Source organism: Diabrotica virgifera, chromosome 3, assembly GCF_917563875.1.
Source record: "Diabrotica virgifera virgifera chromosome 3, PGI_DIABVI_V3a".
NCBI classification, from domain to species: domain Eukaryota; kingdom Metazoa; phylum Arthropoda; class Insecta; order Coleoptera; family Chrysomelidae; genus Diabrotica; species Diabrotica virgifera.
In genome coordinates, this window is record NC_065445.1 from 195,112,495 (window position 1) to 195,218,768 (window position 106,274).

At 33.3% G+C, this 106,274-nt stretch overlaps 4 protein-coding genes across 4 annotated transcripts; 2 read left to right on the forward strand and 2 right to left on the reverse strand.

Annotated features, from left to right (window-relative positions):
• Positions 1 to 12,034: 12,034 nt before the first annotated feature.
• LOC114324346 (uncharacterized) lies at positions 12,035 to 83,604 on the reverse strand. Its single transcript, XM_028272149.2, has 7 exons — positions 83,338 to 83,604; positions 79,639 to 79,766; positions 73,528 to 73,688; positions 57,553 to 57,750; positions 47,745 to 47,919; positions 19,036 to 19,143; positions 12,035 to 12,394 (listed from the first exon to the last, which is right to left on the reverse strand). The coding sequence occupies exons 1-7, from the start codon at positions 83,476 to 83,478 to the stop codon at positions 12,283 to 12,285; spliced, it is 1,023 nt and encodes a 340-aa protein (XP_028127950.1). The 5' UTR covers positions 83,479 to 83,604; the 3' UTR covers positions 12,035 to 12,282.
• LOC126882275 (uncharacterized) lies at positions 24,425 to 28,759 on the reverse strand. Its single transcript, XM_050647115.1, has 2 exons — positions 25,242 to 28,759; positions 24,425 to 24,728 (listed from the first exon to the last, which is right to left on the reverse strand). Exons 1-2 carry the CDS (start codon positions 25,334 to 25,336, stop codon positions 24,425 to 24,427), a joined length of 399 nt encoding a protein of 132 aa, XP_050503072.1. The 5' UTR covers positions 25,337 to 28,759.
• Positions 83,605 to 87,779: 4,175 nt separating the features above from the next.
• LOC126882669 (uncharacterized) lies at positions 87,780 to 91,969 on the forward strand. The gene is made up of 2 exons (XM_050647643.1): positions 87,780 to 88,762; positions 91,960 to 91,969. The coding sequence occupies exons 1-2, from the start codon at positions 87,780 to 87,782 to the stop codon at positions 91,967 to 91,969; spliced, it is 993 nt and encodes a 330-aa protein (XP_050503600.1).
• LOC126882670 (uncharacterized) lies at positions 91,798 to 92,819 on the forward strand. Its single transcript, XM_050647644.1, has 2 exons — positions 91,798 to 92,200; positions 92,301 to 92,819. Exons 1-2 carry the CDS (start codon positions 92,000 to 92,002, stop codon positions 92,817 to 92,819), a joined length of 720 nt encoding a protein of 239 aa, XP_050503601.1. The 5' UTR covers positions 91,798 to 91,999.
• The last annotated feature ends 13,455 nt before the right edge of the window (positions 92,820 to 106,274 follow it).

Consider the following 106,274-nt stretch of genomic DNA (forward strand, 5'->3'; position numbering starts at 1 on the left):
ATTTATACTTACAGAAAATAAGTTCTATAAGCCGGCCACTCACAATACAGCGGCGTAGCTCAATTTTGTTGAATTCGACTAAGGGCCAAACCAGACGGACCACTCTGCAGCGCTACTCTGTGGATCCACAGAGTAGCTTCCAATGATTGGCCGTGGGTTCTTATTAGTCCTGTCGCCAGGGGGGGTACAACGGCCTCGTGTATTCAGATGGACTTACCCAAGTATTTTTTATGTATTTTCACCCGTAGAACACGAATTTTTTGGGTAACAGTTGATCCGGATGTCGATAAGATTGTTATAAACAAAGAACTTGAGGAATTACTTAACAGCCATTTTTCGCAAAACAAAACATGTTTTTGTATTTTTTGGGCCATTCTAACCAAAAAATGTTCCTATAAATTGTTTCGTATGATGCATAGTTTTTGAGATAACCGCGGTTGAACTTTCAAAAAATCGAAAAATTGCAATTTTTGAACCCGAATAACTTTTGATTAAAAAATCAAATAGCAATTCTGCTTACCGCATTTGAAAGTTCAAGTCAAATTATATCGGTTTTAGTTATTTGCATTGCCAAAAATTTATTATTTTATTGTTAAACAAAACTATAAACACCTAGTGCTTGAGTGATGTTTTCAATGATTTCTCATTTAAAATTGAACGAGTAGGTAGAGTAGGTACAAGTGCAAGCGAGGGGATTTTTACGTAGCATGCATTAAAACGCATGTATTAGGCACGGGAAACACTATGTGTTTATAGCTTTTTTTAACAATAAAAAAATAAATTTTTAGCAATGTAAATATTCAAAACCGATAGAGTTTGACTTGAACTTTCAAATGCGGTAAGCAGAATTGCTATTTTATTTTTTTAATCAAAAGTTATTTGGGTTCAAAAATTGCAACTTTTCGATTTTTTGAAAGTTCAACCGCGTTTATCTCGTAATCTATGCATCCTACGAAAAAACTTGTAGGAACATTTTTTGGTTAGAATGGCCCAAAAAATACAAAAAAATGTTTTATTTTGCGAGAAATCGCTGTTATGTAATTCATCAACTTCTTTGTTGATAACAAACTTATCGACATCCGGATCAACTGTTACCCAAAAAATTCGTGTTCTACGGGCCAAAATACGTAAAAAAACCATCTGAATAAAGTCCATCTGAATAAAGGAGGCCGTTGTACCCCCCTGGCGACAGGACTATATGTGAAGTGGACGTTGCACCCCAGACGAGCCACTGTGGCTAGCCACAGTCGCCGAGCCTCACTGCTAGTGGCGTCCACTAGTGGCAAACCCCATTCAGACGGACCACTTTTGCAGCTGCCGCAAATCGGCAGCTGCAAGGGTTTATAGGTGTGAGCACCTAAAATGAATTTCAATTCGGAACGGTTTTTGATTGAAGTGCAAAACAGACCGGCTATATGGGATATGGGATACAAGAACCCGAGGGCAGATTTATAGGGCATTAAAAGGAAAAGCGTGGGACGTCATCTTTGAATTATTTGTTTCTGATTTTAAAGAAGGTAGCCCTATCGAAAAGAATAAATCCTGTAATCAATGTTTTCTCTATTTATATTTACATTTTATTATACATTGAATGCATTTGAACTGAACAAAACAAATACTCACAATCTTGTTTGTTTATTTATGTTTAATAGTGGGGTCCCATCCTAGGCCAAAAAAAGGTTTTATTGTTTGTTGTTGAAAACAAAACGATATGATATCAGTTAAAAGAGGGTTGCAAGCTAACATGTTTAGATATATTCAATGTCGTCATCTCCTTAAGGGCCTCTTTCACTCAGTCCTCAGGTTGTATCAAACTATTTTACGCCTGTAGGATACCAGATGTACTGGTTGATTTTTTATGTGCTTATTTCTGTGATATAGCTGTTTTTGTCTGGTTCTTCTTAATTCCATTTATGACGTTTATTGGTATTTTTTCAAAAGCGTTGAAATTTTGTAAAATATTTAAAACTATGGACATTTCAAACACTGATTTTGACGAACACACTTTTTAAAAAAATATTAGCCGGCAAGTTTTTAATCATTTGAACAAATTTACTGTTTTTTCTCACCCATTACATTAAACGCCGCACCCTTCCAAACGATCCACTTCGCAGCGTAGTCGCCGGTCCTAGAAAATCGCCTGTTTCAGCCACTCTGTGGATCCACAGAGTAGCGCTGCAGAGTGGCCCGTCTGGTTTGGCCCTAATTGACAAAAATTTTGATCGTGTGTGACCGTGCATCCAACAAAATCGTTACAATTTTGATGACACCGCAGTACCGTGAGTGACCGGCTTTATATGTAATCTATATAAATAAAAATGAATGTTTGTATTATGTATTTATGTACCTTATAGACTCATAAACTATGCATTTCATCATAAATATGATCATCTTAAGCGAAGTTGTGGTTACCGCGCGGCGCTGGCGCTGGCTGCTTTGTCGAGGATCGATGAAATTAACGAATTAAAATTAAATAAAGTGTGCGATATTGTAAGATTTGTGAAAAGTCAAAGACTTGCTATAGCTGGAATATGTCTGGAGACAAGAATATACAAAAACAATAACAAAAATATTACATTAAAATTATTATTGCCGTATTGAACACAGGCAGACGAAAAAAATGAAGGCTCAGAACGCGATGGTTGTTTGACGTTGAAGACAACACGAAAACTATAAATGTAAGACAATGGATAAGAAGTATATAAAGGAGGTCTAAATGGAAGGACATAGCCAGACAGGCAAAGACCCATCCATGGTTACGATGTCAAAAGAAGAATAATTAAAAATACATACACCACTTAATTCTCTCCCTTGTTTCACCTATGTATCCCTATTTTTAATAGCCATATTAGTAATTTAAAAATTTTTAACTGTGTACGATAACTGACTAATTATGATGACTAGACCAGTTATCCCCGCCAGGCGTCTACCGGTGTCACTTCTTACTCAGTAAACACCAATATATTTGTATTGAGGGTAGTCGTAGTAGTAATGTTTATAATCGCAAGTTTTTCGGAAGTTTGCGAAATAAACTTTGAGTGTCCATGTTTCGGGCAAGGAAATTAAATCGTGCCTTTAAAAACCGCCATTGTTTTATGTTTAGGCACCGCAGAAAGATATTGCTTATCAGAATGAATTGAATTGATATTTTTATATTAGGTAACAAGTAACATTTTTTAAGTATTTTTTTGATTTTCTGTTAATTTTTGTTTATTAAACTTTAAGGTCTGGCGCATATTGAACCTAAGCGAGTCACAACCTGCGCTGGTGGGACCGGTGACCTGTGCAGTTATTTTTCTAGCGTGGCGCATATTGATCACAAGCTAACCCGACCGTCGGCTGTCGCCGTAACGAATAGAGACGGGCAAAATAAGTGCAAACGTGTAACGGTTACTATTGATACCGGTTCTCAGTGGTACTGAGTACAAATACTGATTACAAAATACTGATGTATCTGATCCTTGTACTGAATTGAGTAGGCAACTAAAAAACGGTAGTTCCGTACATGTAACTAGTAACGTTTTAAAAATATCTTACACGTCCCTAGTAGTCGTAGACGTATAATATGCTCTTGTAAACGCATATCTTTGATTTATTGGCTAAAGCCACACTAACTGCAGAGCCGTGCGGTACATCTTTTCAATATGATGCAAGTCTTCGAAATGCCGCCTCTTGAGTATTACAGAAACTTAACTTTTATTTTTATTAAATGAACCTACAAAATGAAGGACATCTTTTATTTTAAAAGCAAAACATACTTTATAGACCTGGATCCGGCAAACTGAAAATTTGTTAGTAGCTTAACGGTGTCTATTCGGACAAACTTTGATGTACAGGAACACTGGAACAGGGGAAGGTTTAATAGTGGAACAGTTTAAAAATTTGGAACGTCACATTACGAAAACGTCCCATGTATTTTGTCGGACAGAACAAAAAATCGATTTGTTACCCTTTCATTAAACTCTCATGCAAAAATCAGACTGCTATTACTAACAAACATGATTCCTGTTATTTGACATGTTCTTCCTGTTTCACTCATTAAAATGCCCAGTTAGTGATAAACACCAGTCCAATTTTTCCATGAGAGTTTAATGAAATGGTAACAAATCCATTGGAAGTTCTGTCCGACAAAATATATGGAACGTTTTTGTAGTCTGACGTTCCAAATTTTTAACTTGTTCCACAATTAAAACTTCCCCTGTTTCAGTGTTCCCGTACATCAAAGTTTGTCTGACGAGACACCGTTAAGCTATTAACAAATTTTCAGCATGCTATTAATCAACTTTTTGTTGGTACGCGGGATCCAGGCCTAGAAATACTATGTCACAAATGATGGCGTAATCCCTTTTCTATAGGTATAAAAATTTTGTAAATATCATTCATTTCTTAAATCTACACAACATTATCATTAAAAATGATCCATTACTAAAAACCGTTAAGCATATCTGTGAATATCGCATAACCCTCAAATAAAATGTGTCATCATACCGGGCTTGTTCATGCTTAAAAATAAAATATGTAGACAAGATATAAATATATGTAATAGGTAAGCAGTTTTTGCAACGACAATCCAATCACAATCAGTGTTGTTTATAATAATAGTAATTCCGAACGAGTTCTATTAGCTTTTCTACGTCCATCTCGAAAACAAAACCGCAACTGAGAATTGAGTCACGCGTCCCACGACACCAGAAAACTGTACGCCGATGACAAACGTTCGCATGGCTAGACCTGGCACCGTATTGACTGATATTAGGATGCGCAGAACTCTCTACGCAACTCGCAGGTGCCAGGTTGTGTTCGCTTAGGATCAATTTGCGCCGGGACTAACACATTATTTATAAGTGGCGTTTCTGGTGCTATTGGCGAGATGATAGGCGAGGTGCTAGGAGAGGTGCATGGCGAGTTGATTGGCGAGGTGATAAGCGAGACACAAGGCGAGGTGCTTGGCGAGGGGCTAGGCGAGGAGCGAGGCGAGGTGATAAACGAAGTGATAGGCAAGGGGATAGGAGAGGTGATCGGCGAGGTGATTGGCGAGGTGATAGGCGAGGTGATCGGCGAAATGCAAGGCGAGTCGAGGAGCGAGGCGAGGCGAGGTGCGGGGTGCTAGGCGAGGTGATTGGCAAGGTGTTAGGCGAGGTGATAGGCGATAGACGCAAACTTCATCATCGTGAGTAATAGCCATCATTTAATCAGTTCATGCTCGTTGAATAATAATAATATACTATTTTATCTCACAAATTAATTAGTCGAGGAAATGAAGCATTTGGCTCGCAATTTTTTCGTCCAGCATGGATTTACTTGAAATTTTCACAGAAGGTAGAGAATAGTCCAAGGATCATTTTCTATATCATGCCGCTGTACGCTAAAACCTTGGGGGTGGTTGCCACCCCATCTCGGGCGTGGGAATTTTTTATTACATTTTAACCATGTAAATCGATGTAATAAGTAATTCTAAGAAAAAAATGTTTTTACATTTTCTTCGTAAACCAATATTTTTCGAGTTATTCGCGCTTCAAAATAACGGTTTTTTGTCGAAAAAATCGACTTCTTATAGGGTTTTTTTGAGAATACCTCGAAAAATATGCATTTAATCAAAAAAAACTGCAGATAGAAAAATTGTATCTTTTAGTAGCACAAACTAAATTCCTTTTCTATAATATTTTTAAGACCAATAGAAACTGAGATACGGCATGTTAAAGGTTAGCTTTTCTCGCCAAATGCATAATTTGAAATATTCAAAGCCAAATAACGGGAAAACTTTGCATTTTCGAGGAAAACTTAATTTATCTATTTTCAAGTATACAATTAAACATTTCAAAGAATAATAAAAAAAAATTTCTAACATGAAAATAGAGCGATTTACGATAAAAAAAATCGGTACCTGCTTTTCTCTACGAAAAAATCAGTGAAAATAACCCCCTAACTACCCTCCTAATTAAAAATTGTTCTTTACCTTTCTGTAATTCCTTGTATATTTGTATTGTCAATATAGGCTATTGATTATGTACTCTAGAAAGGAACTACAACGTTAACGGGGTTTTATTATTTCATATGGTTAATGAATCTCTATATATGAAAAAACCGCGGAGTGCTACCATTTAAAGGGGTGCGTTTTTGAGAAATGGGTGAATTAGTCCCTGGGCACAGGTTACATTAGGGTTAGTTCTATGCACTTTTGGTACAAACACGTCTACATAAAAATTGTTCCTGGTTAAATTTCCTAACTAAATATACCTTTTTAAAGTCAAAGATATTTTTTTTTACAAAAATATATGCAAAAGAAAAAGCACAAAGAAACACAAAAGAAAGAAATTTTGTTTGTTGTCCAATAACTTTTGTCCACGGGGATATAGGTATAGACATTGCTTCACAGAAAAACAACTTACATATATTCTCTTTAAAATGATGTTTAGTAGAGGTCATTAGGATTTACAGTTTTCGAAATATGATTTTTCAAAATTCGCCACTCACATCAATTTTGGGCAGATTTCCTTGTTATTTCGCAAATATTGTTCTGTAATTTTTTCTACGTAACGTTAAGCATATGCAATGGTACATGTAATATGAAGAGAAATCAATTACCTTTAAAATGTTCTACTGTATAATGTTGTACGAATTCTTTTAAAGAGGTTATCTTTTTCAAGATTTTATACTTTAAACGAGTTTATATATTTTTTACGATTATTGTTTAAATTTCTCATTATAACTTTTTTTTTACATTTAATTATATATTATAATATAATAAAAAAGAAACCTTATTTTGTTTACTTTAAAATGGCGTATTATAAAAAATTCTAGGATTATTTTTGAATAAGATATGTTTTTCATAATGAAATAAGTAGGTACTTGCAACGATTTTTGATTTTAGGATTATTTTTTAAATTTCTCATTATAACTTTTTTATGTGATTGTGTGTTATGAGTGAATCTTATTTTTTATAGGTAATATTTAGAATTTACTGGATTCGGCCGGGCAAACTTCAAAATATTTATTAATTTCAATATTTAATGTCCAAGATCCTGTACCACAAGCTTTGCTTGAAAAAATAGCATGTAAATGTACCAAAGGATGTACAAAAAACTGCGGTTGTAGGAAGATAGGAATTAGTTGTTCAATATTCTGCAAAGGGTACATATGGATGGGTACTAATTGTGGGAACTCTAAGATAACTGAGGTGTCAGATGAAGATATTGAAGCTAATGCTAACGAAGAGATGGACTTTGATTTTGAAAATTTTTTAAATGTCAACGTTTAAATAATTTTAACTAAAGTGATGTTTTCTAAGACTAATGTTTATGTAATTTTTATAAAAGAAATAATTTTAAATAATACAGGTAAAGAAATATCAAAGAATCAATCGGTTTCCATTATTTAAATATAGATGATACACCATTTTAAAGAACAGAAAGTAAGCCCTCTTTATTGAGCAATATATATTGATGTGATCTTGATTATTGATATGAGATAATATTCTTATATGTCACTTAATTTAATCAATGTATTAATACTAATCTAATTAATTAACCAGATCACATATCAATATGTTTTCAATCTCAGGGCGAATTATAAATTAATTACTTACTTTCGTGGCTTCAAATATTTCTTAATGGTTCCTAATCGGGATAGAAAAGAAAAGAGTAAAAAAATACACATATATGGGTTACAATTATAATCAAAATATTTTTTATTTTATTTAAAAGGCAATCAATGCTTAATATTTGCTATTTCTTATTATTCTTAAACATAACATTTACAAATGGGAATCTTATTTCCTTTTAGTTTTCAATTGAAAGTTTTTATTAACATTTAACTATTAGGAGTTATTAGCACAACTCTATTTAAGTTTGATGAAGCTTTTCTGATATTATTGATTATGTTATTCAATTTTTTATGTGGAATTTAATACGAAAAACCCATACATTCATGTCCAAACAAATGAGACTGACCTTTTCCTGGTGAACTGAAAATGTCCTCACACAAGACCCGTTTCCTGCTATCCTTGGCTGCGATCAAACCTCGTCCTGGCTTCCAGTAATGTTCTCCTTTGTAAAACTAGCTCGAATAGTTCTCGTTCCTGCTTCTGTTGTGATGCTGTGTTCTACCTTTTTCGAAACTGCTATCAGCTACCGGGACACTCTTGGCTCAAGGAGGTTCTTTTACTCTCGACCTGGCCTACTTCTCGTTCCACGATAGATACTCCACACTCACGGAACTACACCGGCTTTCTCACTCTCCGTACACTACCGTCTACTACTCGACTTCACTTCTCGACAGCTCAAAACATTCTGATCTCACTTTCTCATCCATTCCCCTACTTTCTAAATATCCCTTCCAGATTCACAAATCAATCTTCCACCACCAACTCTCATTCGCCGTATTCCTCAAAACCAATTTTTAATCTTTCTAAATATGCTTAATGGATTTCAAAAGAAAATAGTTAATTCCCATTCCAAAATACTTTCTAAATATTTACAAATTTTAATCACCTATTCTCTCTTTCAAATGAGTCTTATTTAGCATAGGCTAATGATCGAAACCTTCCGCGAAAAACGATAATGAACTATCATCTATTTCACTGAGTTTTATTTAGCATAGGCTAATGATCGACCTTCCGAGAAGAACGATAATGGTACGCGTCATTCACTTTGTTTATCTAAGCACATTGTTCCGAGTTTCGTACGCTTATTCTAATCACTTCTTAAAATTAAATATAACAATTTGTTGTATACAGGTTGTTCTAAATTTATATGCCCGAGGTTGAGAAAATTAAAAATATTTTATATTAAAGTGAATTTTGTTTATAATTATCAAATTTTAATTTTTATATCAAATAGAAATATAACAATATATATAGTATATTCATTTACAAGAGAAAAAAGTTATAATGAAAAATATAAAAAACAATCCTAAAATCAAAAATAGTTGCAAGTACTTATTACATTTTGAAAAATAATACCTTATTCAAAAATAATCCTAGAATTTTTTGTAATACACCATTTTAAAGTAAACAAAATAAGCTTTTTTATTATATAATATAATATATAATATACAGTGAGCACGTAAAGGTTGGAATAAATTCATTTCCTCGAGAATGGACGATTTTGGAAAAAAATCCCGAAACAGGTCAATTTTTATTTTTAAATTACGACTTTTTGGCATATATATCATACTAGTGACGTCACCCATCTGGGCGTGATGACGTCATCGATGATTTTTTTAAATGAGAATAGTGGTCGTGTGATAGCTCATTTGAAAGGTAATTCAATTCTCTATTCAGTAATATAAACATTAACATAATTATTTATACAGGGTGTCCAAAAAAATTTTTTTTGGCTTAAATTTATTGACATAAAAAGAAGAATATATGTAATTTATTTAATTCAAAATACATTTTACTGCTCTCAGAAAACAGAAAAAATGAATATTTGAAAAATAATCATTGATATTGGCTTAAATTAAATGTTCAAATTGTCACGAGGCTGGTGGGTGGCTGCTTTAATACCTATTGAATTTAAGCAAAAAACAACATTTATTTGCCAAAAAACATTTTTTCTGTTTTCTGATAGCAGTAAAATGTATTTTGAATTAAATAAATTACACACATTCTTCTTTTTACGTCAATAAATTTAATTCAAAAAAATTTTTTTAGGCACCCTGTATAAATAATTATGTTAATGTTTATATTACTGAATAAAGAATTGAATCACCTTTCAAATGAGCTATCATACCACCCCTATTCTCATTTAAAAAAATCATCGACGACGTCATCACGCCCATGCGGGTGACGCCACTAGTATGATATATATGCCAAAAAGTCGTAATTTAAAAATAAAAATTGACCTTTTTCGGGATTTTTTTCCAAAATCGTCCGCTCTTGAGAAAATGAATTTATTCCAACCTTTACGTGCTCACTGTATAATATAATATTATATTATATAATATAATATTATATAATATATAATAATATTATTTTATTTTTATATTATACTATAAAAAATCGTTAAAAGTATAAAACCTTGAAAAACCATAATCTCTTTAAAAGAAGCCGTACGACGTTATACAGTAGACCATTTTAAAGGTAATTGATTTCTCTTCATATTACATGTACCATTATATATACGTAAAGTTACGTAGAAAAAAGTTACAGAACAATATTTGCGAAATAACAAGGAAAATTTCCCAAAGTTGCTATAAGTAAAGAAATTTGAAATATCATATTTCGAAAACTATATATCCTAATTACCTCTACTAAACAATATTTTAAAGAAGAAATATGTAGGTTTTTTTCTGTAAAGCAATGTCTATACCTATACCCTCGTGGACAAAAGTTATGGGACAAAAAACAAAATTTCTTTCTTTTGTGTTTCCTTGTGCTTTTTCTTTTGAATATATTTTTGTAAAAAAAAGTATCATTGACTTTAAAAAGGGATAGTTAGATAGGAAATTTATCCAGGAACAATTTTTATGCAGATACATTTGTACCAAACGTACATAGAACTCACCCTAATGTAACCTGTGCCCAGGGACTAATTCACCCATTTCTCAAAAACGCACCCCTTTAAATGGTAGCACTCCGCGGTTTTTCCATATATAGATGTCCGTCGACCAGATGAAATAATAAAACCCCGTTAACGTTGTAGTTTCTTTTAGCTATCTTATTTTGAATATAATCAATAGCCTAATACGCCCAAGAAGTTTCACCTAATTAAAAGGCCAAATTTTAGAAAAATTGAAATTTAAACAAAAATTAATTTTTAGCACTTTCGTATTTTTCACGTTTTACTTCCAAATATCTCCGAAAATACTGGAGATACGAAAAAAAATATGGACTAATAAATCATAGCTTTTTAATAGATAAAATTATATTGTATATGGGTTTTCATAACAGTGAACAGTTAGCCAGATATAGCTGTTTAAAACCTCTATTTACGAGCAAACACCCCCTTATTCGAGCCCTTTAAACCCAACCCAATTAAAAAGTAAGGGATCTAATGGAATTTAATTTACACAGTCTTATAGTTCTTCAAAAATCCTACAAAACCGTTTTTGAAAAAACTTTTTATCGCCAAAAATGAAAGCGCTTTGTTTATAAAACGCGTTTTTTTTTCGAAATATTCGAATAGTCCGCTTGTGGAACATTTTCAATGCATGTATAATACCACAGAACTGGTTCGTATACTGGAAGATGACTTAAAAACAATGTGTATTTGTATTTCTACATATTTTTAAATTTGTATTTTTGTGTAAATAAATGTTTTTGTAATTCCTTAATTCTACTTTTTTCTGTATAGATCTATTAAATTATCTACTTATAAAAATTATAATGTTCTTAAGGGTGGTTTTTAAGGTTTGAAATATTATGATATTATATCCTAAAGCATAAAACAATCATTATTTTTAGCCAATCAAAACCAAATTTTACCCATATTAACGTTTACAATGTTTTTATATAATTTTTGACAATAAGGGGTAGTTTACACCCCTAAAGATAATCGACCCCCTTGAGCATGTTATAGAATATGAAGTACAGGGTAAGATGATCCTAATCCCAAATTTTAATGTAAATCGATGCAAGCCGAAATTATTCTTTTATAATAAGTAATTTTTTATATATAGCTCCAACAAGGGTGGTTTTAAGGGTTCAAATATTGTATATATATGATAGTATATCTTAAAGCATAAAACAATCATTATGTAACTAATAAGAACCAAATGTTGCCAATATTAAAGTTTAAAATGTTGTTTTATAATTTTTTAAAAAGTCGTTTTTTTAGGGGTCGTTTTCACCCTTAAAAAACCAAAAGCGTACAACGGCTCAATATAGAAAATGAACTAGAGGATGAAATGAGCCTAATCCCAAATTTTTGTACCAATCGATGCTGGACGAAAAAATTGCGAGGTTTTGCCATTTTTCCAGCTTCATTTCCTCGACTAAATATGATTTCCGTCTTTTGCGTTATTTTGCCGGTTATTAGCGCGCTCATCATTGTATATAGTAATCTGAAAGTCGTAGGCACTACAGATAAATATAAAAAGTTTAAAATTTATTATATAAAAAAAATTATCGTACAAACTAAAATAATATTTCAAAGACTTAGTTTTGCTTAGCTTAAACTTCGGCTGAACCCACCCCATTAATACAGATAATCAATATTTCTAAGCATTTATCACATTTCAACTATAATAGATATATCAATCAAATTAATAGACATTTTATAAGTCATTAATATATGTCTCACAACACTAATCGACACAACACTTATTGTATTGAACTTTTATTTACAATTTAAAAACAGCTTTTAAAACTTTTCCAGTTTTTAGGTCTTGTAATGCCAAGTCGTATTCTTCTAGTTTATAAGTTTTTATTCCAAGTTTTTCATACTGTAGATACCTAAAAATAATAAGCTACTTAGTCATAGTTAAAGCACTGTAACAATATATCGATGTACAAATAAATGAACAATGAACAATATATATGAACAAATAAATTTGAATATATACGTATGCATTTTTTTGTTGTGAATGATCATAGAAAAAAATTATGTATACTATACACAGTGATGAGCGCGGTAATAACCGGCAAAATAATGCAAAAGATGGAAAACATTATACATTGCGAAACAAAAAGAGATAAAACTAGGGGAGGTGGAAAGTATCGTTATAAACGTATAAATAATTAACAGTACATTACAGAGTTTCACACCTTTAGACGTCTGTGACAAGAGTGTTTTATAAGATTTTACTGTCACAGTGAAAGTTGTCATACTCCTCTGATACGTCTAAAGTTGGAAAATAATGTAATTTAATGTTTATTTTATACGTTTATAACGGTAATTTCTACCTCCACTAGTTTTATCTCTTTTGTTTCGCAATGTATTATGTTTTCTATCTTCTGCGCTATTTTGCCGGTTATTAGCGCGCCCATCACTGTATACTATTCTATACTACATGCGCCGCTAAGCGGCTTATGCCGTATTCCTCGGATGCGTATCAGAATAATGACCACCATTAAATGCTCGTTGCATAATATACTACTGTAAGTACATATTACAAAATGCATACTTTGGTATATTATTTTACTATAATTGCCAACCGGCCGGTGCATTCTGATTCAGTTCAGTCTTCTGACAAGCCTTTCTGATGACGGGTAGACCCAGAAACACGTGTAGACGTGTGTTAAGAGACGCGAATTGAATCGAAACGCAACCGCCTATATTTATTTTGTTACAGATTAAGAACTTTTCCAGTAAAATTGACAGTTTTTCTTTTATTTTGTATGAACTTTTTAAAATCTTTCGTTAAAATACGAGATTATCATCTTGAATGGTTTGTATAAGCTTACGTTAGCTTAGGTTAAAAATATGAGTTGGAGCTTAACCACCCTTCCACTTAACCTGTGAGGCATGTTATGGCTCATATCCCCAGTTAACCAGGGATCAGTCACGCCCTTAGAAAAAATCTAACATTTTATTCTTTTCCGTGATAACTTGATGAAAAATTTGGTAACATAGTTTTCGACTCGTAAGTGTTTCGAGGAAGAGTATAGTAATGCTCATGTCTAAGCTCCAGCTCTTTCCAGTTCTCTCTGTCTTGTGCGGCATGCATCCAGCTACTACTATCACGATTTAGGTCGTCAGTCCTTCTGATTGGTGCTGGTGGGCGGTTTGTGCTCAGTAGTGCTCCTTGCCTTGGACTCCACTCGACAATACGTTTTGTTTATACAGCGCCGTGCTGTACATCATTTCAATATGATGCAAGTCCTCGAAATGCCGCCCCTTAAGTATGATTGAAACTTAACTTTTATTTTTATTAAAAGAACCTACACAAAATGAAGGACAATTTTTATTTTAAAGACAAAACCTACTTTAAATTAAATGAAATAATGTATTAACATTAAATAACATTTACAAACATTACAATTTTGCCCTTCTTTACTGACTTTAATTTTGGCAAACTCGTCAATCACATTGGTTAAAGTAGCAGCTAGTGAGGACTCTATTGGAATAAGTGCTATATTTTTTAGTTTTGTTTGTCTTATGGACTTTAGTAAATAGTTTTTAATAATTTTTAATTTTGAAAAACTTCTTTACCCACTAGCTACCGAGACAGGGAGTGTTAATAAAATTCTTAGTGGTACAACTATATTTGGGTATAAAGAAATTAGGTTATTTTGGCACAAACAGTTCAAAATCTCCAAACCTTAAAAAAAGTTTTCATGGAGTACGGTATCATTAGAGATATATCACGCAATTTTTCTAGAATATCATTTGACTCTATATATGATTCTTATTCTTTTTTCTATTGAAAGTATCGAATGAAGGTTCATACATTTTTCTAGTGTTTTATCATCTATTTTCCTCCATTAAATATATATAAATAAAAATTTTATTATGAGTTTCTAGAAGCGAAAATCGGCCATTCAAAGAATTAATGGCAATGTTTAAAATATAGATGAGACATTATTTATTTTAAATTTATCTTCCTCCGCTAAGAACTCATCCATAGATTTTTTGTAATCAAATTTGCGTTTTTTTCTCCTGGCTCGAATTTCATTTTCAGTTGGAAATTCGGAACTTATATCAAGATTTTCTGCAATTCCATTAACAATAATTTGCATTTGTTTTTAGCCAGATTGTCTGTAACTTTTCATTTTTTCTGTAGTTCTGACAACATTTTTACACAATCTGACAAATTTATAGTTATATGTTACAACATTTTCGAGACTGAATTTATATGATATATCCAAATGCCAAAGAACAACACCGCATATAAATTTATAATTTTTAAAAAGTAGTTTTTGCTAATCTGTTGATATCTTCTATTGTTTCGAATAAGACATCATATATTTAACAAAATTTAAATCTTAAAGATTTCAATGCTTCTATTCGACTTGACCATCTAGTAACACTCAACGGTTTTGGAGTTAGTTTGAAACTAGTTTTTTCAGAACTTTCCAACGCTTTGTAGAACCAGACAAAAAGTGCACCTACAGTATTTGTATAATACAAAAAAGGTTGATGTTTCTATAGAAGAAGACGCTGCGTCAATTATGACTACCTAATTTTAAAAAGAGGCATGCGCAGGGCACCTAAGGCTACGGCTCCACGGGCGAGAAGTTGACGCTAGCAGTAGCAGTAAAATGAACTTAAGGTTCCGCGGAACGGAATAGGAATAGCCGAACTGTACCGACTACAGGACTTGTGCGTAGTCGGTTCAGTTCGGCTATTCCCATTCCGTTCCGCGGAACCTTAAGTTCATTTTACTGCTACTGCTAGCGTCAATTTCTCGCCCGTGGAGCCGTAGCCTAAAGCGCCTCGGATATTTTTCAAGTAGGTATTCTATTTTGCACACCCTTTCTTATTCCTTTCATATCGGTCGCGTTATCATAGCCTTGTCCTCTAAGCCATTCTAACTCAAGACTCAAGACCTAACTTTTCCCAATTTGTCAAAATAAGTTCCGTTAATCCTTCACTGGTTGAATCACTAGCTTCAAAATAACCAATAAAAAATCCTTCGATAGTATAGGTATTTGTTCTGACAAGAATTAAAAGCGACAACTCTTATCGTCAATGCGAGCTGTTAAATATGACTTACGTCTGGGGTACAATCGGCGATTATCGAAAAATATTTGGCGATTTTGGTTATTTCGACAATTCTGTTTAAGATAATATTACCCATTAAACTTATCAATTCATCTTGTCTACTGATGCTTACATAGGTAACAAACCACTTATCAGACTCTCGTTAAACTCTCGTAAACTTCTCTCCAATAATGTTGAATTATCTATTATTACATATATTAGATTTTACTGAATATGCCGCCCCCCTTGTGATGCCGCCTGATGCGGCTGCCTCACCGCATCATAGCACGGCACGGCCCTGTGTTTATAGGTTGTCAGATAACCTCGCGACGTGCCCTGTCTAATTCTATTTTAGCGACGTTATTCTTTCGGTAACGACTGTTGTTTTTTTTTGTCACGCGAATCTTGTTAAGTAATACTTATATATTAGCTCATAATAATAATTGCGGGATAATCATTTTTGTGCAGTGTTTATACAGAGTGGGCCAAATAAAAGGAGCCACCCCGATATTTGGCAGTATTTATTGGATTTTAAGAAAATAAAAAAACAGGTCAATTTTTGATCTAAGGGGGACACATTTTTACGGTACAAACATCTGTCATTTGTCAACTCCCTCCCTTCCACTTCCCCCACCCCTTATTTTTAAATAGGGAATAGGGGTCGTGTGCTAGCTCATTTGAAAGGTTATTCAATTATCTATTCAGTAATATCAACATTGACATAAAAATTTATGCAGGGTGTCCAAGAAAAATTATTTTAAATTAAATTAATTGAAACAAAAAGAAGAATGTATGTAATTTATTTAACTCAGAATACATTCTACTGCTGATAAAAAACAGAAAAAAATGTTTATTTGATAAATAAACACTGTTTGTTGCTTAAATTCAATATTCAACCTACCAAGAGGCAGATGGGTGGAAGCTTGAACATTAAAATTAAGCAAAAAGCAGTGTCTATTTATCAAAAAACATTTTTTTCTGTTTTCTGTCAGCAGTAGAATGTGTTTTGAGTTAAATAAATTACATACATTCTTCTTTTTGTGTCAATTAATTTAATTCAAAATAATTTTTCTTGGACACCCTGTATACATTTTTAAGTCGATGTTGATATTACTGAATAGACAATTGACTAACCTTTCAAATGAGCTAGCGCACGACCCCTATTCCCTATTTAAAAATAAGGGGTGGGGGAAGTGGAAGGGAGGGAGTTGACAGATGACAGATGTTTGTATCGTAAAAATATTTCCCCCTTAGATCAACAATTGACCTGTTTTTTTATTTTCTTAAAATCTAATAAATACTGCCAAATATAGGGGTATCTCTTTTATTTGGCCCACTCTGTATAATTCAAGGTGTGATGATAACATAAAAAAGAGTAAGACATTAGTAGCAGGGCCAGTGCATTGTTCATCCACACCGATTCGAGCCGTCGTGGTCTACCAAAAAAATACTAGTAACAAAGTTACAGCCTCGTCGCACAGCCATGCGAGTCAGGAACCTCATTTCGCTTCACTGCGAAGTGTTCTATTAGTGAATGTGAGTTCAATAGGGATGTTCACAAAAAAATATTAGTCATTTTAAACATGTAAAACGATTAAGAACCACCCTAGGAATAATTGTCTAAAATATAAAGAAAATTTAAAAAGCCTGTCTATGAAAAAACTTCATTAGAAATCTAGGAATATTTTAAATTCCAAGAAAACGCTTCTGACGTCACTAGTCGTATACTCTAGCGCGCCATGTCCACAGTGTTATTCTTATTCATACCTGTTTGACGTTAGTTCAAGTTATTTTATTTTGTATTTTGTTCTCTTCTTGTTTTATCAGGGTTAAGGGGGAGTTTAATAGTGAATTTATTTAGTTTAAAGTGGATGGACTGTTTCTAAGGACATATCTTGGGTGATACAAATAAATAAATAAAATGAAAGGTTTTAACAAACCTGATTCGCTTAACTTAACCTACTTACCGTAGATGTAACAATGGTGTCTGATTTATTGTCATCTTGTTAAGAAATAAATCAACCACAGAGTAGTGGAATGTTTATTTTAAGGTACAGGGGTGAAAAAAAAAAGAGAAAATTTAGTGTGATTTTTAATTTCAAATATTTCATTCAAAGGAAACTTTTTGTTTATTCTAACGGACTTTTGGCCCTCAGTAATAATGTAATCTTTCATTCTGCGTTTAAATTGTCCAAAAATGTTTATTAGTTTTCTCAGAATTCGAAAAAATTAATACATTTAAATAGCATTTGCCCCAGATTTTGCGCCTATCCCCTTAATAAATTTATACATTTAGGTATAGGAATACGTTGTAGTAAAATATGTAGTACCGCTTAATAAAAATTTTTCAATGAAACCAAAAACTTTTTATGTACAATTTCCTACAAATTTAAATGATGTCTAGTTTATAGGGTCTGTCGGTAATAAATAGGTACTTTATTACTATGTTATGGACACCAAGTCCTTTAAACCTCCAGACAAATTGACAGATCATAAACTAGGTACTTTTTATTTTTGTAAAAAATTTTATTGCTAACCCATTTCGTTGCCTGAATATTTCAAAATAGATATTTAGAAGCCCAAAATACGAAGATTTCGAATGTAGGTATTAAAAATTTTTATAATTTATTTTATTATAACCAAGCTAATTTAAATCTAAAATAAATAGAATTGGGTAACAATGAGTAATTTAAAAACTCATTTATTTAGGAAAAGATCCATAACCTACAATAAAGAAGTGATCTTTACAAGAGAACAGCTTGGTTTTTATTGATACTTCCTTTTTACGATTATTTTTACGTTTTAAATTAGCTGGAACTGTAATAAAAATCTTGTTAGAATTGTTTTTAGAGGGATTTATTTACACACCAAGGAACAAAACACCACTTATGTATTTGGTTTCATTTTTACTAATTAAATACGTAAAGAACTGCACACATTCAAATACACTTCGTAAAGTACATATATACAAAACTAGTCGGTGATCAAAGACGATACGACTGCTGACGTCACATACCGTAGCCTCGCTGCAAGGTACCGTTTTTCTAGCCTCCGAGAAAATCAACATTATGAACTCATTTATCTTAAAAAATATACATTTTTATTTAAACAGTTTTATGATTGCTACGTTTTTATATACCTTATAATCTATTGAATTTAACTATGTATATTTAAAAATTAGTGAACATCCCTATTCATGGCCGGTGAACAGACAAATAAAAAAGGCTAACGCATCAGTTTAAAATTCTAGTGTGAAACTGAGATTTAGACTGAAATATGCTGGTGTCTGATTGGCCTATGGGGGAGCAGTACAGCAAGAGATAAGGGCTCAGTGATACTCCCCCATAGATCCCTAGCGGAATGGCATTGGTGGCACCGGTGTGTACATACATACAACAAAGTTCTCGATGTTTGTCAATAATATAAAAATGAATATAATGTATTACATTACCTGTCCTCCATGGCATGAATCAGTCGAATAGCGTTTAGAAAACTAAAAGGATTTATTTTAACGCCCATTATTCTGGTTTCTTTCATGAACATCTCGTATGTGTTAACCCTAAAATTGCATAGAAATTTCTTCAGTATTAAATTGATATGGGATTAAGGCACAATTTTTTTGTATTTAGATTAATGTCTCGACGCAAACAAGTAGATTAACGGAAACAAGTAGAACATATGGATTGGATATAACTACCAGCAAAACCAAGCTAATGATGATCAGCGAGCAAAACATAACTGGAGCAAATCTGTAGAATAGAATAGAATAGAAATATGCTTTATTGTCATGAAAAATTTAACAATTTTATCGACAAAGCTTATAAAAAGTCAAGAAAATAAAACAATAACAATCCAATTTACTAAAATTACATAAATCGTCAATATTTTTAAAATAATAATAATAATGAAGTTAAACAGAAATAATCAATTGCAAAGTTTTTTTGCGGAATATAATAATATTATTATAATATAATAATATAATAATATAATAATATATAGATTTCTTTACTAACTCAGAGGATGGGATCGGCAAATAGACGTCAAACGTAGAATTTCTCGTGAAGTAGTCATGATTAGGTCTTGGTTGAAAGACATGTAGATGTTTACGAATTAAGCAAACAGTTTCTAAGATATACAAAGATGGAAGGGTTAAAATTCCGTGATCTTTGAAGTAACTTCTGCAATGTGTTGTTCTTCTGAGGCCAAACAGATATCTTATGGCTCTTTTTTGTAATTTGAAAATAACACTGAATTGGGCAGCTGTAGCAGAACCCCAAAAAGGAAGACCATAACGAAGATGTGACTCGAACAAAGAAAAATATGTTATTTTGGAAGATGCTAAATTGAGTTCATTCGAAACAGATCTTATAGCATAGCAAGCTGAGGATAGTTTCTTCCTTAACAAATCGATATGGTGGGGCCATTTAAGGTTGCTGTCTAAAAAAATACCAAGAAATTTTACAGAATCAACGGTACTGATCTGGCTGTTATTAAGAGGTAAGGGTTGAAGAGCTCCTTTATAAGACAATGCTACTGTTTTATCTACGTTAATCGAGAGTAAATTAGAGTCAGACTAGGTTTTTATTGTAAGTAGATTAGAAGTTATAGTAGCATGAAGAGTTGCGATATTTGAGTTGCTCCAAGTGATACTGATATCATCAGCAAAAAGAAAGATTTTTCCATCGATTTTTAAACTAGTGATGCCATTAATAAAGATAAGAAAAAATAGAGGACCCAATACTGAACCTTGAGGTACCCCACATACAATGTTTTTGAGACTAGAGTCTGTATCATTTGCTCTAACCAGTTGTTTCCTATCATCCGAGTAAGATTGGAACCAATCTAAAGAAATATCTCGAATTCCGTAGAAATTTAGTTTTTTTATCAAAATGTTGTGATTTACACAATCAAAAGCTTTGGTGTAGTCATAAAAACGGTGGCAGTTTGAAGATTATTGTTCAGTGCCTAATAAACCTCATGTAGTACAGAAAACATGGCATAAGTGGTGCATTTATTATTTAAAAAGCCGAACTGATTTTGTGATAAAATGTTGTTTTCAACTAGAAAGGACATAAGTCGGGCTTTTATGAGTCTCTCAATAATTTTGGAGAGTACCGGTAGTAGTGCAATAGGTCTATAATAGGTATTTCACCACCCTTATGAAGAGGAATAATGATGACTGTCTTCAGGCACTCTGGAAATTTACCTTTCTCAAAAGAATCATTAATTAGTGAGATGAGGACTTCTAACACATTTTCTGGGAGAGTAGAAAAATTTTTTATCGATAGACCATCAGTACTAGAGGAAGATTTGCTTTTGATACTATTGATTGTTTGGATCAGTTCAGATTCATCGACTGGTTTTATAAAGAATGAATTCGAGACTTTTCTTGAAATAGGGAGATATAATAGGAAATGGGATCTTGTTGGGGCAAAATAGTTGATGTAATATTTTTACTCACATTAACTAAGTATCTATTTAGATTTTCAGGGTCTGGAAGGGAAAATGTTTGAGCAGTGTGGGTTTTATTTCGAAGATCGTTTATTATGGACCAAGTTTCTTTTGCAACACTCTTTAAGCTTCCCAGACGGTTATGGTAGTAGTCTTTTTTAGCTGATTTTATAAGTTTAAGATAGGTTGCCATGTACTTGGTGATATATTCAGTGATAGAGATGTTGGTAGTAAATTTCTTGATATAGAGAAGAGAATGCATATTCTTGGAAGATATTCGGATACCTTTAGTAGTCCAGGGTTTGCGATGTTTTGGCTTAATTGCAATTAAAGGAAATGCTTTATTGAAGATACAGACAAGTTTATCTAAAAAATCACTGAAATTATTATCCACGTCCATAGCAGGAAAGTGCCACTCAGAGGTTAAGCATAAATTTTGGAAATTACAAAAGTTCCGGGTGGAAAAAATCCTGCCTAAACGTCGGGTTTTCGAGAAGGGTTTGCTTAAGATATTAAACTTCGTATAAACTGCTTCATGATCAGATAGTCCAGCATTAATAATTGTAGAGTGGACATCAAGGTGTGAGAAACCTGAGACAGTATAATCAATTATGGTAGATGAAGTTTTTGTAATCCTTGTAGGAGAATCAATGTGCATTGTTAGACCAAACGATTCAATTCAAATATGTTGACCAAGGATATATAGACAGGTCGTCTAACAAATTTAGCAGGTTCTGAAAAAATAGTTACACGGAAGAGTCAGGTGATCTATAAATGCAAATAATATAAATATTGAGATTCTTATTGTAAAATTTAAAGAAGCCTTTACTTAACAGAAAGATATATTTTGTTACCAAAGCAAAATCATTGCTAGTAGATAGAATCAGGATGCCTCCATAAGCTGAGTTTGGACAATCATACCTAGTAATTGTGGTGTATTTTTCTACAAAAAAGGCTCGTTGACTTTAAGCCAGTGCTCTGTAACCGCAACTACCGGGAGAAATCCTAATTCCTCTAGGAACAAAAATAATTCATCAGTTTTTTATCTTATAGAGCGACTATTAATCAGAACCATGCTAAAGTTGTTATAACTAAAACAATTTGAGGACCAACCGTTGAGGACAACCGTATGTGAACCAAATAAGAATGAAACGTGTCTCACAACAAAACTACTTGGGAACTATAATCAATGAGTCGTGGGACAATACCCAAGATATTACATGTCGGATCGGAAAGGCAAAAAGTGCATTGTTGACTATGAGCTCTGTGTTCAAGAGTCATGACCTCACCCTAAAAACAAAAATAAGGCTTCTTAAATGTTACGTATATTCAGTGCTTCTATACGGAGTAGAAACGTGGACATTAAAGGCGGAAACTCTATCGAAACTTCAGACTTTTCAGCTATGTTTATACAGAAGGATCCTGAAGGTACCATGAATAGACAATGAAGTACTACGGAAGATGAACACAACCGCAGATTTGGTCAACATCGTGAAAAGCCGAAGCTTCAGTACTTAGGACATATAATGAGAAATCAAGGCAGATACGAGCTACTCCAATGCATTTTGCAAGGTAAAATTGAAGGAAAAAGGGCCCCAGGACGAAGAATATCCTGGCTTGCTAACCTGAGAGCATGGTAGTAATAGATAGGCGGGGTACTGGGACACTTTGGTAACCTGTCCATCAGGGTCTCGGAATTGGAACGTATAGATGTGATGATATGACCTTGGGTGACCTTGAGTGTGTACAAGAAGTACAAGAAGTGATCAACAATGACCAGAGGGTTGTAAGAACTCATCGCTTATCTCAAGATCTCTTCTTCTTCGTGCCCGAAGAAGTGATCAACAATGACCAGAGGGTTGATTTGACCTTGAGTGTGTACAAGAAGTGATCAACAATGACCAGAGGGTTGTAAGAACTCATCGCTTATCTCAAGATCTCTTCTTCTTCGTGCCCTAAGAAGTGATCAACAATGACCAGAGGGTTGATTTGACCTTGAGTGTGTACAAGAAGTGATCAACAATGACCAGAGGGTTGTAAGAACTCATCGCTTATCTCAAGATCTCTTCTTCTTCGTGCCCGAAGAAGTGATCAACAATGACCAGAGGGTTGATTTGACCTTGAGTGTGTACAAGAAGTGATCAACAATGACCAGAGGGTTGTAGGAACTCATCGCTTATCTCAAGATCTCTTCTTCTTCGTGCCCAGTGATCAACAATGACCAGAGGGTGTAAGAACGTTGTCACCTGCTTTTACCTGTGTGTCACCTGGATACCTGTATACCTGTATGACGCAAACCTATTGTCACCTGTATACCTGTATGACGCAATAATTGCATGAAGAAGTGATCAACAACAATGACCAGAGGCTTGTAAGAAGTTTTTTCTTCTTCGAAAGAGGACCACCCTGTACGCTGAGTGCAAAAGTGGTCGCTTATCGCAAGATCTCTTCTTCTCTTCAGTAAAAAAGTATAGGGTGGTCGCCCGGCCTAGCCTAGCCTAGCCTCATCTGTATTCTTGAAACTCAATTTATGGTAAAAAATAAAACAATATAAATAGATGAGAACAAAATTTCATTTTCAATACATGATTTAAGCAAAAATTTTCTTCTATTCAAATAGAACCAAACATGAAGCTAGTCAAACAACATACCACGCTTGATGTGGAAAACAATTTATTAGAACCAGTTAAAACCACATGTGATAAACATGGCATCTTATTTCCGTCCACAGTTAGATGTATAATAGTTGGTCCTTCAAATTGTGGAAAAACGAATGTGATGATAAATTTGCTTGAGCATCCTAATGGATTGAAATTTGAAAATGTGTATATTTATTCAAAATCATTAATGCAACCTAAATACAAGTATTTAGAAAAGTTGTTAGAACCCATTAAAGGAATAGGACACTATACTTATAGTGGAAGTGCTGATATAATGCACCCGTCTGAAGCTAAGTCAAACTCAATTTTTATTTTTGATGATGTGGCATGTGATAACCAAGATGTGATTAGAGAATATTTCAGCATGTCTAGACATTCTCAAGTGGATCCATTTTATTTGAGTCAGAGTTATGCAAAAATTCCAAAACATCTTATAAGAGACAATGCAAATGTTTTAATTATATTTAAGCAAGACGATTTAAATTTAAAACATATATATAATGATCATGTTGGAACAGATATGACGTTTGATCAATTTAAAGACATGTGTTCAATCTGTTGGAAAACAAATTATGGATTCATCTCAATTTTTAAGGATTGCAACATTGACAATGGACGATACAGAAAAGAATTTGATACATTTATTATGTTATAAAAAACTTAAAAAAATAAAATAAGACTAAGAAAAAATTAATTGTTTATTGTTTATTTTAGATACATACTACAATACTATTTTTTAAATTTCTTACGAGTACTTTCATCTTCATCGTCATCATCATCATCACTATAAACATCCGTGATTGATAATTTCTTTTTTGGTGGTGCATCTAGTTCCTCTTCATCGAGGATATTGAATTTGTATGAATTCATCAATCGTTCCAAGACGCTCAGTTCTCTTTCATTCTCCACCTTCGTCCGGACATAGCGGACGGGCATCTTATTGAATTTTTTCCGCAATGTTACGGCCCTAGGTGAATAGCTCAGAATGATAAGGATTCGGTCTTCAGACATCCTTATGTCTGTGACACCATAGCTATAAAAAATAATTGTACGTTAATGCTAAGAAGAAAAAAAAACAAGAATCACATAAAAAAAATATATTAAATAAGTATTATAATAAAATTAAAATAGTTGGTGTCTGACATGGTCGACTAGTGGAAACGGTAATTGTCTCCCCCTCTGGACTGGGTAGTCTGCATCTCTGCACGGCTCAAGATGAAGTATTCTAATTCTGGCTTATGGAACGTCGTCCCGTGGATGGTAAAAGTGATAATCGCTGATTAGGAGTCGTTTAGCTGCATTTTTGCGCTGCTTCTTCTCAAACTCAACTACACAAATTTGAACTCCCATCTTTCGCTAGTTCTACTTTTGGAATACACATATCAGATTGAATATGCATAGATTTATATAGTAACTGCATTGTACGGGTCAAAAAAAGGTCAAGTTTAAAGTAAATTTGTTGTTATTCAAAATTGTAACAGGTCAAAAAAAAACACATCAAATTACACATATAGATTAAGAAATAAGTAAATAAAAAAGTACGTACCTAAATATATGCTTAACAAAAACCATTAGGTCCTCTAATGGTAAATTTTTTTCATCCGTTGTAGTGACAACCAATGTAGTTGGAATTCCGGTCATTTTTAAAACTGAACTTTCAAAACCTTGAAGTAAACTGATAATTTCTACCAGTACACGCAGCTTTAAATACTAAAATATTGATATCATGGAAGGTTAAATGAAAGATTTTTACGCGTAAGCGAAAAAATGTTATTCAACGTGATTTTATTTCAAAGTCACTACGATGCAAAATCAAGTAGTCTGTGTGCAATTTTCAAAGTCAAATTATTGATTATGATGTACTTATTTTTACTGTTTAATTGACGTCAATAAGTAGTTGTTATTCAAACTGCATTTTACAGATTAAAAAATCAAATCTGATGCAATTTAGCTATTTGTAATTTTCAAAATCAAATTATGATCCAAACATCTTGTTTTTAACGAATGATTGACTTACGGGTCAAAATGTTCAAGTCTGATGTAAATAAGTTGTTATCAAACTACAGGTCAAAAAAGGTTAACTCTGATGTAAATAAGTTGTTATCAAACTACAGGTCAAAAAGGTTAACCCTGATGTAAATAAGTTGTTATTATGCAAATTGTATTTTTACAGGTCAAAAAAAAAGGTCAAGTATGGCGATTCAACGTGACTTCATTAATGTTATTCAACGTGATTTTATTTCAAAGTCACTACGATGTAAAATCAAGTAGTCTGTGTGCAATTTTCAAAGTCAAATTATTGATTATGATGTACTTATTTTTACTGTTTAATTGACGTCAATAAGTAGTTGTTATTCAAACTGCATTTTACAGATTAAAAAAAAAGGTCAAGTCTGATGCAATTTAGCTATTTGTAATTTTCAAAGTCAAATTATTAATTAGGATCCAAATATCTTATTTTTTAACGAATGATTGACGTCAATACGTAGTTGTTATGCAAACTGCATTTTTACGGGTCAAAAAGTTCAAGTCTGATGTAAATAAGTTGTTATCAAACTACAGGTCAAAAAGGTTAACCCTGATGTAAATAAGTTGTTATTATGTAAATTGTATTTTTACAGGTCAAAAAAAGGTCAAGTATGGCGATTCAACGTGACTGAATTTTTAAGGGAGTATGTATAGTCAGCATTAAGTTGAATAGCGTGTTGTAGAAATGCGTCACTGTATTTTTTTTTCTGAAATGCATAAATACGGAATTTTTGCTGGTGAGTAATATAGAAAAATTAAAACATCATACCATAAAGACATTTATGTATCTTTACTAATATATGCAAGAAAATTTTTTTAGTAGCGTCATGTCTTTGAGTGAGTATAGACATAAAGTTGCACAGTTTCAAGAGAAAGTCATTGAGTTACAAAAAGATATTAAAGTATATCAGGATTTAAGAAAAATTATCAAACAATTAGAGAACCTACATATTAGCGATAGAACATATCCATTAGGACATATTCAACCATGGACGATAACAACACCACCAGCGGAAAACAAAACCATTGCCGTAGGTGATCCACGTTTTTTGGGCACATAAAAACACTCCATTGGCGTGACAGGGGTTTGCATCAGGAGCCAATTTACAAAATGCAAGGTGTATAATCAAATTTGCAGACATCAATAATTGCAGGAAAAACTCCAATAATATTACATTAGCCTTAAAAAAATCTGCTTTTTGTTCTACTCGAACGTAAATGTAATCGGCTGCATACAATAACTTGGATTCTAGTATTTGATTTATTTTGGAATATTCGAAAAAAAATAAGATACATTTTGTCGGTAGAAAATTTAAGTGATTTATATGTATACAACTACTGGTTGGAGAAAGAAATAAATGATTTACATATAAGTTTACATTATAGGATTAAACTAAAACTAGACAAAATCAGAACAACGCCGAGTAAAAACTAAAAGAACGAGCTGTATTTTGTGTTTAGAACTTTGTAGTTATATTAAAAATATTGTTAAGTCTTTATTTCTTTATTAAAAATATATTATTTAGATTAGAAAGTTTTGTTTTTTCTTTCCTCTCCTAACCATGAACACCAATGTAAAATATTAGCACATGCTTACCTACGTTAGCTTGTGACCTTGGCATGGTAGTTGAAACACGGTAGTCGACAGTATAGTAACACCTATATGATATTGTTTGTTGAATGAGGAATTAGAGGAGGTGTCTCACAGTGTTCAAACAGATATGGAAAAATGCTGTCTTCGGAAAATGTATTGAAAATTAAACAGACTAAACGTAGTTCAATGTAAACCTAATAATAAAAAATCTCTTAATTAATGGAGTAGAGCATCATTTACCTAGTACTAATCCGTTGGCATCCAATGTAAGCCAAATTGTTTAACAGATTTCACCATGTAGTTGTAACATACATCTTGGCCAGTGTGTGGCATTGTGGCTATTTAGTAAGGACAGAGAGTTCACTGATGATGGACTGATAAGTCCGAAAACGTTTTGAACGTAATCCGTTTGGATTTTTAAAAATTTTTAGAATTTTTATTAAATATACCAACTACACTAGGGAGTTTTACTTCATGTTAATTTTATGTATTGAAAATGTTAAGAAATACATGGACATTAAGTTAGTAACTAGATGGTCAGGAAGATATGGGGCAAATTATTATATTTCTCAACCAAATTTTAATAGCTGTACAATTTTTTGGTAAAGACATGGTTCTAATTGAAATAAATCGAATGAAAATTAAGTACTCGACATTTCAAAAACATATCTTTATGAATTTCATTACAAGTACATAAATAAAAAATTTGGAAATACTGCTAAACTATTATATACAGATACAGACAGTTTAATTTATCATTTTTTTTTTGTTGATGATATTTACCAAACATATAAAACAAGATATTCATATGTCTGACACCCCCAGACTATCCAGAAAATAATGAATATAATATTCCTTTAAAAAAAAGTGGTCTCAGATCAAAAATGTACTCATTTAAATTGTATTATAAGGAAGAGGAACGAGCCAAAAGTATTGAAGAGGCTAAGAGGAATCAAAGTTTTAGTCAATATATTGTCAATAACATTGGAGTTGTAAAAAAAACTAAAGGGATAACATCTGCTGCGCTTAAACATATTACGTTTGATGACTATTATGACTGTTTATTTAACAAAACAATAGTTGAAGTAAAACAAAATGTTATTCAGTCTAAAAACCGGTATTTACGTTGATCATGAAAACATGGAAAAGCATTTTGACAGGGCCTTACTCGAAGATGGAACAACAAGGGTCTATTGGAGATTTGTGAAGACAACAATAACCCAAGATCGTATAATACACAATTATTATCAAATACGCAAAAGAAAACATAGCGATTAATAAATATTTTAATAAAAAACAACAAGCGCGTTTTAATAAATTATTCTTTTTAGACTGATATTCCTAGCAAAGATGAGTTGATACGTATTAGAGATAACGTTTTGTATCACATAGCTACAGCATTGACAAAGGAATATTGGACTGCAGTTAAACACAGCACATGGTACAACATTCAAGTTTTTGAATACAATAAATAATAATATAAATAATTGTGTTTTATTTTACCTTTTATTTGTCCAATAATATATTATGTACAGGTTAATAAATAAAAAAAAAACATTTAATTTTTTAAATATTTATTATTAACATTTTTTACAATACTTGTACCAGTAATGAATATTATATACATTGTCCAAGGCACAGCTTAGGTTATCATTGATATGTTGCAAACACTGATGAGATTTGAAAATATTTTTTAACGTTGCATCAGGAAGTAGATCAGGTTCTTCATCCATACAATCAATTCGGTTTTCCATAAATCGTTCCAGAAATTTTTTGGTTTCAGAATTTTTTACTAATATTGTATCATCTAATATATGATCATGTAAAAATTTTGAAATTTCTTCATATTGTATGTGACAATCATAAGAATACCATGATTGCCAGCTTAGACCATGATGTTTAGCACATTGTTGTTCTGTATACTTGGTATATAATTTATTTAACATTTCTTCTTTAATTGGAAGCACAATCATTCTATGAACATGGTGTTCAGTAAAAGTATTTAAAATGGCAATTTCCCTACAGAGAAAAATATTTTCTGTAGGAAAGGAAAAACCTTGAACGTCTACAATAAACATGTTGAGATTTTTTTTAACTTCTAATCACCAGCACCCATTGCTACTTCTTTTAAGTAAGTACCCCCCACCACCCCTACAGTACATCTCTTTTATTTATCCAAGAGTTGTGAGAATCGTCAAAACCTAGCCACTTGACAAAAACTTTGTTTCCTTTTTTCTTCAATATTTTTTCTACTAAATAACTATCTTTGTGTTTAACTTTCTGTAATTGCTCCTTATAAAATCCTCCTAGAATTTCTTCACCTCTATAATCTTTTAACAAGTATGTAATAGGGTTCCCAAGTTTTATTTTATAAACAATGAAAATTTCATTAGACCAATTTGGATTGTATTTTTTGTCAAAAACTCCTCGATATTTTGAAATGCGTACATGATCACCGATATGAAATTTTTGACTTTCCAAATCAACCATTTTAATGTGATTGTATACAGTATTCAACAATAATTTTTCATGTTTCTTTTTAACATCAGCTGGTTTCATGCCTATTGTTGTGTGAACTTTGTTGTTGTATTCATTAACAACTTGATGTAAATTATTAATCCATTTGTAGTTACCATTGAAACTAAACTGTTTCCAAATCTTTGATTTAATCGTGCGAATAACTCGCTCAGCAATCGCAGCCTTTTTCTCACTGTATACATTGTAATGATTAATGTTATATTTTTTCAACAACGTTTTCATATATGGATTAAAAAATTCCGTTCCCATATCTGTTTGAAGATTATTTGGTGTTTGTTGTTTAAACACATGCTCCATACATTTAGCTACTTCAACACCTGATTTATTTTTCAGAGGTAAAGCCCATAAAAATTTTGAGAAACAATTTATTACAACCAAGATATATTTGAAATCTCTGTTTGTATTTGAATACTTTTGCATATCAATCAAGTCAGCTTGGAATAAATCATTAAGAGATTTTATAATAATTCTTCGTCTTTTAAAGTTAATTCTTGCAGGTTTGTGTAACTCATTAACAATATCTCTTTTAACAGACATGATATTTATCCTATAATGTTTGCCTCTTTTAGTTCTTCAATAATTGAAATTATTTCGTTTGTATGTCAGTATGTCCTGTATGCCCAGCTAACTGTGATGATAGTAATAACCTCATTCTAGCTACAAGTTCGTTTGGATCATCCCAGTGGACGTAATCTATTTTATTGTTGTTTACTTCCATAAGCAGTCCTTTACCTTCTGTTATTGGTGCAATTATTTTTTTATATTTTTTTAATTTACTTCCATCTATCTGTTTACTTGATAAATAATGCCTTCTGTGAGCATTCGTAGCTACAACTATTTTTGTATAGTTATTTACGTCTTGATCTGTAAAATTAGCTGGGTGTTTCTTAAACAAAAGCTCATATAATCCAGACGTACCTTTATATCTTTTGTTTTTTAAAAGAACATCAACACCATCTATATTGATTTCAGAATTCCCAATCAGAAGCTTTTCAGATCTTTTATCAAATCTAACTCCATATTTATGATCAAATTCTTTATTTAAAAAATCAGCTTGCATCTCTGTAATATATTTCCTAGGTAATGGATCATACTGATCCAAAAAAAGTGTACGTTTCTGGTTAGCTTCAAACCCAGTTTCAGAGGTTTTATCATTTTTAATCTGTTCTTTTATATCATCCACTTCAATGTTTTCTAATATAGAGTTTTTGATATCACTTGTTTCATCAATTTCATCATCATCATCATCATCATCATCATCTACTTCGTTGTCTTCTTCTGTTTCATCAATTTCATCATCCACTTTAATGTTGTCTTCCGTTTCCATAACTTCATCATCTACTTCAATGTTGTCTTCTTTGATGTCATCATCATCATTTTTAATGTACCTTAAAGGTTCATATTTGGTTGTTTCATTTTCAGAACCTGAATTCTTATTCAACTTGGTCTCAATATTTTTTAAGTGTTTTGTAATTGGATTAAATAAATCTTCTTGGATTATTTGTCCTTGCTTTAGTTGTCTCAATTTACTTTGAATGTTTTTTCGTTTAGTTATAAGTTGTCTCTTTATATCCTTATTCATTGTAGGGCTCCCAACCTCTGAACAGCTTTGAATCAGGTCTCGAACAGGTCTCGAACAGGTCTTGATCAGGTCTCGAACAGGTCTTGATCAGCTTTGATCAGGTCTCGAACAGGTCTTGATCAGGTCTCGAACAGGTCTTGATCAGCTTTGATCAGGTCTCGAACAGGTCTCGATCAGCTTTGATCAGGTCTCGAACAGGTCTTGATCAGGTCTTGATCAGCTTTGATCAGGTCTCGAACAGGTCTTGATCAGCTTTGATCAGGTCTCGAACAGGTCTTGATCAGCTTTGATCAGGTCTCGAACAGGTCTTGATCAGGTCTCGAACAGGTCTTGATCAGCTTTGATCAGGTCTCGAACAGGTCTTGATCAGGTCTCGAACAGGTCTTGATCAGCTTTGATCAGGTCTCGAACAGGTCTCGAACAGGTCTGAACAGGTTTCAAACTTATCTAAGTATATTTGTTCGATTTCAGAACAGTTCTGAAATTATTTATTGTGTACATGGTGTTAAATAATAATTACACAAGAAAAAGTAAATATTTTATTGAAATACCATTATCTATACAAATGAATACATTTTTAATGCGCTAAAACGGATCCTTGAGATTCCATAAGAACGATGATGATGATGATTAGGAACGTAGGTAAAGTTTAGTTTATGTTGGGGTTTAACCGTTCCATTTTTGTAAAGATATTCTATTGCATTTATATCATCGTTCCTCAGTTCTTGAGGACGGCGTTCTAGATATAATTTATTCATTATCGAATTGTAGTTTCGGTTATCGGTTAGCCCTAAATAGTGACCAATTTGTTGCGTTAAAACCAATTGCAAATTAAAACCTGGTGTCTCAAAGTCGTTTAGTTTTAAGTTCCATAAAACATTTTTTAATATATGTATTTCCCCACATGGAATTTGATTATTTAACGTAGGAACTATTGTATGGGCTATTTCATTTCTAACATTTTGAATGTCAAAAAATAACTTACATTCCTCGGCTGGTAAACATAAACCTGTTATTCTATGGGTATGCGTATCAAATAAAATTGATAGCTTTGGTGCCTCTTCTGCTGTACAATTAACTTGTTTAAACTTAATTCCACTTGCATTGCTCCATGTATTGATAGCTTTATGGACTACTCTAGTAATTGAAGAGTCTACATTTAAAGTACACCATGTTATTCGTTGCTTATTAATAATAAATGGTTCTCTAAAAACGTTAAACGCAAAACACACATTTAACAATGTGACGAACCAAAATATTTTGTGTAGTAACATCTTTGATGGATTCTATTCATTTAACTGTTTATGAGATTGTCACCGGCTTTTATATCATAAAATTGTAGCGTCAGCAAAAAAAAACAATATTTTTTTAAACTTTTTATTTAAAAAACTACATATTTATTTCACAATAGATAAAATACAGTTAAAACATTTGAACTACATTAGTTAGCGGATTATAATTAACAATACGGTCATGTATAATTATACAATAAGCTCCTGTATTAACTGGTATATTCTTATTGGTTTCAATTTCTATTCTCATATCGACACTTCCCGACTTAACTGATTCATTTTGTCTGCTGCAGTCAATAACAAATATGGGGGCAAAAGAACCAAATTGCTCCAAACTAAGACATGGATCTCCAACTTTATAATAGTACGACGGTTGGAATTGTGCCTACATTTCATATGCAATGGCATACTGTTTCTTATCAAAGTTCAAGTTCAAATTGTCATACGGGTACATTTCAGAATTTAGAAATAGTTTTAAGTTTGTAATATTACAATGATCGAAATGGCTCGCATCTTCTTTTATGGCGTTCTTTTTAGCAGTCTGTAAAGCAAACAAAACAAATCGTGGTCTCTCTAGTAGACTAGTAGTTTTTACGTTCCAGTTAAATTTCATTGTTTGTGGCAGTAGCGGAATTTCATGATATTCCCAACTTCTGTATGCAAGTTCTAAATTAGATCCATTTTCAATAAATTTGTATAAACGTAACTTTTCCGAATCTGACACTTGAACATGAGGCATTTTCCATATAAATTTAAATATTTCAATTTTTGGTTTTGCATTTTCCATTGTAGACGTCACTGCATTTAAATCTGTTGAACTTCTTATCAATACAAGTTCCTGGCGGATGTTAACCAGGATTCGAGTAAAATCTTCTGGAAAACCAAGTAACAGTTTGAGTGGAATACACGCACTAAAATTTCCTTTTGCATCAGTCGTTATTGATGATGGTTTTTCATAGTTCCAGCCTATACTTTTGTATCGGTTAGATTCACTTTGCGTAAACGAAACATAGTTTTTTATTGTCGTTGTTATACCTAAATTTCTCACTCTATCTATTACACAGCCTCCAATTTCATATCGTATCTCATCAAATAAATACATCAAACCATTATTGACAAAACGCAAAGTAGTGCTTTCTTTCCCATCATCCGTTAGACGCCCTTCAATATACAGATAACTCTCAGAAGGTAAGGTGTATATATCTTGAGTCTGAATAGGTATCCTTATTTCATCACAATGGTTAAAAGTTGCGTTGGCATAGGGTAAATGACTATGCATTTCTCGACTCACAACTGAATTGTCAACCAATACATGACCTCCAATATTCAAAATGTTAAAACTCATATTCGCTCTTTTTACAAGTACACCTCAAGAAAATCCTAAGTATTCTAGTATTTATAAAAAATCTAATTCTGCACCAAGTATTTCTTATGCTTTTCTTTTTTCCTGACGTTGTTGTTGTTTTTTATTCTAAATCCAAGTGAGGTTAAAAATACTTTGTTTTCAGTTGTCAACTGTTTGAGCGTCTGCTTATCACTAATATTATTGTCAAAACTTTTAGTATTATATACACTGTTCACACCTGGATTAGAGTTGTAAATTACAACCATTATTATATTTTTTTTAAATGTAGTCTTAACGTAATAACTTCTCGTGTGAAATTAACAAGATTACCATCCTGGTCAACTATTTTAATGAAAATTTCATCAATATATCTATTTGTGACAGGTAGATAAATTACTTTTTTTGGAATTTCAACAATTTTGTATCCCGGTAAGACATTTGGATAAAACATGTGAATGATATGACCTTGATTTTCATTGACGTATGAATTAGTGATTAGATTACATTCCACACAAATAGAATTAACCTTTGTGATATGCACAGGATTCTCGGCTACGTGAGTCTTTGAAGGTGAAAGCCGTTTTGATGTAAATCCCAATAAGGAGGCAATTGTATGTGGTTTTTCAAAATGAATTACTTTGTTACTTTTTATTTCACATTTGAGTGTATTGTTATTAATTCTCATTTCCAGACTTGTAGGTTGTTCACTATGATGATGTTTTTTAGCCACACTTTTTACTCCTTGCAGTGGTTTTTGTATTATATTTTTATCAATTTCTGTATCATCTTTACCTGGTGTTTGATCTAATTTTAATTCTAATTCAGTTATTTTTTCAGTTAAATATTTTGAAAGATCATCAACTTCATAAGCACCATGTGGAATCGTTATATCGTGACTATTTATATAAAACTTGTTGTTTGTTTGGTCTATATTTGGAATTGTATTGTATGTCATAAAATCAATTAAACCCAGTACATACTGTTCACTTTCGTTTAAAATAATTGGTGGATAAATTTTTGTTGATAACACCGATTCTCTTCCAGATAACACAAAAGTGAACGACATGTTCAAACGAGGATCATACAGTAAATAAAAATTATTCTTTTAAAACAGGTATTTATTTAAAAAATCTAAACACAATTGTCCACAATTTACAGTGTTATAAGATTGATAAATTTTATGATTATATACAATGTGACAATAGCCATTTGAATTAAAGTATGATATAGCTTCCATGGGCGGTCTCAAGTTTCCAAAACTATCAAAATACACAACTTTAGATTTGTTCTTCTTGTACGCTGTCCAATGAGTTCCAGGACCGTCTTTATTATCTAAATTAATAATTCCACTCTCATGTTGCCAAATTTTTTTCGGAAACGCGTTTCTCATAAATACACCTCTGAAATATGGAATTTTCATTAATTTTGCGTATTTTTGTAACTCTACATTTGTCAAAGCATGTTTTGGAATATTTATTTGATCAGCCTTCTTCATAAAAAAATACCCATTCCACTTTTATATGGTTTCAAGTATAAACCTTTTCCAATTGCTAATGCTTCCATTTTACGATTATGACGTTGTTTTTCAAGTAAATCTTCTTTAGCTGCTTTTGCATCGTTTATCCGATGGCGGAGGTGCCACCTGCAACAGTGCCCAAAGCGCTTAATCCTGCAAATATGGGTATTAAAGGTAATATACCTCCAGTTTTCGGAACCTGAATTACTCGACCACGTGGTTTTTTTATGTTCTTGTAAGATTTCACAATTCGCAATGCTTGTTGAATAGCTTCCCTTAACGTTCTTGGTTTGCTTTCCAATAGTTTCTTTCTAATGTCTCGAATTACTTTAACTAAACTGAAATACTTTTGTTTTGGAATTTTAGAACCTTTTTTCTTAGAGACCTTCCTTTTAGAGGTCTTTCTTGTCTTTTTCTTACTACCAGTCATGTTACTAATGAATTAACCGTATTGTGCATTTGATCGGACTTTATATATGATCTTCATTGTCGTCGTCGTCGATATTACAAGATATTCAAGGTCTCATAGCGTTGGTTCGAATCCCACACCACATTTTTTATGTTTGTTAGTAAATAAAACTAATATCAAGTGTACAAGTTTTTATTTATAATATTACAAATCATATATAAAATTATTATTTTTTAATATCTATACATTATATCTTAATTTTTTAATTGCTTGATCATCCATGGTATCGTCATCGTCACGTTTTCTTTTTTGTGTATTGTTCGATATTTCGTTTACGTCAGTTTTTGGTTTTTTAGTACCACTAACAATATTATTTTCATCACCGATTTTTCGTTTTTCTATTTTTCTTGTGTCTCCTCTATTTATAGAGTCTGCAGCGAACTCATTTGAAATGTCTACATCCATATCATCTTCAATTTGCTTCTTTGCTCTTTTGTGATTTAAAAGCTTTTGTTGTATTTTTTGTTTATTTCTCTGCTGGAGATTTTGTTTTCGTTTTCTTGATTTGGAAATAATTAATCCTTGCAGTAATAAAGTACAGTGGTTTATACTTTCAGTTAGTTTTTCTAACATATTTTTAGCTTTGTTCAATTCTTTATTACAACTTTTTGTTACAGCTTTATAATTAGCAGAACTTAGACCCATATCTAATTTCACTTTTGCTTTCATTGCACCAGCTACACCAAGTGCAGCCAGCTTTTCAGAAAATGCTGTATTTTTTGATCGAAACTGTTCAAGAGCTTTTTCAGCTAGAATCTTATCAGCTTCATGTCGTTTTGATAACTCTTTGTCTTGAGAGTATGCAATATCATGTTCACGACACGCTTCGTCTAACCCATTTATTCCCCTATCTCCTCTTGCTAATCGTTTATGCAATTTGGTTCCTGGTCCACAAAACCTGTATCCACCAGGGATGTGCATTTCAAAAGGTAATTTATTAATGGCAGCGTTTAACATCTTCATCAACGACTTACAAATTAGTAAATAAAGAGTCTAAGATAAGTGTTTATATATATATATATATATTTTTTTTTCTCTTCTTTAAACAAATAACCTCACATTTCCCCAAACATACTACTTGGTATATTCTTAGCACCAGATTTAGATTTCAAATATTTTATGTACTCACAATTTATACAATTTAAATTAGGTATGTCAGTCTCTCCTCCACACTTTGGACATTTATACTTCACAGGTACAGGCATATTTATTTTTATCACTCAAAATTTCTTTGTTATCGTTGTTGTTGTCGTTGACTTTAACAAAAATAGGATACGCTCTTTTTACAAAAGCACAATCAGGACTAAATTTTTTGTGATCTTCAATTACATTGTCATTTGATTCCCATTTGTAAATCTCTACACCACACCTGAAACACTTAACTATATCTTCTACTTGAAGAAAGTAAAATCCACAAGCAGCTAACTCTATTTCTGATTTCTTCCCCTTCCAATTGTTAAAAGTTGAAAGTCTTGAATAGAAATCTTCCGGGTTAAGCGTGTACACCTCAAGACACATCTCGATTACTGATTGATGAAATTTATTATCTCATCTATTTATATTGTTTTATTTTACCACCAATTGAGTTTCAAGAATACAGATGAGGCTAGGCTAGGCTAGGCCGGGCGACCACCCTATACTTTTTTACCGAAAAGAAGAAGAGATCTTGCGATAAGCGACCACTTTTGCACTCAGCGTACAGGGTGGTCCTCTTTCGAAGAAGAAAAAACTTCTTACAAGCCTCTGGTCATTGTTGTTGATCACTTCTTCATGCAATTATTGCGTCATACAGGTATACAGGTGACAATAGGTTTGCGTCATACAGGTATACAGGTATCCAGGTGACACACAGGTAAAAGCAGGTGACAACGTTCTTACACCCTCTGGTCATTGTTGATCACTGGGCACGAAGAAGAAGAGATCTTGAGATAAGCGATGAGTTCCTACAACCCTCTGGTCATTGTTGATCACTTCTTGTACACACTCAAGGTCAAATCAACCCTCTGGTCATTGTTGATCACTTCTTCGGGCACGAAGAAGAAGAGATCTTGAGATAAGCGATGAGTTCTTACAACCCTCTGGTCATTGTTGATCACTTCTTGTACTTCTTGTACACCACTCAAGGTCACCCAAGGTCATATCATCACATCTATACGTTCCAATTCCGAGACCCTGATGGACAGGTTACCAAAGTGTCCCAGTACCCCGCCTATCTATTACTCATGGTATAGAAAGATCTCAACACAACTATTCGGTATAGCAACGAACAAAATCAACATAGCCAGAATGATCGCCAACGTTCGGAACCGACAGGCACCCTAAGAAGAAGAATGCCTCGACAGACAACTAATGGCCATTGGCATGGTACAGTTGTTTTTTGTGTGTTGAGTAAATGTCTTGTTATTTTGAAAAGTCGACTTTCATTGTCTTACTTTCATTGTCATGAAAAAGTTCCTACCCAGTTGAGATTCGAACTCACGACCCCTGAAACCAAAGGTAGGCTCTCTTACCACTGGGCCGCAGACAGGGCAAGCCACAATTGCTTGTAATAAAAATTACATGTTATATTTGTTTTTCACGTATAGAGTTGTTGCATTTTCGATATATTTTGAATAATATTCGAATGCCTGTGGTCTATTCTGCATTCTGATAGTGCTTTTAAGATAGCGACTGTTTACACTGTGTCAAATGCTTTGTGGAAGTCAACCAATATAAGAACCAGCGGTCTAATATATTCGATCGCGACTAGAGTTTTGAGGCACTGCAGATGCTGATGGCAGATGGTTCCGTGGCCTGATCGAAACCCTTCTTGTTTCTTCTGGCTGGAAGAATTCGAGTTTTACTTCCAATCTCTTGTCAATATTCGGGTAAAGAGCTTGTATAGGTGGTTTAATAATGTAATGGGCCTATAGTTTTCAAGACCTAATTTATCTACTTTTTAAACGCTTTTCTTTAGTTTAATCGTTTGGGTCAAATTTTTGGACCTTAATTTGACTGCCTTTTCTTCAATGCAAATGACTAAAAATTTGCAGATATATGCATTCGCGGGAACAATACACGAATAGTCAATAAACATTTTTTTTTGTTTATTAATTGTTTAAATAAAAAAAACGATTTTAACGGAAAATGCTTAAATTCTCTTGTTTTTTACAATGAAGAAACTTGAAACTTTTACAGACTGTAGCTAATTATATGAATTATACATAATTTCACTTTTCACGTTAATTGTTTACGTTATGCTTCATAAATATAAACAATAAAGTTTCAAATTTTTTGCCGATTCCGACTACTTTTCCTGTTTGTACATCATATGTTTTATACATATTTTAATAAACAGGACGATAAATTTAGTGTTTGAAAAGTGTAAGACTAAAAAGTAAAAAATAAAAATATATGAAAAAAATATTTTTAAGGAACGCTTTTCTTTAGTTACGAATGACTAAAATTAAACATATTATAAAAAATCAACTAAAAAGCAAAAAATAAAAAAAATTGAAAAAATCTAACACATTCGTTAAAGAAAAGCGTGGCGCGAAAACCGTTTATTCGATGAAGACGCGCCACGCTTTTCTTTGGCGAATGTGTTAGATTTTTTCAATTTTTTTTATTTTTTGCTTTTTAGTTGATTTTTGCTGCCGAGTAGCTTCTCGGCTAGTTTCCCTGAGACGCCCAATATTGCCCAAGATCTGCAAGGGATTTCTCGAGAAAACCATGAGCTCAGACGACTATCCAGATGATCAGAACAAGAAAAGACCGGCTGAAAACTTCGAGATATTTCAAAACAGTAAGAAAACGTATCGAACACCCACCAAAACAAGTGATGAAAAACTCGAGAAAATACTATATCTGATGCAAGAGATGAAAGCAGAAATAAAAGTTGAGATGAAATTAATAAGAGAAGACCAAAAATCATATGCAATTGAAATGAAAAAGTTAAAAGAAGAGAACGAGGAGCTCAGAAAAAAAATGAAGATATAAAAGCAGAATTAACACAAATAAAACAGAATATGGAATGGATAGATAAAGAAAAAAGAAAAAATAACAATGTTGTAAGCGGCCTGAATATTAATACAAAAAATCAAAGACCTCAAAATAGCCATGGAGAACTTTTTACAAACCAATCTACAGCTAGGAATAAACATCAGAACTGTAATAAAAGTAGGAGAATCCCACTATCTCATCCAACTATATAATAATGAAGACAAGCAAACAGTCATGTAAACAAATATAAACTAAAAAACATCAAAACATCAAAAAATCTTCCTTAACAACGACATGACGAAACAAGAGCGGAAAATACAAAAATAGCTCCGAGAACTAGCTAAAGACGAAAAGAAAAAGGGAAAAGAAGTAAAAATAGGTTACAATCAAGTTACAATAAATGGGGAGGAGTGGAGATGGAATAGAGTAAACGAAAAAATAGAGAAATCTGTTCCAAAAAACTAAGGAAACAACAAACGAGCGATAGTAAAGATGATGACGACAACGCAAAGACAACGGAATGGAATTTGGATAAAGAAAAACATATAGAAGGAAAGGAAAATCAACAAGAAAATGGACAAAAGAAAAAGGACATTGAAAAAACAGCTAGCACGATTGACGTGGAAATGAAACAAAGACAAGACGCAAAAACTAGAATAAACGAAAATAACAACTTGAAAATTGGTACATGGAATTTAACATCACTTAGAGGAAAGGAATGCGAATCAGTGCAAGAAATGGAAGAATTTAAAATGCAAATGATAGGTATAAACGAAACAAAGAAATGTGGAAGAGAAAAAGAAAATATATCAGAAAATTACACGATGTATTACTCCGGGGTAGACAAAGAACTTAGAGCAAAAGAAGGAGTAGGCATAGTAGTCACAGTCAGGAACCAATAGAGAAAAAAATTGAAAAAAGAAAACTGAATTGGTTTGGACATATAACTAGGATGAACGAGAACAGACTAGTAAAGAAGGTGACAGATGCCAAAAGATAGGGGAAAAGAAGAAGAGGCAGACCTAGAAAGGGGTCGATGGAACAAATCGAGGAAATCGGGACAAATAGAGGGAAAACAGTGCAACAGATGAAGGAAATGGCAGGAGACCGGAAGGCGTGGAAGAAATGGGTAAAAGATGGATAGGTGATACCAAAGTCCGACGCTCTTATAGGGCATAAGGACAACGAGAAGAAGAAAAAAAGGATTTTTTACAATATGTTTAATTTTAGTCACTCGTAACTAAAGAAAAGCGTTTCTTAAAAATATTTTTTTCATATTTTTTTTTATAAAGGAGGATTGTAACTGAAGTCTTCCATTTATTTGCAATGTTTTCATTATGCAGACATAAATTAAAAAGTGTTTGGATTCATGAGATCAAAAGAAGATCACCTAATTTAATTGTCTCGATGACTTTCCCATCTTCCCCCGGGGCTCTATTATTATCTTTCATATTTTTGAGAATACGTTCAATTTTCATCCACGCTGCATCTGGTATTAGATATGATATTACAGAATGCAGTATCCTCCAATACTGCATTCTGTACCTTCTGTATGTGTTCTATTACTGTCTATATTACTATTCTCCACGTAGGTACATGTAATATACGTGGCCTATCTGAGACTATATTCCCATTTTTGTCTTTAAGTTGAAATATTTCCTTTTTGTCATTTTCGATTTTTCTCTCCAATGCGTTCATGCTGTTGTTTTTTTCTATTATGTATATAGATTTTATAATTTTCTCTTTTTTTCTTTAAATATTCCATACATTTATGATTAGTATTTATTTATGTAACCTGACATACTCCCCATTTGACTCTTTTTAAATATATAATATTATGTATTTTAATAACTTCTCCTATTCTTCTTTCTCATAATCCTTAGTGCCTTTCAGGGCGTCGGATGTCTGGTTCCGCCTTTTATCCATGTCTTCCATGCGCTTCTATTTGTGACCAGGTTCTTCATATCTCTCATACTCATCTGTCGCCTTTCCCCTACATCCTTGATCTGGTCCATCCATGTCTTCCTAGGTCTCTTTTGTTCCATTCGTTGTATGTGGTCAAACCAGCTCAATTGTTTGTTTTCGATCTTCCTCATTATCGATTCTTGTTCCAGCTCTCTCCTTATAACTTTATTTCTAAATCTGCCAAACTTCGTAACTCCAGCTATTCTTCTCATGTATTTCATCTCGGTGAAATCATTTTATCATTGATTCATGTTTCTTTTGCACAATCCATGTTTCCGCCCCATATGTCATTATCTGATTTACTATGCTCTTGTATACTCTTAGTTTAGTTCTGTGGCCGTTTGCCAAAAGCTGATATGTCCCTTGTCAGTTGTGTCATAAAATATTGCGCATGCCAAAAGCAGATATGTACACTTGACCTGGAATTATCAGCATTTGGCAGACATTTTTTTCTATACTTCTTGAACTTTTCTTGTTTCTTTAGGCAGGCCGCACATCAAAGAAACATGAAACGTAAATTACGTTTCATGGAAATAAACCACTGCTAAACAAATATATATCCGGCCATTTATAAGACTCTCCGAAAATAAAAATGTGTCATGAGCATGAATCACACTCGTTTCATTAATAGGCGGACTTTGAGATTTGTTTAGCAGTGTTTTCTTTTCATGAAACATGTTTTTCGTTTCATGTTTCTTTGGTGTGCAGCTTGCCTTAGAAGCAGTATTTTTTTATTTTCTACAAAGATTTTGTTTTAAAAATATTTAACTCTATTATGTTCGCAATATTTTTTTTATTTAGGAAGCTTACATTATAATATTATAGATTTACAAAAAATAAAAAGGATACTGAATACTAAATAAAATAAAAACTCACTGAAGGTAGAGGTACCTTTTATATACAGGGTGTTTCTAAATGTGACAAACTTTAAGGGGTGACTAACTACATGAAAAATTATGACAATTTGCAAATGCTTGGTTACGAGATACAGGGTGTTGAATTTTTTTTAGTCACCATTGGCGCGCATACGGGTATCGATCTGAATTAAAAAAAAATAGAACGTTAAAGAGATATTGCAAATTAAAAATCATTTTTGACTTCCTCGTTTAATTTGTGACAAAATATTGATCTTATTTTTTTTATACAACGCGCCGTTTTCATGAAAAATAAATCACCTTAATACTTACTCCAAAGTGTTCGACATAGTTTCTACAGGTTGTAATGGCGTCTTGTAATTAGTTTTTCTTTAAATACCTCCAGAACGCTTCTATTTAGAAAAACGAAAACTGGTACGCCTATTTTCCTTCCAGAGACAAAACGATTCCAATCATTTCGAATTTCTAGTACCGGTCATAGGCGTCCTTTTTGGGTAGGGCAACAGTTATTTTATCCCATAACGTTTTTGTCTTAAACTTTTGAGCATTTTTGACATTAAATTGTGTGTTATTCTAGTACCAAAAGGTAAAGGTTTTCGAGAAAAAGCGATTTGAAAATTATTCGTTTTTCGAATTTGAAAAAAAAAAAAATTCAGAAAAAACTATTAAAAAAAAACGAAAACTGGTACGTTTATTTATCTTCCAGAGATAAAGCGATTTTCTCAATTGCGAATTTCTACTACGGGTCATATGCGTCCGTTTTGGGTAGGTCAACGGTTATTTTATCTCATAACTTTTTTGTTTTTAATTTTTAAGCATTTTTGACATTTGACTATTAAGTTATGAAATATTCTAGTACTAAAAGTCACAATTACTTTAAGTCGGTCAAATTTATCGTTTCTACTGAAAAAAATTTTAAATTTTTTTCAAATTTTTTTTAAAGTTCAAAAACGAAAAATTTTCAGATCGTTTTTTCTAGAAAACGGTATATCCTACCGACTTAAAGCAAGAGTACCTTTTAGTACTAGAATACCTCACAATTTAATATTTAAGTGTAAAAATGCTTAAAAGTTTAAGACAAAAAAGTTATGGGATAAAATAACCGTTGGCCTACCCAAAACGGACGCCTATGGCCGGTACTAAAAATTTATGGAATCGTTTTGTCTCTGGAAGAAAAAGAGGCGTACTAGTTTTCGTTTTTCTAAATAGAAGGGTTCTGGATGTATTTAAAAAAAAAACTAATTACAAGACGCCATTTTTAAACAGATAGCTCCCTTAGAAAGCATTTTCGGGCAAGGAAAATTGGGTTAAATTTTTTTAATATCATATGAGGAATCTCCGGTCTTCATTTGTCGGGAGAGTTTCTGGATACCCTGTATATTATTATGAATGTAGAGAAACTTATCATAAAAACGACGCATCAAATGAAAAATGGAAGATAGATGTTTTGTCAAAAATTGAAGGAGGAATTCAAACATGATCTTTAATTTAAAATATCCTATTGGCGTACTTTTTTATTTAAACAAATATAGAGCATTACCCGTATGCGCGCCACTGGTGAATAAAAAATTATTAGTTGTATGTCAAGAAATGCGCAATAACTACCTCCTAAAACCCACCAAATTTCATTCACATATCCCAACCGGTTTTAGAGCAATAAAAAAATCGTCAGCTTGTAAGAAAAATTTCAACACCCGTATTCGGAAACGAAGCATTTTCGGATATACGTTTATCGAGCTAACTGTAATTTATTTATTATTTTTCATTATTTTTATTATTACAGTCTTTCTAGCGTATTTACACCACTGAAACCAATTGCGGCATCGCATTTGCCAAAAGCTGATATTTGCACTTAGACCCGCAAATTTTTTGCATTTTGCAAAATTACTAGAGAATTTTTATAAAATTTGTAGCTAGGTTATAATATGTAAACTCATATGGATAGCTGTAACAAAATTAAACTCAAAACCAAATATGATATTTCTGAAACTGTGATTTTATAGACGTCACAGGAATTTGAATTTGCTCTCCTGAAAAGTATCAAAAATGAACATACCAGCTTTTGGCAAACGACCACTCAGTTTTATTGTCTATTTCTGACTTTCCAAAAATTGTGTTATTTAGAGAGAAATCCACGTTGGTAGCATTCTTCAGTTTATTACTTATTGTCATGTCCGTTTTGACATCATCTGTTATTATATTTCATAAATATTCAAAAGTAGAGACGTTTTCTATTACTTGTTCCCTTACTATTATATTAGTATTCCTTTCTTTTTTCTCATCTTTATTTATTATCATAAGTTTTGTTTTGTTGAGATTCATTTCCATTTTTAAATTTTGTATCTCTTTTTGACAAATATCTATTAGTTTCCGCATTTTCTCTACTGTGACTGTGATTAAAACTATATCGTCAGCGTATAGAAGGTATTTTAATAACAAAATATAATTATACAACTTTTTATACATGCAGACAACTTTTCTTATCAAATTTTAAACAAAAATCTTGTTGAAGCAGTTGTTTGGCAATGGGTTAAGATGTTGTGTATGTATTGATTACGACACAATAATATAGTTTAAAAAAAAGACTAAGTTTTCACTATAATGGCATATAACATATCCCACCAGAATGAAAACAATGGGAACCTTCTCTGGTTACACCTCCGAGGCTTCTACAATTTGCAAGCCATACGGATGCTGAGACTAAGGAAGATGAGGGAATTCTACAATTTACAATTCACGTCACATCTGCTCAGCGCGGTAAAGTTCCAACGAGACTGGTTCCCTTCATACTCCACACAGAGTAAATGTAAATAAAAAATGAATAACCATTTTCAATTTCGTTGCAAAACGAAAATACAGCCGAACCATATTCCAGTCCAATCAGAGAGTGCTGCAAGCACCTCTACCGGTTTCGAAACTTATTAGTCTCTCATCAGGAGGCACATATGCTGCTCTCCCTGATCCAACCAAAACAAACCCCAGCGTGCAGTCCCGAATTGCAACGAACGAAATGGCATAGATGCCCTAGCGGCAACTGCTAGCAAAAGACTAAGTTTTCACTCTAATGGCATATAACATATCCCACCAGAATGAAAACAATGGGAACCTTCTCTGGTTACACCTCCGAGGCTTCTACAATTTGCAAGCCATACGGATGCTGAGACTAAGGAAGATGAGGGAATTCTACAATTTACAATTCACGTCACATCTGCTCAGCGCGGTAAAGTTCCAACGAGACTGGTTCCCTTCATACTCCACACAGAGTAAATGTAAATCAAAAATGAATAACCATTTTCAATTTCGTTGCAAAACGAAAATACAGCCGAACCATATTCCAGTCCAATCAGAGAGTGCTGCAAACACCTCTACCGGTTTCGAAACTTATTAGTCTCTCATCAGGAGGCACATATGCTGCTCTCCCTGATCCAACCAAAACAAACCCCAGCGTGCAGTCCCGAATTGCAACGAACGAAATGGCATAGATGCCCTAGCGGCAACTGCTAGCAAAAGACTAAGTTTTCACTCTAATGGCATATAACATATCCCACCAGAATGAAAACAATGGGAACCTTCTCTGGTTACACCTCCGAGGCTTCTACAATTTGCAAGTCATACGGATGCTGAGACCATAGAAGATGAGGGAATTCTACAATTTACAATTCACGTCACATCTGCTCAGCGCGGTAAAGTTCCAACGAGACTGGTTCCCTTCATACTCCACACAGAGTAAATGTAAATCAAAAATGAATAACCATTTTCAATTTCGTTGCAAAACGAAAATACATTATTATTACATACGGGTATTAAATACATACGGTTATTCATTTTTGATTTACATTTACTCTGTGTGGAGTATGAAGGGAACCAGTCTCGTTGGAACTTTACCGCGCTGAGCAGATGTGACGTGAATTGTAAATTGTAGAATTCCCTCATCTTCCTTAGTCTCAGCATCCGTATGGCTTGCAAATTGTAGAAGCCTCGGAGGTGTAACCAGAGAAGGTTCCCATTGTTTTCATCCTGTGGGATATGTTATATGTCATTAGAGTGAAAACTTAGTCTTTTGCTAGCAGTTGCCGCTAGGGCATCTATGCCATTTCGTTCGTTGCAATTCGGGACTGCACGCTGGGCTTTGTTTTGGTTGGATCAGGGAGAGCAGCATATGTGCCTCCTGATGAGAGACTAATAAGTTTCGAAACCGGTAGAGGTGCTTGCAGCACTCTCTGATTGGACTGGAATATGGTTCGGCTGTATTTTCGTTTTGCAACGAAATTGAAAATGGTTATTTATTTTTGATTTACATTTACTCTGTGTGGAGTATGAAGGGAACCAGTCTCGTTGGAACTTTACCGCGCTGAGCAGATGTGACGTGAATTGTAAATTGTAGAATTCCCTCATCTTTCTTAGTCTCAGCATCCGTATGGCTTGCAAATTGTAGAAGCCTCGGAGGTGTAACCAGAGAAGGTTCCCATTGTTTTCATTCTGGTGGGATATGTTATATGCCATTAGAGTGAAAACTTAGTCTTTTGCTAGCAGTTGCCGCTAGGGCATCTATGCCATTTCGTTCGTTGCAATTCGGGACTGCACGCTGGGGTTTGTTTTGGTTGGATCAGGGAGAGCAGCATATGTGCCTCCTGATGAGAGACTAATAAGTTTCGAAACCGGTAGAGGTGCTTGCAGCACTCTCTGATTGGACTGGAATATGGTTCGGCTGTATTTTCGTTTTGCAACGAAATTGAAAATGGTTATTCATTTTTAATATAGTTTACTTCAAGCCTGAATATTTCTGTGTAGTTCCGAAAGATTATATAGGTATTATTACTAATTTTTTATCAAAATCCTAAAATATTAATATAGCCGTCCTTACTTTATCTCAGCGTCTGGTGGAGCTACAGCGAAACAAAGAAATGTTCCACCCGATCTGAGAAGCTTTACTGAATATTCCATCACAGCTGCATTACCACTACAGTCTATACAGAAATCATATAACTCGTTACTTTTTGCTTTCAGTGCGTCAGGAGTTACCAGTTCGACTTTCAGATCTAAAAAAGTAGGATAAAATTGTTGTATATCATAACGGTTCCATTACATCTCGTAACGCGACAGTTCGTAAACCCACAAATGGTAACGGACAATTCGTAACGCCGTCAATTCGTAACAGCGAGAGTTCGTAACGGCGACAGTTTGTAACTGTAACTATTCGTAACGATATAATTCGTAACACCAACATTTAATTTTTTTTAGGAAATTTAGTATTACTAAATTTATACGAAAACGTTTTTTGCATACATTCCTATACTAAAAGTAATGGTACATACTTTTTTAAGACCACTTCTTTTTAAATATATTTCACACATATTTTTGCTTTGCGTATATTCTTGTTAATATGACAACTGGACGTAGTTATGCAAGAAGGACTCAACTCCAAAAAGTGTGTTTTTCAGGAGAGACGTTTTCGCAAAGCTATCTGTTGTAAATTACAGGTACAACTTACAACCTTACTGAAGGTTGTACCGTGTTTGAAGGGGATAGAATTTTTATTGTTAATACTTAAACTAACATAATATACAGAGAGCACGTAAAGGTTGGAATCAATTCATTTTCTCGAGAATGGACGATTCTAAAAAAAAAACCCGAAACAGGTCAATTTTTATTTTTAAATTACGACTTTTTGGCATATACATCATGCTAGTGACATCACCTATCTGGGCGTGGTGACGTCATCGATGATTTTTTTAAATAGGAATAGGAGTCGTGTGATAGCTCATGTGAAAGGTAATTTAATTCTCTATTCAGTAATATAAACCTTTACATAATTATTTATACAGGGTGCCCAAAAAATGGTTTTTAATTAAATTTATTGACATAAAAAGAAGAATGAATGTGATTTATTTAGTCCAAAATACATTTTACTGCTCTCAGAAAACAGAAGAAAATGTTTATTTGAAAAATAATCATTGCTTTTCGCTTAAATTAATTTGTTCAAACTGTCAAGAGGAAGGTGGGTGGGTGGCGGCTTTAACATTGAATTTAAGCAAAAAACAATATTTATTTGTCAAATAAACATTATTTCCTGTTTTCTGATAGCAGTAAAATGTATTTTGAGTTAAATAAATTACACACATTCTTCTTTTTATGTCAATACATTTAATTAAATTTTTTTTGGACACCCTGTATAATTAATTATGTTAATGTTTATATTACTGAATAGAGAATGGAATTACCTTTCAAATGAGCTATCACACGACACCTATTCTCATTTAAAAAAAAATTATAGATGACGTCATCACGCCCAGATGGGTGACGTCACTAGTATGATACATATGCCAAAAACTGGCAATTTAAAAATAAAAATATTGACCTGTTTCGGGATTTTTTTTTAAATCGTCCATTCTCGAGAAAATGAATTTATTCCAACCTTTACGTGCTCACTGCTTTGGTATTCTCAAAAAATGGTGATTGGTTCCTTATTGCATATTATACATATTAATTAATTACATTTTACAATAGGGAAATAAAAACACAAACTTCTTTAGATTATATTTTTATTGTAATTATTTGAAAACAATAATACGAAAAACTAAGTAAAAAATACAGACAAATCCAATATTATTTTATAGCTTAAATATAAAAAATAAACTGAACTAAAATAATGAAATTTTAAAATAATTTATGACAATACTAGTGTAATGGAAAAAAATCAGGATATTTTTGTTGTTTAATTTTAACATAATGTAATATTTTAATCAATTTCAATTTGAAAGTCTAGCGTCCCATTGTACCCATCAATATCGTCTTCAATTTCTTCATTAGATGATAAATTACGATAAAAGTTTTTACAATCATTCGGAATTAAATGAAGAAATGATGCGATATCCTTAAGCTTTTCAGGCGATATTGGTTTTCCTTCTGGCCAGAGACTTTTCAACAAAGATGGCATGGAAGGCGGCCTGCCAACTCCTCGTTTTTGCACATTTATTTCAACAAATTCGTTACTGTAGTTGTTACTGACGTAGATAGACATTGGTTTATTTTTAATAATGCGGATTTGTTTAAATTTTAACCAGTTTATCTTGGTGTTTGTTGTATCTTTTTTTCTGTTGACAATAGTTTTTTCAATATCACTTGTAGACCTAGGCAGGCCGCACATCAAAGAAACATGAAACGTAAATTACGTTTCATGGAAATAAACCACTGCTAAACAAATATACGTCCGGCCATTTATGAGACTCTGCGAAAATAAAAATGTGTCATGAGCATGAATCACACTCGTTTCATTGGTAGGCGGACTTTGAGATTTGTTTAGCAGTGTTTTAGTTTCAAGAAACATGTTTTTCGTTTCATGTTTCATGTTTTTCGTTTCATGTTTCTTTGGTGTGCGGCTTGGCTTAAAGTCAACAGATTCCATTTTTACTACGTTTAAAATATTTCGTCTTCTAGCATTCTTCATAACACTGATATAGTCTTCAGGTGTGTAAAGTCTTTGCTGAAATTTTAGGGCAGACTCAATGTCACCGAATTCACTGTCGTTTGGCAGGAAACTGTGCCCAGAGACTAAAAATTTCATAGTAATATTTTGAAGGCTAGGGTGGACCTCTAACACAGTTTTTAGCATAAGAACTATCTTGATATTTCTATTCTGGCCACCACACGAATCACTCCATAGTGTCAAGTTGGTGACATCGTTGTCAACATTAGCCATAATGTGTTTGTGTAAACAAGACGAAACTTCCTGAGCGCCTCGACCAGCTTGTTCCTCTACCGAAACATAGCAAAAGCCCTTTCCACTCTTGCCACTGTGGATTCCGCAATTGTATAACATCAGTTGTCTTTTGTAGAACATGATGTTAGTTGGAATACGCGGCAAAGGTAGAGTTTTCTCTAAGTCAAAGGTTAATGTTTCTGAACTCTTGTTTTCGTTTGCAAACTTCAGATCGTCTTTCATTTGAACTTGAACTAAGTTTGCAAGTGCCACATGTTCCTCATGAATTTCCTGATGTTTATGTTTTTAAGTACTATTTTTAGCACCGTTAATCTGTAGAATAAGTGTATCACATTGATTGCAAGTATCTTTTCTGAGTGGTTTACGTCGTAAATTAAAGTCCTGTAGAAAAATATGTTTATACTTGCTGAAGGACACTGGGTTGCTGTACTCATTTTTATATAAATCATACATTTTCAGTAGCGTAATATCAGTTGGCAAGTACAAAGAATCTGTATTGTTTCGTCAATAATGACTTTTATACTTTGGAAATTTATTAATATGTTCTACTACATCATTTTTTCGGGTATCAGAAATTTTATTGAGCCCCCCTTTAATGCCTCTTTTGTCTAGGAAAGAGTTAGAACGCTTTTTTTAAGTGCTGTATCTATACGTCTAGTAGAAATTCGCAAGCTTTGTACAAAAAAGTTCCTACATACTTCCTTTTCAGCCAAGTTATATTTTCTACTGAATAATCTTTTGGTAGCATCTTCACCTCTATGACGTGTAACTTTAGATTCCTTGACAGTAGTCCCAATCATTATGTTTTGCGAGTTGTAATCCCCTAGCTCCCAAAATTTATTAAATATAATTTTCCTTTCTTCAACACTTACTTGCTCATAACATTTGTTGTTACAGTTACATATATAATCTCTAAGTGACTTTGAATAAACCTTAACACCTTTAGTATTCACATATGATTTATTAAGATTTTTTCTTTTTTTTTTCTGTCCTCCCTGCTCATATTCCCCTATTTTCTCTTCCTACCCATATAAGGCCCCATTGGGCCTACCCATATAAGGAACTTCTACTGAACTATCAGAAGAATATGCAGTACTTTAAACAACATTTTGTCTTTCTGTTAATGCAACATTAGCATCAAGAGCAGGTGGCATATTAATTTCTTCATCAGGAAGTGGAAGTTCTAAATTGTCATTTTCAGTACTAGGAAAAATCGTTAAATTTTCATCAGTATTAGGCCCAATGTCAGAGATCATTGCATTATTATCAATATTACTCTCCGGAATCATATTGCTATCATTATTGTATGTTGTTGCAAAAATCAGCACATCTTCATCACTATAACTAACTGGAATGACTAAATTTCCATCATCGTTATTACCAGAAACATTCTCAAGATCAGTTACAATGTTTTCATCCTCATTACTAGTAGAAACCATATTTTCACCATTAAAAACAGGAAGCAGGACATTTTCCTGAAACCACAAACGTACTTTAGCTATCAATATTTCTGTGTTCTCTGTTTTGCGATATGGAACCAATCACCATCAAATGTGAGAAAACTTTATTGTGTTTAAGAGAAAAATTGTAGATAAGGGAAAAAAACTACCAATAGATAATATTACATGAAAAAGTAATGTTAAAAAATCACTAAAAATACCTAAGTAGGTACCAGTAAACTGATAAGAGTAAAAAATACCAAACTAACCTCAAAATACGGTGCTTTATTCTCCTGTGGTTTGTGGTTCGTTGTTGCACATATTTACCATCATTTTGCCTCGTGAAGACATTCTTAGTAACTGTTTTTAAACTAATTTAACTTTTATTAACACTAACTAAAACAAATATATCGGTACATGGTAAACTGCTACAGCAACAAATCAACAAAACTGGAACACTGATTCCTGGTTCTCTTTTGTAAAATGCAATATGGCTCCTTTGATTCATTTTAGTTAACGCAGATGGAGTTGGTTCCCTCTTGTAAAATACATGATTGACTTTATGCGGTTGGATCCTGAATGCAAATCTTAAAATGATAGTTACGTAAATGGTAGTTGATTCAAACTGTTATAACACAAAATATTGATGCTGAAGTCATTGGTTATTTTTTGCTATGAACCTTTCTTAAGTCTTATAAGCAATAATATTAAATTTTAAATTTTGGTAGTTGGTTCCTTCTTGCGTAACTACGTCTTGCATACTACGTATTTAGTTACTATATAATTTGTTTAAAATTATAATCTTGAATTATCACTTAAAAGTAGTAAAAATAAGTCTGAAATATAATGAAACAAATAAAAACAGTTTAATAATACAGTGGAACCTCGATTATCCGTCTCTCTATTAACCGTCACCTCTGTTAACTGTCAGGGTCCATACCGACATAAGTTCTATTGACTACATAAGTAAAAATTTAGTCATCAATTCATTTTGTTTGAGCATTGCGATAAGCCAAACGAAATTCGTTGAAATGTACACGTGCAGTTATGCCACCACCGCATTTTTTATGTTAATAAGTTTTGTTCTTATTTAGGGCTCTGGATTAAATTTCAATTTAAATAGGTGATAAATGATACCCTGCTTTTAGAGTTCTATTGTTAGAATCGCAAGCCGAAAATAAAAATGCACAGCACAATAATTATTACAGTCAATATATGTGTGTATCACGTAGTCGTTTGATCAATTAAGTTTTGTTAATGTTCTGTTAACCGTCTTTTCGATTATCCGTCATACCCTTGGTCTGGTACCCTGACGGATAATCGAGGTTCCACTGTATGTAATACAAAAAAAATAAAATCAATGTTAAAGTCCCAGTAGCTGGCTGTATACCATAATTAAAAATCATACAGAACAAGTAAAAACTTCGTTTGTATAATGGTATAAAAAGTTTATTGATAATAATATGATTATGGTCATTGATAATGGTCAATAATCAGTAAATTTAATAATAATGTATTTACTATAATAACTAATACAATCTACATTACTACAGTCCGTCCCACCTTGACTTTACAGTATAAGGAAAATAGACAATGCATTTCTTATGAGAGTTTGAGCGCCATGATGCCAATTTTATCAAAAATAATTTATAATCGAAAATTGGAGAGATTAAATTAAAACTTTTTTAGGAAGGCAATCTCCAATTTTAGGATTCATATGCATTTAAGTTTATTTGATGTACTATAGTTTATTTATATAGTTTATTTTCTGCTACAGTTTATTTTTTATTAAAGTTACGTTTAGCAATCTAACGAACCAGCATCAGGATAAATATTTTTGACACATTTCATATTTCGTGGAGAAATTGTAACGTCTTATTCGTAATATAACCAGGGCGTTAAGCATCACCACACTGGTGGGAGAAACGAGAGGAGAAATTATTCGAATATACCTAAGGATATTCAAAAGAAAAACGCCTACCATTCCATCCATCAGAATGGTGCTCTGCCTGACTGCTGAGCCCTGGGTTCGTTCCCTGCTCATTATCTCGTCACACTCATCCCAGAAAGGTATAGGAAATAAAATTCGAAGGTATATTCGAAGAATTTCTCCCCTCGTTTCTCCCAGCAGTGAAGTGTTGCTTAACTCCCTGGTCTTATTCCGAATAAGACGTTACAATTTCTCCACGAAATAGGAAATGTGTCAAAAATATTTATCCTGATGCTGGTTCGTTAAATTGCTAAACGTAATTTCAATTAATTGATGGATTCGACCGTTACTTGATGGAAGTTCATTTTATCTAACAATAAAACACTGAAAACCTTTGTTTTCTATACTTCCACAAAATTTATTATAACTGTGTGACTACAGCTGTTTCGGCAGAGTGACTTTCTCAAGTGATTTAGTTTACTATGGGTTTGCCTTTTTAAAGTCTTTAACTGAAGAGGTTGAGGAGTGTGGAGCTGTTTGTCTCGAGTTGGTCATTCAGAATTATATCTGCATTTTTTAATTTATTAATTTCCATAGATTCTAATAAAGATAGCTTAAGGCCTTTATTTTGAATATAGAGAATTTGAAACGGTTCATTACAAGAATGATTATGATCTAGAAGGTGAAGTGCGTATGTAGAAGTGTCTGTTTTTCTATTGCTGAAAGCCCTTTTGTGTTCTGCTATCCGTTTGTCAAAGGTTCTGCCAGTTTTTTCTTTCGGCTCTTATTGTTCTTAATATATTTGCTTAAGTTGTTGTTAGTTCTGAAAGCTGGTGTTATTCCTTTCTTTTTCATGTATCTGGCTATTTTTGTTGTTATCTTGCCAGTAGATAGAGCAGAAGGTACTGGGTTCTTTCTGTGGTGGTGGATAGACTAATTTCAGGGCTTTCTTATGGAGTTTTTGGTTTAAAATTTTATTAATTGTTTGTTCGTTATAGCCATTGTTTACTGATATTTGTTTAATGATGTTCAGTTCTATTTCGAAGTTATTTTTTGACATGGGAATTTCTGTCAGTCTATGTATCATGCTATGCTAGGCTGCTAATTTGTGTTGTGTAGGATGGGATGATGAATTGTGTATAGTTGTGTCAGTATGGGTAGGTTTATGATATACGGAGAACTCATGTTTGTTGTGTAGTCTGGTAATTGTTACATCTAGAAAGTTTATGGACTTATTCTGTTCTGTTTCTATTGTAAACTCAATATTACTATGAAGTGAGTTAATGTTTGACAGAAATTGGTCAAGGTGCCTGTTAGTTCCTGTAAAGCATACTAGTATATCATCCACGTATCTCCACCAATATAAGAACTGTTTAAATACGGGGTATTTAGAAATTGTTGTTTCAATCTTGTTCATAAATATATCTGACAGCAATGGCCTTAGAGGATTACCCATAATAAGTCATGCACTGTTGTTTGTGTATATTTGATTATTAAATTCAAAATAGTCTTGATTTATGCAAATTTTTGGTGTAAAAATCTTTTACACCATAATAGTACAAATCCGATCATTGCATCTGAAATTTTACACCTTCTTAAAATTTGCATAAATCAAGACTATTTTGAATTCAATAATCAAACATACAAAAACAACAGTGCAGTTCTTATTATGGGTAATCCTCTAAGCCCATTGCTATCAGATATATTTATGGACCAGCTTGAAACAACAATTTCTAAACATCCCGTATTTAAACAGTTCCTATATTGGTGGAGATACGAGGATGATATACTAGTATGCTTTACAGGAACTAACAGGCAACTTGACCAATTTCTATCATACATTAATTCACTTCATATTAATATTAAGTTTACAATAGAAACAGAACAGAATAAGTCCATAAATTTTCTAGATGTAACAATTACCAGACTACACAACAAACATGAGTTCTCTGTCTATCATAAACCTACCCATACTGACACAACTATAGAGGAAAGTAACCAAATATGGAATAGTGTCCTAATATGGAAATCCTTGATTTCTCCGAAAATATAAGTTGGAAGAGCACTTCAAGACCATCCTCTATTTCAGTCGCTCTCTTTATTATCGTATTCACACCTCTGTGTCAGATGCGCAAACGATACGTGTCTGACAGGCGCGTTTTGTTTTATCGTCTCGCAGAAAATTTCAAAGGTAAATAAATTCAACGAGTATTATTGTTATTATGCATGAATACAGACTTATTATGCTATTGCGTATATCGATAGTACCTTTATTTTGATATTTTATGACCTTATGTAATTAAAACATTACGACTTGAAAAAATGTTGATACTAGTTTGAACTAATGTAAAAATCCAAATATGGACAGTCGTTGGTGCCTAATTATGAAATAGTAGATTAAGTGTAAGTGGGCTCATTATGATTGTGCTGGTCCAGAGTTTCGTACATGATCTGTGATGTCTGCAAGTGAATTAAGCTACTTCTTTCATTTTTCACAATTTTTTTATTTAAATTTATTTGATCTCAGATGTTTATGTCTATTTTTGTTGTTGACATGTTGGTTTATGCCTATATTCCATATATGGATACCTATTCCATATTTGGTTACTTATTTGGGATTTTGTTTTTTTGTTTAATTTTTTTTTGTTAATTAAGATATTTAATAGGACTTTTAATTACTACATAACAATGTATGCCTGATGTGTCATAACATTAAATTGTTTTCATTTCTATAAAGGTATTATTTTATATCCCCAAAACAAAATGGTATTCCATAATTGGCGACTTTCCTCTACACAATTCATCATCCCATCCTACACAACACAAATTAGCAGCCTACCATAGCATGATACATAGACTGACAGAAATTCCCATGTCAAAAAATAACTTCGAAATAGAACTGAACATCATTAAACAAATAGCAGTAAACAATGGCTATAACGAACAAACAATTAATAAAATTTTAAACCAAAAACTCCATAAGAAAGCCCTGAAATTAGTCTATCCACCACCACAGAAAAAACCCAGTACCTTCTGCTCTATCACATAATCTGGCAAGATAACAACAAAAATAGCCAGATACATAAAAAAGAAAGGAATAACACCAGCTTTCAGAACTAACAACAACTTAAGCAAATATATTAAGAACAATAAGAGCCGAACGAGAAAACAACTACAGAGTGGTGTCTACAAACTAACTTGTGGTGACTGTCCGAAAACTTACATCGGTCGTCAAACTGGCAGAACCTTTGACAAACGGATAGCAGAACACAGAAGGTCTTTCAACAATAGAAAAACAGACACTTCTACATACGCACTTCACCTTCTAGATCATAATCATTCTTTTAATGAAGAGTCTCAAATTCTGCATATTCAAAATAAAGGCCTTAAGCTATCTTTATTAGAATCTATGGAAATAAACAGAATAATTTAATTTTGACGTTACGAATTCTACCGTTACGAATTGTGCTAGTTACGAATTTTCGCCGTTACTAACTGTCGCCGTTACTAATTGTCCGTTATTGTACGAACTGTCGTGTTACTCTGATGTCTTAGCACGATCACAACATAACGTAAAACCTACCCAAATTTCTTACAATATCGAGTCGAACTGCATTTGGTTCACAAACGGTGACGTTTCGTTGTCCTCTCAAATGACAAACGCAAGCCCACAACACACCAATTATACCAGCACCAGTTATTAAAATTTTCGAGCCTACTGGTATAGGTTCCACAATATCCATTCCGTGAGAGAGACATGACAATGGTTCTGCTAGAGCACCTAAAAAATAGTTCAGTTGAATTTTGATTGAATTGGTATATTGTAAAAGATTACAATTTGTTAACTTTGTTTAATTTATTTATTATTTTCTATCCTTTACTTTGTTAATTTTTTAGACTGACAGATCAGTCAATAATTTGATCAAAAGATAAGTCAAAGACAGACATAATATACTGCTTTTGCAATAAATTAGACAAAACGCATGTAGAAACCAAAAAACTAGATATTATTTTAGGCGACGTCACTGCGAAGGTAGGTAATAGCTATTTGTATAACAAGGGAGGAAAGTGCTACTTTTCCTCCCGAGAATGAAGTTTACTGCCCGATGCGTAGCGAAGGGGAGTAATCATTCAAGGGAGGAAAAGGTACTTTTCTCCCATGTTATACACATGGTTTTTCCACCTTCCTCAAATAACAAGTAATTTTTTCATTTTTACTTAATTTATTTATGTAACTAACCAACAAAATTTATTAGAACTAAAACAAACAAGTAGGTACAATATAACTGTCAACTGTCAAATATAAGTCAAATTATTAATGTAAACATTGTTAAATCAAAATAACAATTTACTGTTTTTTACCATTCTGCAAAATACAGGGTCTTTTATAAATAAACGTTAAAATGTATAGATACTTACGTAATAGAAAATAGATACTGTACAGGGCGTCAATAAGTTATATTTCATGAATAAAATACCATGACGTCACTTTTACTTTTCCTCCCTAGGGATACTTTTCCTCCCTAGGGAGGAAAAGTACAACTTTGCTCCCTACAATCAGGTCCGGAAAAGTATACTTTCGGTAGAGGTAGGTGGAAAAAGTTTTTTTATTGCATCGACATTAGTCATTCAGCCAGTTGCAATAGATTTTTCAGTCAGGCAAATATACAATCCTATCCCTAATACAAAATCAACGGATAATTATTAATAGAAGAAAATACGACCAGGAAAATACAGGGTCACTTACTTATCGTCTAGGGGCCCGTCAAGACATTTTTAGTAGACAAACAATACTGGACCACGGATAAGGTGTTATAACATTTAGGACAAACAAAGGACGCAAATCTAAATTTCTACACGAGTATGAAAAATTCCATACCCGCGTACAAATCTTATAGAACCGTGCATGTGTCTGAAAAAAAAATTATATTGATGTCGTATATTTGTTGCGAGCCTGTAGCCAGCAGAGATTGGATATTGAATGGTGTGGATACATATTACTTCACTGTTCCCTCAATGTCAGCTTTCCACAATTCGGATGGGATATTGTCAATTCCCGCTGCTTTGTTATTCCTCGGGTGACGGATTGCTTCACATAATTCTTTCTTCGTTGGGCTCTCTGCATTTATTTTTAAACAGTTTTCAACTGATCCTGCTGCATGGTCTTCTTGCGCAAATAGTTCGCTTTCTTGCTCTGCTATGAGTTCTTTGTAATATTCTTGCCATCTATGAGTCTGTTCTTCTGTCGTTGTGAGAAGTTGCCCTCTTTTGTCTTTTAGTGGTTTGTTATTGTTTGTGTTCCTGTTTGCCAAACGCTTGGTGTTTCTATATAATTCTCTTAGGTTATTTGTTGCTGCTGCTTCTTCTGCTGCTCGAGCCATTCCCTCTGCCCATTTTATTTTGTCTCCTATAGCACTCTTTTTTACCTGTTTATTTGCAGCTTCATATTCTTGGGCTATTTTAATTTTGTCGTCACTTCTTTGTGCTCTATTTAATGTGGCCTTGACGTCCTTTCTTTTTCTAATAAGTTGCCAGGTATTTTCACTTATCCACTTTTTCCGTTCTTCTTCTTGATATCCTTATATTTCCTGCGCATATTAATGTACGGCAAGTTTAATCGATTCCCGTTTCTCTTTATGTGCACTTATCTGCATGTTGTTTATGGTTTCTGCATTCAGTTTTATTCTATTACTCCATTCATTATGAGTTTCGCTATCTTTCAATTGTTGTATGTTGTATTTCTTGGGTCTGTTGAGTTGCTTATTGCTGTTTTTCGCCTTAATATTTACTTTTATTTCCCCCAATAGTAGGTGGTGGCCATTATTATTCTATCTGACACTGGATACCATTTAACTAGGCCTCTTTTGGCCTCCTTGCTTACAAGTATTCCGACTCCATTTCTTCTATCATTGGTTATGTCATTTCCTGAGAATAGTAGTACACTGCCATTTGATGTTGTCTTCTCTCCTTGTCCAGGCCATCGTATTTCAGATAAGCCCAATATATCTAAATTTAAATCTGTCATTTCTTTTTCTACTTGAGCCAGTCTGGACGCTTCGAGCATTGTCCTGACATACCAGGCTCCAATTCTACAGCGGTTTTTTGGGATGGAAGGTTTTTGTGGTCTTGGTTTGCTTCATTTCAGTTTCTTTGATTTTGAGATTTAAGGTGAGTGAGTTATCAGCTCTCTGCACCCGAGAGTCTGTTTCGTCATCTTCTTCTTTCTCTTCTGTTTTTTGCTTTTCTTTATCATTGTTTTATTTCGTTGCATTTCGTTCAAGTCTATTTTATGCATGTTAACTTTCTGTCCATTTTCCTTCTCATTTGTCCGTTTGCTTTGCTTAGTCGTCATCTTGGTTCTAGTTTCGTGTCCTGCTGTTAGTTTTTTTGCATTGCTATCTTTCTCCTTCATTTCTACTAGCTTCTGCTGCATGTGATCCCATTTTAGTTGTCTCCCATTCACATCCATTTTCTGATAACCCACTTTTACCATATTTACTTTTTTCTTCTCTGCTCTAGTAACATCTCTCATATGTTTCTGGATTTTTTGTTTATTAAAACTCTAACATGAAGTAAAAACCACTTCTATGTAATTGGTATATTTATTAAATTTTAAAAAATCCCAATGGATTGAATAAAATGTGTCCAATTCAGAACGTTTTCAGACCAATCGGTCCATCATCAGTGAATCTACAATAAAATAAGTAATCACACTATTAAAATTGAAAGATAGTTAGAATTTTGAAAGTTAGAAAAGTGTGGTTATGATTACTTACTTGAATACTTGCTAAATAGCCCCAGAACCAAACAATGGTTGATTTTATAATTCGATCTACATTACTTAAAAGTAATATTAAACAGGCTAAACGCCGATGTTACAAGATATAACGTCAGGGAACATGGTGAAACTCTACCAGGAAACTTAAGCAACCATCTTAGGCCAACGCTGACTACAAAGTGTCAAAAGTGTGTAAGGAACTGTCTGGAGTGACATTGACAGTAGAGAAAAAGGTAGTTGATTTTCAAAGGTTATTAACAAAAGGTCATGATCCAAAACAATGATAATATGATAAAGATTTTATTATCTGAAAATGTCTAACATTTTAAATCTATTGTTTTTTGAAAAGAAAATTGTGATTTACAAAATTTATTTAGAATATAAAATTATTTTATGTTGACTGTATACTATTACTTCATGTTAGAGTTTTTTTAACTATATGGTATACAGCCAACCTAGGGAACTTCCCTTTTAGTTTTTGTTTATTCTTTGTAAGGTCTGGCTCTATGAATATGTCTTTCCCCCTTAACTTTGCTTTCTATTTTAGTATCTTTACTTTGTCCCCTCATTCAGCCATTTTAACTATGCATCTTTCTTGGCTGAAATTTTGGTCCTTCTTTATCTTGGTTTTCAGCATCAGTTCTTGTTCTATCATTTTTTCCATAGCTTCCTTAAGTATACTGTCATTTTGAGCATCCATGGCGATTTCAGTTATTAATAAGTTGTTTCGAATTTTTTGCTTTTCTATTTTTTCCATTTTGTCTTCAGCTTCTTTGGTTCTGCTATATAATGCTTCTTTTTCTTTATCCCATTCCGCCTATACTTGGCTGATCTCTTCCACCATATATTAGGGATGGCGGTTGTTGACAAAACACCGGTTTTCGGTTATACCGGTTTTTTAACTACGGTTTAACCTGCCAGTTATAACCGGTCAAAAAACCGGTTGTTCCAAAAACCAGTATTCGGTTTTTTTCAGTCACAGCCAATACCCAATAGGCATTTACATTGCACTTTAGTTTCCGATACTTCATTCGAATGGATATCAATCCATATTAGTATAGAAATCAGCCATCAGTGTTGTAAAACCGATTCCAGTCAGCTAAAAATTTCTCATTTACGCGCGGAGGGCGAAACATTTTCCCATTTTTCTCTGAATTCAGTATTTTTTCCACTTATCCGGTTTTTCACCGGTTATTATTTTAAGAAGAAAAAACCGGTTATAACCGGGACAAAAAAACAACCGGAAAAACCGATTATTGCAGAGGAAAAAAACCGGTTTTAGGTTATAACCGGTAGGTTTTTCCCATCCCTACCATAGATCCCATTTCTTCTTTGCTTTTCTGTATCTCTTTTTTCATGTCCTTTATATCCTCTCGAATTTCCTTAATATCATTTTTAATTTCTCGTTTTATTTCGGCCATATCCTCTTTAAGAGATTTATTAAATTCGCGCAACATTTCCTTTATTTCCTCCATATTAATTTCGGTTTGGTTATGTGTTCTCTCTCCTTGGGGTGATCTAGCAATTATTTTACTTTTTTGAAATGCGTGTTGTTCCCCGGAGATGTATTGTCGCTGGTTCTTTCCCTCTTGCTTCCCCTTGGTGTCTGGAGTTGGAAGAACTCTCAGCTCATTTATTTGTATGTAAAACCGGACCTGCGTTTGTTTATTGGGAGAAATTAACTGTTATCGCAAGCGATAAGGTCGCTAGTACCGGTCCACCCTTCAGATACCGGCAGCCTTCTTTTGCACAGTTATTTTAATAAAAATAAAAAATAAATATGTACTTACTGTTCTTACGATGTCAGTTGGGCCAGTATAAAAACAAAATTCGATACCGATTGTCGGCGCCGTTTGTAAAACATAGGCGGCGCAATAGAAATTAATGAGTAAACTTTTACGTTTAAATTATGGTTCAATATATTTGTTAAACAGTAATAATGTTGTTAATTGTTTACATTTCTTTATGAAATTGACACCAAAGATAATTAAAAATACATAATACAAATGAAATTTAACGTGCTTATTAATTTGAGAACTAAAGAAATAAGACTACACTTTGAATATACACATAAAATACATGAAAACGAACAATTCGTCTTCCAGTCGAATTGTCTTAATTCATGACTAATGGAGAGATCACTTTTACTACTGTACATGGGACATATTTTTGACAAGTTGAAATATATCACTATCCGTGTGTTCAGAACTTGATTCGACACTTGTTGTGTTTATAACTACCACACCAATATTGGAAAAGAAGTGAAAGGCGCAATTTACACAACAGTTATCAGACCAATAATGACATAAATACGCGGCAGAAACACGACTTGATACAGAAAGGACAGAAAGAATGCTAGAAACAGCAGAAATGAAAATACTTTGAAAAATCGATGGGATATGGGAAGAGCTAGAAGTGCAGATATACGACAGATATGCAAGGTGGATAACATTAATAACTGGGTAAAAAGCAGAAGAGTATAATGGAACAACTACATGAGCCAAATGACAAAAAACAAAGTAGTAAGGACGGCGAGAGACGGTTCCCCAATAGGAAGACGATCAGTTAGGTCTGTATCCCGCGTATGAAAAAAAAAGTTGATTAATAGTAAGCTGAAAATTTGTTAATAGCTTAAACGGTGTCTAGTCGGATAAACTGTGATATATGAGAACACTGTAACAGGGGCAGTTTTAATTGTGGAACAGGTTAAAAATTTGGAACGGTCAGACTTAAACTCTCTGAACAGAGATTAAACTCTCATGCAAAAATCAGACTGCTATTTATCACCTGTCATAATTCCTGTCATTTGACATATTCTACATGTTCCACTCATTAAAACGCCCATTTGGTGATAAATAGTAGGCTGATTTTTGCATGAGAGTTTAATCTCTGTTCGGAGAGTTTAAGTCTGTTCTATCGGACAAAATACATGTGCCATTTTCGTGGTTTGGCCGCCGTTCCAAATTTTTAACCTGTTCCACAATTAAAACTTCCCCTGTTCCAGTGTTCCCATATATCAAAGTTTCTCCAACCAGACACCCTTAAGCTATTAAAAAATTTTCAGCTTGCTATTAAGCAACTTTTTTTCATACGCGGGATCCAAACCTAAGTGGGAAGATCAAGAAAACGATGGAATAACAACTTACTGGAGGCACATTGAAAAACAGACAGAGTCATGTCTACACAAGAAGAAGAAGAAGAAGAAGACATTAATATTGGCGACAAAGCAAGATAATATTTTTATTTTACTTGAACATGAGCTACACAATTTTTCCAAATGTCACTTTTGACTTGTAAGTATATATATATATATATATATATATTGTATTAAAACCAATGAACTGTCAATACGGATGGAATGGCCATGTCCCATTCAAATAGTGAAGCAAGATTGACACCAACATACAAGAGAGAGGTCCTAGAGAGAGACAGACAAGGTGGTGGAGAATTTGACAGGCCGTGTAATTTGAGTTGCCTATATAAATGGACCCGATTGAATCAGTATTTACAGTTCGTTAAATATTTTAACTTATATTTTAACTTGGCTAAGGTCAATGCTGATTGGCAGTACATATTTCAAAATTTAACCACTTTTTTGTATTTAGGGGATAAATAGAGTACACAGTGCCATACTTGGTGTTTAGATACTTTTCAGAATTGCTATTTGTATTTATCAAAACAAATACCTACTTTCCTAAAGTATTTGGGAGTTAAATAATTTTAAAACTATTTAAATACTAAATTAGTGACTGTTTTATACAAAGTGAAGAAGTCCTTGATTATGTTTTTATCAGTGATGTCATGGTGTGGGAACGCCGTTCCCACACTGGTTAAGAAAAGAAAAAAAAATAAATAGAGAATTTAGGTTTTGTAAACAAAAATTAGCAGTGCGTTCCGGCACTGCTAATTTTGCCATGACACCACTGGTTTTTATGTTACTTTTATATTTAGACTTTTATATTTCCCCGATTTAAGTTGATATAGGCAAATCAAATTACACGGCCTGTCAAAGTTTCCACCACCTTGTCTGTCTCTCTCTAGGACCTCTCTCTTGTATCGTGGCTGCATTAGTTGTCTTTGTGCCTATTCCATCCGTATTGACAGTTCACTGATTAAAACAGAAAATAGTGAAGAATTACAAAGAATGATGGAAGCACTAGATAGTGAATCGACAAAGATGGGACTGAACATCGCTTACAGTAAAACAAAAGCCATGACCAATCAACAAGGAGAACCAATAATTACAGTGGCACAAACAAGAATAAAGCAAGTAAAAGAGATATTCTAGGACAAATCACTAAATTAAATAAAAAAAATCAGACCGAAAAAATAAAAAAAAAATAATAAGATTGGCCTGGGCATCCCTCGGAAAACTGTCTTTTATTCTAAAGAAAAAAAAATACCTCCAATACCTAAAATCAAGAGTCTTCAATCAATGTACACTCCCTCTCCTCATATATGGCTCTTAGACATGGACACATACAAAGGAAAATATGGAAAAAATAAAAATATGAAACATGAAAAATTCCATTAATTACATTATCCAATCAGCGGACTGAGCAAATTGACGTCATTAAATCTCGCATAATATTTGGAACATCCTGTATAAACAATACAGTTATTAAAATTTAAAATTGATAATTAAAAGTATATAATACTTACAAATGCAATTTAATGTGCTTATTCATTTTTTAAGTACTAAAGAAATGAGACAAAAAATGTATTATAAAAATAAAATAATTGTAAGTTATGACGACGACACTGTTTATATAGTGTTTATATTGCTTGCCGCCTTTGAAACATGAGAAGGTATTTTGACCAGATAACGATATGATTTGAGCCTAAGCACTTCCGAACAATTTGACCAATTACTCTTCAGTATTGCCCAATAAGATACGTTAGAAAGTAATAAGCCACACCCGCGTCCATGTGGACTAATACAAGGGGTGATCAATTTTGAAGCAAGCAAATGTTTATATGGTTTATCTTTATTTCTATGCTCTTCGTAGAATTACTGAACGGACCCCAAAAATGCTTCTGGTCCAACTGACATCGTAAGAACAGTAGTGATTTTTACATCTGCACTCAACCTTGCACTTTTTATAGCACTACTTAAATATAGTTATTATTATTTATAGTCACTAAAAATGCCGTTAAAAAAATTATAAACTCATTGTGATCTTGAAACAACACCCTGTATATTAAAATTTTCAAAATTCGTTTGCATATTTGAAAAAAAAACACAGAAAAAACCAAGTTTAACTGTTCGCTTCAATTTTTTGGAAAGACAATTTAATGACTTTAATTTTGAAATTTTAATAAAATTTTTAAGAACTCTGAGATCAAAAAGCAGACGTATTTTAACAATAATCCATAATTATTTACTACATTGGAATGACCCATTTAGTAATCACAAGAAAAATCCAGGTCCGGATTAACAAAAAAAGAAGAAGTAATTTTGACCTTGAAACAACACCCTGTATATTGTAATTTTCAAAATCCGTTTGCATATTTAAGAAGAGCATAAAAGCTTAGTTTATAGGTTCGCTTTAATTTTTTGCGCAGAAATTTTAATGACATTAATTTTGAAATTAAATATATTGAAATTTTTAAGAACTCTGAAATTAAAGAGCAGGTTTTTAAAGCAATTTTAATAGTAACCTATTAAAGTTAGTGAATAAATACCCATTTTAAAAATAATCAATAATCATTTACTACATTGGAACGACTCACTTACTAATTACAAGAAAAATTCAGGTCCGGATTAACAAAAAACATAAGGTAATTGTGAGCTTGAAACAATACCCTGTATTTTGAAATTTTCAGAATCCGTTTGAACATTTGAAAAGAGCACAAAAACTAAATTTAATGGCTCACTTTAATTTTTTGCGCAGACAATTTAATGACATTACTTTTGAAATATATCGAAATTTTTGATAGAGTTCTTAAAAAATTTCGAGATAATTTCAAAATTCAAGTCATTAAATTGCCTGCGCAAAAAATGGAAGAGAAACATTAAACTTAGTATTTTGTGCTATTTTCAAATGTGCATACGGATTTTGAAAATTTCAATATACATGGTGTTGTTTCAAGGTCACAATTACTTTATACTTTTTTGGTTAATCCGGACCTGGATTTTTGTTGTGATCAGTAAGTGGGTCGTTCCAGTGTAGTAAATAAGTATTGACTATTTTTAAAATGAGTATTTAGTCATTTACTTTGATAATTTATTATTGAAAGTTATTAATATCTGCTTTTTAATCTCAGAGTTCTAAAAAATTTTAATGTATTTAATTTCAAAATTAAAGTCATTAAATTTTCTGAAACATATCAAGATAACGAGAACAAAGAATTAGAGCAAATAAATAGAGAAGAAGTAATATTGGAAGTATCAAACGTAAAAATAGGTAAAGCTGGAGGGGATGATGACATAGACCCGGAAATGGTCAAGTACATGGGAGAAGAAGGGATAAACTGGTTGTTGAAAATATACAAAGAGGCATGGGAAAAGCAGCAAATCCCAAAAGACTGGCAAAGTAACCTTATAGTGCCAATATACAAAAAGGGAGAACACGTCAACTGCGAAAATTATAGAGCAATATGTTTATCATCGGTATGTTTTAAAATATACACGAAAATAGTAGAGAAGAGGCTAAGACAAGAGGTAGAAAAAGAACTGGGAGAAGAACAAGCAGCGTTTAGACCAGAAAGACAGACAAACGATAACATTTACATCATTAGAAATATAATAGAAAGAAGTATTGACTCGGGGGGAAAGCTCATTCTAGCATTCATAGATCTAAGGGCAGCATTCGACTCTATAGAAAGACAAATTATATGGAAATGCTTGCAGAACATGAAAGTACCAAGTACACTGATAAAAATAATTGAAAATATATACGGAGTAGTAAAAGGACGTGTACAGATAGCAGGAGAAAGATCTGAAGAATTCAATTGGGAAAGAGGTATCAAGCAAGTCAAGCAAGTCAAAGTACACAGTCTTAGTCCGCTACTATTCATAATAGTCATGAATGAATTGACTAGAAATACTGGAGAAAGAACGAACCAAATACAGACAACAATAGGATACCAAAGATTACAGCCAATAAAAATAGAAGCCCTATTGTATGCGGATGACATAGTCCTTATAGCAGATTCCGTGACAAAAATGCAAAAACTCATAAATATATGGACAGAAGAAATAGAGAAATTAAAAATGGAAATAAACATCGAGAAAAGTAAAATAATGGTCATCGGCGAAAAGGAAGAAAATGAAGTAATTATAAAATGCAAAAATACTCAACTGGAAATAGTTACAGCATATGATTATCTGGGAAGTATTATTACCAATGATGGGAAAATAGACCTCGAAATAACAAACAGAACTAAAAAATCAAATAAACTGTACTACGCACTAGCGCCAATTCTGAGGAAAAAAGAATTGTCCCACGAAACAAAAATTAAAATATATAATACGATTGTGATACCGACGATACTGTATACAAGCGAAAATTGGACTTTACAGAAAAAGCATAATGGTAGGATAAATGCAATTGAGATGAGACATTTACGTGCTATAGCCGGAAAGACCAAATGGGATAGAATAAGAAATGAGACAATAAGAGGGATAACTAAACAGGAACCAATAATGAATAAAATAATAAAGAGGCAATTAAACTGGTATGGACATCTGATGAGAATGAAACCTAGTAGACTAGCAAGGAAAATTCACGAAACAAGGAATATTACAAAAAAGAAAAAAGGCAGGCCGAAGAAAAAATGGATACAGCAAATAGTAGAAGCAGGAAAAATCAAACAGAAAACGCTAGAAGAAATGAAACTAATAGCACAGGACCGAAAAGAATGGAAGAGATGGGTGAATATGTAGCTAAATTAAACCCAAATCCGACACCTGAAAGGGTATAAGGAAGGGAGAAAGAAAGAAAGAAAGAAATTTTCTGCGCAAAAAATTAAAGCCAAACTGCAAACTCAGTTTTTTGTGTTTTTTTCAAATGTGCAAACGGATTTTAAAAATTTCAGTATGTGTTTTTTCAGTCACAATTACTTTATGTTTGTTTGTTAATCCGGACCCGGATTTTTGTTGTGATTACTAAATGGGTCGTTGCAATGTAGTAAATAATAATGGATTATTGTTAAAATAAGTATTTGTTCATTAATTTTAATAATTTATTAGTAACAGTTAACAATACCTGCTTTTTAATCTCAGACTTCTTAAAAATTTTATTAAAATTTCAAAATTAAAGTCATTAAATTGTCTGGCCAAAAAATTGAAGTAACCAGTTAAACTTAGTTTTTCCTGCTCTTTTCAAATATGCAAACGAATTTTGAAAATTTTAATATAAAGGGTGTTGTTTCAAGGTCACAATGAATTTATAATTTTATTTTAGCCCGAACCTGGATTTTTCTTGTGATTAGTAGTTGGATGGTTTGGGTTCTAAATGAGACATAATATGTGTACCAAATATCAAAAAAATCTATAGGGTGGTTTTAAAGTTATGGGTCCAGAACAAATGGGCAAAACCGATTAAACACCATGTAAATCGGTTATAAACAACGGTGAGGCAATAAATGTAGTATATCTAGAACCACCTCAATGACCTCTATTTACCATTCAAGTATTTCTGTTTTCCGATGAAACACCCTGTATAATCTGAATATGGTAAAATCAGTAGATCAGAGGTACTAGTCTAAGAGCTAGAGGCGAGAAATCATCGTCATAAGTAATATGGAGTTTGGCATGTGAAATGTGCCTATTGTATGTTGATAATTATGACCCCTTTCAGGCTGACACCTCAGTGGATACAGGGAGTAGCAATAAGGGATGAAAGGGGAAAGTTAACGCAGTCATTAAATGTTTTCACCTCCTATTTTGTTAAACCTTCATCGATTTACATGAAATTTGGTGAGTAGTTAGAGCATACCTCATGAAATAAAACTAATATGGTGCCAACGTGCGCTTTTATCCTGGGGGTGGATGCCACCCCTTCTCAGAGGTGAAAACTATTTTATTAAAAATAATCGATAAACCACTAATCGATAGAGGGACAAATTTTAAGCAAAATTTATTACCTCTAATTATTAAAATAAATCAATACTTTTTGAGTTATTAAAGATCAAAGATTTGAATTTTTCGTGAAATAAATGCATGATGTAAAGCGGTTTTTCGTAAATAATTCAAAAAATGTAAGTTTTATCAAAATAGTTATGATTACCAAAATTGAAGATAATAAAAAATAAAAGAGATTTCTATTCGAAAAACCTTTCAGAATTAATAAAAAGTGAGTTATAGGTGATGGAATGTATATTTTTTTTCGGCTAGTACCCAAATCTATTTATTCAAGCTCAAATAAAGGGAAAACGGTGCATTTTATAAAATATATTTACTGAACACTTGTCAAAGTACTTAGAAATATGTATCAAATGAGCTCCCGGAAAAGTTGATACCATTAAACATTATGCTACAAACATTTTTCAAAGTTTAGGCTTCAAAAATTTGGAGCTTAATTATTATATTATTTATTATAAGTTTTTAAAATTATTTTAAGACATTTATATAAAATATAGCAAAAATGTATTTGAATATTATGTCAAATGTGCCCATTATTGGGTGTCCAATTTCAATTGGGTGTTCAGTTTCTGTACATATTCAGTTTATACAAAGGCGGTTCTAGACCAAAAAAAGTGGGGGACAAGGGAACACAACCGGTGAATAAACAAGATAACGTGCCTTTTTAACGAAAATTATAGTACAAAAGTACTGTAAAAACTGAAGGGGAGGGGGCAGCTGCCCCCTGCCCCTGGCTAGAACCGCCACTAAGTTTATATCGATAGAAAAAATTCAATTTAATATCGAAATAATATTTTAGTAACATACATTTAATTAATAATAATATGTTCTTTTTATCATTCGAAACTTCACGCATGTGCTCTTAAATTGACGCTATTTTATAGGTACTTGCTACTGTCATTTCGGAGTCGGCGTTTGTATTGAATATATATTATACCTATACTCCAAAAATATAACTGTTTTCAACATGGCAACAGAATACACTTGCGTCTAAAATCCAAGATGCAATCATAAACATAAGATTATATGTATAAAATTGTATCGATTTTAGTCGATGTGTAAAAAATATGAATTTCGCTCAAGAAATTCGCTCAGTAAAGTGCCTTTATAGCTCACAATATTTAAATAGTAGAATATAATTGCACATTAAACATAATTTTTAATTCTAAACAACTTTTCATAATAGCAATTTTCCATATTAGGAATATAAATACATAAAAAACAAAGTTTTCGTTATAATAATGCTCGCATTTTTAACTTGTTATATTTAAATTGTAATAAAACGAACTTAATAATAAATTATAGTCCTAACTTCATTCCCGAAATTCCTTTAAAAATTATTCTGTTAACTAATTTCAAAATAAACATATAAATAGCGTATGTTTTAATTTTCACTTTTTCCTAAAAACTCGAAAGGGTTCTCTTATTTTCATCATCACTTGCTTAGCTTTGATGTTATAAACTTCATCTGGAGCTCACTTGATAGGTATTCTTGAGTACTTTGACAAGTGTTCAGTAAATATATTTTATAAAATGCACCGTTTCCCGTTATTTGAGCTTGAATACTTAGATTTGGGTACTAGCCGGAAAAAATATATATTTCATCACCTATAACTCACCTTTTAATAATTCTCAAAGGTTTTTCGAATAATAAATCTCTTTTATTTTTTATTATCTTCAATTTTGGTAATGATAACTATTTTGATAAAGCTTACAGTTTTTGAATTATTCACGAAAAACCGCTTTACATCATGCATTTCTTTCACGAAAAATTCAAATCTTTGATCTTTAATAACTCAAAAAGTATTGATTTATTTTAATAATTAGAAGTAACAAATTTTGCTTAAAATTTGTCCCTCTATCGATTAGTGGGGCTATTTTTAATAAAATAGTTTTCACCCCCGAGAAGGGGTGGCATCCACCCCCAGGGTAAAAGCGCACATTGGCACCATATCAGTTTTGTTTCTTGAGTTATGCTCTAACTACTCACCAATTTTCATGCAAATCGATGGAGGTTTAACAAAATAGAAGGTGAAAACATTTAATGACTTCACCAACTTTCCCCTTTCATCCCTTATTGCTACTTCCTGTATCCACTGAGGTGTCAGCCTGAAAGGGATCATAGTTATCAATATACAATAGACACATTTCACATGCCAAACTCCATATTACTTATGACGATGATTTCTCGCGTCTAGCTCTCCGTCTATACTAAAAGACGTAAATATCAATTAACGAGCATATCAACTAATGAAACGGTAGTCTTATATGTAGATGATATGATACTCCTTGCGGATGCTAAGGGCTGCAGATTTAGGTTGATCGCACCACAAAGTACTTCCAGAGATGTGAATGGCTCTGAATACACAAAAATTATGATTGCCAGTAAGAACAAGATTAAAGAGGAAATAATCTACGTGACATGAAAAGCTTTAGAGAAAGTAGCCAGATATTACTTGGAATCTTCTTTGTCATCATAGTTCAGTCGAGACACATTAATCTCTGGCACTTGCTCATAAGACCTCTGTACCATACCCTTTTTTTTTCATTAAACTTCAAGTTCTGTGGCCTTAATGAAGGCCATAGGACTCATTGAAGAAACCGTAAGAAAAATAAAAAATAAACCAACGAGGAAAATAAACTTCCTGTAGCTGGCTGTATACCATAAATCACAAAAATACCAGGTTTTTTGTAAAAGGTATATTTTAAAATACCCTAAATAAGGGTCACAATAATACAAAACGTTTTCGGATTAAGAAATCCATCATCAGTGCTCTAAAAGCCAAAAAATAACATGCCTGAGCCACCAAAATATGTTGGGTAAAAACCCTTTAAATGTAAAATATTATGTTATAATACATATTTATATAAAATTTAAATGATGTTCTAGATATGCCTGGATGTTACCCAGGGCAACACAGGACTCTTCCCAGGTGGTTGGAATTTTTTTTTTGGAGAATACCTCACATATTGGATTTCAGAGTTGGCCATTGAAATCCAATATGTGAAGTTTTCTCCAAAAAAAATTCCAACCAAGTGGAAAGAGTCCTGCGTTGCCCTGGGTAACATCCAGGCATATCTAGAACATCAATTAAATTTTATTAAAAATATGTAACATAACATATTCGTTTACATTTAAAGGGTTTTTACCCAACACATTTTGGTGGCTCAGGCATGCAATTTTTGGCTTTTAGAACACTGATGATGGATTTATTAATCCGAAAACGTTTTGTCTTATTGTGACCCTTATTTAGGATATTTTAAAATATACCTTTTACAACAAATCTAGTATTTTCTAAAAAATAAACAAATAATCCAACATTATGAAGGATAGAAAAATGAGCTACAACTGGGTCACATATTAAGAAATGAAAAATATGAGTTAATGCGATTGGTGATACAAGGAAAAGTGAAAGAAAAATGAGGACCAAGGAGACATCGTACATTCTGATTCCAAAATTTAAAGCAGTGGAAAACGGCCAATAGAGCTCTTCAGAACTGCTACAGAGAGAGTAAAAAGGGCCGTGATCGTCAATATCCTTAAAGGATGAGGCATACTGAGAAGAATATTTTTTATTTTCAAGCTATATTATGCTGCTTTTATATATTTATTATTATTGTTTATTATTTCGTTGGTTATATTATTGGTTATTAAGTTGGTTTACGTGTATCATAAATAAAAAAAATCTTACCTTGTTCTAACGTAACATTATGTGGCAACTTATGGACCATGTGAACGGGCAAAACAACAATTTCAGCCCAAGCTCCATCCTTAAAAGTTCCTAAATTTTTGTTATTATCGTTACAAAAATGCGGTTGTCCTAAATGACACCACTCACAAGATAAACACGTACTAAAAACATTTAAATTAGTAAAGATCAACTGTAAAATTATTGTAACATTAACAGAAAATAAATTTTTTCTATGGATACAATGTGCAACTCCTCCCACTACTTACATACATTCAAAACGAAAAATTTCTCACGCAGGGAGAAAAGCGCGCCATTGCAGTGAGAAATAATTTCTCACTGGTTCTCCGCCGGTTTTCCATACATATGATCGTCGTTTCCATGGTAACATGCACAATACAAACACAGTTATTGTTGTCAAACAAAAAATGTGTTCAAGCAAAACTTACCAGGAATTACCTTGCAAAATTGTTCAAATATAACTGTTAATTATAATTTTAAATAAATAATAGTTATTAAGGTGCCAAGGGTATTATAAGAATAATAACGCCTGAGGTCAATGATGTATAGAACGAGGGCCTTCGGCCCGAGGTATATACGTTGACCGAAAGCGTTATTATTATAATACCCGTGGTGCCTTCAACGTTTAATGTCCGACTAAATTATTCTTTATATGCAAAAAATTTGAATGAATTTTGAATTAGTTAGTTTTCAATAAGTACATTTACCAGAAATAGTCGTAACGTAATTGTGGTAACCATAGTTTTACTTAGAGTTTTATTTGTCAACTTGACAGTATTTAACTCGTTATTTAAATTTGATAGGCCCTAGGGCGTTATTTTTCAATAACACGCCCTTGGACGTTATATCGTACTTATAGGCAATTGATTATGTACTATAGAAAGGAACTACAACGTTAACGGAGTTTTATTATTTCATATGGTCAATGAATCTCTATATATCAAAAAACCGCGGAGTGCTACCATTTAAAGGGGTGCGTTTTTGAGAAATGGGTGAATTAGTCCCTGGGCACAGGTTACATTAGGGTGAATTCTATGCACTGTTGGTACAAACACGTCTACATAAAAATTGTTTCTGGTTAAATTTCCTATCTAAATATAACTTTTTAAAGTCAAAGATTCTTTTTCTTACAAAAATATATTCAAAAGAAAAACCACAAAGAAACCCAAAAGAAAGAAATTTTGTTTTTTGTCCCATAACTTTTGTCCTCGGGGATATAGGTATAGCCATTGCTTCAGAGAAAAAAAACTTACATATTTTCTCTTTAAAATGATGTTTGGTAGAGGTCATTAGGATTCACAGTTTTCGAAATATGATTTTTCAAAGTTCACCACTCACAGCAATTTTGAGCAATTTTCCTTGTTATTTCGCAAATATTGTTCTGTAACTTTTTTCTACGTAACTTTAGGCATATGCAATGGTACATGTAAGAGGAATAGAAATAACTTGCCTTTAAAATGTTCTACTGTATAATGTTGTGCGACTTCTTTTAAAGAGGTTATCTTTTTCAAGATTTTATACTTTTAACGAGTTTTTATATTTTTTACGATTATTTTTTAAATTTCCCATTATTACTTTTTTTACATTTAGGTATATATTATATAATAAAAAAGAAAGCTTATTCTGTTTAATTTAAAATGGTGTATTATAAAAAATTCTAGGATTATTTTTGAATAAGATATGCTTTTTCCAAATGTAATAAGTACTTGCAACGATTTTTGATTTTAGGATTATTTTTTAAATTTCTCATTATATAACTTTTTATGTGATTGTGTGTTATGATTGAATCTTATTTTTTATAGGTAATACTTTGTATCCACTTGACTCGGCCGGGCAAACTTCAAAATATGGATTAATTCCAATATTTGCTGTCAAAGCTCCTGCACCACAAGCTTTGCTTGAACAAATAGCATGTAAATGTACGAAATGATGTACAAAAAACTGAGGTTGTAGGAAGATAGGAATTAGTTGTTCAATATTCTGCAAAGGGTGCATGTGCATGGATACTAATTGTGGGAACTCTAAGGTAACTGAGGTGTCAGAGGAAGATATTGAAGCTAATGCTAACGAAGAGATGGACTTTGATTTTGAAAATTTTTTAAATGTCAACGTTTAAATAATTGTAACTAAAGTGATGTTTTCTAAGACTAATGTTTATATAATTTTTTAAAAGAAATAATTTTAAATAATACAGGTAAAAAATATTAAAGAATAACTCGGTTTTCATTATTTAAATATAGATGATACATGATACACCATTTTAAAGAACAGAAAGTAAGCCCTCTTTATTGAGCAATATATAGTATATTCATGTACAAGAATAAAAAATTATAATGAGAAATTTCAAAAATAATCCTAAAATTAAATATTACTGCAAGTATTTATTACATTTTGAAAAATAATATCTTATTCAAAAATAATAATCTTAAAGAATGTAAAAAATAATATTTTTTATATTAGGTATTTAATAAAATATACTATATAATATGATATTATATTATATTATATATTATATAATATTATATAATATATAATATATTATATAATAATATTATTTTATTTTTATATTATATTATAAAAAATTGTTAAGTATAAAACCTTGAAAAACCATAACCTCTTTAAAAAAAGTCGTACAATGTTATACAGTAGACCATTTTAAAGGTAATTGATTTCTATTCCTCTTACATGTACCATTGCATATGCCTAAAGTTACGTAGAAAAAAGTTACAGAACAATATTTGCGAAATAACAAGGAAAATTGCCTAAAATTGCTGTGAGTGGAAAACTTTGAAAAATCATATTTCGAAAACTATAAATTCTAATTACCTCTACTAAACAATATTTTAAAGAAGAAATATGTAGATTTTTTTCTGTACAACAATGTCTATATCTATATCCTCGTGGACAAAAGTTATGGGACAAAAAACAAAATTTCTTTCTTTTGGGTTTCTTTGTGCTTTTTCTTTTGAATATATTTTTGTAAAAAAAAGTATCATTAACTTTAAAAAGTGATAGTTAGATAGGAAATTTAACCAGGAACAATTTTTATGTAGATATGTTTATACCAAAAGTGCATATAACTCACCCTAATGTAACCTGTGCCCAGGGACTAATTCACCCATTTCTCAAAAACGCACCTCTTTAAATGGTAGCACTCCGCGGTTTTTATATATATAGATGTCCATTGACCATATGAAATAATAAAACCCCGTTAACGTTGTAGTTCCTTTTAGCTATCTTATTTTGAATATAATCAATAGCCTATTAATAGACTTCGAAATAATGTCACTATTTGTCAAATAATAGACCAGTCGGACATTAAGTATATAAATATTAAGAGTATTAAATACCTACATAATATATGTATATGTATTTTATTTCAATTTAGGCATATAATATACCTCTCCTCTCTCTTCAATCCTGACCCCCCGGACGGAGTGTAGTGGTCGACGTGATGTCGTGTATTGTCCGTCTCCAAAGATCTCTGTCTCTGGTCATTTCTTTTAACTCATGCATAGGTCTTTTGCATATTCCTGTAATTTGATCGATCCATCCTGTTGGGGATCTTCCTCGTGATCTTCGGCCTTCCACCTTTCCTTGTATAATGAGCCTTTCCTTGTTTTCTGTGTTTGCTCTCATAACATGTCCAAAGTATTTTAATTGTTATAGATGGACTTTACTGGAGAGTCGTTGGCTAACTTTTAGCTCTCTTAAAATTGAATTATTTGTTCTATGATCGTTCCAAGGAATTCGTAGCGTTCGTCTCTAACAGAACATTTCAGTGGCGTCTATCTTTCTTCTTTCCGAATTTCTCAGGGTCCAAGATTCACATCCGTAGGTCAGTATTGGGAATATTAAGCAGTTGATCAACCTCATCTTTAACGCTCTTGAAATTTGACAGTCCTTCCATATTGTGGTCATTTTTGCTGTGGCGACTTTTACTAGATCACATCTACGTTTTATTTCTTCCTGTAGTGACCCTGTGTTTGTGATTAATGATCCCAGATATAAGTATGAGCTCACAACCCCAAACCGATCAATTGTGGTTATGTGTGGATGATTGTTATGTAGTCTATCCACTATCATGATCTTTGTCTTTGATACGTTTAATTGCAGACCAAATATTTGACTTTCGTCTTCAACCAGTCGTATTGGATCAATCAGCTCTGCCTGACTATTTGCAAGAAGGGCGGTGTCATCTGCGAAACGTAAGTTGTTTATTTTATGACCATTTATTGAGATGCCTTTTTCTATCCTTCAAGTGCTCTTCTCATAATATGCTCTCCATATATATTGAATAATTGTGGAGATAGTATACATCCCTGTCTGACACCCCGTTCTGGATGAAATTCGTTTGAAAGTGTGTCAAGTCGTATAGTTCAGTTATAAGCGAAATAAGGTGTTGGGGTACGCCTACTTCTTTTAGTTTTCGCCACTTGACCCTGTCGAACGCCTTACAATATGTACAGCCTATAAAGCATATGTACAGTGGAATATTGAATTCCCTAGATATTTCGATTATCTGTCTTATATTCAACAGGTGTTCTCGAGTACCTCTACCTTTGGTAAGTCCAGTTTGCTCTTGTGGAATTTCTCTTTGAATTTATCTTTCTCTCAGATATGATCTTACTGTTTGAATTGAAGATCTCCAGCTAATATTGGTAAGTATGTAATCTATTTGATTTCTAGACCTATCTCCAGGACTTTTCCAAGTATAAAGTCGACGTACGTGGTGTTTAAATCGAGTAGTATTCATGATAGAATAATTGTTTGTGATAGCAAACTCGATTAAACGGTCACCTATTTCGTTTCTCTGTCCTATACCGAACTTCCCCAGTATATTCTTTATGTCGTCATTCTGTGTAGTGTTGCCAACTTTTGCATTGAAGTCGCCACCCTCGATCTTTATGTCATCTGATGTGCTGGTTGGCGCTTAAACTTGTATGATATTAAGTTTATGTGGTTTGCCTTCCAGTTTAAGGAGAACTATCCTATCGCTCACAGCTTTAAATTCGACGACAGACTTTTGTAATCTTGGTGAGACCAGAATGGCAACACCTGTATAGTTCTGGGTCTCAGCGCCAGAGAAGTAAATATAATTGCCATTATGTGTTCTGAAGTGGCCGTCTCCTAACCAATGAGTTTCAGCTGGTCCAGAGATTTCTATATTGCATCTTGCTAGCTCATTTTCAATAATTGCTAGCTTACCTGTGATCGTCTTTAGTTCTTGTACGTTCCATGTACCGACCTTTAATATCTGTCTGAGTTTCAGCTTTTCCTTTTGTAGACCAGTAGCTGAATTTCCACACGATGCCTGGTCATTAACATTTGCGTGGCTGGTGGCCAATTTTGCACTACTTGACCCAGACTCAAGGTAGCGCTGGTCGTCAACCGTCGTCAATGATTATGCAATGGTTTCCTCTGCCCTATTGCATCGCAGTATCACAACCTTTCTGCTGATACAGCTCCGCTTGTGAAAATCCAATGATAAGCCGGTTCAGGATAATTTCCTATACGCCTTAACTTGGTACTGGCGGTCGATGCTACCCTCCGTCAGGAACGTTTATCGACCTTCCGGTCAAAGTTTGAGGAATGTAGAAGTGTGTGAATGGCGAGAAGCGCAAGTTACGCAGTTTGTGTGTAGGGTGTATATGCCACACACACACCCGCGCAAAATGGACCCCATCCACTCAAACACGGTCAAAAGGACTCATCCAACACACGGGGTGTGTTGCTAAGATAGGTTTTAGGTAAATAGGCAGGTAAAGGACGAGATGGAATTTTAAGTAGGGACAACGGTCAGTTGCTCCTGCAGTCGCTTCTTACGACAAGGAGGAGATCCTGTGGGTGTATTCTACTTAGTGGCTCGCATCCCACACGGGGAGTGGAGAGTAATATACCTAAAAGCACCGAAATTATGTAATTTTGAAGTTTGAACTCTTGACAACAACGCATCCATAGAAAATGTACAATGTACAACACGTGAGAAAATGACATCTTTCTTCCTCGCTTGATTTGCGGCTCGTGAGAAATATGTCTGTTTTCGCACTTGTTGTACAATATACTATTTAATAACTGAAACCAAAATCTTACTCATTAGGGTCTCCAGCAACTTTATCTCCTACTTTAAAAATTGTTACATCTTTTCCAAAATCCACTACAGTTCCAGAAAACTCATGCCCTAGAATTAAGGGTCGATCTTTTACTACTGGAAACTTTCCCTAAAAATAAATGTACAAATCGATACCTACAGTACAGGGTGTACCATTAAGAATATCCAATCCTGAGTTGTAGATTCTAGACCTCAAAATATTAAGATTTAACCCAAATTACTTAAATAAAATATGGCTCCTTTTACCGAGTTACGGGGTGTTTTATTTAAAAATTAAAAAATTATTTTTACCCTGTACTTTAAAACTATTTGACGTATCCTTATCATACTTGGCAGAAAGTATGGCTACTATACATCCTATTAAATTATCATAAATAAGCGTTTCTAGCTACTACCAGAGACGTACGACAGAGGATAGTGAGTGGTTGACCCTCCTCAAATTATACGCCACTGGGGGAATTAATATTTAAGCGCAATTTTTAGATTCTCTAATACTTTCTATGTAAATAATAGACTCTTCATTGGTAACGATAAAGTCGTTAGTTTTTGAGATATTTGAAGTTAAAATGAAACGGCACAGTTAATTTGATTAATGTCCGACTGGTTTATTATTTGACAAATAATGACATTATTTCGAAGCTATTAAGTACGATATAACGCCCAAGGGCGTGTTATTGAAAAATAACGCCCTAGGGCCTATTAAATTTAAATAACGAGTTAAATACTGTCAAGTTGACAAATAAAACTCTAAGTAAAACTATGGTTACCACAATTACGTTACGACTATTTCTGGTAAATGTACTTATTTAAAAACTAATTAATTCAAAATTCATTCAAATTTTTTGCATATAAAGAATAATTTTGTCGGACATTAAACGTTGAAGGCACCACGGGTATTATAATAATAACGCTTTCGGTCAACGTATATACCTCGGGCCGAAGGCCCTCGGTCTCTACAGCATTGACCCCAAGCGTTATTATCCTTATAATACGCTTGGTTACCTTAATAACTATAATGTGTTGTGTCGCTTCATTTTTAACTTCAAATATCTCGAAAACTAATGATTTTATCGATACTAATGAAGACTATATCATTTACATAAAAAGTATTGGAAAATCTAAAAAAATATACTAAACTAGCAATTCCGTCAGTGGCGTAGAATTCGGGAAGGGCTAACCAGTGACTTTCCCCTGTCGTACGCCTCTGGTAGTAGGCAGAAATGATTATTTGGCATAATTTAGTAGGGTGTACAGTACCTACACTTTCTGCCAAGGATGATAAGGATATGTCAAATAGTTTTAAAGTACTGGGCAACTTCGTATCCAGGATGATATCCTAAGGGGGGTTACAACTACTGGAAGGTCCCTGGGGGTATGGTGTTAAGCGTATAGAGCTCAAAGTACATCCCAATGGGGGGTTATAACCTCCAAAACCCCTACTGGTTACGCCTATGGTACTGGGTACATACTGTTTTTAAATGTTAATCATATGAATCATATTTTATAAAGTAATCAAAATAACTGTGCAGTTTTATTTTTAACTTTAAATATCTCGAAAACTAATGACTTTATCGTTACCAATGAAGAGTATATTATTTACATACAACGTATTGGAGAATCGAAAAACTGCGTTAAAATACTAATTCCCCCGGTGGCGTAGAGTTTGGGAAGGATTAACTATTCTCTATCCCCTGTCGTACGCCTCTGGTAGTAGCTACAAACGTTTATTTATCATAATTTAGTAGGGTACATACTGTATAGTAGGTGTGTATAGTGTGTAGTATAGTGTGTAGTATAGTGTGTAGTACTTAGTAGGGTGTATAGTAGCCACACTTTCTGCTAAGTATGATAAGTAAACGTTAAATAGTTTTAAAGTACTGGGTAAAAATAGTTTTAAAATTATTATAATAAAACTCCCTGTAACTCAGTAAGGAGCCACATTTTATTTAAGTGATTTGGGTTAAATCTTAATAATTTGAGGTCTAGAATCTACAACTCAGAGATTGGACATTCTTAATGATACACCCTGTGTTTCTAAATAAGTATGACAAACTTTATTGGATAATTTTGCATAAAAAAAATAATGACAGTTTGTTGTATAAATGTATGTCCGCAAATGCTTCGTTTCTGAGATACAAGGTGTTGAAATTTTTCTTACAAACTGACGATTTATTGCTCTAAAACCGATTGGGATATGCAAATGAAATTTGGTGGGTTTTAAGAGATAGTTATCGCGCATTTTTGACATACAATTAAGAATTTTATAATCACTATTGACGCGCATACGCTAATGGTCTGAATTTTTCAAAGAAAAACAATAGTTTATTAATATTTAATTAATATAATTACATAAAATACAACGTATCTTTTACGGATTTGCAAATTATTTCATCAAAAAGTTGACATTATAATAGGAAAAATCAGACGATAATATAGGTCCACTGGATTCTGGTGTCCAGAAACTCTCCTGAAAACGAAGAACGCAGATTCCTTAGACACTTTTAAGACAATTTAACACAATTCACCTAGACCGAAAACGCTTCCTAAGGGAGCTAGAGCTCTTTAAAGATGGCGTCTTGTAATTATTTTTTTTTGTAAATACTTCAGATAGCTTCTTTTTAGAAAAACAAAAACTGCTACACCCATTTATGTTACAAAGATAAATCAATTCCATCTATTGCGAATTTCTAGTACCGAGCATAGGTGCCCGTTTTGGTAGAGTAACGGGTATATATTTTATCGCATAACTTTTTTGCCTTTAACTTTTAAGCATTTTGACACTGGATTATTAAATTGTGAGGTACTTTGGTACTAAAAAGTAGTCTTGCTTTAAGTCGGTAGGATGCATCGTTTTCTAGAAAAATTGATTTAAATTTTTTTTTCAGAAAATTGTTTTTTGAATTTGAAAAAAATTATAAAAAACGGTGTATGTACCTTGTTTTACCGATTTAATGCAAGAGTAACTTTTAGAACTAGAATGCCTCATAATCTAGTGTCAAAAATTTAAAATCTAGTGTCAAAAATGCTTTAAAGTCAAAGACAAAAAGTTCCGCGATAAAATAACCGTTGCCCAACCCAAAACGGACGCATATGCCCGGTAATAAAAATTCGCAATTAAGAAAATCGATTCGTCTCGGAAAGATAAATAAAAGTACTAGTTTTTGTTTTTTGATTTATAAATAGATTTTGTATTGAAATGTTTTTTCAAATGAAAATTTTCAAATGGATTTTTCTAGAAATCGGTGCATCTTACCGACTTAAAATAAGAGTATACTAGAATACCTTACAATTTAATAATCCAGTGTCAAAAATGCTTAAGAGATAAAGATATGCGATAAAATAGACGTTGCCCTATCCAAAACGGACGTCTATGACCGGTACTAGAAATTCGCAATTGATGGAGATGGAATCAATTTACCTCTGGGAGATAAATAGGCGTACCAGTTTTCGTTTTTTTAATGAAAGCGTTCTGGAGATATTTAAAGAAAACTAATTACAAGATTCCATCTTCAAAAAATTATCAAAATATCATAATTATCTTAACAAATTATCTTCAAAGAGCTCTAGCTCCCTTAGCTCCATTTTCGGACTAGGTGAATTGGGTTAAATTGTCTTAAAATTATCTGAGGAATCTCCGCGAGAGGTTCTGGACACCATGTACATTAAAATATTATAAATACCTCAATCATATGAAGATCCGTTCCGCATATTCCAGAATAGGCTACTTTGATTAAAACATCATTAGCGTCCGTAATTCTCGGTATAGGTACCTCAACAAATCGAATCTCTTTCTTTTGCGATATTAACTGTATAGCTTTCATTCTAATGATTGATTGTGGTCTGAATTTGTTATTAACAATATTATAGTCAAAATTCTACTAAGCGAAGATAATTTCTGTTTCTAATGATTGATTGTGGTCTGAATTTGTTATTAACAATATTATAGTCAAAATTCTACTAAGCGAAGATAATTTCTGTTTGTTTTTCCTAAAGTACAAATTTAATAGACTAAGAGCCGGTATAGGTGAAATTGGCTAATCATTTTAGGCATAATAAGGCCGTCCGCACATGGGTCGACGCTCGATGTAGTCAACTCGATTCCAGTCGCGTATGTATCTCCCCGCCACTCAAGTTCCTTCGTTGTGGCATTGAGCTCCGTAGACGGGGAGTTTAGGATTGCAAATCTCCTCGTCTTGTACGACTCTCGTCCCTTGCGATCGGTAGCGCACGAAAAAGGTCGAGTGAGACGCATGTTTCCAGTCATGGAGCTAAGTTTATTTTATTTGTTTCCTTCGTTTTTTGTTGATTTTTTCGCTCAATTAAATTTTATTTTTTTTAAGATCGGTGAATGCAATGTTCATTGGTTGCAGTACTAGTAGCTTTGTGGAAATACATATTGTTTGTAATACAAAATTCTGAAAACATTGGACTTCTGTTTGTAGGTGTTTACTATAAAATTCGTTGGTGAAGTAGAAAAATACCCTCAATTGCAGTCCCGAATTAAGAATCTTGAGGCCCCTAGGCAACCCAAGCTATGAGGCCCCTTAAGAAACCTAGGCTTTCTCCGTTTTTAATAATTTTCATTTTGACCATGTCCGTTCGCCTGTTGCGAAATAATCCAAAATGATTGTGAAGCAGGAATAAATTATTTGCCCTGCAAGTCTCGAAGCTGGGCTATAAAATATTTGAACTGCTCTAGTTTATCTTCAAGTTCAGATTCAATATCATCAGGATAGTTTTCATGTAGTTTTGAAGCACATTCATTTATTTGAGTATTTCTAAGTATATAAAAACACACAAAAGACCAAATACTGAGTTCACTGACCCGTACACTGTCAACCGACGACTCAGCTCAGTAATTAACTTGTCGAACATTGGTGGATACGTTTTAACTTTTAACTTTTGCCCACCCTGTAGAAAAACTTCATTGGAATTCATCATCAAAATGTAGTTTTCTTGCTCGTTTTCCTTCACTTGCTTCGGAATATTTAGAGTATTGTAGATCGCAGGTCTTCTGCTCGTAGAAGCAAAATTATATATTTGGGATATTAGAACTCCAAAAGTGAATTTAGAAGTTAAACTACAGTTTAAAGTTCAATCTCTTCTCTCTGTAATGATGTACTAACAGCGTTGATTCGTTCTAAAATTGTTGCCCAAAACTCATTCATTATGAATGTTTCTTTTTTTGACATTTCTTTCAACAAGCGCTTAGCCTCATGAACTGTTTCAGCTTTCTGATTAGGGTCTTCAGCAAAAGTATGAAGAGCAGATTCGAAAGCATTGTAATCTTTAGACAAAGGTCTTGTTGCATGTGCCCTTGCACTCCACATATAATGCTGATTGTTCTTTTAAGCTCTAGATCAGTGATTCCCAAAGTGGTCCAAATGGACCCCCAGGGGTTCACAAGAGACTCAAGGGGGGTCTACGTTGGCGTGAAATAAAAATTGGGGGTTCGAAAGTTGTGAGTGGGGGTCCACGAAAATTTTATAGTCCAGATTTAAAAAAAACCTGATCAAAAGGAAAGCAGACATTGCGTATTTGAGATATTAGTTCAAAAAATTTAATGACATTAACTTGCAGTTACAAGGGGATAACCTAAATTTAATAAAAACGAAGAGTAGTTTCGGCTTTTCTTGGAAAATTGAAATTTATGAAGCAAAATATTAGTCGACGCGAATTCTCACAGTTTCCAAACTTTTCACATGCAGCATGTCTTGATGAAGATATTCAGACATACGTTCAACATTTAGATGCGCTGCATGATGACTTCAAAAACAGATTTGAAGATATTTTGATGATGGAAATACCACCATGGGTCATAAAATCCATTTGACGAAACGGAAGTGGCGGATGTGGTATTACAAGAGGAACTACTAGAGCTCAGCATCAATGAAGAGCTGAAGGTGCAATTTAAAAAAGGCTATCAAACATTTTGGCTGCAGGCAGAAATACCTGAAAAATATCCTGGGCTGTGGGAAATTGCGAGAAAACTTTTGATAGCGTTCCCTCGTCATACCTTGTCGAAAAAAATTTTAGTGTCGTTACAAACCTATTACCAAAAAAAAGGAGCACGTTAAACATCACAGAACGGGGAGATTTGCGGTTAATCCTTATAAAACTGAAGCCAAATATTGATAATTTGCTGTCAATCCATCAAGTACATCCCTCCCATTAAAATTATGAGTATTTTTTTTATTATTTATTTGCATATTTAAAGTAACGTAACGTTATTAGTGTTTTATTTTAATTCTTTTAGTCTGATATTATTATCATTTTAATGAATAGATAGTAAGAAAATATACCAATTTTTTTTCTTTATTTTTACCACTCCGAATTTAGCACTATTTTCAAAGACAAAGAACAGGGGTTACCGATGTAATTTCCCGAATTGCCACCCTGAAATGGAATTGAGTCGGACACGTCGCCCGAATCAGTGATGAGAGGTGGACGAAGAGATTACTTGAGTGGAGGCCGAGATTAGACAAAAGAAGTAGAGGAAGGTCACCTACTCGTTGGACTGACGATCTCAAGAAAATGTCAAGAAATTGGATGCAAAGTGCTCAAAATAGAGCACAATGGACAAAAATGAGGGAGGCCTATGTCCAGCAGTGGACGCAAAGAGCTGGGTGATGATGAATGAGGATGAATTTAGGGTTGGAACTCCCCCGCGACGCCAATTTCCATCGTTAGATCTTCACATTTGGGACGAGTTTTGGGAATATGGTAAAAATGTAGCAGCAGGGGGTCCACCGAAACTAGTAAATTTTTAAAGTGGTCTACAAGAAAAAATAGTTTGGGAACCTCTGCTCTAGATCATGGGGAATGGGATCGCTTAATGGAGTTTCATTTAAGCATTTGATCATAACTTCCTCACGGTATTCCCAAAATACGATATTCCATTTGAGGAAGAATACGTTAGCCAATCTCTTTTAATTTTTGTTCCACCGATATATTTTCGAAAAACCATAGATTGTGTAAAAATCTTGTAATACCTTCAAAATTTCTTTTTGATGCTGGAAAACTTCGAGATTTTTACATTCTGAAGACTTTTCCCAATCTAAAATGTTCGTACTTCTTCAGTTATTGTATTTTGTAACCCTATGTCGTTTTCCGAATTTAGGATCCAATTTATCTTTAACTTCAATTTCTATCTTAGTTTCGGTTTCTGTTTCTTTAACTTTTTGAACTGGAATAGAGCTGTCGTTACATGTTTTTCATCTTCTTCAGTTATGGAAGCTATGTTTCCCTCAGTTATTTCTGTTTAATCACGTGCATTTTATTGGTTGCAGCTTTACTAGCTGTGGATCTCTGTGTGAAACTGAGTTTAAATAATTTTAGGTTCTGTTTTCGATCTTGATTAAGGATATTTTCTTTCTTCTGCATTTTCTTGCGTTTTTCTGGTCCACTCTCGAATCTTTTTTCTTATTTCCATCTGTAGTACTGTTCCTTCAAGCAAAGAGCGATTAGCGATTTATTCTCACAACATAAACTTTCTATGTGAACAAAAGTATGCATATTGTACTGTAGTTTTATAAATCCACCATCACTTTTATGGTACTTATTGCGCGATATTTGAATTTTTCAACATTTATAGTGTTTATTTAATTCTAATTATTAATTTTTCGTTTTGGGCTCTGCAGGCCCCCTTTGGGGCCGAGGCCCCTAGGCAACTGCCTACTTTGCTTATTGGTTAATCCGGCGCTACTCAATTGTATAATGGTCATTGAATACAAATTATGTAACAATACCGTACTTTTGACAGATCGAAATAGTCGTTTTGGTTGATACAGTGGAACCCCGATAAGTCGGCCTCTGATAACCCGGAAGTCCGGCTAACCCGGACTGATTTTCATCGGACAAAACAAACATTTTTTCAGTTTGACCAAGAAATTTTGTACCAATTTTGTACTAAAAAATGAACAATACTGTATACAACTGTACGTAATTTAGATGCACTGTGCATATTTATTTCATGTTTTTCAACTATAATGGAGTTTATCTGTAAGCATACCGTGGGGGACAGAGTTGCTCGCGTCCGTGGTCTATCGTAAGGTACGATCACACGTGTCCCCTGGGTAACGCTAAATGAGCAGCAGCGATTCGTCGTTACGCGCGCTGATCCATGAGTGTACGAATCCCTACTCGAAACGGCCCTTCTCAGGGCAGCGACGCAGACCTCAAAGTCATCTTCTGGAACGCTGGAGGTCTAAGCAACAGCAAGTTTTTAGAACTCAAACGAAGCGTTCTCGAAAAGAACGTTGATATATATGTCATTGTAGAGGCAGGAGCCGCTTCAGACACACCTCACCTCTACTCTACAGTTGGCTATTCAACCCATGTGCTGAAGAGGAGTCGACAAGTAGCGTCAGGAATTATCATCGGAATCAAAACCTCTCTAGTATGCAAGACTAACATAATCCACGAAATGCAGGATAGAGATAAAGTGGAAATGTTCCAGGTCGAAGTCTGGAAAAACTCGAAACATGTCACCCTTTTCTTACTATACAATCCGCCAGATAATATACCTGCATTGGAATTGGTAGAGCAACAAATCCAGCCAAGTACCATCATAATTGGAGATTTCAATAGTCCATCCACGAGATGGGGCTACTCTAGAACCACCAACGTTGGGAAACACCTCGAGGACTTTTTGGATAACAACTATCTTGATGTAGTGAACATCCCACCTACGTTCTTATCGTTTAGAGGAAGTCAATCAAGGCCCGATCTTGTCGTAACACACCAACACATTACAGGGAAGACCAGTGTAACCCTCCTGGACGACGCAGCAGGCTGTGGTCACCGCGCTCTGCCAGTGACATGCAAACTGGCAAAGGACAAAAAAGCCCAAAATCGCGCCCCGCGCTGGAATTTTAAAAAGGTGGACTGGAAAAAGTACAGGGAATGCAGAGATGAAGTCCTTACTCAACTAACACTACAAGCACCAGAAGAAGCAGCAAAGAAAGTAACCGAGGCCATACTTAAATGTGCAAAAGAGTGCATACCGCGAGGTCAAATTAAGGGGTATAAGACTTTCTGGTCCCCAACGCTATCCAAATTGAAAGCTGCCAGAAATAAAGCCAGGGGCAAAGCTGAAAAATCCAGGCAAATGACCGATTGTGTAGAGCTTCGAAAGAGACAAGCGATCCTAACTCAAGCCATTAAGTCAGGGAAAAGAGAAGCTTTCAAATACTTCCTTGCTAAGCTTGACTTCCGAAAAGACGGCGTCAAAGTGCACAGGTTCGTTACTACGCTAAACAATGATGGAAACAAGCAACAGCAAATGCCAATGAGAGGCATGGCTAGAGAACTCACTACACATGCCGATATAGCAAACGAACTCTGTAAACACTACACAAAAGTGAGTAATATTAAGATAAATAAGAGGGAGAGAGCAAGACTGGATGCCCTCCGCCCTCCCCGGCGGATGAGCAAAAGTATAAAGGACATCTGTACAGAAGATTTCTCGATATCAGAGCTGGAAGCGGCTCTCTCTGACACAAAAACGAAGAAGTCAGCAGGGATTGACGAGTTGTACCCGGAAATGCTTAAATATCTGGGAGCCGCAGCCAAAAACACCATTGTGAACTTGATTAACCTAACATGAAATTCAAGAGTCCCAAGTCAATGGAGGAAGAGCAAGGTCATACCCACCCTAAAGAAACAAAAAGACCCGAGCCTGACTGATAGCTACCGGCCAATATCCCTCACAAGCTCCTTATGCAAAGTAGCCGAAAAAATGGTTCTGGGCAGACTGAACCGAGCCATAACCCATCTTGAACTGATTGACGACGCACAAGCTGGCTTCAGGAAACACAGGAACACCATGGACCATGTAGTCGAGTTTGCTCAAAAAGTCAAGGATGCTTTCCACCGTAAGATGTCAACAGTTGCAGTGCTAGTAGACCTCAAAGCTGCATACGACACAGTATGGAGAGGTTTGCTGTTACACAAGATAGCGAAGTCTGGAATTGACGGTAAACTGTTCAATTGGATAAAATCTTTTCTCGGGGAAAGGTATCAGAGAGTCAAATTTCACAACCATTGTTCCAAATTCAGACTACAAAGACAAGGGCTGCCACAAGGAGCTGTCATCAGCTGTCAATTGTTCAACCTAATGATAAACGATGTGCTCGCAATGATTAGAAAGACACCTGGTGTTGAAGCCCTCCTGTATGCCGATGACCTCCTAATATGGGCATCAAGTAGCAGTCTGAAAGCGCTCGAGGGAGTAATGAACCAGGCTCTCAAAAATCTAGAAAAATGGGCGGATAAAAACTGCCTAACTGTCAGTACAACCAAAACCGTATATCAAGTACTTACCGTTTCAACAAAGCAGACTGCTGTCAAGCTGACATACAAAGGAGTCGACCTGGAAAGAGAGGATGTAACAAAATACCTGGGGGTGTACATGGATAAGAAAATTACGTGGAAACCTCAAATCGACGACATTGCAGAGAAAGCCACAAAGAGATATCGACTGCTCAAACGTCTCACAGCAACCAAATGGGGCGCCACGCAAGATGTCGTGGTAGCAACATACAAAACCTATGTCCGGCCGATACTAGAATATGGGAGTGAAGCTACAATAACTGCGAGTACAAACACCACCTCCAGGCTTGAAGTCGCCCAGAACAGTGCCCTTCGCGTCATCACCGGTGCTCCAAAATCAACACCGATTACATCAATGGAAGCCCAGACCGGTATTGAACCAATACAATGCCGCAGAGAGCAACACGCGTTAACCTTCTGGGAAAGGCAAAGACGAATACTTCCACAAAAATGGGACGAATATAGACAAGCAGCCTCACGTCTTAAAACACAAACCACTCCGCTTACAGTAGCAAATCAAATCATGGAAAAATACCACATTGACCTGTCGAAAGCCGCCCCCTTCCCAGCGCAAACTACACTCGCCCGCTGTCTACCAAACACAGAATTGCGTCTTGAAAACCATAACGACCCGAAGCACTTATCGTCAGACATTGTCCTAAGGACAGCCGCCCTAGAGACGATACACACCAATTACGCAGCGCATGAGTGGCTCCACATCTACTGCGATGGCTCCTCGATGCCGGACTCGGGAAGAACAGGAGCAGGATATGTCTCAACGTTCTCCAAAGGCTCCATAGCTGTGGGTGCCCCTCTCATCAACTATGATGGCGAAATTGCTGCTATACACGAAGCCGCTAAAAGTCTCGAGAATCTCCAACACCCCCAAAAAGTTGCCTTCTTCATCGACTGCCAAGCCGCAATCCTCGCCCTGTCGACAAATCGATATACCGCCTGTGCCCAAACAATATCTTGCCGCGTCCAAATATCGAACTTGCTGGAAAAAGGGTGGCTGATTACTTTACAATGGATCCCTAGTCATGTCGGTGTTGAAGGGAATGAAGCAGCGGATGAACTTGCAAAAGAAGGCACTACTCTTCCACAGCCCCCTAGCTTCCAATCGTACACATCAGCAAAGTCCACCATTAAATGAGGAATCAAAGCGAAGATAAAAGACCAGCAAATACAAGCCGGTGCTGGAAAATCTTGGGCCCACTTAATAGAGTCACCAATCCCTCACAACTTGCCGAGACACATCAGTGTAGCCGCGTTCAGAATAACTACGGGACATGATTACCTGGCCTCCCATCTACATCGCATCGGCGTCCGTGAAAATGACAACTGTCCACTATGTAATCAGCCCCAGATGGATGCTGCTCACCTCCCAGAGTGCTCAGCCCTGATAACAGACCCACCCGAGGAGGATGAAGATCGCTTACGAGAAACGGCTCGTCTATACTGGTCAGCGCGCCGCCAAATGGCTAACATGTCAAGGGTGGGCGTTGGCTAGTAAGTAAGTAAGTAAGTGTAAACATACCGTATTTTATTAATTTTTACCATATTCTCAGGCTAACCCGGATCGGCCTCGGTCCCGATTAATCCGACTTATCGAGGTTCCACTTTACTTAAAAAAAGGTGTTCTTTCTGGTTGGAATATGTGAGCAAACTGAATCGACTAGTATGCGGAGAGCAATAGGGAACTTGCACTAAAAAATTTTTTTGCATAAAATTGTTAATTTATGTTTAAAAATGTTATATTCAAAATATTACGTCTTAACAATGAATAGTGTATATAGGAATATTTCCGTTTCAAACAACTTCAAAAGCGCGAGCTTGGGTCTGACGTCACAGGCCACTCTTATCGTTTTTGCCCGTTCGGTGGGCTATTGATTTGAATGCAGTTTGCCATTGCCAGTTGTGCGTGTCGAATAACTGTGACGTTTGCTCGGTATTTATGTTATTGTATTTAGTGTAGTTTAGTATATTTATTGTGTAATATACTTTATCAAAATGGAAAACAAATCTGCGCAATATAAGTACTGTATAGTGCCGGGATGCAAAAGCACAACAGTCAGAACATCCAACAAACATTTTTTTACTCTACCAAAAGAACCAAAACGTCGATTAAAATGGCTAAAGGCATGCAGGCGAGATAAAAAGGATATTTCACAAAAAAGCATAGGTCTTTATGTCTGTGAGGATCATTTTGATGTAAGTATTTATCTAATTAGGTACCTATTTTCTACTTAAAAAAAAATATTAATTATCGTTTCATGAAAAGTGCCTACTTATACTTGTTTATTTGTTGCAGTTGGAACAAGATATGGATAACTATATAAAATTCAAGATTATGGGTGGTCCCAAAATTATTAAGTCAGATGTTGTCCCGCACATATTTGATTGTCAACCAGACAGAACACGAGCTTTTTCTCAGCCTGTGAGGGAAGCAGCCCTTAAAAGGGTTAAACGACAGCTTCTTGAAGATGCCGCTTCTACATCTAAGTCTGTTTTAGAGGACAATGATGATAAGAGACAATGTGATTCTAGTTTCACAAACTTAGTACAATCAGGACCTGAATTAAACCAATCAGCTTTACCTCAAAAACTGAATAATGCATCAACACAGACTCACATCAAAATAAAAAGTAAAGGTATTCAGTGCAAATTTAAAAGGAGTGTTACAGTCGGGTTGTCGCCATTGAAAATACATAATAAGGATGCAGGAACTTCACCTATAAAAGACTTGCAAATATTTGAAGATACAAAAAGTGAATCAGGAAGTTCTGTATTTGAAGAGTATAGTGAATATAGTGGTAGTGACGACTGTTAGTACAATGAAAGTGATTCTTTATCTTGTGATGAAGATACAAAAGAAGAGGAAGCAAAACAATTTAAAAGTTTGTCTTTGAAGTGTACAGTGATGAAGTTACAATACAGACCAATACTGTATATGGGGCTACCAGAATATGCATTTTACACGTTTCAATTAATGGAAAAATATTGTAAGACTCAAACAATGCATCTATTTTTAACTCTTAAAAAGATAAGAACAGGACAAACATTTATGTCTCTTGGAGATGATTTCGGCATAAGCGAAAGCAATGCATCGAGAATATTTGCAAAATCTGTTCCATTACTTAGTAAATATTTAAGATCTTGTATTTTTAATCCCCAAGTGAGTTCAGTTAAATTAAACTTACCCTTAGCATTTCGAGCTCGTTTTAGTAAAGTATTTTGTATTATCGATTGCTTAGAAATTGAAATTGAAAAACCATCAGATTCTGTTAAACAGTCCTTAACATGGTCTGAATACAAAAAGTGCAATACTCTAAAATATTTAATTGCTTGCACTCCTGATGGGGTTATTAATTTTATTTCTACTGCTTTCGGTGGAAGAACGTCGGATGTAGTTATTCTTGAACATAGTGGTTTTTTAAATGTTCTTCCACCGAAAGTGGCGGTAATGGCTGACAGGGGTTTTAAACATATAGAGCATTTGTTAGTTAGCAGAGATTGCCAATTAATTAGACCACCAAGTGCATCTTCAACTTACAAACTTACAAAAAGTGAAGTATTTGAAACAAAAAGAGTAGCTAGTTTAAGAATTCACATTGAAAGAGTTATACGTAGATTAAGAGAATTTGCTTGCTTAGCCCCTCATGTCTGTATTGATAGCAAATTGATATCACATACAGATAATATAACAAACATTGTTTGTGCACTCATAAATTTACAGTCAGGAGTAATATCGGGAAAGTAATTTTAAATTCATTTTTTTGTATATCTACTCAATGATTTTGTGATCGAAATACAAGGAAAATACGATCGAAATACTAGGAATTTTCAATTAAAGACAATTAAAATGTACTATTGTACTTAATCGCTTTCTTTTGAAAACCCCTCGTGAGTAATAGTACTTATACGTTATAAACACATTAGTAATTTCTAAAGATTTATAAATTTCACTTTAAAGTAAATAAACTGATTGTAGAACTATGCAAGAATACAAATAATAGCTGGTAATTTCCATTTAAATACGATTAAAATGTAATATACCCGTAATACCTAATCGCGTTGTTTCCGAATGCTAGCTAGCCCGGTTGACCGTGGCCTCTGACGTCAGACGAATAGAAGGACGTTCAAGAGCCTCCTAAGATATTTGAATTTTATAGCATTTTCAAAGCGTCGTAATTAGCGTACGGGTTAAAAATATTTGTTTTTTTCGCATGCAAGCGTTTTAAGATCATGTTACCTTATGTTTTTTAATATTATTTTAACATTTAAAAATTTATGCAAGTTCCCTATTGCTTGTGCCGTAGGATTCGTACAAGACGTGCAAGACGCGCGAACTTCGAGACCTGTCTTCGATCGACACAAGTGCGGACGGCCTAAGAGTTTATAATGAGTCTCCCTCACTCCCAGAATTCAATTTGTTTGATACTATTAAGTTGTGTGGTAAAAAATAAGACTCAGCGTAATTTTAACCCACTACCTTCTTCCTCCTTCCCCCACAATCAAAACTTAATTTTTAGTTTTTATTTTGTTTAAGTGGGATGCAATCAATTTTAAAATTTCAAAAAATTACCACACATAGTTGAGCCTTTTATAAAACATGTCTATTTTTATAGACCAGTAGGTTAAGTGTACATAACCTCAAAAAAAATTAATTTTTTTGTTTGAAAAAAAGCGTATAACTTTTTTTTTGGGATTGCTTCAGGTCTAATTTTGTTTATCTTGTGTATTTTATCAAACGCTATATTTTTAATTGTTTGAGATTTTTCCGTAATGTTCGCCACCTTCAAACACATGAAAAACTGTTTTTATGGAGTTTGTGGGGATTTTCCTTTTTTAAAGACTTTAAACAAGATCAAATCAGTGTTTTTATAGGTTATGTGTAAATTGAAGTAACTGAGTCCTTTAGAACATTTAACAATGGGCGAGACACGTTCAAAACCCCAAAAACCACCCAAAAAAAGAATGTGTGTGTACTTTGTACGCACGTAAGAAGTTATACTTCTACTACATATTATGTGATTTTTAAGACAACACCAAAAATTTAAAAAAATAAAAGAATAAAACGCACGCAAACACATTGAAAAATGTCACAAAGAAAAAATGATTTCTGAACGATAATAATTGTTGGCAAAAATTTTAAATACACATTTTCTGAAAAAAAAAAATTATATAACAAATATACTTACAATCATAAAATGCATAAAAAAAATAAAAAAATAAAAGCTTGCATCGGGAATCGAACCCGTGAATTTCGCGGTGCTTTGATTCGTAATCGAAGCCTAGACTCACTCGTCCAATTCCACATTATTTGTCATGTGGAAAAATACGATAACTGAACGTTTTACTGTTTGACAGTTGTTTTGAATATAATTAAATTATGTAGTTTAAATTTTGTGGAAGAAAATATTAAAATATAACAAAACAGTAAGAAAACAATATATTAGATGAAGATTGGTAGAACTCTTGTTGGTAATCAAATTAAGTATGTAAATCAAAGCATTACGTACCTACTAGATAAATAAATCTACGCCAAAAAATCATAATTTAAAAATAAAAATCGGACCTAATTTGGGATTTCTCTCTAAAATCCCCATTCTTGAGAAAATAAATGTACAGCAGAGCGTCGATTATCCGAACGTCGATCAACCGAACGACCGCTTATTCGAACTATCGACTCCCGCGTCCCGCACTCGAATACCGAGCAAGCGTTAGTAATTGACGCTTAACATATCTTCAATTTTCTTCAATATTGTATCCAAAAATAATTATGTTGTTGCAAAGACTGCACTTTTTTGTTTAGTTGCTAGTTGTCATTATCAAGATATAAATAAATATGTAGGTACATAAATATGACTTTTATTCACTTGTGTATAAATATGTATGACTATAAATATGTATCAATATATTGTAGTTCGATTATTCGAACAAATCGGTTTTCCGAACACCTATGTCCCCCAATAAGTTCGGATAATCGACGCTCTACTGTATTTCAACCTAATCCAAATGTATAATTACAATATGATTATAATAAAAACTACTTACCAAATTAGAATGAGTTTTCCTTGTCCAAAATAGTCCAAAAGTCCAAAAATATAGGTATATGAAAACTATTTAAAAAGGCAGTATAACTATTAACTAACTTTTGTTTGTTGTTTCTTTTCACACAAATTTTAAAACGCAACAATCATAAATAGTCAAACTACAGCTGTTCCACAGCCGCCATATATTTTTGACATGTCATTTGAACATCCAATCAGAACAAAGTTATAATGCGCATGCGCCGGGATCATAGGTTTTAACATACAAAAATTCACCCTCATATCGCCGGTAAAGAAGTATAACTTCAAAAACTGTTTTTTACTTTTGAAAGTGTAGAACCTTACGAAAAATCTGAAAAAATCACAAATATAGTGTTTAATTAAATACACAAGATTATAAAAAATTAGACCGACAGCCATCCCACAAAAAAAATTAGGCGCTTTTATCAAAAAAAAAAAAATTTTTTTGAGGTTATATACACTCAACGTAAGGTGTATAAAAAATAGACATGTTTAGTGAAAGTCTCAACTAAGCGTGTGCATTTCTTGAAATTTTGAAATTTATTGCATCCCACCCAAAAAAATAAAAACGAAAAATGAAGTTTTTGATGGTGGGGGAAGGGAGAAGAGTGTGGTGGAGTTTTGAGCACATAGAACTTAAAAAATGAAAAAAATTGAATTCTGTTAGTGAGGGAGGGTACCTTTTAATTTATTTATCTCGTCCATAAGTGGAAAGTTTGATGCGCCACTGTCGACGCATGTGCCACTAAAAGGTGACGGCGCAGTGTTCATGCGTTTTGTTTTAGGTTCTACTATTTAAGTTATAGGCTCTTCTCGTGCCTAAAACGATTAACAAATTTCAACTATACCGGCTCTTAGTCTATAATCTTGTTGACCTATAAATGAATATAACGTGGAATTATTAATTTATTATCACTATATAATGTATTTCTAATAAATCAACAATAACATTTTTTTATGGAAAGGTTAAAGGTTTTTAAAATGGTATGTTTATCTATGATATTCAACAAATTGGTTACGTCGTAGAAACCGCATATAAAGTGAGAAGAAGAAGAAGGACTTATCATATTAGTAAATTATTTAGAAAATTCGGTGGAATTCAACCCAAAAATTCTGTTTACAAAACGATCAATTGACAAAAATGATAGTACTTAGTAGTAGACTGCGAGATTAATATTAGCTTAGAATGTTAAGGATAGGAAAAGACCCAGATAAAACGAAGAAATTTCGAATATTTGGGCCACTTGATGAGAGGACATAAATAAGAATTACTTCAAAATATAGTGCAAGGAAAAATAGAAGGAAAACGTAATCCAGGCCGTAGAAGAATGTCATGGTTGCGGAATTTGAGAGAGTGGTTTGGCTGCACCACTAATTAACTTTTTAGGTCAGCTGTACACAAGGTGAGGGTTGCCTCAATTATTTCCAATCTCCGATTGAAGTGACACAAGAAAGAAGAAGAAAAATAATGTTAATACGCTATATAGAGATGCATCAAATCAAACTAATTTGATTTTATTCAACAAACTTGACTTGACTTGAAAACCAAACTTTTTTGGTAAAAAAGTTTGACTTGACTTGATTTTGATATCTTTAGGTTTGACTTGAAATCAAACCTCTTCAAACAGTTTGAAGTTTGAATATCATATTGGACAACGTGTTTATTTCCAATTCTAATTAAGAGTGTACGGATTTTAATTTATATTTGGATAGGCCTGAGTCTGACGTCCATCAAGTTAGCCGAACAAAGTCAGCAGAACACAGTTATTCTTATACCATAATTAATTGTTAATAAAATAAAAATTGAATGCTCCAAAAAAAATTATTGATCTCTTTTTTAAAAAGTTATCGCATGTTCTGCTAACTTGATAATCAAGCTAGCAGAACAGTAGTTCAAAAATTGATAAATCATGTATAATTGAATACCAGGGTATTCTGTGAATTAAATTCAAATTTAATGTTCCAAGAAAACATTTATTGCTCTTTTTTTAAAAAAGTTATCGCATGTTCTGCTAACTTGGTAATCAAGCCAGCAGAACAGTAGTTCAAAAATTGATACTTAAACCATTTATAATTGAATACCAGACTATTCTCAATCATTTATAATTGAATGCCAAAGTATTCTCTGAATTAAATGCAAATTTAATGTTGCAAGAAAAAAATTATTGCTCTTTCTTTTTAAAAGTTATTGCACGTTCTGCTAACTTGATTTCAAGTTAGCAGAACAGTAGTTCAGAAATTGATAAAACATTTATAATCGAATTGAGAGACTGAGAAACCCATATCATTAAATTTTAACCCTTAAATTTTTTAAGCACATGCGAAGCTGGTAATTGTATAAAAACATACAAATTCTTAATAGTGGTACCGAAATTCTTATTTTATTGCCCAGTAGTCATTGTAAGTCTTTGTAAAACCTTGCTGTCGGAACCGTTGAAAATTGATAACAATTAAATTTTGTTGAATTGTCAGAAAGGCCACCTTTACACGGTCAATATTGTCGAAGCAATATTGACGAATAATAATGGTACAAAAACTTCAATTGTACAGTGAAGAAGAATGGATATATAAAAAATGTGGATCTATATAGAGTTTCTAATCGCATCTGCTTTTGGTAATTATTGGTAAAACTCTTACTGTTTATTAACTTATTAATTAAATTTATTGTTGGAACATTTCATTTGCATTTAACTCAGAGAATAATCTGGTATTCAATTATAAAGGATTTATCAATTTTTGAACTACTGTTCTGCTAGCTTGATTATCAAGTTAGCAGAACATGCGATAACTTAAAAAAAGAACAATAAATGTTATCTTGGAACATTAAATTTGCATTTAATTCAGAGAATGCTCTGGTATTCAATTTAATTATTTACCAATTTTTGAACTACTGTTCTGCTAGCTTGATTATCAAGTTATCGGAACATGCGATAACTTTATATAAAAAAAGAGCAATAAATGTTTTCTTTGAACATTAAATTTGCATTTAATTCAGAGAATACTCTGGTATTCAATTATAAATGATTTATCAATTTTTGAACTAGTGTTCTGCTAGCTTGTTTATCAAGTTAGCAGAACATGCGATATCTGTTTAAAAAAGAGAGCAATAAATTTTTTCTTGGAACATTAAATTTGCATTTTATTAACACTTAGTTATGGTATAATAAGAATTGTGTTCTGCTGACTTTGTTCCGCTAACTTGACGGACGTCTGAAACTGTACTCTACTACTCCGCAAATTAGTGTGTAGTTCATATTTAGACGTCTATCGTTTATTACGTTCGTTTTGAAGTGGTGTGCTTTGTGAGATATCTGAACCTGGATATTTTTCGGCTCAGAATAAGTATCAGAACAAATTGAGTCTGATTTTGAAGGTATTCCCACTGCAAAAATTAAGAGAAACAATCTGTAGTCGAAGCAGTATTAATTAAGAAAAATAAATATACTGATTTATTTGATGTTGCGGCAAATGATGCGGCGTGAAACAATGAAAATTGCAAAGTGTATACTTTAGGTCTGGATCCCGCGTATGAAAAAAAAGTTGATTAATAGCAAGCTGAAAATTTGTTAACAGCTTAAGGGTGTCTAGTCGGATAAACTTTGATATATGGGAACACTGTAACAGGGGCAGTTTTAATTGTGGAACAGGTTAAAAATTTGGAACGGTCAGAACACGAAAACGGCACATTTATTTATAACGGCAAACAGAGATTAAACTCTCATGTAAAAATCAGACTGCTATTTATCACCTGTCATAATTCCTGTCATTTGACATATTCTACATGTTCCACTCATTAAAACGCCAATTTGGTGACAAATAGCAGTCTGATTTTTGCATGAGAGTTTAATCTCTGTTCGGAGAGTTTAAGTCTGTTCTGTCGGACAAAATACATGTGCCGTTTTCGTGGTCTGACCGTTCCAAATTTTTAACCTGTTCCACAGTTAAAACTTCCCCTGTTCCAGTGTTCCCATATATCAATGTTTGTCCGACTAGACACCCTTAAGCTAATAACAAATTTTCAGCTTGCTATTAATCAACTTTTTTTTCATATGCGGGATCCAAACCTACTTGTATTATGTAAAAATAAAGAACAGCTTTATAAATCACACATAGTGAACTAATTCTTTAAAACGAAATTGCAAAATCGCAAAAATTCATTAAACCTGCTCTATCAAAAATATAATATTTTGTTGTTCCTACATACATTTTTGTTAAAGTAGATTAAATTACGCTTTTGTTGTGATAAAAAAACCATCCAATGAAGTCTTTGTTTTAGTCTAGTAATAACACTCAAAAAGTGGTATCGATAAAACGCAACTTGCCAGCAAGCAATTCTAAGCGAACAGGAATCATTTTCAAGAAATTTATGACCCTATTTTGATTATAATCGCCCCTGTTTCAAGTTACTTTTATATGGCACTCATTGTTTTATTAAATTTCTTATCTTAATTGGCAACTAACATGTCTATTTCAACAAAAAAGTATATCCACAAAATAAATTCTTTTTCAAACTCTTTCAAACTGGTTTGACAAACAGTTTGAATTTTCAAACCTGTACGATTGACCAGTTTGACTTGACTTGAAATATTTGCCGGAAGGATTGACTTGAGTTTGACTTGAAATTAAGTCAAACTCAAGTCAAGTTCAAACATTTAAGTCAAACTTGTGCAACTCTAACGCTATACAGAATGTCATGTCGATTTTGCAGCTATTCATCTTCTTGTAGTGCCTATCCGTTTCGGATGTTGGTGACCATCACGGCAATCTGTACTTTGAACACTGCTTCTCTGAAAATATTTGTGGTTGTTGTGTTGAACCACGTCGTAGATCTTTCAGCCAGAAAATCCTTCGCTTTCACAGTCCCCGTTTTCCTTCTACTTTTCCCTGTAAGATTAGTTGCAGCAATCCATATCTCTCGCGGTTCCTCATGATGTGACCGAGGTATTAGCCCGATCAAAGCACACAAAACTTTACGAAAACCTAAAAAAAAATAAAGGAAGGATGAAAATTTGGGACACCCGCCTCAGTACAAATACAACATCGATGCACTGAAAGATAATTCAATCTCCTTTCTTTTTAAGTTAAGGCTGAGCCAAAAGATAACCAATACACAGTTTAATACAAGAACAGCAGATGAAAAATATGATCGGCTAAAAAAGTGCTTACATGAAGCTGCATTCGAAGCGTTAGGGGAAAAATCCTCAAATAACACTCATCACCCTTGGTTTACAGATTCTTTAAAAGAAAAGACGAGGGAAAAAAAAGAAGCATATCAAAAATGGCTCAGTACCAATTGCTCAGAAGATCGAAAAACCTACGCAAGAATAAGAATGGAAACAAAAAAAGAAGTGATTAAAACCAAAGAAAATATGTGGCTGAAGAAATGTGAAGAAATAGACACTCTTATGGTAGGAACAAAAAGCAGAGAAGCTTGGAGCTAGACCTACCAATCGATTATGACTCCTTTTGTTTCTAAGCCAAGTTTTAAGGCGTTTGAAATCATAAAACGATCGTTAATTTTATATAATCAATTTTATTTAATTTCTATATTAATTTTAAATCAAAATAAATATGGAGTAAAGATAGACCTAACAGTAACAATCGATCCTGAATCATTTTGTTTCTAAGCCAAGTTTTAAGGCATTTAAAAGCAGAAAACGATCGTTTTGCACGTGATACAAAGTAAGCAATATTTGGAATATCTAGTATTTTATACAATCTGAATATTTATTACGATGTGAAAACACATCTTCATCGCAAAATTTAAAGCTTTGCATGACTGAATTTTTACTGTTTACTGTTTGTACTTCAGATCTTAAAATAGCCTCAGATGAGAATGACATTTTTTGAAACGAAACTGACTCATTAATTTGCCACAAAGAACAAACAAATAATTACTATTGATATCTGGTCTCTGGCATTAGACGGTAATAAACAGATTTATTGTGAGAATTTTTCATTTATTATGTTCTGAAGACTTTTAATCTTCGATTCCAAGGAATTCTGTGTTATGTTTCAGTTATTCAGTTATCAACAGGACACAAAACTCACTATTTATTTTCAGTCGTAATTATCTCTTTCTTAAAAAATCTGTAAGCAGACACCAGGCGAGGTCTCAAGGAGGGGGCAATTGACCCCATTGACCCCCCCTTGGATCCGCGCCTGAACATGGTAACGAAAAAAAGTGATATTGTGCCGAGGTGTGCTTTTGCTCCGGGGGCAAAAGCACACATCGGGGGGAATAAAAAATATATGTCCAAAATAAGTCCTGAAATGGATAAATTAACAAATTTTAAGCAACTATTGTTCTATAGAGTTTTTTCACCAAGTCAATACTTTTTGAGTTATTTGCGAGTGAATATGTTAATTTTTTAACAAAATAACCACGTTTTTAGACAGTTTTTCACAAATCATTCAAAGAGTAAGTATTTTATCGAAAAAAAAAACATTCTTAGCAAAAATATAGCCTGTAAAAAAGTACAAAAAATGGTGCACACATAAGGTCTCTACATCTAGTAGAACCAGAGTTATAGATAATGAAAGATAGGTTCATGTTCGCCAAATTCCAAATGGAATATTTCAATGTGAAATATCAAAATAACTAAGCACTTTTTGGGGAATACTCATTAAAACTTTTTTAAAGTGTTTTAAAAAAGCTTTATTTCTGTTTTATAAAAAAAGTTTCTACCATCAAATCTAAGCAAGTTACGCTCAAAATAAAGTTGGTCCTTTTGTATGGGCACAAAAAATCGGGAAAATCAACCCCTAATTAGCCACTTAAATGAAATTAATCATTGCTGCTTCACAAGTTGCTTTAACTATGTTGTGTTTATATGATCTATAAGTTTCATCGATTCAAAGTACTTATTTTTGAAAAAAATTGGTTTTAAAGTAAAATTTTCAAAATTTTTAATTTTGAAAAAAATTATTTTATTTTAAAATAACTTAAAATTTGTTAGATACCAGAAATCTCAAATAATAAAAAAAGTCGGCTTGGCTTTTCTGAATATTTTGTATTTTTTTATTTTTCTATAAGACAAAAATTGGTTAAGATTTGGTGTTTCTCAATTTGCATACACTCCTGATTAGAGCATCGTTCAAGCCCTTTTAACTACAGCCCTTTGAAAAATAAGGACGTTGAACCGATGAAACTTACAGATCATATAAACAATACATACATTAATAAAGAAACTTGTGAAGTGGTAACGATTAAGTTTATTTGAGGTGCTAATTAGGGGGTGATTTTCACGATTTTTTTACAAAAAAAAAATGAAACCAAATTTATTTTGAGCGTAACTTGTTCTTGATGCTAGAAATGTTTTTTATAAAACAAAAATAAAGCTTTTTTTAAACATTTTAAGAAAGTTGTAATGAGTTTTCCCCAAAAAGTGCTTCATTTTTTGGTTATGTCACGTTAAAATATTCGATTTGGAATTTGACGAATATGAACCTATTTTTCATTAGCTGTAACTCTGGTTCTACTAGGCGTACAGAGCTAGTATATACATAATTTTTTTCTCTTGTTTACAGGGTATATTTTTTTCTACGAATGTTTTTTCGACAAAATACTTACTTTTTAAGTTATTTCCGGAAAACCGTCTAATAACGTTATTATTTTGTTGAAAAAATGAACACGTTCACTCGCAAATAACTCGAGAAGTATTGGCTTGGTGAAAAAACTCTATAGAACAAATGTTGCTTAGAATTAATCAGTTTATCGATTTCCGGACTTATTTTGGAAATATATTTTTTCACCACCAATAGGGGGTGAAACTCACCCCCAGGGCAAAAGCACACCTCGGCACAATATCACTTTTTTCTTTGACTTGTTAGCCATGTGTATGCTAAATTTCATGTCAATCCAAGCGGTTCTTTAAAATTCAGAGGTTTTGCAATATTTTACCGTTAAAGAATGTACTATAGAGATGTATGTTCTCAAACGCATTACAAGTCTTAAATGGAGATGAGAGGGATGTGTAGCACGATTGCGAGATGGAGGATTCTGGATGTAGGTCTATGTCCGATTGTGGACGCAAAGAGAGGCTGTATCATGATAATGATACATTGAGAAATACTACATTGAGAAATAGACGCAGGTTTTAATTTACAAATGTCTGGCAGCTATTTAATTCGTCTTGGACAAAATCAATATGTATAGGTATCTTAAATATTAGGTACCTACATTAATCTTTTAATTAGAAAATTCCTTAGACTCTTTATTTATTATACAAATTTTAATATTGCTAAAGTGCTTATATTACAATCAATAAAGCACCAGGTCCAGATATTCATGATAACAGCAGAAATACTCAAAGCCACAATTTCCGGGAAAAACTCATTTAAACTTTTTTTAAGTGTTTAAAAAAAGCTTTATTTCAATCGTTTACAAAAGTCTCTCGCACTAAAAATAAGCGACTTACGCTTAAAATAAAGTACGTCCCTTTTTTTTGTAAAAAAAAATCGTGAAAATCTCCCCGTGTTTAGCTCCCCAAATAAAATTATTCGTTACTGCTTTACAAACAGTATACTTTACTTATGTATTTTTTTTTATATCATCTGACAGTTTCACCAGTTTAAAGTGCTTATTTTTGAAACGATTATAGTTAAAACGGTTTGAAAGAGTCACTGATCACGAGTGTATGCAAAATTTGAACAGCCAACTTTTGTCTTACAGAAAAACAAAATGAAACTTATACTTATAACCGCAAAAGCTATATTTTTTTATTCTTTGAGATTTTTCGTATCACTAATACTTTTTTAGTTATTTTGAAAAAAGGAAATTTTTCCAAAATTTTTAGTAAATTTTTTTTTAATATAAAACCAACTTTTTTTTAGAAATAAGCACTTGAAACCGTTCGACCTTACAGATCATATAAAAAATACACATACATTTGAAGTAAATAATAAAGCGATAACGATTGATTTTATTTAGGGGAGTACAGGAAGATTTTCACGATTTTTTTTACCAAAAAAAGGGGACAACTTTTTTTTCGGCCTAACTCGTTTATTTTTGATGCTGGAAACTTTTGTGAAAAACGAAAATAAAATTTTTGCCAACACTTTAAAAAATGTTTATAAGTTTTTCCCGAAATCACTTAATTTTTCGATGATTTCACGTTGAAATATTCGATTTGGAATTAGACGACTAATGTATTTTTCATGAGCTACAACTTTGCTTTTACTTGGTTTATAGACTTTATTCATAAATCATTTTTTTGTTTTCATATTTTATAACCTACACTTTTGGTAAGAATATTTTTTTTCGATAAAGTATTTACTTTTTGAGTTATTTGCGAAAAACCGTCTGAAAACGTAGTTTTTTTGTCGAAAAATAAACACATTCAATCGCAAATAACTCGAAAAATATTGGCTTACATAAAAAACTCTATGGAACAAAAGTTGCTTATAATCAGTTAATTTATCGATTTCCGGGATTATTTTGAACACGCGTTTTTTCACCCCCGAGAAGGGGTGACTGTCACCCCCCAAGTAAAAACAACCAACGGCACAAATTTAACTTTGAAGTCGAGGGTAAGTAGAACCTATATCCAAATTTTCATGCAATTCGGAGTTGCCCCTGAAAATTACACTACTTCAAAACGGTCATTTACTGCTTTACAAATTACAAATTTCACTTTAATTTTTTTATGATATTGCTGCCATAAGAATGCCACATGTCCGTTTTCAATAAAAAATCTCTAAGAGTTTTCGATATATGAAAATAAAACGATTTTCATTTTGTAACTTCAAAGGGCTGTAACTTTTTTTGTGTGCACTATTGTACCTATATAGGTAAGTCAGGTTCAATCAACCTATTTGTGACCCCAGAATCTGTGGTATAATTTATGATCAATCTTTTCGGGACACCCTGTATAGGGTTGTGAGACATGGAGATTAAAAACCAAAATGCACAAATTAGTCCAAGTAATGAAGCTTAAAATAGGACAAAACCTCGCAATTTTTACAGAATGGATCGATTTGCTTGAACATTTGAGAATAAGTAGTGAATAGTCCAAGGATCAAAATTTATATCATGCCAAAAGGCGCTTTTATCATGGGGGTGGTTGCCACCCCATCTCGGGGGTGGAAATTTTTATTATATTTTGACCGCAAGAGTTGGTAAAACATTCATTATAAGCAAAAAATATTCTATACATTTTTTTGATAAAATTAATAGTTTTCGACTTGTTCGCTATCTAAAGTGTTAGTTT

Coding starts and splice junctions, on each gene's coding strand:
- LOC126882275 (XM_050647115.1), bottom strand. CDS start 25,336: ATGACCGGAATTCCAACTACATTGGTTGTCACTACAACGGATGAAAAA. Junction 24,729..25,241: donor TTTGTTAAGCATATATTTAG/GTACGTACTTTT, acceptor TATTTTTTATAG/CTATGGTGTCACAGACATAA.
- LOC114324346 (XM_028272149.2), bottom strand. CDS start 83,478: ATGAAAGCTATACAGTTAATATCGCAAAAGAAAGAGATTCGATTTGTT. Junction 57,751..73,527: donor TAATGTTACGTTAGAACAAG/GTAAGATTTTTT, acceptor ACTATTTTTTAG/GTGCTCTAGCAGAACCATTG. Junction 47,920..57,552: donor CGATATTGTAAGAAATTTGG/GTAGGTTTTACG, acceptor CTACTTTTTTAG/ATCTGAAAGTCGAACTGGTA.
- LOC126882669 (XM_050647643.1), top strand. CDS start 87,780: ATGAGTGTACGAATCCCTACTCGAAACGGCCCTTCTCAGGGCAGCGAC.
- LOC126882670 (XM_050647644.1), top strand. CDS start 92,000: ATGGAAAACAAATCTGCGCAATATAAGTACTGTATAGTGCCGGGATGC. Junction 92,201..92,300: donor TCTGTGAGGATCATTTTGAT/GTAAGTATTTAT, acceptor TATTTGTTGCAG/TTGGAACAAGATATGGATAA.